At 39.7% G+C, this 110,543-nt stretch overlaps 6 protein-coding genes and 1 long non-coding RNA gene across 18 annotated transcripts in view; 4 read left to right on the top strand and 3 right to left on the bottom strand.

Annotated features, from left to right (window-relative positions):
- The first annotated feature begins 1,834 nt into the window (after nt 1-1,834).
- Nucleotides 1,835-8,625, top strand: LOC103152934 (transmembrane protein 255B). Of its 3 annotated transcripts, none has more exons than XM_016661528.1 (6): nt 1,835-2,008; nt 2,476-2,556; nt 2,639-2,724; nt 2,877-3,036; nt 5,100-5,198; nt 8,014-8,625. In XM_016661528.1, exons 1-6 carry the CDS (start codon nt 1,976-1,978, stop codon nt 8,146-8,148), a joined length of 594 nt encoding a protein of 197 aa, XP_016517014.1. In that variant the 5' UTR covers nt 1,835-1,975; the 3' UTR covers nt 8,149-8,625. The 3 variants fall into 3 exon arrangements, with proteins under 3 accessions (XP_016517014.1, XP_016517015.1, XP_007573699.2); XM_007573637.2 differs by having other exon boundaries at nt 1,836-2,008; nt 5,103-5,198; XM_016661529.1 differs by lacking the exon at nt 5,100-5,198.
- Nucleotides 8,626-12,731: 4,106 nt separating this feature from the next.
- rasa2 (RAS p21 protein activator 2) lies at nt 12,732-44,078 on the bottom strand. The gene is made up of 24 exons (XM_007573633.2): nt 42,708-44,078; nt 39,994-40,117; nt 34,881-34,984; nt 34,699-34,793; nt 30,317-30,393; nt 26,445-26,528; nt 25,759-25,831; nt 25,569-25,645; nt 24,988-25,089; nt 21,719-21,872; nt 21,351-21,499; nt 20,914-21,028; nt 19,972-20,046; nt 19,745-19,868; nt 19,355-19,461; nt 19,167-19,250; nt 18,994-19,071; nt 18,834-18,907; nt 18,597-18,703; nt 17,899-17,981; nt 17,306-17,514; nt 16,367-16,470; nt 16,038-16,218; nt 12,732-15,205 (listed from the first exon to the last, which is right to left on the bottom strand). Exons 1-24 carry the CDS (start codon nt 42,763-42,765, stop codon nt 15,175-15,177), a joined length of 2,469 nt encoding a protein of 822 aa, XP_007573695.1. The 5' UTR covers nt 42,766-44,078; the 3' UTR covers nt 12,732-15,174.
- Nucleotides 44,079-45,664: 1,586 nt separating this feature from the next.
- zbtb38 (zinc finger and BTB domain containing 38) lies at nt 45,665-58,027 on the bottom strand. 3 transcript variants are annotated; one of them, XM_007573629.2, is made up of 4 exons: nt 57,870-58,027; nt 57,085-57,377; nt 56,913-57,004; nt 45,665-49,961 (listed from the first exon to the last, which is right to left on the bottom strand). In XM_007573629.2, exon 4 carries the CDS (start codon nt 49,942-49,944, stop codon nt 46,288-46,290), a length of 3,657 nt encoding a protein of 1,218 aa, XP_007573691.1. In that variant the 5' UTR covers nt 49,945-49,961; nt 56,913-57,004; nt 57,085-57,377; nt 57,870-58,027; the 3' UTR covers nt 45,665-46,287. The 3 variants fall into 3 exon arrangements, with proteins under 3 accessions (XP_007573691.1, XP_007573693.1, XP_016517023.1); XM_007573631.2 differs by lacking the exons at nt 56,913-57,004; nt 57,085-57,377; nt 57,870-58,027 and adding an exon at nt 52,851-55,194; XM_016661537.1 differs by lacking the exons at nt 56,913-57,004; nt 57,085-57,377; nt 57,870-58,027 and adding an exon at nt 53,823-55,194.
- Nucleotides 49,957-61,073, top strand: LOC107833135 (uncharacterized). The gene is made up of 3 exons (XR_001658845.1): nt 49,957-50,478; nt 57,748-57,758; nt 61,062-61,073. It is a non-coding gene; the product is annotated as an uncharacterized LOC107833135 (long non-coding RNA).
- On the bottom strand, nt 58,499-60,940 carry fbxo36a (F-box protein 36a). The gene is made up of 4 exons (XM_007573636.2): nt 60,810-60,940; nt 60,549-60,657; nt 58,863-59,035; nt 58,499-58,708 (listed from the first exon to the last, which is right to left on the bottom strand). The coding sequence occupies exons 1-4, from the start codon at nt 60,903-60,905 to the stop codon at nt 58,517-58,519; spliced, it is 570 nt and encodes a 189-aa protein (XP_007573698.1). The 5' UTR covers nt 60,906-60,940; the 3' UTR covers nt 58,499-58,516.
- Nucleotides 61,074-61,451: 378 nt separating the features above from the next.
- trip12 (thyroid hormone receptor interactor 12) lies at nt 61,452-86,571 on the top strand. 8 transcript variants are annotated; one of them, XM_016661531.1, is made up of 43 exons: nt 61,453-61,565; nt 64,358-64,504; nt 64,894-65,019; nt 65,202-65,989; nt 70,121-70,226; nt 71,452-71,588; nt 71,760-71,843; nt 71,939-72,034; nt 72,102-72,253; nt 72,430-72,465; nt 72,555-72,650; nt 72,739-72,831; nt 72,926-73,087; nt 73,746-73,814; nt 73,909-74,074; nt 74,320-74,437; nt 74,766-74,922; nt 75,038-75,191; nt 75,906-76,134; nt 76,459-76,577; nt 76,786-76,993; nt 77,158-77,258; nt 77,349-77,535; nt 77,650-77,791; nt 78,003-78,194; nt 78,285-78,296; nt 78,395-78,546; nt 78,623-78,780; nt 78,916-78,989; nt 79,104-79,303; nt 80,229-80,356; nt 81,119-81,270; nt 81,421-81,563; nt 81,643-81,799; nt 82,155-82,253; nt 82,354-82,468; nt 82,675-82,829; nt 82,988-83,152; nt 83,321-83,485; nt 83,593-83,706; nt 84,081-84,175; nt 84,839-84,942; nt 85,043-86,571. In XM_016661531.1, the coding sequence occupies exons 2-43, from the start codon at nt 64,407-64,409 to the stop codon at nt 85,237-85,239; spliced, it is 6,201 nt and encodes a 2,066-aa protein (XP_016517017.1). In that variant the 5' UTR covers nt 61,453-61,565; nt 64,358-64,406; the 3' UTR covers nt 85,240-86,571. The 8 variants fall into 8 exon arrangements, with proteins under 8 accessions (XP_016517022.1, XP_016517017.1, XP_016517020.1 ...); XM_016661535.1 differs by having other exon boundaries at nt 61,456-61,565; nt 77,361-77,535; XM_016661532.1 differs by lacking the exon at nt 61,453-61,565 and adding an exon at nt 61,715-62,023.
- Nucleotides 86,572-89,771: 3,200 nt separating this feature from the next.
- The window catches only part of dner (delta/notch-like EGF repeat containing), a 46,628-nt gene continuing 25,856 nt past the window's right edge, over nt 89,772-110,543 (top strand). Inside the window, exon 1 of the mRNA XM_007573625.2 lies at nt 89,772-90,342. Coding sequence (XP_007573687.1) covers nt 90,016-90,342 — 327 coding nt within the window. The 5' untranslated portion in view covers nt 89,772-90,015. The remainder of the gene's footprint in view (nt 90,343-110,543) is intronic.

Raw genomic sequence — 110,543 nt, 5'->3', positions numbered from 1 at the left:
GTTTTTGTTTCTTTCTTTTTTTTTTCTACATTAGATACAAGAGAGTATCTAGAGCTGCACACAAATTATTATTTCTGCCTGGGAGTCTAAATAATGCTTTGTTATTAAAGATTAACTCAAAGGGAAATCAAGTGTCACGAGTTTGTTCAAAGAGCTTTTGTAGAGGTTGATGACTGTGAGCAGAAAGGACCTCCAGTAGCAGTCTGTGTCACAGTGAATCTGAAGGAACCTCTGAGATAAGTACATGACATTATAGGTGGTTAATTTTCATTTCTAGTTGTGTTTGTGGGTTGATGTTAAAGCTCAATAATAAGTGCAGGGATAAAAAGCACAAAATAAAAAAAACAACCTCTCTATTAGGTTGAAGGTGAGGGCAGAATTATAAGTGGACAAAGACCTGAAGTGTAGACAAATATAAACCATTATTTTAGTCAGCATAAATAATTTCAAGCTTTCTAACATTTCCACGATCCTAGAATGCAGAGGGGACTGCAGAACTGGAATGGCTGAAACATTTGGCAAACGCAGAGATGAGGCAGGATGAGTGAAAATCTGTTTTTTATTTAAAAGCTGTTTTGATTCATGTAATGAGCTTAGCCAATGAAAATATGATTGATGGCTTTAGAAGTGCAGCATTACAGACTTGCTATGCACAAATTGAAAACATCAATTTCTGGCACGTCTTCTAATCTGTGTTCATAAACTCATTTGTAAAGTTTGATGGATCTGGGGGGTTTTTTTAATCAAGCTTTTCCACTTTTACACACTTTTAGGGAACCATGCCTACAGATTTGCATAAGCATGGCTTTCTTTTTTTTTTATATTGCATGTCATTTACTTTCTGCATACTTTCTTGCACTTATAGACAGCTGTTGTGTGGAGAGTTTAGATTTGTTGTTTGAAAATATGGCAGTAAACAAGAGCAAGATGATGTTTCATGGTAAAAATACCATGACTTTATTCACAGAATGTTCACCTGCTCTCAATAAAAGAACCAAGAAAACCAAGAAAAAGGCACTCGGTTTGAAGAAATGTACTGCCCTGCAACACATGCTGTTCATTATTTAAAATAAGAAGGATTAAAGAATTCAAATAATCTCACAAATGTTATAAATGTATTGAATTTTCCACATTCAGGCTGGTATACAGTGAATAATGTTTGAAAAGTGCACAAAAAGATAAACCAAACTGTGAAAGAAAAGGAACATTTTTACAAATAAAATTATGTAAAGTAAATGTTTTCAGCCCGCTCTATTCTAAAACTCCTAGATAAAATCTAGCCGCATCAACGGTCTTCAGTTCTCACCGAATTAGGGAATAAAGTGCAGATATGTGTAATTTAATTTCAGGATATATGCAGCTGCTCTGATTCACAGAGGTTGAATCTGTTGACAGGACAACTATTGGTCATGCTATTGAACTCCAATCTGGTGTTTATGGAGGAGTTGAAAGAAGAAAGCTATTGTTAAAAAAAAAAAGCCTCAACAAGTCATATTTGCTGTCTGTCAGAAGCCTGCAGAAGACACAGCAAAAAGGTTGAATAGTTGATAAAATATAAATACTTTTTCAATGCGCTATACGTTTCCTTGCAGCTCTGAGGAAGACCCAGAGAGAAATTAAAAAGTAATGCAAAAAGAAAAATACTGAAAATATTCAAAAATTGTTCAAGCTAAAAAAAGTTTTGGGTTTTTTTTTAAAACAAAAGGTTTGGAAGAGCACCTGCCAACAATCTGACAATGAGAAACATGGAAACCTGAAAGCATTAGGGAAAAACTCCAAAACAAAAACAAGATACACATGTATCAAAATTACTAAAATCACTAAATCTAAATCACAGCCAGAGCAGACATCGAAAGCTGAATTTTGACTTAATAATGAGCATATTCTATATATTCTTTTCCCATTTTTCCCTCCTCAGCTGACGGCTGCCATCGTGTTCCTCAGCTTCGGCGTCATCGCCTCCTTTCTGTGCCTGATGATTGATGGAGTCGGCGTCCTCTTAAACATGGTGTGGGTTACACTCCCTCTTCTGTGAACACATTAACTTCAGATGGTTGTGTTTAATGCAGCCGAAACAGACAAACCACGGCCCTGTTTTAGCTACGGTCACAGCACGACCCTGTTGTGAAAGCTGAAGATGACGAGAAAAGTTTGGTTTGTGTTTTATCAAAAACTTCAGACATCAGATGTTTTACTTTTCATCTAATCTGATAAATACTGTATGGTGACATCGTCACTGGATGTCAGCTCATCCAGTGACGAGGAGAAAGGAAGGGGAAATGCTTTAAACAAGCAGTAGTTTGGAGACCTAACAATCTGGCATCCTACCTAGAGATTTAGGAGCACTCTATTGCAGTGCCCAGTGTGCACTCTTTTATTTATTCATTTATTTATTCAATTTTTTTGCGTAGAAATAATATTAAATAGTGTTTTGAGTGTTTATTAGTCAATGACTTGTTGACATGTTTCTGTCAGGACGTGCGTCCCCTGAAAGCAGGGAGGTGTCAGTATTACAGCAGCGGCAGCAGCTACGTCTATGAGAACTTCTACACTACGGTGAGCGATGATGACGAAGAGAAATATTATTCTCATCTGGCTAAGTCGCGAGAATCTTAAACCGAATTAAGGTTATTTTCAGGTGCCGTGTTGGAATCTGAGGGAGTCCTGCACCAGGACCGTACGAAGCGGGACCTGTTACTGCTGCGACCTTTACAACTGTGCCAAGTGAGAGAATCGTAGTTCTTCTGAGTCTTTTCAGCTTCCACGTCACGTCAGACACTTCTTTTGTTTTATGGATGTTGTTCACTGATGCAGAACAGAGATTTTGGGGTTTTATAACGTGACTGATGAAGCAGAATCCCTTCTTTGTTTTCCAGTGGAGACTACATGAACAGTTACTTTGAGTTTGTTGGAGTGCAAAGCTGTGAGGAAGTTTTCACCCTGTACATTTTAATCTGGACCCTCACCGGCGTGAACCTGGTGGCCTTTTTCACTGGGATACTGACAGCTGCCGTGCTGGGAAACATCAAGTACTTGGTAAGATAATCCACAGCACCGTCATGCATCCTCATGTTTGTGATTGTGATTGAAGGGTCCGATCCGGGCCTGAGGAGTTAAGGAAGCGAAGTGGGATATAATACATCCAGTGTGATTTTTAAACGCCACACTAAATATATATGAAGAAATATTCATTGCTGATGATGAATAAAACTTAATTTCTTAAAAATGTACATATTTTGGTGCTAGATTTTCCTCATTAACTCAACGTTTCCACTGGTGTTTTTACTGTTTATCTAAGATGATGAGCTCCACCTCTTGGAGGCTGCATGGCCCTTTACCTTTACCCTAATCTTTAGTTCGCCACACAGACTCTGAGCAGATAGGTGGACGATTCCCATATCTAGATATTATATGCAGTAATTGCTGCAAGTCGACGGCTTGAGGTGATGAGCTGGTTTTACTTAAATACAAACTATTTTACAAGCTTGGATTATTTACTAAATGTCACAGGATCTTATTTTTGTCCTTGGTCAAATTGAAATGTATTTGCTCTGTAAATTAATAATGAACAAAATTAAAATTCTCCTTTGTCCAGTCACAGTTTCAAATGTTACAAAATCAGTTTTGAAGACAATATAAAGGTTTTTTTAAACTAAATTTCCCAGAGTTTCTGAGCTCGGTCGCCGCTGAGGGATCCAGCCTGTCTTGAATCTGCACGAAAAACTCCCTGAATATTTTAGCCTGCTTTTGCTTTTAGTTAAAGCAACAAAGAAACCCTAAAAGCCGTGGAATGAATATCTGCAGCAGGACCACACAGCCTGTGTCGTCCTTCACTGCTTGTTGTTCCTCCACTAAATGATTCTCGCTGCAGTTCATTTGGTCATCGGCAGCAATTAATGCGGTGACTTCTCTGAGTTTTCACCTCCTCACTCGTCTTTGTGCCGCTCCGTGTTTTCGCTGTCGGATTGTAAACACGTGGTCCTTTTGTTTCCCATGGAGGCCTGTGTGATCCTCACGTCTCATGGTTCATCCTTTTCATTCATTTCAATGTGTGGGAGAAGGCAGAAGGCGACTCTTCTCTCCCACACGTCGAGTCTCTATAAATATGTGATATATGTTCAGCAAATATTTATCATGTGCTGATGTTCATCCTGTAGTTGCTTCATCCTACAGGATGATGCATTTTTTTTTTTGTGAAAGTGCAGTGATGTCCATGTCTGTGTTGTTAATTTTTCAGCTGAAGTTGTTATCTAAAATCAGGGATACTCACAGCTTCCAGCAAAGACCACCCAAACTCAGGATCTGTTGTGTTTTTGTTCCTGCACTTTTTTCTTTCGGGTCCAGATTCATTAGATGCAGATGAACAGAGCATTTCTGCCGGAGCATTTGTGATCTTGCATTATGCATGTCTGTATTTGCGTTTATTCTTTGACATTTTTTGGAAGACTTTTTTCTTCCACAAATCAAGTCTTTGTGTCTTTTAAATTCAAAATCGTTCAGTTTCTTCAACGTTTATATTCTAATCATGTTGACTAAGTGGCTTTAAATAAGCTCTGTCATGGTTATTAAAAATAGCAGGTATCTGAGTAATCTATTCAGAATGCACTTAGTTTAGTTTAGTTATTTTAAACATATTCACATTCACAGTTCAAATACCGTGATATATATTTTTGATAGATATTTGTCTGTAAAGGAGGTAGGTAGAAGTATTAACTTATTTAAACCCTTTCTTTTATATGTCTTACTTTACACATTATTCTTTACTTAAAGAAAAGGAAAAAAATAAAGAAAGTCATAAAAAAACAGGACATCTATGACAACAGACTAGTAAGATACCAATTTATTTCAACCAAACATTTATCCCTAAAAACAAATACTTTATGAAGATGAAGTATTTTATTCTCCAGAGAACAGAATTGATTTCACTCCATCTGTACCACATACCTGTAAAAAGAAAGACAGAAACAAAGAAAACATAAAGAAAGGAAGAATAAAGAAAGAAAGGAAGAAAGTAAAATAAAGATTAATCTGTATTTTTCATGCTTTTTTTATTCATTTAAATAATTATATTTTTGCTTGCGTGATTTTCTTTCCTTTTGCAGAGGAGCACCAACCCGGCTGCTGTTTACAGCACAGCATCTTCCCCTACAGCTCCCCTGCTGACGGACGACGACACTCACACTCAGCCGCTTCTTCCTGTCGGTATTCAGTCAGCACCAGATACACACAGTTCTTCTCACTTGTCAGATTAGTCTCAATCTTTTCCTGATTTATGTTTGTCTCCTCATAGGAACATTCAGGGTAAAAACTTTGAACCTCCACCAAACATCCTGAAAAACGTGATTAGTAAAGTAGACTAAAAATATAATAATGATAATACCTTCTTTGTTAACTAACAGCAGAATAAGGATCCAAAACAAATGTTTAAATCAACAAAGTGATGGTTGTCCAGACAAAGAGAGAACCAGGACTCTGGGAGACAGAGGTGTGTCCACTTTGGACACAACTCATTTTCATTTTGGGCCAAATCTAGATCGTGAATGCTCTTAAAGGGCCGGTTGTGCCAAAATGTGTTGATAAAACCTGTTCACGAACTGCTAAAATATCAATGAATTATTCAAATTAAATAATATTATTGAACATCTTTTCAGTCCCTCCTGGATTTTGTGATTCTTTTTGCTATAAAAATCATCGTGGAAATATTTGCGATATTTGTGCTTATTTATGTCGGTAAATGTGACTTTTTATCACTCACGGTGTAGCTCATGGGCTACAATCTGATGTCACTTAAAGCTGAGGCAGCCGTTTAGTACAAGTAAGAAAGTTTTGACAATTTTTGAGAAAAATTTGCAATAAACTCCCAACTGATTGATATAATTTGGCAGTAAACAGATCAAGACTGCATTGATTTGATTGAAAACATAATATTTGAGCACACTTAGTGTCTAGTTTCAAATCTAGAGGGCCACATAAAAAGCTGTGGTATGCTGGATTTGGCCCTCGGGCCTTGAGTTTTACACCTGTGATCTAGGGAAAATAATAACAGATTCCTTTCTCTGTGTGATCCAACCTTGTAAAATATTATAGAGGAACACTGAGTGTTGTCCTGTTGGCAAAAAATAGACAATAAAAAGCATAAACAAGAGTGGCAATAACTGTGCTGCTGGCAATTTTCCCTAAAGATTTAAATATTTCTAAGATTTTCACTGTAAAAGCATAATTTATCACGAGGGATATAATTATTTAATACTACCAGCGCAGCAGATATGATGATAAACTAAAACACTAGAAAAAGTAAGGAGATTTTTTTATTTTTATTTTTTTAATAAACTGCAGTGTTAATGTTTTGCTACTGGAGTCTCTCCAAAGCAACGCTCAGAGTCGGTGGATCACTTCAGCTTGCATGAGAGAGTTTTTTATGCTGATAGCAAAGTATCTGGTCACAGTATGTGTTTCAAGACATTTAGCGTGCTCCACGCTATTACTTAACGCTTCAGGTATTTTAATGGTATACAGGCAGATGAGACACTTTAAGAAGGAGAAACAGCTGGTTCTGTTGTTAACGTGGCCTGAGATGCAACTCACAGAGCTTCCTCTAGAAATCAAATGGAAAAGCCTCGTCTCTGTTTCCAGTTTCACACTCCAGAAAGAAGCACGTTTTCCACAGTAAATCAACGACAAGATCTGCGGTCCAAAATGCAAATCTTGTTTTTATTGTAGTGTCATTTGAAACAGAGCTCAGTGAAGTACTCAGTTGCTTAACAGCGTGAGTTGCAGCTCGACAGAGACTGGATCATGTGTCTGAGATGCATGTTATTTCATCTCTTTCTTCACGCTGTCAGTTCTCCCTCGTCTATAGATTAAAAACCAAAACATCCTGAAAGAGGCCACGGCACTGAGAGATTTCAGGTGTAGTTTAAAGTCACTGGAGAAAAATGTTGCTTATCTTTTAGTAGTACTAAGCAAATACCTGTGTAGCTTAAGCCGGAAGCTACACGTGATGGACCGTCATTAAAAAAATAACAAATTCAACAACTGACTTAAGCTCAGGCATAGGGGACAGATAGACAATAAAATAGCAAAAGAAAAGAAAAAACTGAGCTGAAAGGCAAGAAAAAGGTTCAAGAAAATTAAAAAGTAATGCAAAAATATTTGCAAAAAGCTATAAATGACCAACAAATATGCACTGCAATATATAGAGACATAAAATAACCACAAGAAGACACACATGACTGCAGAGGAGGAATCCATGAAAATGTAATTTAAAACCAACAAACCCTTCAAAGTAATAAAGGAAAACCCTAAATTGCTACAAAATGCACAATTTGGTCCCACATTAAAAGATCTCTGTTGTCCTGTTTGAGTTTTAAAAAACCCAAAAAACTATTTAATTGTGATTTTGGAAGTTTGACAATATATTTTGTGCTGTAGTCAGAAGTCACTCATCAACAGCTTGATTGTTGAATTACTTTGGGGTTTCTAACGTTGCTTTCAAAAACATTATTTTTTACATTGTGGAAAGGCTGTACAGCAAACTAATCTGATGATTTCAAAAAACTAAAGAAAAATTAGATGCAAAAGTTTACATGCCTCTACAAATATTTGTTAAAATGGACAAACCCGGTTATTTCTGACTAAGAGAAATATTGTAAACAGATCCTTTAACTAAAATGATAAAATGACATACATGACCTCTTTATTTATGTCACTGGTGTTGCAGTGTTACACAGAGATGGGGATTTAGGTGGAAACGTGTGAAGCCAATGTAAAGTAGACTTTTGTTTAAGTTGTTTTCAGGCCAAAATTGCAAATTAATAAAAAAAAATAAAATAAAAAAAAAGTCAAACTGAAACCTATAAATCATCTATTTCTATTTATACGATGACAAGATTGCATTAGTTTGATCCTTGCCTTTTATAAGCTCACAATAATGACTCGTGGACTCGTAGAGATTTTTCAGGAAATTAAAAACAAGAACATGTTTTTAATTTCCTCTTTGTCCTGTCCATCCAGAGGATGTCAGAGTTTTTCCCTCCCGGAGAGCAGACCGCTGCTACTCAGAGTTTTGCTCCAGCAGAGTCCAACCCGCCTCCCTTCAACCCGCTGACCACCCTGCTGTCTCAGAGAGTCCACGGCCTCTCTGCATGAACCGCAGCATCACGCCGAACACAACGTCAAGAGGACGGAGAAAATCTGCACATTTTATTCAAGAACTGAGCTTTATGAAACCCAGTACAGAGCTGTAACAATGTACAGGTTCATTATCACCTCACTTTTGGACGTGATAATGGATGATAATGAGTGTGATTCTGTAACATCTTGACTTTTTGGTCAAGATGTTACTTTTATGCCAGATGCAACGTAAAGGAAAAGCTGCAGAAGTACAGAAATTACTTTTAATATAGTGAGATTTTTCTTGGCATTTTAACATTCTGTTGTTGACACACTCTGCCTTGAAGAAGTACTTATGTCACCACTTGGCCTTTATCACGTTTTGTCATGCTATATAACCTCAAACAGCAGAAAAATAGGGCTTCTGAAAAGTGTGGTGTACATTTGTATTCGGACTTCCTGAGTTAATACTGTGTAAAGCAACTTTTTGCCACAATTAAAGTTGTAAAGGGTTTGGGTGTGTCTCTAACAGCTTTACACAATAATTTTCAAAACTGTTGAGTTAAAGAAAAAATTTAGTCAATAAAGTAAATTCAATAAGCACTTTTTATTGCCACTCTTCTATATAAGCTACAGCTCCTCCAGAGCAACCATGGATCTGTCGGCTACTTCTCTGATTTACTCTCTTCTTGCGTGCAAGCTTTAGACCAGTGGTGCCCAAAGTCGGTCCTAGTGGGCCGGCCTCCTGCACGTTTTAGTTCTCTTCCTAGTGGTAGTAACAATCTTTTCAGCATGTCAATGTTTCTAACGAGCTATGGCCATAATGGCCTTCTAACGAGCCATTATGTGATGCAGATGTGATCAACCAGGGAGAGAACTAAAACATGCAGGATGCTGGCCCTCGAGGACCGACTTTGGACACCCCTGCTTTAGACAGATATCCATGCGTTCTTAAGTTTGCAGTTTTGTCATATTGTTTCAATATTCAGATATTGTCTTGGGTTGTGCTCAGCAATGTTCAAAGCTTGGGAAATCGCTCTGTAACCTAACCCTGCTTTAAACGTTTCTGATGTTTTCCTTGGAGACAAAATGTGGAAAGTATCAGAGTCTGTGAGTTCGAGCCTTAGTCCAAATGCAGCATCAACCGAAGTCAAGGAATAATCAGTGTCTCCTCCAGTTTCTAGAAGACATTGAAAGGCGATCATGTTTTAACCGCTACGTTTTATGAATGAATATAACATAAGTCTGTCTCCAGGTGTTTGACACATGTATGAGCTGTAACTATGGTCTCTGTAAAGCAGAAAAGTTAAAGATTTGTGTGAAACCAGACAGAAGTTTCCCTACAATGTTTGGTTTGTGTATCATTTCTTATCTTCTTGCATCAAAACATTAAAGCTTCATTAAAGGGATAAAAACAAACCAAGTAAGAAAAACTACATAAATGTTGGGCTAAGTCACATTTGATCCCGTAGACCAGCATTTTGAGTGGGTTCTTCCTTTCGGTGTGAAATCAGGTAGCAACAGTTCTACCAGCTGCCTCCTCCGTGGTTCGGCCCAATTTCAAATCACTTTGCAACAGTCACATGATTTGTATTTGAACAGAAATAATTCATACCAACACAATCTAATCATACAGACACATTAGATTCAATGAGCTGCAGAGCTTTCTTGCCCTAAATATAACACAAAATAACCTAATTCAGCTTTTACTGCCACTTGGTCAAAATGTTATCTACTTAAAATAACCCAGGAACTTCCACTGAAACAGTGACTTTGCAGCAATTTCTCATTTTAAGCAAGCATGCAGTGATGGAGCAAAGAAACAACTTCCTTCAGAAAGGAAGGAAGACGTCTGGGGCATCATAGTTTATAGGTTAAGATGGCCCAGTCAAAGTTCATATCAAAATCCATTTGAAAAGGCAAAGCTGAAGTTCTGAGGTGCTTTCTGTGGATTCTGAATGCACATTAGGTGTTTTGTGAAAAGTAAAAAAAAAAAAACTGCAATTGCAACTACAGAGCATGATAGAGCTACAGATATTGACTTTGTAATGCTGAATACAAAATAAACTCAACCTTTTTATTTGAAAAAATAAAAAGGTTCAATTTTCTTTCAAGAAAGAAAATTAAAAATAATATATTCTTTCTCTCCTATCTCACAATCATTCATTACTTTGTGTCAATCTATCACGTGAAATCACAGTAAAATACTTGGAGCCTTTGTTATATTACAAATAATTTACTTTTATCATGGATATTCACCTTATGGGATGAATGGATACTCTGACAACTGAATGGATACATTTGGTGCCACTAAAGTATCAATAAATCAGATGTCAGCAACATGCATACTACAGAAATATTAAAAATGAGGTAAACTACAGTACATGGACTCTTTGAATCAACACTTGTGAAGGAAAATCTGCACTATTTTGGCTCGGAAAAACCCATCAAACGCCTGTGTTGAGTGAGTTTAAACAGACAAACGATGTAAACTGGATCTCAACTGTTTCTGTTATGAGCTCAGAACAACTTCAGACGACATGCATCTGTAATTAAAACATGAAAAGAAAACAGCAAGATGCTAGGGACTGGAAGCCAGAAGTTAGACTTATAAATCCAGTATGAGAAGACAGATGCATGTAAATAAGTTGGTGAATCTCACAAAATGATCTTGATTACTCTGATCCTGTTGGTCTCCAATCCAGGCTTTTGGCCTCTGCCAGCGTCCTTTGTTAAAACGTTCGCTCTGTGTTTCACAATGGAAAACCATATGAGCCACACACCAGCACATGGCAAAGGCTGATGAGTGTGTGGTGGGTCTGGCAACCCAGTCAAGGGCAGAAAATGTACTCTGAGTCAGCTCAGTGGGATTTACCAAATAAAACGTTTGCTTGTTAAAAATGTGGAAGGAATTTGGCAACATGTGATTTGATGTCCGTTTTTGGTATGTTTTGTTGTTTTTGTACTGTTTTTAACTTTGTCTTTTAGTTTTTATACTTGCTGTCACATCAATTGCCCATTTGGGACACAAATAAATCTGAATCCGATAGTTTTGCTGTTCCCCCCACCCCTACATTTTACGCAATCACATCAACTCCCAATAAAATGTGAATATCTGTGGTTGAAACATGACAGAATGTGAAACAAATTTGAGACGTATGATTGTTTCTGCACATAGATTTTTACTTGTCCATTGATAGACTGGTGCTCTGAACAATATTTGCATATTGATGTTCTCCATGATCCCAAACAGAAGGTATTATACAACACAGGTGGGATTTTATGTCGTAATTACTCATGTTGGTACTGCTGTTCCTCAGTGATCAGGACCCAGCTTCAGTAATATCCAGCCCCCCCCCCACTGTAATGATAAAATTCCCAATCCTTTCCTGCTCAATAAGATTTAAAACCGAGTCGCAGCATAATGATGCAGAAGAGTATCAACCGGTGAGGCTGAGGTCAAAGAGCGTGTGTGTTCTCCATGGACGTTTTCATAACCCTCTCTGCACGTCTGCCTGACTTCTCCTGAGGAGCTTTGCGCTGCTGAAACACGAGGACGTCTCTCGCTGTGGTGCAGACCTGATCCTTCAAACACAAACAGACTCTTGGCATGCAACCCCTCCAAACTATGTTCCCTGTCAGAAGGAGGAAAAGAAAAACTCGTGGTGCTGCTTGTAAATCAAAGCCGTGTCCAAATTACAGCTGCTTACAATCCCAAAAGGAAACCACCTCACAGGTAATCAATATCCTGATAAAGGGATGAAGACGTAAGCATTTATTATCCAGCGAACACTGGAGAGTAGAAGAAATATAACGGATAATTTACATGGTTCTCGCTTTAACATTGATCATTGTTACAGCTGGTGATAAGGCAGGAAAAAAAAAACTAAAAGTGAAGAAATAAAATAAGCAATGTAGCAATGTTTCAATCTGTTAACCCCTTTACTTGAAACGGTTTCAAAAATTGAATGTGAGAATATTATTTCTCTGTAATTCCATCAGAGGGGTTGTTCTTCAATCCCTGTCGTCACCTTCTGGGTGAAATCATGAGATCGTCTTAAAGAGAAGCAGCCGATAGAAATCCAATCTGAACTCAGTTTACACGGCTTCCTACTCTTAATGCCTGAGCCCAACTTAAGACCCAAGACGCTTCATCATATTCTACACCCAACCAGATGACTTTAACTGTTTTGTAAATTTTTGAATTTAAAATTTGGCCATTTTTCTGCCACTGCACACAAGTAGGAACTAGAAATGGATTCAGACAGTTGTTTTGGAGTAGTGCTGATAGTTTGCAGCTGTAAAACTGTAGATTTTTAATATCTAAAATGTGGTGTTGCATGTATTCAGCCCAACTAAAATGCAAAAATGCAACTTATTGCATGAAAAAAAAAAAAAAAAAAATCTTTGTACATCCCTCTTGACCCATGGCAGTGGAAGCATGCTGTGCTCTTGAGTTAATGAGAGGATAGATGGAGACGAATGTAGACAAAAAAAAAACCCATTATGATGCAACAATAAAACCTATGGCACAACGGCATTATTATTTTCTTTGTTTTTTAATTAAATTTACAAAAAGATTATATAATGCGAACACAAATCACACTCTCCACAAAAAGGACCGTTGGCAAAGTGTTTATTCTGAGCAGACAATATGGACCATAAATGTGAAATACATTGCTCCATTAGTATAAAACCAGACATCAAACTGAGGCCGAACATTCAGAAATGAGTTGGATATGTTTAAATAACCCCTTGCTTCCACTACCGGCTGTACGCTGGAAAAAAATCCAATTAAAAAAATTCAAATCAAAACTCAGTTAAAAATAAATTAAACACAACCAAACAATCCCTTCAGGTGATCCTGCCTTTTGTAATCTCCCTTTTAGCGAGAGCCGATTGAAGGAAATGTCTGTTGGATTTCAATAAATGTCCAAGAAACTAATTTGTTCTCTCGTTAAAAACAAAGTGCTCAGAAACACGTCTCGCATGCGATTTGACAAAAAGCTTCCTGGGAGGTATTCGTCTAACAGAAGTAGATCTAAGCGTGTTCCCTTTAATAGTTTGGTCAAATTTGAACATAAACCTGGCTCCTGCATGCTGCTCTGCACTCTGGCATTTCTACTTCTGCAACCACAAAGAAAGAAAACGAAGAAGTTCCCGTACTTAGAAACAATAGTCTAAATATATGCTATTTGAAGTGAAAATCTTCAGATAATAGTTTAATATTTGTGTTTAGCTTCATCTAAGGTCAATTGGTTTATAGCTGAAATGAAACGATAAAAAAAAAAAAAAAATGTTAGCATTAAACTCCAGTAAAGTGGAAATGTTGCAGGTGAATGCAAAACAGCAGCAGCCTAAAGAAAAAAAACAACAAAACAAAGCAGTTTAACAAGAGACATGTACCAGCATAGCAACATATTCAAATCAAAGTTTACAAAAAAATAGATACAAAAACCTTTATCGTGAAACATAAATTGTTAAATAATGAAAACATGCACGTTAGCAATTAAATCAGACAAAAGCAATGGTTTTTTGTTTTTGCATACGTACAAAGTGGTTAACCCTGTATTCTTAACATCAAATGTTCGACATGTTAAAACAAATTCAAGTTTCTTCTTCTTCATTGTTTGTTTGGGTGCAAAACGGGGAGGGAAAAAAAAAAAAAAAAAGAAAGAAGAGTTGGAGGGGAGGACGTACGATGGAGTCACTCCAAGACTCCTAATCCATTAATGCACGTTTTTCTTCACACTTTAGACTTTTTACAACCTTCTCTGGCAGGAAGGCGCTGTGAAAAATTTTCAAGCTCCAGATAAAGAAATAAAAAAAATCTTTAAAATAATAAAAGCGTAGCAGCTGGAGCTTTGGAGTGCTGCTGGTGTGAAAGGCGAGCGTGAAGGAGGCGCCGTCGCTGCGATTGTCGAGAACGAATTTAGAGATGAAGGGAGTCGTGTGTTATTCTGGCTGCGCCTCCTCTCGGCGGGACCTCTATCGTGTCATGTTTGGGGGGTGAGAGAAGGGGGGGGGGCTCTGAGCATGAACATCACGGGTCCAATGTACACCGTACCATCAACAGTTCACAATCACAAGCAAACAACTCTTTACCACAGTCATGCCGTCCAGATTCAAAGCTGAATGCATGCAAAACTGCTTGCCCTAAAAGTCAATAAAAAGGATATGTTAAACCGGACGAACAAACTGAACATATACATATATTTATAATCTGTCTCAAATTTAACAGTTTGTGTACAAAATACATATACACGCAAGTACAAGAGATTGCCTTTGGTTGACAAAAATATCTTAACATATATATATATGTGTGTGTATATATATATATATATATACACACACACACATATATTTAACAGGCATTCAACGTTATTGTACAGGAGTGAAACAAAGACAAATATGTACTCAGGATCATGTAATGATCATAAAGCTGATACCAAGTATCTAATCATTTCCATTCGGACAGCTCCAAATATTTAAAGTGCGTTTGCATCGTTTCCTCAGTATTAAATGTGAAAAGAATCTCCATCAGTAAGGCAGATTGGTTTGTTTTTTGTTTCGTTTTTTTTTTATAAAACACACACACATTTGTTCAGAAGAAGAAGGACACTAAACGATTTGAGGGGCACAAACAAGAGGACGATCCTCCAGAGTGATGATTGTTATTGAACTGAGGTTCTAAAAACATTTAAAAACAAGGAGGGAGTGATCATCATCATCACAGCTGTTCATATAAAACAGAGTAAATTTTAAAAATACACACATATATATATATATATATTTATATATAGCAGCCTATTCACACACCATCTAGTGATGCCTCTGTGGATACATGAAGAATCAGTCTGCAGTGCAGCCAAAAAACAAAAACAAAACAAAAAACAACAAAAAACAAAAGGTTCATTCATAGTGGACTAAACGTGTGGAGGTCAGGGTGTATATCATTCTCCTCGTCACTTGCTCGGACATCTTCGTGGGCTTTTTGTGGTCCTCTGTGGCGCACTGACCCCTGCTGGCGGGGCCGTTTCAGCCCACGCCGGCCCACCCAGGCTAAGAGGTTTTCCCTACTATGGGGTTGTCACTGAAACAGAGAGAGCATCAGAGTGACTACATCGGTTAATTATCCATCAAAGCCATCATACTGTACTTAATCACAGCAATTAATAGATAAACTATAGAGTTAAGGGCATTTCTTTATGAGGGAGGCGTCTGATTATTTACCCCCGCAGGCAGAGTCACAAACAAGCACGTTTGGCTGGACAGAACGAGTTGTTCGGCAGCGGCCTAATAAAAGCCTTGCATACATAAAGGTGTTTTTTTTTTTGTGCGAAGGAAAACTGCACATTCCTCAAAGCACAAAATACCTATGTTGAAAAATGGATGTGGCGGAATCACTCTGTGAGGATGGTTTTCTTAGCAGAGAGAAAACCCCTGCCCCCCAAAAAACAGCTAGAGTTACTAATAGTTTAGACCAAGGCATATTCATGTGTTAGATTGGCCCAGTCAAAGGCCAGAACTAAATGGAAATGAGAATATGTGGGAAGACCTAAAAATGCATCTTTGCAGCTCGTCTCCATTCAAGCTGCCTGAGCTGGAGCCGTTTTGCAAATAGGAACGAACAGAGACGCACCCCAATAAGCTTCCTGCTGCAACTTTTGAGAAAAGTTTTTCTACAAACTGAAATCCTGGAGGACAGAACACAAATGTGCACACTTTTACAGTCTTTTAATTTTAAAAATTATTTTGATTTGATTCTCTAAGTTCTACTTCGTCTTGGTTTATCACATGAAATCCCAATAGCAAACCTCAAACGGCTGCACCGTTACAACACGCTAAAGTGTTGAAGAAGCGTTGAATGCTTTCTATAAGACGCTGCAGAGGCGTCATGCAGAGGAGGTTCGGCGCAGACTTACAGGCTTCCGTACTGCGCGGTGGTGTTATTCCTGCTGTTGTGCTGCCTCTGCAACTCCTCCATGACGTTTCGGAGCTGTTTGAGGGTCTGAAAAGTCTCTTTGGGTTCCTGAATGGTGAACTTGGAGTACTCCTCCTGCTCCCTCTGAGGGCCCTGGTACACCGCCATGCTGGCACACGCATCTGTGGGCAGGACACAGCCGTCAGCGCTGACCGGATTGTAAAATCTAACGCCCGCTTACTACGTGTCCAGCAAGATTAGACAGCGTCTCCGCTACACACAAGTCCCTCTACTTTACTTCAACCCGACAGCAAGTGAGCACATGCTGACCTTCCATGTTTTGTAGCTTGGATTCATTAGATGAGAGGAGGGAGAAGATTCTCTCCGCTTCCCGGTCACAGTCGATGTCCAGCTGCAGGTTGGCCAGCATGGTGCTGCAACAGTAGGGGGACAAATGTGTGAGGAGACAAAATGGAGACGAGGTCATCCAAGAACGAAGGTGAGAGACAACACCTTCCCGAACCGAGCTGGAACGTGAAAACGGTAACTCAACTAATGTTCGAAGCTTTATTGAAAGAAAAAACAAACAAAAAGAAAACAGGTAGTGGAGGGGAAAGTAGATGCTGAAGACAGCAGGAATGTGCTTTTTTTTATGCATTGTTATAATTTTCTCCCAGCCACAGAAACATCCTGAACTCAAATTTGCCTCAATTCCTGCAAAGATTAAAGTACGAAACATTTTTACCAGGAGTTTTACGTCTACTTAATACAAGGGATCATAAAAAGAGTACACACTCCTGGGTGGTTTCATCAATCATTTCCATGTTTCTTCTACTCATTACGTCACAGACACTTCTGTAGGGCAGCGTAGCCAACAGAAAAGACACAAGTACATATTCCTTACTGAACTAAGGAGTATGTTTGCAAAATTAAAACCTAAAAAATGCTGGAAGAAATCTGGGTCATGTTGGTGAAACCAAGCTTTGGGCAAAGATTGGCCTAGAACAAAACTGAGCCCCAGCAATTGTGACGCAATCTAACTTTTCACCTCATTTAATTTGCCTACTGTTGTTTTTATTTGCCATTTCAAACAAACAGCTGTGCTTTTTGTTTTCTCCAAAGCGTGCTTCTCTGCGTCTACATAGGTGGTCACATTTAACGTCGGCCCGGGTTCAGAACAGCAGTCGACTCGTTTTTTTTTTACTGGGTGTGAACTGTGATCTGCAGCGTTAGCTGGGCAGTTTCCATGTGACCTCATCCCACACTCACATTGTGCAGGGCTTACAGCCGGGAGCGCTGCCGCTCTGGTTTTTGCAGCACTGCCACGCGCCGGCGGTGTAATTTGACGAGTGGTAAGTGGTCAAGCGTCCCTCGTTGCAGCGGCTGACCTGGCCCAGGATCTCCAACCACTCGCTGGCCTCCACGCAGTTTCCTGCCTGGACGTAGAGCGGCTTCTCTGAGAGGACCACCTGAAACATCTGGCAAGAGGAAACAAGTCATTAAGGACACAACAAGCACACGTTCAAATCCCTTAAGAACATTTAAACCTTTAACAGCTTGATTGTTCGCGCTTGTAGCTACGGACGTAAAATTTTATATGCGAGAGCCAATTTTGTGCTCCTCAGTATTTAGAGCTAACAGTTTGAGACTCTCCAAAGCGGCAGTTCTGAGTTCAGAGCTTTAACAGTGAACTATTCAAACCTCCTGAAGGGAAATGTCAGAAAAGATTCACGAGGCTGAAAACATTCTTTTTTATTTATTATTGTTGTTTTAACGCTGGGACGAGATCTCGACACCACTTCCATTTCAAGGCAGGAAGCTAATGAAAGGTGTTGAGAGACATCCCAGGCTGACCGACTTACATTTTTGCGGTTAAAGGCACTTTCATCGAGTTTCTCCACCGCCTGGATGTTTTTGACGCTGATGGTGCAGAGGGCCTCTTTCCCTGTCGGCGAGAAAACACTCCGTCATGTTTATCACAGATTATGATGGAGCCGTGATTAAGATCAGCCGTGAGTTTACGGCTGAGAGCAACATGGAAAATTCAGACGTCGAATTGTAACATTTTGTCCACAAACTCACACCACTATTGTGATATAACCGAAAAGTTTCGTGGTAAAGATGAGAATTTGGGGATTTTATGTGACGGAACACCACAGATAAATCTCAATCTTCCCACAATACTTTGATACCCCAAAATATCCAAGTATTTTGGGCAAATTAATCTCAGTATAAATGCGGCTGTTCTGCGAAGGCCTCAGAGGTTTGTTAGAGAAGTTTAAAGAGTCAGGTTTGACTGAATAATATTCTAAGCTTTAGACATCTAGCAGCACAATTTAATCTACACTCTGAAAATGAAGAGCGCAGGCACGGCAGGAAGCCATTAAAGAACAACTTGTCACAAACTGACAGGTCAGGCAGTAAGAGAGCATGAGGAGCCTCGAGGTCCGACACATTCACTTTTCACCGAGAAAACATGTTAAGGGATAAACTGACTTATTATGCAATTTCCAGCTGCACATCCTCTTATTGAGTGGACTGTGAGAATGAGCGGTCTCACCTTTACGTTTGTGGTAGGAGAGCTCCCTGTTGGTCACTCTCAGCCATCTTTTCTTAAAGTTTCTCTTAGAGAAGTTCTTCTTTCCTTGGGTACGTTTCTGCACTTCCCTTGGAAAGCAAAGAAGAAACGTGCAGAGTCAGTGAAAGTCCTTTCCGCCCAGCTGCAAGGCTTTAGATTGAAGAGTAATTAATGAAAGTAATTTGCAAGAAACTATATTCGTCGATGGAAACAACTCACCCCTCCTTCAGAACCACGGCGTCCTCCTGTCTGCAGGACTCTTTACTCACGTTGGACGAGATTTCGTCGAGAAACTGGAAGCAGATAAAAACGCCAATAAGTAGATATAAACAAAACTACTGAAATATACTGGACTGCAGAGCAGGTTTGTACTAAATACCTTTTTAACTTTTTCAATGCACTTTTCTTCTTGGAATGACTTGTAGAAGTCGTACATGTAACTTTCTTTAAAACTGGACTGAAGGCAGAAAAAGTTTTCAACTGGTTATGGACGAGCATTTGACACTGTCGGAGAGCAATTTGCATAAATCGTTACACTCTTCTCGTCTTTACCAGTTTTTTAGACAAACTACCCCAGCTGCCAAGAGTCTGAATAGTTTTTGAGATGAGAGTGAGTGTGCGGGCGATCTCAGGATCCTGCAAGTACAAAACGCATGACAACGAGGCCTGCTCACAGAGCAAATATGCACAGAGCGGATAATGAGGCAGAACGTGCTGGTAGCGGAGGCTTTTGCACTTACGGGGTGATGAGATCGGAGCTGGAACGAGTGTGGGGAGAGAACAGCCACGGCGAAAAAGCGCAGGAACACGAAGCTGCTCACAGCAGAGTACTGAACATGTGGGTCGCCTGCAAAAAGAAAAGAAAACTTGTCAATATCACCGAGTTCGGTCTATGAAAAAAGATTGTACAGGCATTACACAAAGAGTCGATGAGATCTTAATGATTTGGCTCCACCTACTGGCAAATAAAACCAATAACGTCAAATATTAGAAATCTGTTACAGAATAACGGCAAAAGTGGGTTTCGTGAGTAATTGTGCGCAGCAATATTTAAATAATGCCATCTTGCGTTTTGTTTTAAAGGGGAACTTTTAATTAGCTGCACCTCACAGAGATTTTTTTTTCCTCACCCAGGAAGCGTTTGCAGGCGAGATGTCTGAGCGACCTGAAGACGTCGCACATCAGAGGGGGACAGTTGGAGCTGGACTGAGTGATGGAGGAGAAAACTTTCTGGACATAAACCTGAAGGTTTTCCTGCAACAGTAATAAAAGTGATTTAAAGGAATTTATTTTTGGAAAACGTACAGTCTCAATCTTGTGCATAAAAAACAGACCAAAGCGGATGAGGATCGCCCACCTTGTTGACCTCCACGTTGTCACCTTCCTTTAGCTTAATGGGGTCTATCTCACATGTTTTGTTGGAGTCGCAAATCTGTGAAGAGGTAACAGGAAAAATTATCGACACTCGATCCAGTCACCGAACACAGAGGAGTCAGACAACATCTTTATAAAAGACCAAGAAAATATTTTGAAGTCAAAGGACAGAAACTGGAGCACTAACAAACCCTTTTCACACGTGGCACTAACATCGGTCATCCGATCATGTCTGACAGACAAAACGGTGCGGAGTCCCTCGAGACGCATTGAGGACATTTCCTTAGTTCACCTGCTTAGGTGTCCTGCTACACTTGTGTCTGCAGTAGTTTAGCAGTTTGAACTAAATTTGACACATTGGAGGATCCGCTGACATGATGTAGTTACTACCTGTTCTACTCCGACTAACAAAAAGTCTAGCAAATGATTTTAAGTTCTACATTTCAACTTGTTGGAAAAATTCTCAAGAAAAAAGTTGCCACAATAAGGTATTTTATTCATCAGTGGCTGTCAAAGTGTTATAATGAGCAGTTGTTCCCCATGGTGATGAAGAAAAGTGATAAGTGAGCAGGGCATGAAAGCCTGGTCTCTACATCTGATGTTAGCTTTATCTTAATGCATCAAACAAAACTAGATGAAATCATTCGACGGAAGCTACAAATTGTCCCGTTTTTTTACCAGGGTGGACATTTCCTTAGTTCGCCTGCTTAGGTGTCCTGCTACACTTGTGTCTGCAGTAGTTTAGCAGTTTGAACTAAATTTGAAACCTCAACGTGTGAAACGTCAACCCACTTATGACATTTGTGCAGAGGCAGGTTTGACACGGAAAGGCAGCTGTGGAAAGGCTTTCCTTTTCCCAAAACACGGTGGCTTTATAATCACTGAATGAGCGTCTGATTCTGTGCGTTTTGCGTCTTCTTCATACCTCATCGATAACCGGCTTCAATGTAACAGCCAGGTAACTCTTTCCCACGATCTTCATCATGTCGTCAATGCAGCGAGTTGCCAGTGAGTTGCCTCGGAATATAGTGTTAGCCTCCCTGTAAACAAAGACGACTAGATTAACAAGTGCTACAGTTTCTCTCTCTGAAAAAAAAATGTGCCAATGCGACATAACGACACCTTGCACATTACTATGCGACGCCCCGCAAATTAAATTTAATGAGATGAAAAGTGAGGCCGACACAGAAATTCCAGCTTTAATGTCAGTTTTATTTTTCCGTGGTACTTCCCCGTTTCATATTTGTCTGTGGTTACATTATCATCGCAAATAAAACGGAACCTAATTTCAACACTTCCATCCGTCTGCAGTAGGACATCGCTTGCGTCACTGAGCACGCTGCCGGGGGGCTGAATACTCACTGAGTGTTGTCCAGCTCCAGAGCCGCCACGGCAGAGACGAAAGGCACAAAACGGCTGTGGTAGAGCAGCAGCCGGACCATGGGCAGAACGGCCTCGTATCGCTCTCTGAAGATGTCCCCCAAGATGTGTGCTGCTGATGCCGAGATGGGCTGAGGGAGAACAAAAAGCACATCAACAAAAAAACCGAGAAGGTAAAAAGAAAAGAAAAGAAAAGAAAAAACTAAACTGAAAGTGGGCTTAAAGGGTGGCTGCGAGGGTCAAAAAGAGGGATGAAAGTGAAAGAGAAGGAAAACAATAAGTGACCAGCAATTGCAATTATTTTCCAGATACAGCATTGACCACGGGTTCAGGTTCAGCTGTGGCGTTACCTTCACATCGGGGGATTTGAGCAGCAAGTTGCAGAGAGGTGTGTAGCAGGTAGAGGGCAGCACCGTGTCTTCAATGTAAGTGAGCTTCAAACGCAGTTGTCCCAAATCATCAGATTTGGACTTGCTGCCTGTCCCTTTAGGCTGGAGGAGATACCTGAAAGAGCACAGCAAAAGAGAGAGAGAGGGGACAAATTACAGGCGTGTACAGGAAGAACAAATCTATTTTACTAAAGAACAACCCAGTACAATTCAGCTCAAGTCTCTTTATAGACGAGAGGAAAAGATTGGAGAGAGTATTTTCCAGATAGTGAAACCTCAACAAGGAATACAGCAACCCCAAAAGATGTAATTTCTAATGCAACATACATGAAGCTACGTAAAGAACAAAATGTTTCCTTCAACCTGAGGAAACTGTTCAGAGAAGAAGAAATTATTTTAACCGGTTAGAGTGGAGAAGAAAATCTTAAATCCACAAGCTTTTCAACTTTCAGATCTGCTTTAATCTCATGCCACACTACCCCGATTTAAAATGGTAAAAAAAAAACAAAAAAACTCACAAAAGCATAAGGTTTTAATTAAGATACAAATACTGAGGAATCAGAAATAGAGACTCAAGATCTCAAACGCAAAAGTCATCCTAATTAATTTAGGAGTCAACTTCCAACCTTTATCTTTCATCAGGTAATTCATAAACTACATTTTCTATTTCACACATGTGCATCACATAATCTCGTGCTTTATACGTTTGTACCACCCAAGTGTTTCAGGGCCAGACGACATCAGATATTGTTAAACGTTTCAGTGATCGTTCATAAACTCTGCAACTGTTTTTAATAAAACTGTTGAGATGCTTTTGTAAGGAGAGCTTCTGCTTTAAATAGGTTGAGGAAAAAAAAAAAAAGAAAACTGCCCAGATTGCTGCAGCACACTGATCCATCCAGTAATCACATGTTGAGGTAAAAACAACAACAACAACAAAAACAGCATTATTAGCTGGAGCTAATAAACTACGTGGATCACAGAACACAGAGATACTTCATTTGATGTCATTTAACAGAAAAAACAAAAATGTTAATTTTGCATGCAGCATGGACCGTGAGGTAACACAGGACATGAGGTAATGCCACCATGCAACGAGCCACCCACACACTACGCTTGCAGGCTTCATGTACCAACAGATTGCTATCTGGCATAATCCCATATCACCTACTCCGACGCAAAGCTGGGCCACATCCACACAAAGGGAAAAACTGCTGAACACAGAAATCTGGGGAGGTTCTTCTAGTCACCTTGTAGCGGCTGTGTGAAAACTTGGCAGAACATGCTGTCCTGATAGATGTGTAATACAGACCTTTAATAAAATACCAGTAAACCAGCAAAAAGGCTCAACTCAACTTTATAGACCTTAGGCAGTGAACTTGAAAGGGAGGGTCTGACTTCCAGCACTTTAATCAAATAGGACTTTATACGCTTGAGGGCAGTTTTAATGTGCAAAAAGAGCAAGTAGCCTGGTGTGCAGCATGCACTTTAATCTGGCTCAGCACCAATTCAACCAAACTGCTGTTTTACTAAGGAGGTAGATTCAAAGTGACTAATAACATTCCTATATGGTTCACAGTGCAGCTATTTCTTGACATCTTTTAGCTTCGGCGTCTTGCAGTACTTATGTGCAGTGGTAGTGCATGATTGGGGAAAAAAATTTCTTTTTTTTTTTAAAATTAAAAAATATGAACAGTGTGGCTCATAGAAAACCCCTTTACTGCAATATCCTAAAGCCAGTTTAGGATGCAATTTTCTGAAATTGCCTAAATAGTAACAGGAGGATTTTAAGCTTTGTTCATGCAGAGGAAATATAATGATGAAATATAATAAATAAATAAAAAATCATCTGCCTTTCTAGGTCATACCCTAATCTGAGACACAGCCAAGAGCACCATAGTAACTGCAGAGGAGCTGCAGAGATCCACAGCTCAGGTGGGACGAGCTGCAGACATTACATATATACCGTAACATGAAGTACTAACGAGTAATCAGTCAGTAATATCTCATCTTAACGCGTTACTATTTCTGAACAAGCAATCAGATTACAGTTACACATCCAAGTCCTTTTATCATCTTCCTTCGTAACAAAACGTATTTGCCTTCTTTTCTGCGACGATGTGAGCGGTGTTACGGATGCGACAAATCACGTTTTCAACATGACAGTTCAAAATACGAAGCAGTCAGCAGCACAAATGTAAACAACAACAACCGGGGGAGGAGTTTTGCATGTTTTCAAGCTGAAAATATCAGTTAAAGACGAGACAATATTAGGGTTTGTTGTGAACTCCGTGCAGGTGACAAACTCATCCAGCTTCAAGAAGCTCCACCAGGCGAAGCAGAGAGCTGGGACTATTTGCAGGAGGTTCCTCAACCATCCAAACAACCAAAGTTGGACTTCAGTGCAAAACCAGCGAGTAGGGGAGAGTTAAGGAAGTTGGTCAGGTGATTTGTTGCAGATGAAATGCATCCCCTGCGCATGGTTACTTGCCCTGGTTTTGTGCCGTAATAAGTTACAATCAATGCCAAGCTGCCTCACAGAGCATTTTTTCCCCTTCCTGAAAGGAGCAGTGCAGAGACGGAGAAAAACCTGAAGGCTGCACTGAATGAGCTCGACTCGCCAAACTCCACTGTTTCATTCATAATATGAGATTACATGTAAAAAAATTAAATAAAATTCTAATAGCTACATTTACAAACAATGATATAAATGGTAACGGTTTCCATTATAGTGTTAATAGTTAAACATGTCAGGTAAAAAGGTATTTTATTTATCATTAAAAAAAAGCTTTGTTAAGTAAATTTTGTAATTTAATGTGTAAAAACAGGTATTCGTGAGTCAAGAAACAACATCTATTTATTTATTTTTTATTTTTTTCAGAAAATAGTTTTTAAGCTCAACTTAAAAACCAGGAGATACAAATCAGGAGACACTCTGTTAAAAATGCACTTCCTGTAAAAGGAGCTTTGGCAAAACTGGTTATTTTTTTTTGTTGAGGCTGTCCGTGGGCATCATTGGCAGCTGCTGAATGTAACTAATAAAGTTACTTGTACTATAATTTTCTTTTAAAATGAAGTAACCAGCAAAATAAGTTACTTTTTAAAAGATTAATCAGTAATCGGATTACTTTTCCCAACTTTGTTATCGAGCATGTTGTAGGACCACAAAGCTGGAGGATTAGGAAAATGACAGCATTTTTATTTTTTTTTTGCCCACGGCTGGTCCTTACCAGGCTTTGTGGACGCGGTCGCTCTGAAGGATCTTGACAGGAACTCTCGTTTCTCCGAGAAACGCATCCTGAGCCAGATTTTCGTTGTTCCACAGATCCACTCTGCAAGGAAAGACGACGTAAACGTTACGCTTTTCATCTGCGAACGTTAAACTGCTGTTCGTCAAGCCTGACACAACACACACAACACACACACACGCACACACACAAGTGTGGTCAACGTCACACAAACATAAGACACCCGATGCGAGGACAGCAAGAGGGACTCCAAAGAACATGTCACTACCGAGTGGTGCTTACCTCCCGTGTGCGCAGGAACTAAAACAATGCCAGTGCAATAACGCCACCTCAAATTCAAACCTCAAAAACCATGCACGAGTGTTTACCTTTGAAACCTGTCTACTCTTACCAGTGAGCTACGACTCCATTGTGATGGAGGCCCCACCTTGCTTTAACCAGAAGACAAGGCTCTCTATCAGCAGTCAGAACACACCGCAGCTAAGTTAACAGTTTTGATCCAAAGGCCTAGAGAAGCAAGACTAAGGGGGAAACAGAGCAGATGCACATGAAATACAACTCACCTGATCTCGAGCTTTTCAATGTCCTCCTCCTCCACAGGGAACTGTGATTTTCTAGAGTAGCTGCTGGACCGTGTGACCTGAGGATGAACATGTAGAGGCTTTATGAGTGTGTTTATTCATAAATATAGTTATATACGTTATAAATCTATCACAAGAACGATTGAGTAAAAATCAATCATGTATAATTCACCTCAAAGAAAAAAGTTTCCTCAAAATATGGGTTGCTGGTTTTCTTCTTTACTTTTGTTTTCTTTTGGTCTGATCTAAAGGACATAAGATGGAAATAAATTAATTTCACACAAGTGCATGATTCCCCCCCCCAAAAAAAAATCAAGGTATCTACCAACCCCTGTAACTTTATGTGAACCGTTAAAACTGCTGGGGAAAATAAAAATCAGTTCTGCAGAGCTTATACAGCGTAATAGTAAAGTATTTGCCAAAACAATGAGGACAACCTGTATTTACAGCAGAGGCATAGGTCAAGCACAGCTAGCTAACTTTGTCAGGTGTTGTGGTATAATACAACACCGTCTTTAAAATTGATGCGCATCTTGCAGAAACTTTCTTTTGGGACAACAATATCCAATTTTTAAGAGTCCAAGCTAATTATTTAGCAAAAAGAACGATTGACAGCCAAAACACTGCAAAATATAAGGTTGTTTGCACACAGAATCAGCAAACTATGCAAAAAAACACAAAAAAAAACATAAAATTTGTTCAAAGCTAATAAATCATAGGCTTTACATTGTATTAGATAATATCCACCCCATCTTGAATAACAAAAAAAGATGCTTCTTTAAGAAATGTAAATCCTGTCTAAACGTGGTGGTAACAGCTTAGCTGCCTTATGTCTGTGTGTGGCATCAGCAGAGTTACCTGGCAGGTCCAACAAGAGACACGGTGGCGTACGGGTCACAGTTCTGGCCACTGATCAAAGGCAGTTCTTTGCACTCAATTATTCTGCAGCAGTTTGAAAACAAAAGGAGAGACAAACATGTATTTAGTGAGCAAAACATCTTTAGGACAATGTCGAATCACACTTTGCTTCATGCACAATGTTTACGGAAACTAATGTTTCAGAAGACCTGAAAGAACCGCACCGACATGCTATACAAGATAAATATTATAAACTTAAGCCTGAAATTGTTTATACACCCGACAGATTTAGACCAGTTCAGCTACCGCTGAGCTGAATCTAATAAAAAAATAAAAATAGATGGCACTTCTCAATAGATAAAACTATGTGGAAAGGAGTAGGACTTAAAATTCCAAATGATAACTTTCTCAAAAAAAATCTTTATTAGCGTCATCGCAAACACAACATGATTCATGTCATTACAATGTATTAAAAATATATATATCCTAATGAGCTCCTAGTCTTTGAAGGCCTCTGTGCCATCTCCCTAATCTTTAGCTTGGTCAACAGATTCAAGTCAGGATTCTGGCTAAGATATTAATATTACCTCCAGCCAAAAGAAACATGTTGGTAAAAACACAAGGGTTACTTTTAGCCTAAATCTGCAAGGAGAATGAAAATTATTTAGGTTAACCATACATTTAAATGTTTGGTTTTCACACATCGACAATTACTGCAGGTCTGAACAAAAATACAGTGAGCACTAAGTTGCTCCTTATTTGTGCACCCAATCTTGGCCAATAAAGTTGGTTCTGAATATTAAATTACTTTTTACTTTGACAGAAAGTGGGCTTAACTTAAGAGTAAAACCCTAAAACTCTTAAATAAATGTGTATAGTGAATTAATGAATGACAAAAAGAATAAAAAGAAAAAAGGTAACCACATTACGTCAAACTATTCGTCATTCACACCTAAAGCTGACGCATTTTGGACGCCTCATCAGGGTACAGTATTAATACACGTGGAACAAAACGGATCAGAACATCAGTAAACCTAAAGATGCCCGTGTTTTTTTTTTGTTTTTTTGTTGTTTTTTTTTTAAGCCTTCAAATGACAAGGAGTGCTTTGCCCTCATGTTCGGCTGCAGTCACACAGGGACCATTGCTTTTTTTTTTCACAACTGTTTCAGGTGACAACAAACAGACTCTGTCGGCACCCTAAACAGGATGTGGCTGCTAAGCAGGGGCCACCAGAGAGTAAAAATGAATTCAGCCCATCCCTAAGTGAGGCCAGAGGGACGGGTAAAGCGGCTGAATGTCAGGATGTTTGTCTGTGATCTTCCTGGGTGTCATGACGATATTCCCTTCAGCTGCCCCCCCCCTCCACTTTTGCGTGTCGAAACCGATCACCTCGCGGCGGAACAGGAAGGCTGGAGGTGTGCACCTGAACTGCTCAGATCTCTACATCGGCGTCTTGTCTGATTAAGCGGATGTAGGACACCGGGAGCGCGCTTTGCTCAGAGCGTATGCGTCAATGGTGAGAGCCGACAGTGAGCCGTGTGACAGTTTAAGCAAACAATCTGAGTGACACGGTGAATGACGGCTGACAGAGAGAGAGAAAAAAAAAAGCCACAGTGGTTGCAGTGTGAAAAAGCGCAGACTTCCTGTTCAGATGCCATCACTTCCTCGTCATTACAGAGCTCTTAAGTATGAATGGGGGAGTGGGGGTGCAACATACGTAAACAGCAAACATCCGTGACATCTGCACATCTATACGAGTTCTTGACGTGCTTGACCTAACCCACCAGTGAGGCGTTTTCTTTCCTCTTTTTGCTATCCGCCCATCATGTTACGCGTCTAGAAATAAGCCGATCTCTGCGACGACAAACCGATGCAAAATGGAAAGGTCTGAAGTAGCGCTAGCCCGTTCATGCCAACACACATCAAATATGAGACAAGACACCAAGAACCAAAGCATGGTAAATGATATACTCTTATCAGGTCAACTTCTTTTTTTAACAAGCGTTTTCCTCACAAGCCTCTGACCTATAAAAACAGACAACTGCAATTTGCATGTGGCACAGACAGTGCGCATGTTATAGTTTTCTTGACTGAAATAATTTGACTACATGCAGCCACAGCAGTGCACAAGAGAAAAAGGTCTTTGTATTTTTAGTTTGCACCTTCTAGTAAGTTTTATCTTTGCTAAAAGATCTTTAAAAACTTGAAACATCTCCATGTTACGAGCATGAACTTCACTGTATTCTTTTGGGGATTTTATGTGAATGAAAGTGAGAAAATTAAATAGTTAATCAAATTCTTTGTCCAGAATATGAAAAATGTGTCGCGCATTTGTACTCCTCCTCTTAACCACTCTAAAGTAGATCTTGCGCAACCAACTTTCATCAAACGTCACGCAACTAGTGAATGGTGTTCTTGTGATTTCTATCTGAGTATAAATCCATCTGATCTGTGAAGGCCTGAGATGTGCATTTTAGATGAGAACATTGCTGAACAAACGGCGTCATGAAACCTAAGAAACAGCAGAACGGCTCGGTAAGAACGCTTAAGAGAAGCTCAAATCAGGCTCAGGTCAGACAAACTGCAGTGCAGTTCACAAATTTAGCCTTTACAGAAGAAAGCACTGAAAGGAAGAACTTCAGTGTGCAGATTGCCACCGGTGGAGGGATACTGCAAAACAAAAAAGGGGCATTTGGAAGAAGGTAGACTGATAAATTGGACGAAAAACCTAACCTGAGCTAGATACCAAATACTATGCGTGATGGAAAACAACAAACTATCCACAACAACAATACATGGTGGTGGCAGCTTCATTCTGTGGGAATGCTTTCTTCAAACATTAAATCTACCTAAGTGGACAAGAAAACGGCTCATATGACAGCATATTTGTACATTACAATGGTCTAGTCAAAGTCAAGAGTTTGACTAGACCATTGATAAGACTTACACTATTTTGCAAAGAAGAATAGGCAACTATTTCAGCCTCAAGATGTGCAAATCTTAAGACATACCGCCAGTGATTTCAAGCTGCAAATACTGTCACAAATGGTTCCACCAAGTATTGACTCAGAAGGCTTGAATACAAATGCAGCTTGAAATAAATGCTTAAATAAAAAAAATAAAATAAAAAATAGGTGAAATGTGTGCATAATTTTCTTTACAGCTTACAGTAGTATATAAAATCCCAAAATAAGCCACTGAAGCTTGTAGAGTGGCAATATATATAAAAAGGTCAAGGGGTGTAAATACTTTCTATGATACAAATTATTTACATTTCAGCATCATTTCGTTACATTTTGCAAAAAACGGACGCACAGGTCTGAGTCTGAGAAACTTCATGCAATACAAATAACTTTTATGATCTTTTCCTACTATGGTGGTGCTGATCACTTTAAATGAAAGTTTTTGAAAACTACTTGGAGCACGCCGAAGCAGCGCGAGGTTCAAGGTTTCTTTCAACACTGAATTTTAAACTAGAGCGCAGATAACCTACTTAGGTTCCAAGACCTTGATTAATAAAAACCACCCGAGAAATCGGATTTCCTGTGGTTTCCAAAATTTTGCACTTTTTTTTTTATATACATCATCAGTCTTTATTTGAAACCTTTAAACATACATTCCATATTTTGCTTTAAACTAAAAATCAGTTCTTGTAAAACTTACTAATGCAAAGCGAGCAGACGAATTTGCTGCTGTGCTGTGATTCTCAGCTAATGGCACAAATTCATTCAGTGCTAAAGGAGATTTTAAAATTCAACCTTGGCTTGAATAACTTGCAACATTTAACAGCTCATGAGACAAACATTTTTTTGTTGTTTCCCCCCTTTAATCTGAATACCATTAGTAGCATCGAGGAAAAGTTGGGACTCACTTGACAAGTAAGTGTTGACCAGTGGAGCCGTGATCTGTGATCACTTCATTCAGTCGCATCTCCAGGTGAACTTTACCCTGTCGAAGAAATGCGAGTTATATTCAATCAAACTTAATACTTATGCATAAAATCTTAGGTTGACATGGAAACACGATAAAAACAAGGTCACAGCAAGACACAGACACATATGCTGTGCATTTTGTTTGCACTGAATTACACGCATCCAACACTTGCATTATGTTAAACTGCTCTGTGTTGCCCTTTGGAAGAGCTGCGTTGCCCTGTGGCAAAGTGTTTTGTTTTTTTTTTTACATTTGAGAAATCGGGGTAAAATGTGCGACAAAAACCATAATAGATGTGCCATCACTCAAAAAGATCTTTACAGGGTCGGATGTGGTGAAGGCTGCAGGTCTCGCCTTCGGAAGTGTCAGAGAGATAGAAAGAGCTAAACAAGACGCCCACACACTTGGACTCTTGTCTCTGCAATTCAGCACTTGGCTGACAAGGCAAGCACTTCTTTCAGATGCAAGATAGGCCTTTAAGCCAAGATAACTGCTCTACAAAAAAAAAGATCAAATAAGCTGAAAGCGTCGCTAAATTATTTCATTTCAAGTACTGAATATGATTATGAAATTTATATTGTTTGAAAAGATTACAGTTTTCCCTTTTTTTTCCTCTCTTCTGACCAGCCGGTCTACAGGCTACAGGCAAAGCCTGTTCTAGTTTGGCTAGAAACCAAATCCAGAACAGCATTGCATCAACACCTCCATTTCTCACTGATGTAACTTTGCTGTGGAAAGTGTCTACTTGTGAGTGAATCAGTATTGCAGTACATCCCCAGAATAGACCGGCGTGGGCTAATGGCAGCTAGAGTCAACACAGTAGCTACAGTAAAAACAGCAGAGGATTAGTACTATGGGCATACTTTTACTTCCAACACCACACCGCAAAACTACGGGTTTGGTTAGCATACATTTTCACATAGCAAAGTTACCGGAGGCTCAGGTGCTACAGAAGTTACCAGAAGTACTGGTTGCCGGGTACTTTTTTTTTTTTTACCCAAATAAGAGCTTCAAAGAGGCCAGTGAAAATGCAAAATCCGCACGATCTGTTGGTGTGCGAGCAAATTTTTCCGCATTAGAGATACATGAATATTTCTTAAGATGACACGAAACCTGTTAAAAACTGTAGCGGCTGTATAATCTGTGCAGAAATGGTTCTTTGCACTGGGATTTCAGAGCATTATTTCAACCAAGAAACCAACCTTATATCCCACAAACTGGAGAAAAAGACTATACAGATCAAGAAATAAATTGGGGTAACTAGAGAAGAGTTTTGCACACTGATGATAAGTTTATAACTTACTGAAATAATTGCAACAAAATATTGATAAATTACAACATTATAACATTTCTTGTCAAAAGCGGCATCCAGCTGCTCTGAACTTTATTTTATTTGAAAGAGTCCTGCAAAGAACCCTGGGTATTAAGGGGGCTGCTTTAAGACCAAATCCCTGTCCTGCATCCATATCTCAGGCTCTTATTTTGAAAGGAAGTATTTATTGAGCTCTGCTGTTGTGTTAGCATATTATGTTCGTCTTGCAAGATTCTGGGGACTTGGCAAAAATAAAAATGTTGACAGAGGAAGACAAGATATTAATGATTCACAAACATTGTGAAAGAATCCTGACTGCCTTACCATTGGCTAATAATGACACTTGGTGTAAAACCAAGAGGCTGTCTCACATTTTTTTTTAATGACTCTGGACTGGATTCGTCATCTCTAGCTCAAAACCTAAAATACTTATCCCTGTCAGGTTTGAGCAACATAATGTGATGCGATTCGGAAAATATTTATTCTATTAGGAAAAATACACAAATTTTGGGACTCTTAATTTCCTCCCAAATGCATCCAAACTTTAATTTCTTCGACGTGAAAACAGCAATTCCCCATCAGCCTGTCTCATGAGCCAGAGGTGTAGTTACAGTCCTACTTATCTGCTTAAACCAAAGCTGCGCTGTAAAACCAGAACTGGGGATGCACCAATATGTAAATTTGGGCCAATATCAGCGTTTGATATTAACATTGCTGCCAATAACTAGCATGCACTTCCATACCTTTTCAATGTTGCAAAAACAAAAACAGAATATCCTTGAGTATCCTCTTAATTTGGTCTCAAATAAGACTTTTCTAGACATAAGGCAGGTAAGATAAATTGACTGCCTCCGTTTGATGAGTATTTTGTCACATCTTCCTCTGCTGATGATTTTCTTGATGTCATTGCAATGGAGTCGTGATATCAGAAAACAAACCAGTTTAAGAAAAAAAAAAGTTTTTTATATAGCTACAGTTTTCTCACATTATGCCATATTGCCAAAAACCATCAGCAAAACAAACGTAACAGGATTGTATTAAACGTAAGGGAGAAAATGAAACTACTCATCTACCAGGTAAAGCTTCTTGAGTGGGCGGTGTGATGAACCTACATTTTTTTTCATGAGGGTTTTGTCAGCCTCGATAAAACAAACCGTCTCTTTCTCCTTCACTGCTTTGGTCAGCTTCATCTGTCAGAGGCTTCATCAAACATGTCCCCCTCATGTTTATGCCACCTTGAGCTAATTATTGCTGCAAAAATCAAAAGGTTTGGAATCTGCAGAAATTTCATTCATTGTAATAAACATTAAAGAAAAACAGTTCATGACTAGCATTGCCTCATTGATTCAGTGCATTTGCATAAACTTCACTGTTTGTGGCTACAGGTGATGAACAGATAGCAGGGCTGCAGACCAGCTTCTTGAACTCTGTCAGGTGGCGCCAAATGTTTTGCAGCTTCTTTTTTTTTTTTTACTGTCGCAGTGTTTCAGCTTTAAATGTCACATCGTTGTTACTTCCTGCAGATGCTCACAGTAATGTAAATAGGGATGTTAGGATATGAACATTTTGCCTTGTTATTGTTGTGTACAAATTTATTATTGTTTTCAAAAGTACCAACTTTGAATTTGAACTCGTTTGTCGCTGCACATATGTGCAGTGAAATGAAAGAACCCTTTTGTAAGAAAGGATTAAACATTTTCAACAGGTATTGTTTCTGACATTGCATAAATGATGATTTCTTTTTTATTCACTGATCATTTTATTTACTTTACTTTGTTCAGTCACATTAAAACGGAACAACGACTGTATATCTGATTTGCATCTAAAACACATGTGCCTAGAAGATTAGATGTTCCAAGGACATCTTTACAGAAAAGATTTTTTTTTAAAAAAAAGGAAAAAGAAAAACTAAATAAATAACTTGAGGATTTATTAAATCCATTTCATAGAAACATTCTCTATCTTGTCAAACAACCCCAACAAAAGAGCCACCAGTTCAAAAAGTGTTGTTTTCACTACTAAAAAGAATTTCAATAGTTGCTACATGTCCAATGAACAAATATTTACCAACAGTCCTTCACTCATTCATCCAGCAGGCCCTAATTTCTAGCTTTTTTCCCCCACATTTTCAAACAACTATCATTAACACATGACATTACTTTAGTTTGTGAAATGAAGAAATGCATCAAGTGTCAATGGCAATCTACAACACAAACAAAAATGCACCCACTGAGACTAATCTAAGGCCGTTGGTGTGAAGGTTGAGGTGTTTTAGTACATCTACTTTGTTTATTCTGTAAGTAAAATACTAAAGTAACAATCCTTGTTATTAATATTTTTGTTGTTCTGCCAAGTAAAATCAGGTCTTTGACTACAATGCTGCCAATCCAATTAATCTTTGAAGCTAAACAGACAACCCAGAACATCCTGAAGATATCATACAAAAAAAAACAAAAAAAACAGCCATATAAGACTTTATACAGCTAAATGATATCTTACTTAGCATTACCTGCAACTAGAGGAGACCGAAAAAGACAGGAAATGACGGCAGAACAGTGCAACCAAGACCAAAAAGTCTTACTTGACAGAATTTAAACTTTTTACCCACTACAGTCCTGAGTAAAGCTGCAAACCAAAAAGGTATCAGAGGGTCCATTTTGATTCTGCACGTCTGCAAGATGCTCAGATTATCCTTGCAATTAAAATTTAATAACAGATCGGAGCAAACAAAAATAATAAGGGGGAAATAAACATCCAACAAATTTTAAGACTGGATTTTTCCAGAAAGCACAAACATTATGGGCCTTTTTAGCAGTATTGCATTGCTGCTGTATTACCTTTTAGTATATTTTTAAAAGGTGTATATTGTCAGCTCAAAATTCACTTCATTGTAAAAATAGAAAACTGCTAAAAAAACAAACAAAAAAAACAATCTCAACATGATTTGTTAAAGCTAAACTTTGGTGAGTAGCATACATCAGAATAGCTACAAATAAAAATAAAAATACCTGAACTTCTGTGTTTGGATCTACAGGCTGGAGGTTAAACCAATCGTCCTTTCCGCTATATTTACATAGATCATCCTTCCGGATTGACACTTTGCCTGGAAAATAAAACGGCACAATGTGAAACCACAACAGATCTACTGGAGACAGCCCAGTTACGTCTCTGGTTCATGGATTCGACTTACCAACAGGTAGGTCCCTTTGGAAAACGCCCTTGGCATAAACATAAAAGGATAAAAACTGAAATGGCCGCGGGATCTCAAAGAAGAAATCTTCTCCGTAAAAAGGGCTGTAAAAAAGGGGGAGAAAGAATCATTATGTATTCGTAGTTAAATTAAAAAGGAGGAAAAAAAAGAACTTGTTGACAGAACAAACAGCATGATGACCTCATTATAACCTTAAAAGTTTAGGCCTCTATTACAGACATGCTATGACTACTTTCTAAACAGACATTTTTCCGTGCAGTACGGGTCTGAGCACTCGATGCTAAAAGAGGACAAAACACACTGACCCGTCAGTAAATGAAACCAAGTATGCCAAAACCACTGAGGAAGAGTTTTAGTAGATTATGCATGTCAGTGATTTAATGTAATCCTGCACTGAAAATGCATTGTGCAACAGATCTGTTATGTTTCAGCAATTACACAATGACTGGTATCACATAGGGGAAAAATAAATGTAACAAATAATTACCCAGTGAGGCCATTTGTGAGATTACATTTTCTGTCACAATTCAATGTCACAGGAATGTTGCATCACAGTCATGAACATGGCGTTTGTTAATGTGGAAAGCTGAAAAGTGTGAGCAGACGGTGGACATCACAGGGTGCCCTTGTGACTCATCAGGGATGTAGGAAATGCTCTTCGTATCATGGGTTTGAACGTGACTGGGAAACCTTTTAACACCTTTCCTCCACCTTGAGGTTAATGGTGCAGAAATAGTTTGCATTAAAAATATAATTCCTAATAAGCTGTGAAAAAGTGCTCCACTTAGACATAGAACAACTAAAAAGATTAAAACAAGCTTAGGAAGAAAATTATAGAAAAGTACAAAGACAAAGCCATTGCAAAATTATGTATTTCTTCATGTGGAAAACAGAAAGTTTACCCACTTGATTTCAGTACTTGAGCATTGTTCAGAATATTTACAGAATTAGTTTGTAGACATTCGCCAGATTAAGATCAAAGCATTAAAATATCTTTAAAAAGTCGTGAGAGATGTTCTCTTTGTTAAGCGTGTGCTGGGTTAGTTTTTTTTTTTTTTCTTTAAAGCTAATCAATTTATTTATTTACGTATTAGTTATAACTTATCCAATTGCAAACCTGTTTAAAACACAGAACGTAAAATAATAAAAAACAGACTTTCCAAAAAAAAATAAAAGAAAGTTTTAAATGTTTTTGTATCAATTTCTTGCACTTCTTAAAACTTCTGTCTTTGTCCATCTTTGCCTTCTTACCATTTTAGACGATAGTTTATTTTAGTTTTTACTGCATGGCTGGTTATGTGTGTTTTTAAAGTATTTTGGTATCTCAGTTATTTTACTGGTGTTTTGGTGTAAAAACTAAAACAAACTAAAACTAACATTTAAAATTCATAATTTCACAGACATAAATGACAGACGGCATAATTTTAATGTTTATGCCTTCTGTACAGCACTTTGATCCTGCGTGTGTTAATATAGAGTATTTTATGCTAAAGATGCTCATTGCGCCGTTATAGTTGCTCTTTTATGAAATGAAGTAAAGAAAATTTTACCTCATTGGACGTTTAAATTATGAACTAATAAATTTGATCTAATACAAAGAAAAATGCTGGAAAGCAAAAAAAAAAAAAAACACAAAATCCAATTAATTTTTTTTTTCTTGTAGCAGGCAGGTAAAGATAATCTTTGCTTCGTTCAGAACTGACTGGCAAAAGATGTCCAAAAAAAAAAGATAAAATGACTGCAATTAAACAGTTTTGTCAAAAAAATGAAATTAAATGTCTATAGGTTTAGGTATTTATGGATACCTAAACGTACTTCAAATTTCCTTCTTATAAGAGAAATGTACTCAGGTTAAAAAAAAAAAAAAAAAAGGATGGGTAAAGGAGAATATAGCTCCTAGGTGCTCCTTCTGATTTTCCTTCACAATTTAAACATGTTGCACAGAGAGAAATATCTTGCCTGACACTTCCACAGCGGGCTTGGCCGGCGCATCCAGCGCACACCCACGCATCCTCCTCAAATATCACACAGAAATATGCACCTGTGACCCACCCCCTTCCCGCTCTGCACACACACTCAAAAATACACCCACTAAACTACATTTTCCTCTGTTGTCATGCCGGTCTCCAAACAATGTAAAATCTCTACCTACAGGCCTCCGTTGGTGGCTGTTTAAACATGCCTGCTTTATCCTCGGGATTAGCTCATTTTCAAGCTTCCAGATAACCTTTGGATCAGACACAAGGAGCACATAAAACCGAAATGGAGTCGAGCAAAATTCAAGAAGATAAGGCCAAAACGTGGTTGATTATCTAATTCTGCTGAACAGCAGCTAGGGTAGAAGAGTGTGTCACAGAGAGAAGAGAAGCTTTATCCTCGGGATTAGCTCATTTTCAAGCTTCCAGATAACCTTTAGATCAGACACAAGGAGCACATAAAACCGAAATGGAGTCGAGCAAAATTCAAGAAGATAAGGCCAAAACATGGTTGATTATCTAATTCTGCTGAACAGCAGCTAGGGTAGAAGAGTGTGTCACAGAGAGAAGGACAGAGAAGAGCGTGGGAGGACGCACTTCCTCAGAGACGGTAAAAATCATTCTGAACGGTACCAAAACAGGACCAAAAAATAAAAAAATGCGTGGAGAAAGGAGTGTTGTGAAATACCATGAAAGATGGGCTAATGTTGACACGATGATGCATGATGATTTAAGGAAACCTTAATGAGATGACGTGTGAATTAAGGAAGTCTTAATTCACAACTCATCATGGTTTTCCACACCTTGCACTGAACTTCTTGAGAACATGTGACTATTAGATAAAATTATGTCAGTCTAAAATAAATAAAACTACTTCTCAAGCATGCAAACCAGCTAAGAAAAAAAAAAGAACTGATTTAAAAGAAACAGAAACAATTCTTTCAAGACCTTTTGGATTTTCTGAACTCGACTAGGACCCTGTGTATCTTTATTTAAAAAAAAAAAAAATTATGAAGATACAGGGGAATTTTTTATGCCTTTGTTTTTATGATATGTATTTTTACTTAGCCTGATATTGTAGCACCAATGGATAGAGGGATCAAATGTAAAAGTTAGGAGTTATTAAAGTTAATTTTAATAAACTGACGGTTTACCAAAACCATTATACTATCAAAAACAAAACTGATTCAATGGTGTGAAAAAGAAACACACACATAATCACCCCCTCTTTTTTAAAAAAATATATACATAGTACAATAGAATATCACATATATATTTATTAATACAACCACCACAAAACATAAAAAAATCACAGAATCTGCAACAACAACTGATATCTATAAGCTGTAAAAATATGATACCTCAACTAACTAGTATTTACACTAAGCAGTCTCAACCATACAAATGATTCACAACTCCTTTCAGAGAATTACTCTTCAGGAGAAAATGACACAAACACCCTGAACTCGGATCCTTTGCCTCAGTACAAACAAGTAGATGTTTGGATTTTTTTAGCCAGCATCGCTTCTGATAAATGAGCTGTAAAGTGCAACGTGTTGGTGATTCGCTTTCAATGACCCCACAGTGGGCTTGTTTCACATGCTGCGAAACATTTTTACATTTCAAAATTATCCACAGTTTCGTGTACAACTTCTTAATTTAAATTTACGAGAGTAGTAATTTGTGTGTTATGATTCTGTACCATCAGTAGTTATTGGCAAATAGAAGGAACAAGATCATGAAACGTTTGAATAAAGTGAAAAAAAACCTCAAGAAAGCATAAACTCTGTGCAAATCATCACAATAAAAATACATATAAAAAAACATGCCTACACAACTCCCAATTACCCAATACATAATAAATAATTAGCATTTATTAATGTCAGCAAAGGCTAATATATATATATATATATATATTTTTTTTTTTTTTTTTTTTTTTTGTGTGTGTGTATGTTTTCTAGGCCTGAGCCAGTTAGAGGGATCACAGTACAGATATTTCAATAAGCTTAAATTTAAAAACACCTCAAATGTTTTCTTATCCCGTTTCTACAACTTAACATCTTTAATCGAGATGAAATACAAAATGCCAACGTGAGAGAAGATTTTTTTTTTTTCAGGTGTACGAATTGTAAAATCCCACCTCCTGTAAATGTTGCTACTCACTGAGAGGAGGCTACTACACTTTTTCTTTAACAAGAAAGACTTTCAGGTCATAAAAAGCTACACAGTCATGGAGAGGAAACTAAAGAAAAGTAAGTCAACAACATTTTAAAGCTACAGACCGCAAACTATAAGCGGCATATCGGTTAAGCAGCTAAATGCAGGCTGGCTCCCAGAGCAGGCAGCTGAACTAATTAAGCTGCTAAAATCAGCACGTTAGACTTGTGTTATTAAAAAGACCTGAATGATAAAGACAAAGGCGCAACATTATGAGCAGTGAGCACATAAAAAATAAACTAAAGTTTATTATGGATGTATTCTATATTGCTATTTAGGTTTATGAATCCAAATAATACATGTATTAAAGCAGCAGCTGCATGCAGTAGCAGCAATGCTTAAACCAGATTAAAGATATTACATTAAAAACAAATAAATTTGATCCCATGAATTAAATAGCAATTAAAACAAAGATATTTTCAAGTCTAGCGTCATAAAAAGTTTGCTCTTTTTTGAGGTAAAACCGTAAAATAAATGTTTTTGTTAAATGTCTCGTACTGCGAAACCGACAGTCTGGTGCCTTTTCAACTTTTATCTAATAAACCTGCGTAAGCCTAGAATGACAAAACAGCACCATGTAGACTGTTACATGAAAAACATGAATGTAATGTCCATTTCACTTTTTTTCTGCATATATAGACGATTAAAAAAAACCATGTTTGAGATCCTCTTTTAAGGCAGTCTTAGAAGTTCAGTGTGGCTCTCTTTGCAAAACAAAAATGCCAACCTGTCCCAGGGTTCAACATGATCAGTAGGAATAATTGTTAGCTTTTCGCTTTAAAATTAAAACTAACTACATCATGTTTTACATTTTTTGATTTTGGACATAACGACAAAAAGACAAGGTCTTGCATTTGCAGTTCAACATGAGCGCAATAAATTTCTGTAATTGTGCTTACGTGATGCTTTTGTCAAACACCTTGGTGCGAAACACTTCCTCCTGGTCCAGGCTTATGGTGCAAAATGTACAGAGATCCTTTAGTCGATTTGGACCCGACACTGGACCTAGGTTCTTGGCTTCACCTGCAAAACAAACGGGAGAGAACCTTTAATCATCCAAACAATGGGAAACACAAACAACATGTCTGAGACCATCTGAGAACTTTCAACAAGATTTTTTTTTTATTGTAATGATCCTGAAACAAGACAAAATAAAGATTTGATTCTAGCCTCTTTTTTTTTTTTTATAAATAAAAAGGTACAAAGAACATGTTCTGACACTGGGAAAAAAAGAAAGAAAGAGGTGGTTGATTTTTATCTGAATCCCTCTCTTCACAACCAAACCACTTTAAAAAAACGCTACTTTGATGTTCGACATCCTCATGTTAATTCGGGGCCAGGAGCCCCTGGCAAATGTTAGGGCAAACTGCAGAGCGGATGTAGCTGAAGTAGACTCGACGCTCATATGTGGTTAAAAACACGAAACATTGACTTCCTCAGCATAACCAATGGTGACAGAACAGCGCTGATTCACAAATGACAAACACCTTTGTAACACGCACCACTTCCATAACTTTACAGACAGATTAAACGCCTACGGGCTGGAAGCAACGCGCAAATACACAGAACCGGTGCCGGACAGGCTGAATTTGTGCCGTCAGAATGCTCCCGTTCTGAGACATGACAGATTTAGACAGCAGGATTAAAAGGTAGTGAGACTCTAAATTAGTCCTCTGGCTTTGAAAAGGCATCCTAAGCCCGGGTATAGGCCGTGTTAAGAAAAGCCACAGATGAGATCAGCTTTTAGCAGACTAATAATAACAGAACAAGGCTAACCTTAGGAATAGCGAGTAAAAACAGTCAATGAGCTTATAACAGGATGACCCAGAGGGTGAAAAGTCACTATGCACACAGCTACGCAAGAAGCAGTGTGGCGCAAAAACTCTGCAGTCATCTCCTTTCTGTGACAACATTTTCACAAACTGAAGTCTCTGATCTGAGGGGCAGAAAGGAAGCCTGGACACTTCGGCACAGCCAGGTCTCTCAATCTACTCAAGTGTGAAAACGAATAAGCACACATCTTCATAGAGTACCATCTCCATTGATGCATACACCCTTAAAGGAAAAAGGCCCAAATGTGAACGAGGAAGAATGGAGTTTCGCAAGACAGCAGTGAGTTACATGCCATGATAGTTCCTCAATTTTTGTTCTGCTTAGTTTTTTCTCATTAATTCATAGTAGTGAAACTGACATTTGCCTTTCTATAGTAGGCCTATGCATTAGACGCTTGCACCTTTTTACCTTTCAGCACAAGAACATTCCAGCAACTTTTCAAACGTCTGAGGGGTCTACGCTGACCACTCAAGGACACATTACTTATAAAGCAAAATGTCTTCAAAACGTAGTTTAATCTGATTTCTTCTATCTACTGACGTCGCTGAGCTTTTGACTTAACTATAAGAAATAATTGTAAACAATGATATAAGGCTAATAGCAATTTGTATATAATCTGACTGATGAGGGCTATCAAATCAGCAGGAAAAAAAAAAGAATCAATCGCATCATAAAAAAAAACAGTACAATTTGAATCTCAAAATGTGTCTAGGCTCCAAAGCTTTAGCAGTAAAGAAAAATAGACTATTTAGATGCAAAAAAAATAATATTCATACACACGATGCCATGAGAGGGAACCGGACCCGCCTAAGTTTACTCAGTTTAGCGAGTGAGTTTTTGATATTAAACATGTTTTTTTTGTTGTACTTTAATGACATATTCTTACCAAATTTAATGTAAACATAAGCATTTTGTTTATGTTTAAATTATGATAAATAATGGTGAAGTCCATTTTAAACCCTTCAAGTTTAATATCCCCAGAGAACGGAGTACATGACCAGAGATTCTGCAGATCCATTCAAGATATTTAGCAGAAACTGCAGCAGTTGCATATAAATCTCAATCCATCATCTGACACTCTGCGCTTTAATGATTTGCAGTTAAGATATATGCATTGCAGCATTGATTTCTATCCCCAAACCATACGTGTGATCATGTCAAAATAATAAAGTGCAGCATTAAAGACAGAGGGTTGTACTGTATGATGACAAGATGACACACACATTGGTAAAAAAAAAAAAAAGGGAAAAAATGAATAAAGAAGGAAAGGTGTGGGAATAAAGCTGAAACTCATACAGTAGTTGGGTCACAAATTGATGGGGATCACAATACTTTGTTGTACACCTGCACAAGGTAACGTTAAAGCTGAATGGGTTAGCTTACAGACGATGCAGTGAAGTGGTACATATTAGCTAGCAGCACTTTGTCACCAACGTTAACTGGGCTCACAAGGCAGCTCTTCTTTTCAAAATGGGCTCATTTCTTCACCAAAACGTTCTGTTCTCAGTTATTTAAATGACCCAATAGTGGTTCCTGTGTCCAGTGAATTTGATCATTTACAGCAAGCTAGTAGCTTCAGCTAGCATGCTAGGTTAACTTGACGTTAAGCACCAGCAGGCAGCAGGCAGAGTGCCCGTCTCTGCCTTCACACTGGCGGCTGCTGGGAGCACGCCGCGCCCCTCCCCGGTGCCTGCTTCGGCTGCTCAGCTCCTCTACCGACTCCCCCCGACCCTCAGCCGTAGCGAGACGCATCGGCCACCCGGTCGAGAGTCATACTTACATATTTTACCCCGCAGACTCTGTAAAATCCGAATCCTAGCGTCGTCCTCTTCCGCCATGGTCAGCGCTGAGTGTTGTTGCCGCTGCTCCGGTGCATTCAGTGCTGTTCTATCATATCCGTTTATGAATGCAAGCTGAGTGGAGGAAAGCCAGTCCCACCGCGGCGTCACGTCAACCGCCTTAGAAAAAAGAAAAGAAAAGAAAAGAAGAAAAAAAAACACTGGGGTCTAAAAAAACATTTGGCAAAATATAACACTTCCCCGGAAGTCGGTGTGACTTTCTACTGCAATGTGCATCTGAGTCCTTTTGAGAGGGAGTGAAGGTATCTGAGCGCTCTGGCTCGTTGTGCAATAACCCTTTCGGAGAACGCAGACTTGGACTTGTGGAGCTAACTAACTAATCGCGGACACCATACCTCTGCTCAAGTCAACCTCTTGAGAGCGTGCCGTGTCACTAGTTATGAATGAGTTGACAACCGCCCATAGACAGATTACTGAAAGGATGAGGGAGGGAGGCGGAAAGATACCACAAGGTGACTAAAATGGATTAAATTACACAAGAAAGAGGCGTAACATGTTTTCAAAACATTAGAAATGAGATTTGAGAGACTTTTTGTAAAAAAAAAAACAAAAAAAAAAACATGAAACCCACCTGCTAACTTTAAACACATCTTCACTTTTTGTTATTGTTCTAGTTCCTGTGTGCAAGTGTAAGTTTTAAAAATATGTATTTTTAGTATTAAAAAAACAAAACAAGTGACTTTTTTGTCTTCAAACTGCAACACATAAAATGCTTTGCTAGCGTACGATTGCAACACGAGTGGTACTTTCAGTGGTTACTTGACTTAAGATATGTAAAAACAAGACAACAAAAAGCTTAACTTCTATTATTACTAATTTTTCCAAATTAGTATAACCAACGTAAGTTACATAATTTTCCATTTCTTCCTATCTGATTTTCATTGCGCAGGTGATTTTTAATATTTTATTAGGTACACTTGTTTCTCTGCTTGTTAACACGAATGGCAGCAAATCAATATCCTTTGCAGGTCTATAGGCTGGTGTGAACGACTTAAGTTCAAACTGAGCATCAGAAGAGAGATGAAAAGAGTGATCATGAGTGTTGCATCTAAGATGGTTCTAGATGGGCTGAACTGGTAAGAATAGCTTGGAAACTGCTCATCTTCTGGAATTTTCATTTCTAAACATGTCTCATATTTACAGAGAGTGATCAGAAAAATAGAAAATACCCATTAAGCAAGCCTTTGGTTTAAGAGTTTAAAGGTTACTTAACACTGTATGTGTTCATGATTACATATTCTCTTTAAATTCCCACTAATACTTTATCGATCTGTTTTTATGTTCTTATTTTTCTGTATTGTTACATTTATGATAAACTGATGAAGGATTGTATTGCTGGTTTTTATTTATTTATTTTTTTCACACTGTTAGGATGAAGGATTTATATATTATTATTTTCATGATCATTTTCTTTTTAATTTTGTTGAGCTGCATTTTAATTGTGCCAAATAAATTTAACCTGAGGATTGCTGCTGATCATTTCCATCCAACCACCAACAAGATGTACTTAATACAATGGATGATATGTAGATTCATGGCATAATGCTTTAAGGATTATTTATTTGAAAATACATTCTGTTTTCTTATGATTATCCGAAGGTTTTGCATAGACCAATGGTTATCAAACTGATCATAGAGTTCAAGCTAAAAATGTGCAAGAAAATATACTGTAAAAGCAATGTAGTTACTTATCTGCATTTTGTACCTCCAAACACTGTAGCAAATGCAAACTAAAGAAAGTTGAATAGTCAGATGAGCAAGTAAATATTTTTATTTTATTACAACGTATGCTCGGAATCCTGACTCTTTAAGTCGACTTAAGACTTAAAAATGTAGCGAGCAAAGCATACCTGCACTGTATTCTTTAAAGGGGTGATATTATGTATTTTCCAGGCACATAATGGTATTTTATAGCACAATCAAGTAGCTATGTTGCCTGCAAATGTTAAAAAAGGTGCTATATATGTGAGATGGAAGCTCCAAGAGGTGCTTTGTGGAAATAGGCGGCTCTTTGTTAGTGCAGTTACATGGGAATCCCTGAATGGCTTCCATGGGATATTCATTTAAAGATGTTAATTTTTTTTCTATTTTTTTGTGTAAGATTTATCTTGTGTAAGAACAAATGCATTTATTTTAATACTTAAAGCTTCAGACAGGGATCACATCCACGAGGGAGTTGAAATACAAATTTTGACTCAAAAAGCTCAGAGGGATAAAATGAAACAAAACAGCTACTGACTTTATCAAACCCATACAGATCATAAACAAACTGTAGAGCTGTACTAAGTGTGCCCTCTTCAGTTGAAATATTGCAAGTAAACGTCTGGATTTTACAGGCTTCAGATGAATGCTTTCTATTCATCTTAAAGTGGGATGCTAGGTCTTGCCAGTATAAATAAAAATGTATATATTTCTCATACATGCTAATTAAGAAAGAATCAATATTAATAGTAGTAGTAAATAGTTTTAGTATAACTATTGGTTATTGATCATGTGATATGAAGGGCTGTACTTATAAAGCATATGATCTGCTTAAATGCAGAACAAACCACATTTTGAATGAAGGCAGGAACTGAAAAACATCTGGAAATTGTGTTTGGAGGCCTGACACAGATGCACTTTGAGTGGAAAAAGAGAATTAACTTTTCAGATGGGCTGCAGGTTCCTAAAGGAGCAGATAACCATCATGTGGCTTTATAGTCTTTTATAATCTGTCAAGTATGAAACGCAGCTTGTAAAATGATCTGATAAATGTCACTAATGTAAGTAAACTTCTAGTCTGAGTAATGTAGCTGCTTAGCTTAAAAAGTGAATTTGACATGTCACGGCATGTTTTTTTTTTTAAATCAATGTTTGCAAAGCAAGGACAGAAAAGAACTGTTCATAGTAACAATATTTATTTAAATAGTTGTACATGTTTTATACATACTAAACACAGAAAAAAGGAGTAATATTAATCTCAGTGGTCCTGTGTATTTAGTAGAAATTCAAATTACATGAACAAAGCTTGGAATAAAAATGGCAATTATCAAAGTATTAAACTACAAGTCAGCATAGTCTAACCATAAAGTGCAACTCACCAGTTCCAGTTATTTAAGCAAGAGGTCCAGAAAGGTGAAAACAGAAAATCCCTATTGTTTTTGCTCGGACACGCTTTAAAAAAGGTGAAGCTGAAAACACAATAGGTAACTTTTCTGCCACCCCACACAATGCAGAAGCTGAACTGTTATTGCACTGCATTGAAATAAAAACATTACAATGAGTCACTGACTCCGACTTACATGCATAGACACAGGACAAAAATATCCTTCATAGCGGTGGAAAAATAATCACTGAGTTATTGGACTTAAGGTGGAAGAAATGTCAGTCTGCTAATGCAAGATTATCATAGTTTGCCTGGTCCTGTCAACAACTATTCTGATGCAAAACATTGCAGAATTCATGAGTCAACAATGTCTCAATTGACATTTGCGCTAGTTAAGCTGCATTCCTTGAAGGCCTTTAAAATAATGGTTCCTCTTTGCACACATATTTTTCCGGCTTGTGTAAAGAAATGTATGCACCGTTAGATTCAGAATCGGTCTTCTGAACTGGTTTGCTTGATTTCTCATTATTAGTGAGATTGTTCATTCTTGGTCCTGCCGATGATTTCTTGTTGGGATCACTGTCCCTGTCATATGCTTGCTTTTTTGAAGTATGATGCATAGAATGATGAACTCTGATCCTCTTTTTCACAACTTTTTGTTTCATTTTTGAGGACGTCAACGTAGGCAGACAGTCCGTATATGGTGATGGTGGATTTTTCATACTTAAATCTGACGCATCTTGATAGGGAGTCGACGACATTAAGTCAAACGTGTCCTTGATTTTTGGCTTATTTTCATTGGTTGTAAAATGCTCTTCATCTGTGTTTTCACATTTTATGTCAACATCCTCTTGATTGCCACTGTCCTCTCTTTTGGTGGTGTCTTGTTTGCTGCCTTCCCTTGGTTGTGCTGAGTATGTAGAACATGAAGTAAATGTGTCATATTTGGGACTCTCGTCATTTGTCTCCTGGTGTTTTTTCTCATGGCTTCTCTTTGTGGCAAGATACAGAAAACGCTGAGGACAGAATGAACAGCGATATTTCTTCTCTTGGTTGGGGCTTCGGGGTGTGTTGTCAAAGCAAGAGCCATTTTCCATGCAGCTGTTGCAGATGTAATCCCCACAGGAGGGTGCCTCACCGGGGGGACCTTGTTTTCCGCAGGTCCGACAGAAGTAAGGATGGGAACCGATCACATGAGCTTTCAGTCCGGTCTCTGTGATAAAAGAGCTGTCACAGATGTCACAGTTGTAGGTGGGCCTCGGACTGTAGTTTCTGCTAAGACCATGTTTCAGCCCGATGCTAGCTCCTGAGCTGCTCTCCTCTGCTGGAAAATGTGTTCTGTCAAGGTGGGGTTCGGTGAAACCTGTTCTGTCTATAGAAACATCGGGACAGGGGTGAAACAAAGCATTTCTGTGTTTGTACCTGAACCTCTTTCTCTTCTTTTTAGCCTTGTACGAATAGTAGGGACGCCAAAGCTGATCAGCTGTATCACAATCATTGGTATCATCGTATGTCTCAGTGGAAGCAATGGCTTCCGGTCTGAGTCGAAGCCTCGGACTCTCTGAATTTTCCCTCAGTGGACTGCACTGACTTGGGGTCTGATCCTCACTTAGTTCTCTAGTTTTCCTCTTCTTCCTGGGGAAAAGCTTAGATCCTTTAATTTTGCGGCGGATGATGGCTTCGTTACCTATTTTCACTGTTATCTGACATAGCGGCTTGGTGTCACTGTCCAGAGATGGGCCGTGGCAAGCAGGTTTGGCGATGTAAGTCTCTGTTTTTGTCCCCATTACTTTGTCTCGCATCAACTCCTCTGTGCTGGATTTAAGTATCTCCTTGGTCATCTCTTCAACCCTTTTTGCTGAAGCTGATAACTCTCCTAACTTTTTAACAGTGCTTAAGGAGTTGAAGAATGGCACACTGTGAGTAATGTGCTCTGAGTTCACCAGCACAGGCGGTTTATCTGCTTGAGGCTCAGGATTGGGCAGAGTTAGCTTGGACGAGAAGATGCTGTCACAGTTATTAAAAGGTGAACCTCTGTCTCCAGCCTCTTTCTCTGTGCTTGTCTGCTCCCCCTGTTCACTGTTGAGATTTTGATCAATAACTTGATTACAAGGTTTGTCAAAGCAGATGCGAGGCATGACAGGGGAGACCATCTTTGTTGTGGCCATAAAGGTTAGCGGGAATGAAGTTGTGTCAGGGTGGTTGAGAAGACTGCTTTCTTCAAATGGAGGAATAAGAGAACTGTTATCTAAAGTGGATGAGTCACCTTTTTCACCACTTTCTGAGTATGTCTGGCTGTATGTCTTGTACTGCCTCTTTCTAAACTTCATGGGCAGAAGTCTGTAGAGTTTGATTGGATAAACGCTGGCTTTCAGCCCACCATTGGCAGATTTCTTTCTGACAGCGAGGTTGGGATCAATGCCGTGGAAGGACTTTTGATGGTTCTTCAAGATATAATACGTCATGAATGTCTCCAGACAGAAAATACACTGATAGCGGCGTTCACCTGTGTGCCAGATTTCGTGCTTGGTGCGGTACTCTGCCAAGGCAAACACTTTATTGCAATAATGACAGGGATAAGCCCTCTGCCATGAGTGAACGTTCTCATGCCGCCTCAGGCTGGACAAGGTGACATAGACTCGTTTGCACACACTGCAGTTGTATCGCCTCTGCCTAACTGTCTTTTCTTCATGTAGGCGCTCCGTTAGGTTAACTTCAGTGAGCTCTGGCATGTTCAGGCTGGGAAGGTCTGCAGAGGGAGGCTGTGTTGCAGAGCTCTCCACGCTTAATCTGTCATCTGAGTTGTGCTCCACCTCTTTGGCTGATATGTCCCTGGCATCAAGCTTAGGTGGGCCTCTTCCAGTCTTTGGACATAATCTCTCGTGGTTGTGCAGTCGTTTGAGGTGTATGAATTTTCTGTGACAAAATTTACAAGTCAAACGAGTGTCAAAATGCTTTTTATGTACCTCAGAGTGAATGGTGAGAAGAGCTTTATTTGAGAATATCTCTGGACAGTGCTCGCAGCTGTAGACTGAAATGCTGTCCTCTGGGTGAGGGGAAAGAGGTGGCGGACCTAGCTCTGTGTCAGCACTGTCAGTGGCTCCACAGAGCTCCGTCTCTGTTATCTTCTCTGTCTCTGCTTCTAATAAAAGTGCAGGAGGTGTCATAGCGGTGACAGGAGCAGCAGTATCACCATCACCATCAGATAACACTGATGTAACTGTGTTTGCTTCATCTGTTTGTTGATCTGCTGGTGCTGGAAACATACTTTTGCTCAAAATGCCTCTCAGCCTGTGGCGCTTTTTCAGTGGGCCCGTATTCCTATACATGAGTGGTTTTGAGTGCAATATTGCTGGTTTACAGACGTTCCTGTAGTCCCACTGACTGGTGTCTTTGCCTTCAGTGGAATTGTTTACTGCATATGAGTGTTCAGACAGGGTGTGGGTTGTCTCATTGTTCCCATTGATGCTGGATATTGTAGGGAAACTTGAGGGCAGCTGTCCCACGTCTGGCGATTGCCTCTGCTTGTCTGTTTGAACCAAAGGAGTGAAGGGATTGTTCCCAGGACACATTTCAGTGATAGAGAAGGCATTGGTAATGCGAGGTCCTCTTGCACTGTCTGTCTCCTCGCGCCTGGAAGCTTCCTTCTTTGCTGATGAAGATTTTGTGGTTGCACACAAGTCTCTGGGACTAACACATTCATCCCGCTGCTCTTCGTCCGCAAGCTTTTCCAAAAAAGGAATTCCAAGTCTTCTCCCAGCTGCTGCGAGTCCCCCTCTGTTCTCTTCACCAAGCGACGTCAACTTTGAGGAGTATATGAAGTTGAGGATACAGGCAAACACTTCAGACTTTAGGTCCATAAGCTCTAGGACTTGGCTGGAGCTGCATGTATCTGAGGTTGTCAGAGTGCTTCTGAAGTATCCGCTGCATGCAGCCAAGATGTTTTTGTGGGCCCGAAACTTCACATCCTCTACTACGATGGTAACGTCACAGAAGAGGCCTTGTGACCGCTGCTCATTGAGCTTGCTCAGCACAGTAGAAGGGTGTGTGCTGTCCATCAGGTTCGGATGCATAGGCTCACCACAGTCATCTAAAAAGTAAAAAATAACAAATTATTACACCACATGTAGTAAAGTAGATACGTGTAAAATTCTGAAATGTGACTATTTTCTTTTTAAAGCATTTCAGCACTTTTTCTGTTTTAACACTAGATGGCAGCAGCATTCTGACACGGAGCCCCAGTTTCTATCAACAGTTGCTGAATTTAAACCTGATGACCTCCAAACCACTTTAAGCATAAAGAATGTAGCCTGCCTCCAAGTTTGCCTGACTTGAATTCAGTCTTCAGGATTTCAAAGAAAGCATGTTATTATAGAACACACTTAAGAGTAAAATGATTCATCTTACTTATTTATACCTGTTTGAATAAAACCGTAGCTAAGGTGTAGGTAGTGATACATGTTCTCTGAACCATTTGTCAGTCACAACTAAGATCGATGATAACTGAACGAAGAATCTATATTATGTTTCTGGATATGTGAGTTTTCGTTTAATTTCAGCCACCTTAATTGACCAACTAAACCACTTTAGAGTTCTCCTCCAGATCTGTAGAATTTATATATATATATATATATATATATATATATATATATATATATATATATATATATATATATATATAAAGTTATTTATTCAATAATGCTTAAAGATTATTAAATAAATGTGGTGAAATAAGAGCTACTGCACCCAAACTGAGACAGTAAAATGTAGAGCTGGACCACACATCTAATTGTAATTATCAATAATTGCAATTATTACAATGATGCAATATTTTTCATAATTTTATATTCCCACATAGTGCCACGCATGCATATTCTGCATGTCAATAATATATTTGGCCTCTTGGATAGACTTACACTGCCCTTCATGTCCACCACTGGCAATTATTTTTAACGGGCACAATGCTAAACCTCACAATGAGTGGGTCCATGTGATGAAGAAAAAGTACAAAGAGTCAGAAAATGTGGATTAATCAAAATTAATACAATCAAGACCACCGCAGTTAAATGTTTCTCAGACATGACGCAGGTCTAGTGAAATGTTTGACTTTGCTTGTTTCTTTTATGCTTGTTCTCTGAATCGACTTGGAAATCTGACAGTGATTTCATGCTTCTTGACTGCCATTCAAAAATTCTTGTCTTGTGAAAGTATTACAATATTTTTATTTATAACTGATGTTCTTGTATTCGCAGTAAAAAGCATATTTCAATAGGGATTGTTTTTTTAAACTGATTTTTTTTTGTGCGTGTTTGAAGTAGATATTTATGTGGTGATGACTCATATTTTCCTATCTTCACAGTTGATGGCTTCCTTTCACATGCCTCGAAAAGAATTGCTGCTAGTATTTCATTCTGCTAAACAATCATTTAATATTTGATGATTGAAATCATAGCTAACAGTATGATAAAACGAAGCACATTTTGCATGTTTTAGATTCGGAGACTTTCTTTGCTTCATCCTGCTGGTGTGCATTAGGACAGAATTAAAACTGAAAAGGAAACGCTGTGATGACAAACTAAATGCTGTGATGACAAACTAAATGAGATCAGTTAGATTTACAAATTACATTGATCTGAGCTAACCACACATTCATTTATTTGAATGCATGAGTTTTATCTTAACACTGTGAGCCTCTCATGGGAAAATGCAATCTGAGTCATTTTAGTTTTGCATATCATGCTGGCTGTACATGGTAAGAGACACTTCGTTACTTGTAAATGATGAGTCATGCATCCACCTTCGTTGCTGCTATTTACAGTTTCACTTTGCGCTTTTATTTGGTCAGAAGTATAATTACAACTGCTGTATTAAATGCGACATCTCTAGGAGCACTTGCGGCCTAATGTGCCAAACAACAACAACGCATTTCTGTTAAAACTGTTGAAACTTAACCATAAATCATCAAAGTAGTCTCTCTCTCGATCAACATATTTTGTCTCAAGTTATGCTTATTATCTCTAGTTTTATAAAACGTAAATAACATTCGCGCTGGTGTCTTTGACAGTGTTGTGTTTTGCTAATTGTTTTTAAACGCAGAACAATGTTTCCTCTAAGGAGGTAATTATCAGAGAGGTTTCTTTAGTTCTAATGTTGTGATGTGTACCAAATACAATATGGCCGCCAGTGTCTGTAAAGCCTTTCAGACGACTGAAAACACAGCTAACCTCCTGCCTTCTATCTCAGACGGGCCTCCGTTGTCATGGCAACATGCTATGGCGCAGCACTTATTGGAATTCAGCCGGACGGCAATCGACTGTATCTGCCGTCAGAGGTTTCAGTTTACCTCTTGTTAGAAAAAAAACAAAAAAAACGCTGTGCCCTCTTTGGGAACCCTGCTGCAAGCAGAAATGCACAAAGCAATGGAGGTTTGCCTTTGTCTCCAGCTGACTATACTTTGTCTTTTGCTTGCCGAGGTCTGAGAGTCTTTGTGTCTGCAGCACAAAATGGACTTTCAGATATTTCAGCGTTATCTGATGGAGAAGTAGGTTCCGAACATACAGAATTGTTCATCTTTTTTGCGCTATTTGTGGATCAGCATCGCCCTCTCCCTCCAGGAACCTTCTTCAATCCACCACATTCATTTTTTACAGTTTGCATCAGTTGTGGTTTGTTGCAGCCACATGCTGAGCGGAATTTCTTAACTTGTTATCACTGCTTTTTTTGAATTTGCCACACCCCGACTTAGTTTACCTTCAAAGACATAATTTGCTTTTATATTTTTTTTCTGAAAAATAGAAATCCCCTGAGGTCAAACCACAAACTGAGAAATGACGGAGCAAGATACAGAAAGTATTATAAAATGAAAAACAAACTGTCAAGGCAAAAAAAAAAAAAAATCTTTTCAGCTCTGCAAGGCACACTTCCGCACACATTCACACACAAGCAGGTTGGATTTTGAGGGTAAGCATGCAAAACGTACCTTAGTGAATCAGAGAAAATGATGCACAACGAACAGAAAACAATACTGTGCAGTATCCCTTTCTCTACGGCCTGGCATACACACAGTGATGCACGAAAAACAGTTTCATAAGAGATAGGCGAAAGTACCTTTTCCCCTATGATGGTCGCTGAAACAGTGGTGGTGTCTGAAGCCGAGCTTTTTCTGACGTCTTTCTTCCTCTCCCTCCCTCTCATCAGTGTGCAGATGACTTCAGCTCCAGCATCTATCGCTTCTATCCATGCAGCCTGGGTCCTGGGCTAGAGCTGCCCTACCCTCCTATGTCCTACAGCGAATGGAATAACTGACATTCTTTTTTTTTTTTTTTTTTTTTTGCAGAATGTAGCTAAATCGGAGCACAGGTCTGTCCCATGTACTAGCTGGGCAACTGACGCTTTCGTTCTGGAGCCACTAAGCAGGAAGCGGCAACTTTTATTAAGCATCGCAGAGAGCTGTAGGGAGAGCGGAGAAATGCAGGGCTCTACATCACACATCGGCTCTGTTCTTCATCCCACAGCCAGAAAACACGCTTAGCTGCATTACTGTGAGCGCTCATAGCGAGTGGTCCTGAGCCGAATAACGGATGCCGTATTAAATCTCCCCAGCGCCGCAAACTAGATCCAAGTGGAGCCTGATGCGCGCGCTTTTACAGGACAATGCCTTGCATGAAATATAAATCATCATGAGCCCTCTAATATGCACCTTAAATGCATAACAGCACACCATCTGCTGGTGCACACAGTCTCTGCCTGTGCAGCAGCATATCACACCACTGCCTTTCGCCCATGCCTTGACAGTCACTGTGGTTAGAACAGATAAAGCTGAAGCAAAGAGGAGATGACACACACTGCCGCCCTATTGTGCAAAGCAGCAATCACAGTCCAGATGTTCAGCGATGCTTTTTCTGGCTGAGATAAAAACAAACCGTGCTCTCTGAAGCGACTTGGGGTATACCTATATAGAGGCTGCTGATTGATGCGAAAGCAGCAGATGCGTCAGCACTGCAGACGAGGGGGAGGGGAGGAAGCCAAACACACGACGCAGCTCGGTAGCCTCTCCACTAGCCTCTAAAGACAGAAGCAACTGCTCAGGCCCTCCCATCCTGACAAGCACTTACATTTAACCAGACAAGCGATGTTACATGGCTGCTGTTGTGAAAGAGCAGGTGCAGTATCTGTAAGAATACACTTACTTGTTGCATCTGAATGCAAAGAAGACGCATCTGACTTTATGTGTGTGTGTTTTTTTAAAAATATGATAAACTACTGATCAGTTGTTTTTCCATTGTTATTATTTGTATTGTAGCAATTATGAATGCAAAGCTATAAACTATTTTTGATGCTGGTAGAAAAATATGCTAAACTCTTTCTTCCAAAGTCAGTCTCTTCTAGGTCTGGAGACCTAGTAAAAGTAGTATGGATCCTTTAAAGACATTTGTTAACTACAACAAAAACTTAGTGTATATTATTGATTTTTTTGGAGATAAATAGAGATAAGTAAGGGAGTTGTTTTGAAGTGAAAGGAAACTGATTTGTGGTTTTTAAAATGCCTCAAATGTGAAATGTGTAGCTTGTGTTTGTATTCAGATCAGTCAGTATTTTGTAGAGCTTCCTGTCGCTGCTATTACAGCGTCTGGTCTTTGGGGATATGTCTCCGTAATTTGTGAATCTGGAAACTGAAATTTTTGGCTATTTTTTTTCTTATTATAATTTTCTAAAAGCTGCCCCTCAACTTGAATAAAGAGCATCTGAGTGAACACAGTCTTTTTAATTCTTGTCATAGATTCTAAATTGTATTTGAGTCTGACATTTGACAGGGACATACAAACTTATGAATGTGCTTCCTGAACCATTCCGCTGTTGCTCTAACTCTGCTTCAGGGTATTTGTCCTATTATAAAAAGTGAGTATCAAGATTGGCTATTGTTCAGTGGCCTGGCAGCTGCACGATAGAAACTGTTTTTGAACCTGGTGGTCCTGCACTAAATGCTCCTCAGCTGAGGTGAGTGGCTGGAACAGTCTGTGTGCAGGATGGGTGGAATCCTTCATGATGCGGAGCGCCCTCCCCCTTCATCATGATGTATAGAGGTCCGAGGTAGAGGGACGGCTGCTCCCCACAGTCCTCTGTGCAGCTTTAACCACTCTCTGCAGAGCCATTTCTTTGTTTCAATAAGTAATTTCTCATCGAAGCAAATTCGGGGAACCCCAAAGTTCAATCCTGGGACTTATTCAATATCTATATGCTCCCATGAGCTCAGGTTATAACAGGAAATAAGATTAGTTACCGTAACTACACTGATGATACACAGCTCTACATTATGATGTCACCTGAACCCATCCAAGCACTGAACAGATGCTTAGAACAGATGAAAGTGTGGTTGTGCCAAAACTTTCTCTCGCTGGACAGAAACAAAACTGAAGTTATTATCTTTGGACCTACAGAGGACCTGCTGGTTGAGTTATCACTAAAACCAGCAAGATAGAGTACATCACCTCAGTACTAGAGTCCCTACACTGACTCCCTGTAGCTCAGAGTAGACGTTAAAATACTGTTGTTGGTTTATAAATCACTGAATGACTTTAGCACCACAATAAATTAAAGATCTGCTGTTGTTTTATCAACTTTCCAGACCTCTTAGGTCTTCTGGCTCTGGTCTGGTCTCCTCTGCATCCCCAGAACCAGAACCAAACATGGAGAAGCAGCATTCAGCTTCCTTGCACCACAAATGTGGAATAAACTTCCAGAAAACTGCAAAACAGCTGAAACACTGAGTGCTTTTAAATCTAGACTAAAAACCCACCTGTTTAGAGTTGCATTTGAAACATTATAAATGGGACTGGTGAGGTGACTTGTCCAGGTGCACTTGGTCTCTTGCCCATTGACAGCTGAAGATAGGCACCTGCGCCCCTCGCAATCCCAATGAGATAAACATGTATATGTATGACGATATCTGGGTAATAATCTAAATGTACTTCTAGATATTAATGTTTGTACCCGACAGCAAAAATTAGAACAGGAAAACTAAAATATCTGAACAAAATCTAAATAAACTAAAATATAAAATGGTGTTAATGACTGTAAGGCTGAGGGATCTAAAGAAATCTTCTGGGGAAAACAATTTAACATTTACTGAATTGTTCTATATTCAAAAACACAAAGTGCTCTTTGACATTTGTGTTTTCTGTTTTGTCTGTTAAGCCAAATGTCATTTTCCATAAAAAGTTGCTTTGTGAGAACAAAGAGATAAGATAACTCTGTTCACTACAAGTCAAACTAACCCGTGTGCTGCTCCCACTGAGGGCTGCCAAGAGGTAAATCATTGATAAAAGCAGCACATGTATAAAAATACCTAGGAATAACACATTTCTAACATAGATGTGATTTACTTCCCCTTCACAGTCATGTTCTACTTTGTGTTGGTCTACCATTTGAAATGTTTTCTGATATCTGCCATTTTGTGATATCAGACTTATGTAGGGCTTCATCAGGATACTAAAAGACACTTTAAAATGAAATAAGTGATTCCTATTCTTGCACTCTCGTCTGACAGAGGCAAGGCTGCTATATTGTGACATTGGCCGTTCTGTCTACCACCAGCTGGCAAGACGGGTGACGGGTCTTGCCCAAGAACACAGTGACATATACGGGTAGGACAGGGACTTGAACCAGTGACCCACTGATTACACGACGAATTCTGACCCATGTCACCACCACTGCCACCACGTTCCTCCACAAGTTAAGTAAATTACGTCAAACTGCAAAATATTTCACCTATGGAGTATTCCAGGCATTGTGCTATATATTTTTTTAGTAAACATTTCTGTTTGCTGTTGGCGGCTTTAGGAAGAATCACTCTGTTCACGTTCAATATCTACATCTGAACTGGAAACAAAATGGCAGCTAGGTCGGAAAAAAATCAGTTCAGACTTTAAATCCTTTTATGCTCTATATGTTGGCTTAAGTTTTGTATTATATAAGAGGAATCTCACCATCTAGCCCTAACATCACAGCCAGGAAGAGTTTAAAACAGGAAAAATATACAGGCCTTTATGCTTCTGTGGCTCTGTGATCCCAGCTGTGGCCTGTGGGAACACTCATCGGCTGGAAGGCAAACACCGCCGCACCAAACTGAGTAGGCTTTATATAAAGCAATCCCAGTTAACAAAGAGGTTTATGCACGGGACAATTCATCTTGCTGTTGTAATAAGCACCCATACCTGTAGTCGCCTATTAAAAAAACGTTTCTGTGTGGAAGGTCTTGCTTTGGGCCCGTCTCTGGCGCAGTGGAAGTCTCTGCTGTTTGTTTAGGCGCAGGAGGGTAAAGCGACTACCCGGCCTCCGTTGTTGCCTTGGCCCATCTTAGGCCTTTCCCATCTTCTGTCATAGCTGCTGGCGGTGTGGACTTTGCTTCTGGCAGAGATTTTCCTGCTCCTGCTGTGCAAAGTTGCCTTGTGGAGACAGCTGCCAGTGCTGCGTCACTCCGGCTGCATCACTGACCTACAAAGAGTTTCTGAAAAGGAGGGGTGGTGAGGCGAATGTGTGGAGCAGAAAAAAGAAAAGGAAAAGGGATAAACAGAAAACAACAAGCCTAGCTCCAACAAACAAATGGATGGGGCTTCCGCTCTCCCTTAGTCTGAGGCCCAGTTGCTGCTCTGGTATTCAGGAAGTAAGTCTGGGAAACAGATCCTTTATTGTTATGTAATGAACTTTTTTTTTTTCTCTCAGAACATTCTCAGCTGAGAAGTCTGTGCGAGAGGCTAATAATAGGCCATAATACCTCAGTGAGGCCTGAGTGTGGCCATGTCAAATCATAGAGGGAGAGCTAGTGCTTAATGTAGCATTTTTAAAAAATCTAAATTGTCTGTTTCCTTCTTAATAAGAGATAATTTTTGTCTTATTGCCTTTCTTTTAAAACAAAACAAAAAATAAACAAGTCAAATTACAACTTTTTAAATATTCTGTGACACAATACGGCTACTTTAAAACTGGAAAACGTTCATACCTTCATCTAATGTTACAGTAGCTTTCTTGGGGCAGAAGCAGATGCTCATGAAAGGAGATTTGTCCAAAATTTCAAGGCAGGATCACTTAGGCCTGGAAATGGTAACCAGAACTACAGCACTTGTTTTGCACACGCTACCCTAAGGGTTTGTTTTTCTTGATTCTCCTCCTCTTCCCTTCATCATCATCATCCTGCTTTCACTGCTGTGCTGCTCCCTCTGCTGGCTCATTGAAAGAACACATCACAGTGGTAATACACTGAAGTGGAATGAGGGAAGAAAGACGCCATCTAATAGTGAGGACCACCACCAGAGGGCACTACAATAATTTGCTCAAATGTAAACAGGAAGTATGTAACCGTTGTCCGATCTGATGTCAGCAGGATTCAAGCATTTAAGATCTTTTGATTATATGTTTGCCACCTTGTGTTTTGATCTAATTTAAAATATATGTTATATAATTTTTTATGTAGCATAATTTGAGTTGCCTGTAATTTTGCATTATGTTAAAACAATTTTTTTAAATGCAACTGTTGGCAATATGAAAGTACAAACTTGTTTTAAGAATGCTTTTGCAATGTTTTTTTTTTTTTTTTTACTTTGTTCACTAAAAAATGACAAGAAAAAACAGTTGTGTTGCTGTTCATTTTTACTGCTCTTCTGTGCCTTTGCTGGTGGTGTCATTGCCGTTGTGGTCATTATGGTTGGTACCATCATTGTGAAAGAAGGTAAAATAGGTAACCTTCCATCCCATGGCTTTTGCTAAGTCCTCCATGTCAGTGTGGTAATCAGGACAGTCGTTCTTCACAGTCAGTTCCCAAAACTTTTCAGAGTTGCAGAGCTATGGTCCAGTTAGACCCCACGACAGGAAGATGAGGATTGTTAAAATTTTTTTAGAAGGTGTGACAGTTAATGTACAATCACGCAAATGATTAAAAATGAAGCAAATACAGCAACCTCATTATTCTACATTTTATGTTTTGTAAGGGTCTTACCATATTGAATCTTTTGGAAAGCTGTGCCAACACAAATCTATCTTTCAGCTGCAGGAAGGACATGATTTTGAGTAGTAAGTCATCCTGTATGCGATCAAGATAGTCGTAGTGTCCCTGACACAGTGACAGCGAGTAGTCCAGGATCTTCTCACCAAAAACATTGCTAACGTCATCTATGGAGGACATGGATCGTGGCAATGGTAATTTCTTGAAAACTCACATAAAAAGTGTTATTGATAACTTAACAAACAACTGTGCTAAATTATACCCCACTTTGTTAATGACAGTCTTTTGTTAATGGTACAGCTTTGCTTGGTAAATCTTCTAAACATGTGAAACATCCCACTATTTGAAAGGTATAATACATGTTTTTAAACCAAGAATGTATTTTAAAAGACAATTAGCCCAGCTTCTTTGCGTACAACGCTGATCGGCTGAAAGAAACTGTATTTCTTAAATTACAGATTTGATCTAAGACCAGGACTTTAAGAAATCATGCACACCTTTTATTGGTAGTGCTTATATTTCCCAATGATGTCTCTTTTTACTACCAGGAACCAAGAGTACTTATCAACCTTGGCTCCTCCAGGGCATCAGAGCTCAGAAATGTTGTCATCTGAACTGATGTTTGTTAGCTTCAGTGAGAAAATTGACCACTACGTATCAAAATGTACATCCCTCCTGAGTACACAAAAAGTTATACTTCAACAAAACCAACTGGTCCCCGATGACCACCTCCACTGTCCATAACTAAAGTGCCTATTACACTCAAAGACACTTTATAATGAAATCACACACACATTCAAATGCTGATGTTGGCAAGCTTCTGTGGCTACCTTGGCGGTAGCCACAGAAGTCTGACAGAAGTGAGCCTGCTATACTGGCACCATCTACCCTTCTAACTACCACCAGCAGGCAAGGTGGGTGAAGTACAAGTGTCTTGCCCAAGGAAACGATGACAGAGATGGACACAGCAACCAACAACCCACTGATTACAGGACAAATTCCTACCTTCCTCTCAACTATTGCTCCACTTATTGGCGATGATACTGTTGTGGTAAAATTGTACAATTATGATTATATCTTCATGTGATTTTCTTTTTCATTCGGTGAATAAATTTACACAAATCAAAGATGGTTGTTTTTCTGATTTTTGCCAGGGCTGTCAATACACATAGGAATGGCACAGTATATTCTTTAAAACTGTGGTATGCTAAGTATTTTTTTTATCAGCTTAAGAAAAAAAACTATGAGATCAAAGTTGTTTGTGCTGCTTTGAATTTCATAGAGGCTTTAATCTGGATCTTTGCTGCAGTTGAGTTTTACACATTGACACAAAATAAAACCTTCAAAATGGGGTACCAAATTTTTAAGATGCGGTTAGCAAATTAATATTAATTTTCCGTAGTAGTGTTAATAGTTTTGGCTTCTCCAAAATAAATGACTAAGAAATTGAAGGTGGATCCAGATTTTTAGAATACTTTTTTTTCTACTGATTTGTGGCTTCATTCCTAATGCAACATGAACGGCAGTTTTCCCTGTAAGGAAAGATATAATCCTCAGTCAACTGAATGTTTATTTTAAGGGACAATAATTATACCAGACAGAGTTCTGCATAGCAAAGGTGATTCAGTCAAGCTTAAACATTAACCATAAAAAGAGATTAAGGACATAAATACATCTTACCCTGAAGTTGTTTGTCCAGTAGAAAATTAGAAAAAGTTGACCTCTGCTGTTTTGGAGGACGAAATTTATTTTCAAGTCGCATAGAGATGGTCCACCTATTCAATATTACCTTAAATTAAACAAATAAACAGACAGACAGACAGACAATGGGGAAATCAAAGTACGAAAATCGTTACCTCAGTAACATCTGAATTCTGAGGTTTGTTAAAACGTGCGAGAACTCACTCAAGTATGAGCATTTTTGCTCAAGATATACCCTACCTCATTTCTGGTAATCTCAAAATTGTAAAAATCTTTAGAGGGCGCTGGGCCCTGACCAGAAATTTCAAACAGCTTCTCCCCCAGCAACGACGCCATTTTGGACGCACCACTGTAACCATGACAACAACAACAAGAAAACAACTCTGTCTGAATTATTTCAATAGAATAGAATGCAGTCATTGTCACATTTACACTGAAAGATTAGCAAAAATTTCAGGGCGTACATTTAAAATATAACAATAAATATAACAGTATATATATAAAAAATCAACGGCAAAGGAACACGATTAGTGGACGTACGTTTGAGCAACAGAAAAAAATAATTATGATGACTTAAATTATTAACAGAGTTATATTTTTACACATTCAGACAGAGAGAGGGAGAAAGAGAGACGAAAGTGGGAGGAGGTGAGGGGGGGTTCACGACCCAGCGGATTTATACTTAATATTTGTGACAAGCTCGTATCACCAGTGTTTAACTGATCACAGCTGAACATTTACAGATAAAACTCCCTCTTTTTCAGCAGCACTGTATTGTTATTTTAGACTTAAAATCGGTGTTTGTAGGCGAAGCGTCTCTGCCAAGTCGCAGTAAGCTGATGTCGAAAATCACGGTTATCTAGTTCCACAGCGGATGAATAACGCGGATGTATATTGCAGTTGTAGGCCGCTCAGCTGATACGAAGCTAGCAGGGGTAGAGAGAGAAAAGAGGAGCAGTGCACAGTCTGTTACAACTACAACACTGGAACAAATAGGTAACAATAATATGCGAAATATTTACATTTTCAGTGACATCTCAGTCATCAGTCTTTAGAAATGATTTATTAACGATTTTTATCAATAGAATTTTGATTCTGTGTCGTAGAGTCATCCCGAACTCCCTTCCTGCTTTCCTGTTTTTTTGTGTCTAAAATGTATCAGTGGCCATTTCTTTTTGCAACCTAGCGAGGTCGTGCTACCTTTTAGTTGTGCGACTAGTTAATTGAGTTGGAGTTTATTGTATTTAATCAGGAACTCACGTGTTTGTGAGGTGTATTTAAGCTCTTATTTGTGAACCCCATTCTGTCGAGCTGGCAAAGCGCTAGCCAGTGACAACAAGGAAAGCTCTTATTGATTAGCATGCCAAGGTTAGCTACAACGCTCTTGGATGATTTAACGTCGCTTAACGTAACCTACGTGACTGCCCTGCGGTGGCTAATTCTGTTTTGATAAGGTTAGTATTTCATAAACCGGAGAACTATCATTTTTATTAGCAACCAGATACTTGTGAATGTATTTTTTCCCCCTATTTTGTCAGGTTACTACTGAACGGCCATTAGAAAAAGCTATATTGGATGGCTAAGCTCATATTAGCTTGCTAATAATTAACTAGCTTCGACGCTTGTCAGTTTAGCCACGCTATTAAGATTTTAGCTTTATTTGGTTCTGTTTGTGCAACTGTAACAACAAACTATGCGTTTTGTTTACACTTTGTTAGACAACTTATTTTCTGTAGGCTACCATTAGCTAAAGCCCCAGACATTGGTGCAGTGAAAGGGAGCCCTTGGCCTTTTATAGGCTAAGAAAACATCGGTTCAGTTCTCATATTTGTAAAGGTTGACTAGCTTGTACGCAACAACTAGGTTGACACCGAGGCTAAGAATTAGTCATTGTATTTGTTGTATGACAGTCGTGTATTTTGAATTTGATTCCCCTACCAATCATCATAAAATGTGGACCAACGCATTTTGGGCCATCACGTCTCTTTTCGTTTTCTTAAAACTTGTCAGCCATACTTGTGTGTCATAATAGCCCGAATACCAACCTAGCTAGCCCCACAGCTTTATTACATCAAACCGCTGTCGGTCCATCCGATGCTGCCATTTTCGGTGCCTAGCTCATCTCAAGTAGTTACATTTTTATTTTGGGAGGCTGCCTTTGTAGTTTATTTAAGACCATATCCTTTTTCGTTTACGAACCAACTTACAAACGAGATAGTAGTTTAAACCTACCTATTGGTTAAGTGTCTAAATAGGTTGACACACCGGTACTCAAACTACGCAGTTCAATGCAACCAGTGCTAAATTAGCCAGCGTAACTTTTAACTGTTTAAGCTTTCAAATGTGTTATTTTCTTGTTGAGATACCATTCGTATTGTGGTTTTTGCGTTTAGGGTGGTAACTTTTGACCGCAGAACATACAGTGTGAACTCGCTGCTGTCAAAACGTATGAGATTGGAAGGGAATGACTGGCTCAACATGCTAACGTTGCTCGGTGATGCTAAACAACTACGTCAGAAATACAGGCCTCTGGAAATCATAGGTACTAAACAGGACGCGGTTGGTGTCTTGGTTATGTTGTGAAGGCGAACCAAACGAGATGGCGATTAAAAATGTCAGCCACTTGCTGTGTAAATCTAATCACATTACTGGCAAGTGGCGTGCCAGTTGTCAGAGTGCTCGAATAACAAAGACAAGGATGCACTGTCAGTGTAGGCCTAACGTGGCCTTATGAGCTCCGGGAATGTGGCGTATTTTGTCATCAGAATTCATTATATCATGGATTGATCGTCAGTTAATTTGCTATTTATTGGTGGTAATTTTCTTGTATGCCAAAAGCACTTAGGTGGTAAGTTAGCATTATTTTGCAAATATCAAATCTACCTGGATATGTTCATGTTCAGCCTCATCAATTGTCTCATGTGAATTAAGGTTATATGCAAATTGTTCGTGCTGCAATATGAAATTCTCTTATCATTATTACTAAAACTGGTGATTTCCTACAGCAAGCTTTCCTTGTTATTTCTAATATTCAAGACAGAGAAATATGATCTATTATGGAATGTTTGTCATTTGACTTCTGTTTAAAACTTAATTTATTAAAAAAATATCTATGATCTATGTATGTGTATTTTGACATGCACGGTCCTGGATTACTGAAGCTAAGAAAAATACCCAGCTGTTATAATAACGCTGGGTAATATTTTATCACAAGAATACCTCAAAGCCATTTTTCCCAGAGGTAGAAATGTAAAGAAAATCTGGTTTATTATACGGTGTCAACAATATGTTGATAGAAACTGTGAAAACACACAGGCTGTAATAAGAGTGTAAACATAGGGGATTCAGTGATTCCATGCAAAGTTGTAAAAATAATGCTTAGCTGTTAAAACCTTGCCTTAATTGCATTTCTATTCGAAGAGATTCATTTAATTGAATTAACTTTTGGATTAAAGGAATATAGATCATATACAATTAATGAAGTCATTTGTGGACTTGGATCAAATCTTTGATTAAACTACCTGTGGTTTTGAGATTGCATACATGCGGTTTGTTTATTAGCCAATACAGTTCCCAGGACCACTAGTTAGATTAGTGTTTCTTTAGTTTTTTTTTTTTTTTGTGATGGAGTTTCTAAATGTTGATCAAGGTGTCTTTTGTGAAATAGGACATCTGAAATCAGCACAAAGAGGGAGCTGTAGCCTAATGCTATAAACATACTGCCACTTGTTTATTTTCCATTATGATTTTTTAATATGCTCATGTCTGTTCCATTTCTTTTATTTTAGTGAATGGTAGTGTCTAGAAAGGGTATGTCCCTTCAGGAGAGAGGTGCCAATGTCCAACCGGCCTAATTCCAATCCAGGGGGGTCACTGCGCCGTTCACAGAGGAACACTGCTGCGGCCCAGCCACAAGACCACACAGCAGCTGGAAGGTGAGTCCGTCTTGCATGTTTGCTTTGTACTTTCTCAATCAATAAAATCCCTGTCTGCTTTTCTTGATTAAACCAAGCAAGACTGATGTTTATTTGTGGAGAGTTTTCACTTTTGTAAACACTGTAGGAAACTTTACTGATTGGTGAAAGGGAATGTATGTGCCTTTACAAAAGGAGACGTATGTTTTTATTTCTTTTCGTAGTCAGATAACTCTTTTTTTTTTTTTTCTTTTTCTTCTTTCTTTTTACTGGTTACTCCAGAGGTGCTGGTGACGAAAAGAATTGGCATTTTTGTCTTAAGACAATTTAGGGATTCATAAATTCTTTTTATGTGGCCTTTTTCCAGAAACCCACACTGTTCCTTGCTCTTTTAATGTCCAACCTTACAGGTTGCAGTCAGAGCAGGTAAAACATAAACCAAATTCCCCACCTGAAAGTAGAAGACCTAATTCTAAGGCTCCCAAAGCCACTGCCAGCTCAGCCACTGGCCAGTCCAGAGGGCACAGCTCAAGAAGGTACCCCTATTTTCTACTTGGTGCTTAGTGTATATGTGTCTATCTAAGGTTGAACTGCATCCTTCTTTGCCACTTGTATTTTACACATTTGCACTTTTAGATTGGCATAATCTCTTTAACTTCTTTTTCTGATTTAAATAATTCTGTCAAATAATTTTCCTTTATTTTTTGCTACCTTACAGAAGCGGTCTTAACCTATCAGTGGCTTCATTAGTGCTGCAAGACGACTCGCAGGCTGCGGGAACATCCGAACAGGAACGACCAGGCCACCAGTCAAAGAGTGAGGGCACCAGAGGGCTCAAACGAAGCGACGCTCCTGACCAAATTAGCGTCCTTGGGCCCACCCCTTCCAAGAAGCCCAAATCAGTCCCACCACCCAAAAGTAATACCTCGGAGACCAAGAAAGGTCCAGCTAAGTCTAAGAAGAGACAGGCTTCTTCAGAGGCACCTGCATCGACAGGTCGAAATCAGAACAAGAAGAGTGCGGCCAGCTCGGCCTCTTCGGTCCAGAAACGGAAAAAATCAGACTCTTTCCCAGGTCTAAGTAGCACCGCTGGGTCTCTACCCAATTGTACCGAAGGCAGAACTGCAAAACCAACCAAGCTGGCGTCTAAATCGGCCGCCTCAGCCAAAGCTGGGTGTAGCAACGTGACAGACTCGTCCTCCTCTGCCTCCTCCTCTTCTTCTTCCTCTACCACAGGCACCAACAGTGCTGCTACGCAGGGCGCCCGTTTAAAACAGGGAAAAGATCAGACAAAAGCTCGTCGTTCCAGATCAGCATCTAGTCCCTCTCCGCGTCGCAGTACACGGGACAAGGAGCAGGCCAAAACTGCCAGCTCTTCAAAGTTTGACTGGGCAACACGCTTCAACCCCAAAGTAAACCTGCCAAAACCCAAACTTTCCTTACCTGGAACTTCCAAAACTGAGACCTCCAAACCTGGGCCATCTGGACTACAAGCTAAACTAGCAAGTAAGTTGTGTGAAAATTAACTTGTTTGTGTGTAGCAATAGGTGGATGTGTAATACTTTTTGATTGGCTGGTAGATGATTAGTTCATTATTATGGATCTAGATAGTAGATTAATGTAACATGATTCCTGTGCAAACTACCATCACAGTCTCGGTTACAAACGTCCACCAAGACCACTAGAATCATGCGTTTATAATGGCTCCTAGGATTAAATGTGCTACAGCTCATCTACACTACAAGGCAAAAACAGATATTGGACCAAACTGTAAATTCAGATAAAGTATTCTTAGTGTGACCCATTTCAGATTTCACAAACGTCCTACTCTCTATTATTCCAGTTGCTTTGCTTTTTTTATGTTTTAAAAAACAGAGGGCAACTAATAATCTTGCTCGCATACAAAAAAAATAAATAAATGCTTTGACTAGTATGTTGTATTTACACGTAGTAAATGCTTGCTTAATGCTTCATTGGCTTGGATTATTAAGCAGGTCGTACAAGACATGTTTAGATGATCTGACTTGGCAGACTGTGGTAATGGACTTCAGTCCAGGTTTTCTGACTCTGGATGTGTTTGTTTAAAACTGTAGCTGCCATCAACTACAAGTCAATAACATTTAGGAAGTAGAAAACAAAACTATCAAAGGACCAGCTATTAAAAAAAGATGTTATTAGTTTTGCCTCTTTACTGTCGCTGCACCATTTGTTCTGAAGTTTAACAGAATTATTCTGCTGCAGATTAATGAAATAAAATATCAATTTCTTGACTGCTCGGCTACCTGTTAATGGAAAAATAGAAAATTATTTTACAGCTGCAAACCTGAGTGAAAACTGTTATCTCTCCATGAAAAACCTTAAATGTTTTTACAGTGGAGAAGAAAAATGTAATTAGCAGCAGCAAACATCTGGTTTCACAACATTTAGAGTTTTGACACATTTGGGACCTGAAGCTTTTTAACTACTACTTCCGTATTTACTGTCCACCACAATATTATTCATAACCCTGGTGGATTTAAGGGTAAATTTGTATTTTGTTGAAACAAAAAACTTTTTTTCTGATGGTGAAAAGGCAGGAACTGCTTACAGTAACATAAAATGAGTGTCATTTACAAATAAATCTTATTGCAAATGGCATGTCAGTTCATACCGATTTTAGTCATGACTATAAGCGTCTTTATTAACATTACAGCAGTCAAAAAAAAATTCATGACAGGCTTTTCTGTTCCCATTGATACTCTGATCATTTCTTTGGTGTTTGAAGAAATGCCTCCATTCCATCACCTTAATATTTAGCTGCCCCCATATATTCTTAGATTCAGGTTAATGCTGGACACCTTCAAAATGTTTATCCTACAGTCAGAAGAAACATAACCAATAAAATAACCCACTGAAACTGTGCAGTAATGGATCTTTATTTTACTAACAACCTGTCGGTACAGACTTTATGCTCACATTCATGGAGACAGAGCTGTGTTGGAGAGCCTGTGTTTTCACTGCTGGAACCAGAGCCAAATCAGACAATAGAAATGTAAATGTACTTAAAGAAGGACCCGGTGGACAGGCAAGACATTTGGGATTATCCCTGACCTAAAGGTGGAGCTTCACGGTGGGAGGTTGCCAACCATACGACTAACCATATTCAACAAGTTAGGTTGTCTTGGCCTGATATCAGTGTCTGGGGTCTTTTTTTTTTTTTTAGGACAAACAAGATTGCAGCCCGTTTGTTGTGACTTGTAGCCAATCAGAAAGCAAGGTGATAGAAACACAGAAAGGAATCCAAAACACACAAAAGACAAAACAATTTCCACTCGAGACATTTTATGCATGATTTTGTAAATTATGATAATTTAATGAAAAGTTGGCATTTTTAATGGACTTTCAATACAACTTTTAGAGCAACTTTGCATTTAAAGTGTCATTATTTACTGAATGACACTTCATGACAACTGTCATAAACATTCATGAAGACTTCTTTATGTTCATGACAGGTGTTATGTCATGTTTATGACGGTGTCATGTCAGTTTTATGCACACCCTTTCAAATAAAGTTACTCAATTTTCATAGTCCATATATATATATATATATATTTTTTATCTTGAAAATTATGCTGTACTTTGTGTTGGCCTGTCGTATAAAACCCATCGTTTGTGGTGATTGTGTGCCTCTGATATGTGCGTCACCACACAGAATAGGGTAGTAATGACGTCAGGTGATCTATAACGGCTCTGAACCCAGGAGCAACCTGGAGATGATTATCACTTCCATTCAGTATCTTGAAGCTGAGCAGGTGGTGGGAATGTGCCAGTAGCACAAGGACTTATTGTATCAGTGCAACAGCTGCCTTTTCAAGGTCTGTGTATGAGCTCTGTCTGTCTTCAGCCACTTAAACCTTTGCAGTGAGTCTAGAGGTGTCTCTAAAGTAATTGACTCATGATTATTGCAAGTTGTGTGAAGCTATGCTTGCGCTTGTCAAGCAAAAATATCTTTGTTGGAAAGAAAAGGATATTTGCTGTCAAAATACAGGAAAATGGTAAAACAAAGTAGAAAAACAATAATCTGCCTCCAGCAGGCCAAATTTTACAGGTTAAGCTTCCATACCATCAGGCAAACCACAGTGACGTTATAACTTTGTGTTTCAAATACCTTAAAGTTTTATTGAGGTGAAGCTTAAGATGGTTTTATCATTTCTCTGTGATTTAAGAATATTTAAACCTCAGAATCAGCACAAATAACTGCACTCCTCTTTCGTGGGACGAGTGCATAACAGGAATACCTGGTTCAGGAGAGGCGAGGCCAGAACACACCATGTCTTTAGAAAGTTAACCTTTCTCCCTCTGCTCTTCAACCTTTCATCTGAAACTAAATCAACCGTAGTGTCCTGAGACAGACGACTGATCATTTGACAGCTGCGCCAGTTCAGTTATTGTCATGGTCACATGGCCCATTACCCAGAATATGTTGAATTTTTGAAAATTAACAGTGAATACTGTTGTTCAAAATGAGGGAAGTATTTTTTTGTTGCCAACATTGTACTGCTGGAGAGCCATGTAAAGCCTCTATATCTTTCTTCCAGCTCCTTCCACTATTATTCTTATACATAAGAGAGGAAAAAAGTCAACCTGCATATAGAAGTATAATTAATCTGAACAAAATTGTGTACATTGAGAAGGAGGCAGCAGCTTCTCGGGTTAGCATGGGCTCAGACTGTTCTAGGTGAGTAAAAGGAAAGTAACTCAAGTGGACTCTGTGTCATGGGCTCTGGCCCAAATGGTGAGACCCCTCCTAAGTTGGCTCTCACGTGTTGGCCCACCAGCTGACGTGAAGTATGTTTGAGGGTAGGGAAGGACTAACGACCTGCTTCTCTCAGAAGGGAAAAAAGCTTCATCACATTTGGAATAAATTCATCACTCTTTAAATTTTAAGATACACATTTTAACACTTATATGATGGTGAGTGGACTTTATAATTAATTTACTTATTACCTTTTACTGCATGAGCAAAAAAAAAGTTTAACATGATCAAATTGAAATGTTTTTGCTTCTAGACTAAAGGGAGGTGTAGTTAATTAAGTAGAGCTGGTTTAAAATCTCTAGATTTTCTGAGATTTGGAAATATTCAAGATTGAGCAATTCTAAAGAACACAAGATTGAATATCAAGCCAATAAAAAAAGTACAAAACCATCCTGTGTGCAATTTATTTGCTCTGAAACTTTTTAGTGTTTAGATTTGTACCACTGAGTTATGAGTCACAGACCTAGCATGAAGGTTGTTCTGTCGTAGGGCCATGGTCGTGTTGCTATTAATAACCCATTTTGGCTGGTGGTATAGGGGTCTAAGCAGACAGCACAGGTCCTGTGCTGTATTAAAAAAAAGAGATAGTATTCTGCATCTAACTTTGTCCTAAGCACTTCATATGGAACCAGAAGCGGGGGAAAACTCCCATTTGGTTTATTATATTTCCCCACTTGGATAATCTATAAACTATTGTTAAAATGTTTCCTTAAACTGTAAAGGAAACTGTATTTTCTATTTGCATCTAGATACACAGCTTCCATCATTTCAAATGTTTATTTAGACTAGTTTAAGAATAAGATCCATCTAAGCAGTTAACGCTCACTTTTGTTTTCCCTTAGGTTTGAGGAAATCCACAAAGAAGCGCAGCGAGTCTCCTCCAGCAGAGCTCCCCAGTTTTCGGCGGAGCACACGCCAGAAGACCACGGGCTCCTGTGCCAGCACCAGGTAGGAACTCTTAGAAAGTGCTGCCTATTTCCACAAAGCTCCTCCTCAGAGCTTCAGCCTCACAGAGCGCCCTCCCCTAAAACTCCCCTGCTTATCTCCTCCAGACTAGTAACAGCAGCAATTGGCAAACGCTTGGCAGAACTGCAAGTATGCTGAGCTTATCATACAAACTACTCAATCCAGCGCTCTTAAGAAAAGTTACAAATGGTGTAATGAGAAGCATTGTTTTATTTATTTTTAGGTTTTGTTGGCTCTAGTGGCCTTTATTTGAAAGTAGTTTGACAGGAAAGAGGGTTATGAGAGAGGGGGAAGACATGCGGCAAATGTCACCAGGCTGTGGGAGTCGAACCTGCGACCACCGGCATGAGGACTAAGGCCTCAATACATGGGTTGTGCTTTGCTCCTGCGCCACCACAGCACCCCAGAAGCATTGTTTTTGATGACATGCTGAAGACAGAGCTGGAAAGAGCAGGAGCTTATTAAAGAGACAAAGACCCAATTTCAAGGTGTTAAATTGCAAAGTCAAATGTTTTTTAAGACATATTTCATTTAAGTTATGTTTGATATACAAATATTTTTTTTATAACTAAGGTAATATATTAACCTGATTTTTGCTATAAAATGGTGCTTAAATTCTAAGCATCAGTGTGGGCAAACAACTTAAGACTCTATTCTTTCCAAGTTATCCTACAAACAAAATTTGACATGTTAGAATAATTCAGAATGATACAGCAGGAATACCCTTATGGCATTTTTGCCAGAGATTCTCCTGAAGTCCACTGTATATCGTTGGAGGAATACGTTTGTGACATGGTGACCATGGTGGGTTCAGTCTGCACCAAAAATGCTGAAACATAAACGATGTCTCAGAAAAATCCACTCGCAGAATGTTGACTGGTGGAGATATTATTTTTTATTTATTTATTTTTTTTCTGCTGGGTTAGATGAGGATTTCAAACTGAGTCTTTAATGTGAACAACTCTTCCATTGACAATATTCCAGGTAACTTGCTGCTTAATTGGTGATGCACGCCACATCATTAGTTGGCAGAATGTTTTATATTATAGTAGACGCCATCTGAAAAAAAAGGGTCTTGCGTGTGTTCACTCCTGCATTTAGTTCTGTCTGGGGAAGATCAAGTCATTCAGGGAGCATATCGTGTTTTTGTTTGCGCTACGTTCCCTGCTATTCCGACATTTTAATTCGATTTCTTCTCATGTTGTAGTCGGCGGGGCTCAGGCCTGGGCAAGCGCGGGGCAGCCGACGCTCGCCGACAGGAGAAAATGGCTGACTCCGACAACAACCAAGATGGGGCCAATTCATCAGCTGCTCGCACTGATGAGGCGTCACAAGGAGCTTCAGGTAAAAATGACTGTCCTAAACCACAACTTAGTCTGTGACTTTGACTAGACTCCATTTGGCAATCAAAACGTGACCACAGAGCACAAACAAATTTCTGAGAGTTGTTGTAAACAGGCTGGCAGTTTTAAGGTGACATCACTGACGAGCTTTTAATACTGTTTTTCTTTCCAGCTTCAAGCTCAGTTGCCGGAGCAGTGGGCATGACCACTTCTGGAGAGAGTGAGTCTGATGATTCAGAAATGGGAAGGCTTCAAGGTTTGTCAGACTCACAGGTTTTTATCATGTGATGACAATAAAAACAGATAAACATCCTCATTCCCTGTACCTTGATAATTCCTCCTAAACCATAGCGCTTCTGGAAGCCAGAGGTCTCCCACCACATCTTTTTGGACCCCTGGGGCCCCGCATGTCGCAGCTGTTTCACAGGACCATAGGCAGTGGAGCCAGTGAGTACAATCTCCCTACAACCAAAAGGGTTCCATCAGTTTTACCAACCAAATCTTTGCGTTTTAGGTTCCAAGGCCCAGCAGCTGCTGCAGGGCCTCCAGGCCACAGGGGACGAGTCTCAACAGCTCCAAGCTGCCATTGAGATGTGCCAGCTGCTGGTGATGGGCAATGAGGAAACTCTTGGTGGATTTCCTGTCAAAAGTGTAGTGCCTGCTTTGGTAAGTCCATTGACTTGTCAAGCTGCAGTGATGGTGACAAGCGTAAGCTGATTGTTTTTGTTTTTATTTTTCTAAGGACAAATTCTGTATTGTAGTTATTTAATTTTTACCTAGGCATGTATTATCGATCTGTTGACAGTTTATTGAAGCTAAGTATCTTCCACTTTCTTTTACAGATTACACTGTTACAGATGGAGCATAATTTTGAAATTGTAAGTGATTGATTTGTTGGCTTGTAAGTGAAGTTAGTTTGTTGGTTTTCTGTAAAAACTGACTTCTTTGTGTTGCTTGTTGCACAAAGATGAATCATGCATCGCGTGCGCTCACTTACATGATGGAGGCACTTCCTCGTTCTTCTGCTGTCGTGGTTGACGCTATTCCTGTCTTCCTGGAGAAAGTAAATGCATTAAACTCCTTCTGCAGTCACTCCCTTGTTTTGTTTTTTATTTTAAAAGCTAATAGTTTTTCCTCTTCCTTGTTTGCAGCTTCAGGTGATCCAGTTCATAGACGTAGCAGAACAAGCCCTCACAGCCTTGGAAATGTTGTCAAGGCGACACAGCAAAGCAATTTTACAGGCTGTACGCATTGACTTTAGTTTTACACTGTTTACTTCCAAATGACTTTATTCTCTTGCATTACTCTAATCTGTTACAAACATGTTTTCCCTCACAGAGAGGCCTGGCTCACTGCCTCCTCTACCTGGAGTTCTTCAGCATCAATGCCCAGAGGAATGCGTTGGCCATAGCAGCGAACTGCTGCCAGAGCATTACTCCAGACGAGTTTCACTTTGTTGATGATTCGCTCTCACTGTTGACTCAGAGACTTACACATCAGGTGCGTGTGATCAGCTCGAGATGAAGATAATCAGTCTTATCTGATTGTGAGCCTGGAATAAATTTTTATTACGCAATTTGAGATTTTGAAGTTTATATTTTGACTTTACATATTTAAATACCAGAAATACCTTAAGATTATATAGGAGGAAACAGGATGACATGTTTTATTTTGAATAGTTTTTGCATTTAAATATCTCAAACATTTCTGATCAAACTCAAATTTTTAAATATCCTTAATAGTATAGGTTTTATTTGATGTGAAGGGTCTTTTGTCTTTGGTTTTCTAAATATTTTTGAGATTTTAACAAATGTCTTTAAATGCAAAAGTTGCAACAATGTTGCTGGTAAAAGTGGCAGTATCTAAGCTAGAAAAGCACAGAGAAGAACAGCAGCAGCAGAGAAATTAAATAAAATGTAATATATGGAGTAAGGTTTGGACTTTTTGCTATATTTGCTTGGCAGCAACGTCTTTGATGCTGTAAGCAAAAAATCACAAGATATTTAAACTGCAGCGATTTTGTGTATAAAATGTAATCCTGTTGTTTCACTGTAATATTACACCTCATTAACTTTTACCTTATCACTTGGCAGGTGCTTAAAATAATACTCAGACAGCACTTTCAGTAAAGTATAATGTCGTTTCCTTTGTCTTTCAGGATAAGAAGTCCGTTGAAAGCACTTGTCTTTGTTTTGCCAGACTGGTGGACAACTTTCAACACGAAGAGGTCTGTACTTTGTTTCTGAAACTGGTTTGTTGTGTCTGATGTTTTTTTTTTGGTTAACAGTTTGTTGTTTTTCTCCATCTATTTTATTTGGCAGAACCTGCTGCAGCAGGTGGCATCGAGGGACCTGTTGACCAACATCCAGCAGTTGCTAGTTGTGACGCCTCCTGTTCTCAGCTCGGGGATGTTTATTATGGTTGTGCGCATGCTCTCGCTGATGTGCTCCAACTGCCCAAGTCTGGCAGTCCAGCTTATGAAACAAAGTGAGTAACTCACACCTCAAAGGGTGTTATTGCTTTGATTTGTTTTCTCACTAAACTATTAGCCAACAGTAGCATAAAAATTGGATTGTTTTTCATGTCTCAAATCCAAACAGTCTTAAATGATTGTAGAGTTTTACTTCACTGTGCTAGGTTGGCATGAATTCAGTGTTAAGCTTGACGTGTGTGTGAAAATAAACTACAAACAAGAGATTAAAACAAGAATATGTGTCTGTCCTTCTGAATAGACATAGCAGAAACTCTGCGTTTCCTCTTGTGCGGTGCATCAAATGGAAGCTGCCAGGAACAAATTGAGCTCGTACCTCGAAGCCCCCAGGAACTCTACGAACTGACCTCCCTCATTTGGTAATGTCTTTAGTTTTTGTTGTATGTGATTGTGCCAACCCTTTAAATACAGGGAATGGCACGCAATAAAGCAACTGATTAAATCAAATATAAATTGAATGAAAACATCTTATAATCTTTTATTTGTTGTTGCTGAAAACTTTAGCAGACCCATCTACTTAATATGTCAACTACATGTTCCACACATGTTAATTTTCCTTCCTCCTGAGTTTAAAATGCATATATATTTTTTTTAAATTGGCTTCTGCAGCCACAATCACTGCAAACCTGAACCTGAAGTGTGGAGCAGAACAAACTAAAGCATTTCCTTTTTATATTCCCAATCCAGTGAATTGATGCCCTGCCTCCCCAGAGAGGGCATCTTTGCAGTTGACGCTATGCTGAAGAAAGGCAGTGTTCAAACAACAGAGGGTGCAATCTGGCAGTGGAGGGATGACCGGGGCTTGTGGCATCCTTACAACCGCATCGACAGCCGCATCATTGAGGTAAAAAAAAAAAAAAAAGCCTGTTAGACTCCATGGTTCCTTACAGAGTTGCAGTATCGGTGGATATTTGCTTGGCTCATCTGTCTGTGATCCTGATTATTTGTCTTTTCCTCAGACGGCCCACCAGAACGGAGAAGATGAGATCAGCCTGTCAACCCTGGGCCGTGTATACACAATTGACTTCAACTCTATGCAGCAGATAAATGAAGACACAGGAACAGCACGCGGTATCCAGAGGAAGCCTAATCCTCTTGCCAATCCTAACACAGGTTCTAACATTTGTTTTTTTTCCCTAGATTTGTTTGACAATGAGGATTTTATTAGATTAAGAGATTAAGATATTTTGCATGTTCATTAATTGATGGCTTCAATGGGCAAAGATCTCTCAAAGCATCATGTGTCTAAATATGCATCTGCTGTTTGAACATAGAAAGATTGGAACATGTAGTATTGTCTCTTTCCTTTGCTTTTTAATCCCAACTGAATAAGTTAACCTTAGGCATTTTAAAGCAGTCTTGAGATGAAATTATATTCTTTGTGAAACCTTTTTATTCCTCATATATTGCCATTTTTCACTTTGCTAAACTTGACCTTTTCAACTTGGCTTCAATATGCTGACATTTAAATGCATGCAACAAAGTAAAACATAGGTTCCTTTAGATATTCAACAAATTAAATAAACAAAAAGACAACAGAAAATTGAACACAGTCAATTTATAACAGCAAATATGAAGTGCAGTCAATTTATAACAGCAAATATGAAGTGCAGTAATGTAAAGTGCATAACCTCTGCATTTAAGCACTGGTGGTTCTGCTTCTAACGTGGCAGTACTCTCTCTGCCTGACGGATTGACTGTTTCCTGCAGTCAATCTGAAGCACATCCTTGACCAGGAGGCAGGAACTCTGTGATGACCTTGCTTGATGGAGGCAAAACATTCTGACCTGACTAACATGATTCATCTTGTCATTAAAAAAAACTTAGGGAGTCACCAAGAGGTTCGTCGGGAAGATGCAAGAGCCCAGCTGATGAAGGAGGACCCTGAGCTGGCGAAGTGCTTTATTAAAACACTGTTTGGGGTCTTGTATGAGGTCTACAGCTCATCAGCTGGCCCTGCTGTCCGACACAAGTGCCTTAGAGCCATCCTCAGGATCATATACTTTGCTGACGCCGAGCTGCTGAAGGATGTGCTGAGGAACCATGCTGTGTCCAGGTAACCACTCAGCAACATGCTGCAGATCAGTAACTCGGCGTAATCTACTGGGTTTCCTTAGAAAACATTTTTTTTTATTCGGTTTGAATAATAATTAGGATCAATTGGAATGGATGCTCGATTGGATTAAAATGACTTTTTGGTAAAGTGCCTTGAGATGAAATGCTGTGAGTTATCTATAAATAAACTGAATGAATGATAAAGAAGGATTAGAAAGTTTTATTCAGAATACTTGCTTTTCTAACAAGGAAACAAACAGTTGACGGTTTTAAATCGACTTTATTGAGAGTAATCCAACTTGTTTCATGTTGTTTCCTTCTGCAGTCACATTGCCTCCATGCTGTCCAGCCAGGACCTGAAGATTGTGGTTGGATCTCTGCAGATGGCAGAGATCCTCATGCAGAAGCTGCCTGATGTCTTCAGTGTCTATTTTAGAAGAGAAGGTTTGTGCACCAACGTATGGACTTGGAAATGTAAATTAACTTTTGAATAAATGTTTTTAACTAAAAGCAAACGGTAGAAATCACTGAATTCCTGCACAGAGGACTTTATTAATATTACAGACCGCTTTCATTTTGTTTGTTTTTTTAATTAAAAACCAGTTTTTATATTTATGTGGGTGTTTATCTGACAGTTTCTTTGTTGTTCCAGGTGTAATGCATCAAGTAAAGAACCTTGCAGAGTCTGAGAGCTTTCTTGTCACTAGTCCCCCAAAGGCCTGCTCCAGTGGTACTGCCAGCCTCTGTACCACAACAATCACCAGTGTATCCACGACATCAGCTAACATTGCAACTCCTGACCTGGGCTCCCCCAGCTTTCAGCACAGCATGGACGACTCGCTGGACCTCAGTCCCCAGGGGTAAACACTCAGCACACAGACTTGGTGACTCTCCAGAGAATTAAAAAGACTTGAAGGGAATCTGCCTTCCATGCCAAATTGGAGATGCATTTCTTGGCATTTAGCTGTGCAAATTTTGAAATTAAATGGTTATTTTAAGCCGCCTTCTCTTGTTTCCTACTAAGGCGGTTAAGTGATGTCCTAAAGAGAAAACGCCTTCCAAAAAGAGGACCCAGAAGGCCTAAGTACTCTCCGCCAAGAGACGATGATAAAGCAGACAATCAGGGTAAGTGTCAAAGCACTGCTGTGTGGAGAGTTTGAAATGCTCAACCTTTGGAAAGGAAAGCACATTTGATGATATTTGCATAACTGCCAGTCTTCTTTGCAGCCAAGAGCCCCACCAGTACTCAGTCACCCAAGTCGTCGTTCTTGGCCAGCCTCAACCCCAAGACCTGGGGGAAGCTGGGAGCTCAAACTAACAATGCCAACTCTGAGCCATCACGCACAGCCGGAGTAAGCGGCCTGGCAAGAGCGCCTCCCAAAGACTCGATTTCAAATAACAGGTACTTTGACGACTTGATGCCAATTTTTATTCGGACGGATATTGTTAGTTGATGTATTCGCTCAGTGTTTGTACTTGATTTTACAGTTTTGCTTTAATTCTTTTTACGTTGTAGAGATAAAATTAAGGCCTGGATTAAAGAGCAGGCAAGTAAATTTGTGGAGCGCTACTTCAACTCTGAGAATGTGGACGGCAGCAACCCTGCTCTGAACGTTCTCCAGAGACTTTGCACGGCCACCGAGCAGCTGAACCTGCAGGTACGACATCCGCTCTTTGTGAAAACATGCACGTTGTTGAGCAAGAACCAGAAAGGAACAAATGGGCAACGGATAAAAAAAAAAATGCCTGGGACATAAATTGACTTGAGATTTAACTCCGATTCAGGAAAAATTACTTATAAACATCTCCGGTCTAGAGCATATATTTAATATTTCACACCATTAATGAAACATTTCCCATGTTTTCCAGGTGGATGGTGGGTTGGAGTGCCTGGTGGAAATCTCTAACATCGTGTCAGAATCTGACGTGTCATCGTTTGAGATCCAGCACAGCGGCCTGGTGAAGCAGCTTCTGATCTACCTTACCTCCAACGCGGACAGAGACCTGCTCAGTCGTGACGTGCGGCTCAAGAGGTTCCTCAACATCTTCGCTGGTTGTCCGGTGAGAAGCCAATAGGGTCATTCCAAAGTCTAGATAATATTCATTTTATGTACGATGACCGGTTTCCTCTCCTAAATTTGTTCTAAATAGTATTTGAAGAAGGTGGGAGCTGTGAATAGACATTGGAGGGTTTGTGATCTGCGCCATGTTTGCTCTCGTGCTCCGTCTGTATGTTTCATCATGTTTTCTTTGCTTCACAGCTGCCAGGCGTTGAGCCTATAGGTCGTCTGGATCCGACAAATAACTCGGCGTACCTGGCACTCGTACACAAGATGAACAGCTGTCTGAGCCAAATGGAGCAGTTCCCAGTCAAGGTGCACGACTTTCCCAGTGGCAATGGCAACGGCAGCAGGTCTGTGTGCAAACATCTGGTCTCAAGAGGGAGAATTTGGTCTACTTTATTAAATCGAATATATTTGATTCATCAGGGGATCTCAGGCACTGAAGTTCTTCAACACACATCAGCTCAAGTGTCAGCTGCAGAGGCACCCAGACTGCACTAATGTTAAACAGTGGAAAGGCGGCCCTGTGAAGATTGACCCGCTGGCCCTGGTGCAAGCGATTGAGAGATATCTTGTGGTCAGAGGTGAGAGCTGTTCTTTTTTTTGTTTTTTTTTTTCTTTCCTTGGAGGTTTTAGACAGCTGCATGTAATTGAAATACTAAAGAACAATCATCTCTGACTACTCATTTGCATTTTAAACTTGATTTTTTTTTTTTTAGGCTATGGTAGAATCAGGGAAGAAGATGAGGACAGCGATGATGACGGTTCAGATGATGAAATAGACGAATCATTGGTATTTTATGACATTTTGCTTTATAAAGAAGCTATTTTTTTTATTTTTTTACTCTTCTGAATTTTCCTTTAACCACATTTGCTACTAACACTTGAACAATTGTTGTTCACTCAGGCGGCACAGTTCCTAAATTCTGGCAGCGTGCGTCACAGACTACAGTTCTACATTGGTGACCACCTGCTGCCATACAACATGACGGTGTACCAGGCTGTTCGGCAATACAGTCTTCAGGCAGAAGAGGAGCGGGAGTCGACAGACGACGAAGCAAATCCACTGGGGAGGGCTGGAATCTGGACCAAAACGCACACAATATGGTAAAACACTTTATTTGCTTTTCCTGAATCCCGGTGACTTGCAGGAATACACAGAGTTGCTTCTCATTGTAGATCTTTATGTAATTTTCCAAGCCTGCATAAGTATGAAAAAATGGAGGCCGAGTAGGAAATGGTTTGAATTTCAAGACTTTTTTTTGTTTTTATTCAGTTATTTTTTTAACATATGTGATTGTCTGATAAACAAACGGCTACTTGCATTTTTATAATGTTTGTTTTTATGTCGCTAATAAATACAGTCATTCATTCGTACTTGTAGTGTCAGAATGCTAACCCACCTTTTTGGGAATTTTATTGCATGAGTCGTCACACGTAACCACATGATTCACTTCAGATTTCTCTACATAATGCTGGTTTGATTTACGTTTGTCCACATGCAAAAAGAAAAAACTGGACAATTGCTTTTTTTTTTTTTCACACCGCCAAATCACATGCCAGCTTTCAGTACATGGTGTTTTCATGATTTTTATCCAAAACAAAACAAAAATTAAAACTACTAATCTTTTGACATTTAAATTTATGGCTACAGTTTCAAACTCTAAAGTTTTTGTGGTTGGATCAAAAAGAAATATTAAAATAACAGCATTTAAATACATGTAAAAAGATTTTTACAAAAATTCAACTTTATCCTTCAAAGTCAAAATGCAAGTTAAAAAAATTCAAAATTATAATATGATGTTCTGATGCAGTTTTCTGAAAACAAGAAATACACACCTACAAACTACTAGAAGTTGATTTCTTACATTTCCCGACACTACCAGACTGTGTAACTTGGTGAAAACTGACTAAACTATCATCTACAAGCTTTTATTGTCAATTTTCAAGTTGTGTTTAAAACAAGTGAGATCCTAGAAGTGTCTTCATCAAAGCCTTTAGTGACCAAGTGTTTCCTTTTGATCTTTGGCAGGTATAAGCCTGTGAGAGAAGACGAGGAAGGCAGTAAGGACTCGGTGGGTGGAAAGCGAGGCAGAGCCCAGACTGCTCCCACTAAAACCTCACCGCGCAACGCCAAGAAACAGGATGAGCTGTGGCATGGTGAGGCTGAAAAATATCCTCACTTCTACAGTTTCCTCTTGGTAGTTTCAGTACTGCTTGCTGGGCTGTGATGCTTAGTTGGGGTAATTTTATTTTTTGGCAAGTTTCATTGAAATATTTCAGTGTTTTTTAATCATTTCAAAGCACAGCAAGAAGTTGTTCAAAAGAAAGGTAAATGCAGATTGCTAATGGCAAAACTTTTCTTCTATGGTACGCATCCAAAGTAAAAGCGATACAGAGCTATGTGGCAACACTCGGCCGGGTACGTTACAGTAAACTAACGACCTCCACTGATTTTATGCACAGCAGTTCCAGTTCAGATACAACGTGCCTTTAATAATTTTTTGCTTTGGAACTGATCTAGCGATCATTCCATTCATGAGTCGGCTTATTACTGTGAAATGACAATGATTCAGAGGTCAAAGGGTGAAATTCACAGGTGTGGAGACTTGTAGGTGGAATTGGACAGATACTGATTCTTGACGCAGAAAGGGAACCCCCAAAAATCTGGAATGGGTCAAAAATAATCATTCAATTATTTGTAAAATATTATTGGGTAAGCATAGTAAGCATTTGCATCCCTACTTCAAAGTAACAATATTGCTGGTGTTGCTAAATGGCAGATTCTGCTCTTATCATTTACCTTGTGCGTGTATTGTTTTGACTTACGAATGTTCTTGGTAATGTGTGGTTAAAATGACCAAAATAACTCTGTCAGAACCTGAAGAGCCGGCTTGAGTCTCATTCTCTTTGTCGTCTCAGATGGCGTATGTCCCGGCGTCGCCAATCCTTTGGAAACATACCTCACTACAGAGCCACCAGAGACCATAACCTTTGACGACCCCTCTTTAGAGGTCACCCTGCTGCTGAGGATCCTTCACTCCATCAGTCGATTCTGGTTCTATTTGTACGATGTAGGTCACCTTCCATCAGCCGGGATAAATAAATGCTTAGGAAGCCTTTGTTATTGTAGATTCTCAAAGGAACTGTGGTGAAAATTTGTAATTTAATATAAGCTGACATATAAAACAAAATGACTACATGTGTGTTTCCTTGTTTTTTAGAATGCTGCGTGTAAGGAAATTATTCCAACCTCTGAGTTCATTAATAGTAAACTGACTGCCAAAGCCAATCGTCAGCTACAAGACCCGCTGGTCATCATGACGGGGAACATCCCCACCTGGCTTATCGAGCTGGGAAAGACCTGGTATGTGCTGAGCACAGCGACATGACGGCATGAAGCAACAATTTGTTCTCACCGCCTCTTGTTCTCTCCGCCTCCACAGCCCCTTCTTCTTCCCCTTCGACACTCGGCAGATGTTGTTTTATGTCACCGCCTTCGATCGAGACAGAGCCATGCAGCGCCTGCTGGACACAAACCCCGAGATCAACCAATCAGATTCTCAGGACAGCAGAGTCGCACCACGTCTGGACAGGAAAAAGGTGCGGTTTGCGTCACTGAACCAGTAACCTAGAGATGCATCGATCAGAGAGGAGAAATCCTAAATTTCACTTTATCCTCTTGTAATCAATCCTTTTATAATGATCAAATGCCAATACATTTGATTAGAACTTCAGTCCACATCATGCACTATGATGCATGTTAATCAAACAACGATCTGGGACCCAGCCACTGACGCCATAAATCATGCATTCTTGAATTCAAAACTTCTGCTTCCAAATCCTGTAAAACTTTAGAAACTGCATCGTGTTTAACCAGACTTTAAACATTTCACAGTGGGTAACTAGATATATATATATATATTTTTTTGTCATTTACTTTTGTGTCTCATTCCAGAGAACGATAAACCGTGAGGATCTATTAAAACAGGCAGAGTCTGTGATGCAGGACCTTGGCAGCTCCAGGGCAATGCTGGAGATTCAGTATGAGAATGAGGTATTTTATTTATTTTCTTTTTTTTTTCCCTCTGTTAAGTGGAACGTGTGTCCCGTCATGTGTCTCCTTGAAGCAGAACTGAGGTGTTGTTTTGTTCCAGGTGGGCACGGGTCTCGGTCCCACGCAGGAGTTCTACGCTCTGGTGTCTCAGGAGCTTCAGAGAGCAGATCTTGGTCTTTGGAGAGGCGAAGAGATTACTCTGGCCAATCCTAAAGGTGCTAACCCTCTGGAACATTTAACTGTTTCTTAATAGACGTCAGATATGTGATCCTCTTACCGAGCAAAGTGCCAGAGATGATCAGATTAGAAAGTTTTTTTTAAGTGTTTCTGCAGTTCATTAAAAAAAAAAAATTACTTCCTGTAGCTTTAGTTGTCTCATCTCTATGGTAACAGTGTCTGTCTTTTTCTTGTTTCTCCTCAGGAAACCAAGAGGGCACCAAGTACATGTTCAACTCCAGAGGACTGTTTGCTGTTCCCTTCGGCAGAACAACGAAACCAGCACACATAGCCAAAATCAAAATGAAGTTCCGTTTCTTAGGAAAGTTGATGGCCAAAGCAATTATGGACTTTAGACTGGTACTAAACTCTGTTTTATATCTTTGTGTCTGTAGATTCAGTCTTTGAACTCCTCGAGTGCATATAGACTTGTTAGCAAACCTGCTTCATGTTTCACATCTCAAGTTTTTGCCTAAATGAGCGTCCCTGAACCGTTTCACAAATGTTCCTTACCGCAGCTGGATCTGCCGTTGGGGCTTCCGTTTTATAAGTGGATGCTGCGACACGAGACGTCTATAAGCTCTCACGACCTGATGAACATCGATCCAAGTGTGGCCAAGTCCATCCAGCACCTGGAGGATATCATTCGTCAGAAGAAGAGGTTGGAACAGGACCGATCACAGGTAAAGTCACAGCCTGGAGGATTTCCTTTTCGTCAGTTTGTTACGCTACAAAAGGAACGTTGGGGTGCTGTGCACCGTGTTCCCAGAATCCTAAAACCACTCAACAGAGCCTCATGTTTGCATGACTCCCTTTTTCACACTTTTACAAGAGTTTGTTTGTGTTTCCAGACCAGAGAAACCCTCCAGCAGGCCCTAGAGAGCCTGAACATGAACGGCTGCTCGGTGGAGGACCTGGGCCTGGACTTCACTCTGCCTGGCTTCCCAAACATCGAACTGAAAAAGGGCGGGAAAGACGTGCCAGTCACAATCTACAACCTCGAGGAGTACCTCAGGGTACAGCACCGCTGTGTCTCACTGTTCTGCTCGTTTTTGGTTTTTTTTAGTCCTACTGTGGATTTATGATTTTATTCTTACTTTGAGTTTTGCGATTTTTTTTTTAGTTGGTGGTGTACTGGACCTTAAATGAAGGAGTATCAAGACAGTTTGACTCATTCAGGGAAGGGTTTGAGTCGGTCTTCCCTTTGCATCACCTGCAGTATTTCTACCCTGAAGAGGTAAGAAACGTCACTGTTTCTAATTTATTTTGATTTATTGCATTTCTCTGTCCTCTAAACAATGTTTGTTTGAGGATATATAAACCTGGAAAATTTGACTTGAAATAATATCCCAAAGTTTTGTGCGGTTTTATGTGAAGATGAGCTGTATTTAAAAAAACAAACAACAAAACACCTATTTTGTTATAAATGTTACCAAAAAAAAGTAACGTTTTCCCACTGGTTACAAAATACAGTGTACATATATTGCTAAATGTTGCAAGTTTTTTTTCCCCTTGTGAACTGCTAAATAAATGAATTTGTCCTTTTGTTCAGTAATAGAAAAAAAAAGTAGCATCTAGTTAAATTTTTTTCTTCTTCCATGTTTGTTTTAGCTGGACCAGTTGCTGTGTGGCAGTAAATCAGAGACGTGGGATGTGAAGACGCTGATGGAGTGCTGTCGACCGGACCACGGCTACACGCATGACAGGTGGGATTAATTTATGACGCAGTTTGATTACAGCTCGGTTCCGCTCATACCTCAACTCATTAATTTGGCTTTAAATTATTAAATGTTTGTGCATATCAGCCTTACTAGCTCTGAACATGCAGCCAGAGCTATAATGGAGTCAAATATGCTTAGATTAATGCATATTGTTTAATCTGTACCAAGTTCTCTCTTTTTCTTTCTTTCCGCTTCACAATTATGCACTTTGTTTTAGAGCAACAAACGCACAATAAACTGAAGAGGTGTGAAGATATGTTTCCCCCTTCCTGATTTCTGATTATTTGCGTGTTTATCAGACTTCAGCGTTGAAGGAGAGCTGTACTTCATTTAAAAAAAAAAAAAAAAAATCAGCATTTTGTGTTTTCTTGTGTTGTCTGACTAGTGTTTAAATTGGTTAGATTTTCTGAAACGTATAAATATGTCAAACATGCAAAAGATAGGAAATCAGGAAGAGGGCCATCCATGCCACTGTGCAAGTTTTCACTGTGACAAACTTTGGAAAAATTGATTGGCTATAAATACATGAGCAGAGCACATTATCAGTCAGTACATCACATTTCACCTGATTGAAGCTACAATTTCCAGAGGCATATGAATAACTCTCTTCTTCTTCTTCAACGTGCACGTTCTTTGTTCTTGCTACAGCCGGGCCATCCGGTTCCTGTTCGAGGTGTTGAGCAGCTTCGATGCCGAACAGCAGCGGCTCTTTCTCCAGTTTGTTACTGGAAGCCCGAGGCTGCCTGTCGGAGGTGAATAACAAAATAAATTAAAAAAAAAAAAAGACGTATTAGCTAAACAAGCCCACGCTGTAATTTTCCTCACATTTAACGTGGATGTCGTCATCGCCAGGTTTCCGAAGCCTCAACCCCCCTCTGACAATTGTGAGGAAGACGTTCGAGTCGACGGAGAACCCCGACGACTTCCTGCCCTCAGTCATGACCTGCGTCAACTACCTGAAGCTGCCTGACTACTCCAGCATAGAGATCATGCGAGAAAAACTGTTGATTGCTGCCCGCGAGGGCCAGCAGTCGTTCCACCTTTCCTGATCTCGCCACCTCTCAAATACAAATGCCTTCTTCAGCAACTGATAAAAATCATTACTTCCTTAAGTTTTGTTTTGTAATCTCACACACCGAGGCTACGGGGATAGCCTTGTTGTTAGAGAAAGCAGCTTGCAGAAAAAGTTAAGACTTTAAATATATATTTGCTGCCCCCTTGTCTCTCCAAAAAAACAATTATAAAAACAAAAAAGTGGAAGTGTGTTTCCATGACTCAGAACATAAGATATAAAAAAAAAAGAGAGAATAAAACCTATATCAGTAGTGTTAAAAAGATGAAAACATCTGGGTGACATTTTAAATTGCATTGCTATGTGATATTTAAAAAAAAAATAAATAAAAAAAAGAGAGAAAAAAAAGGGATGTCTCCTCTCCAGAGTGGCGGACGGCTTACTGGGCGTTAGGGGAGGAAGGGGAGGGCGATTTCATTGAGCAGGCTAGGTTTACTTTAGCTCCAAAGATCATTTGTACAGACAAATTTGCAGACTTTGCTCATTCTACACATTTGATAGAATAGTTCTTTGTTTTCATGTCTCCCCCTCAGTTCATATGTTGGCATTTTGTTCTGTATTATATCGGCCCCCAGTCTGTGTGTTGCATTTTGGTTCGGCTTCCTCCCCCTCTGTGTGTCTTTGCTTCCAGTGTTGAAAACGAGAGTTGCCGTTGGTTGAATGCAGGTAGTGATAAGATCATATTATCTGTTTATTTTTATTTCTCCCCCTCCGCCCCCCCAATCACCATCTACCCAAGTTGGGACTGTGTTCTGGCCTCCTTTATTATAGAGTTTCAGCTTAAATGAAGAGTTGTAACCCATGTGTTGACCAGGTAAATTTGTTTTGCTCTTATTTTGATAGAGTTAGTGTCTTTCTGTTTGGCCCTACTGGATGTGTAGGGTGACGTTGGTAGACCAAGCTCTGAGCAACCCTCAACACAAAATGTAGCTGGGCACAAAATTAATTGGCTGGTCTCATTTTATCGTTTCTTGGCCAGATAGCATTTCAAGTTCATTTATGGAATAAAGTATATATGCAGTTTCACACCATGTTTGAGGTGAGAATGTCTGCTTTACCTTTTTTTGTTTTTTTAATTTTCTATATTGTCTTTTTTTTTTTTTTCTTGCTGTAGTTGATTTTTTTTTTCTTTGCACTGCTGGCTTGGAACAAACCGTGGTGTGCACTTGCAGTCTGTGGCCAGGGGAGGGCGCCACTGTATGCTCTCCTGGCCCAATCGTTCATGTGCTGGTTTCTAAGATCTGCAATAATTTACTTGCATCAGGTTCATGTTTTTACCTGAACATAAATAAAGTAACTGTTTGACTCATTGGCTTATAGTTTTGATTTTTTTTTCTTACCCACCCTGTTTGTTTTACTACTGAATAGTTATTACTCAAATTCATTTCTTTACCTCATTTGTTTCCCTGGCAGGTGCATCTTAAAAAAGAAAAATCCTAAGGTTCAGTAAATTTTGCCACGCATTTCAGAAAGTGAAACTCATGTTGTGTTGATTAATTGCACGTGAAATGTATTAAGGCTTTATTTCATGTGATTTTGAAAATGGTTTACAGAAAATGAAAAAACAAAATGTAATGTCTCAGAAAATGTTAACCGTCTTGAAATGGAGACTATTAACTCAAAATACCTGCAAAGGTTTCCTGAGCTTTACAAGAAATAAAGGCTTGGAAATATATCGATCTTTATAAAGTTTCACTTTTAAAACGGGCAAATATTGAGCTTTTTAATCTTGTGGTTTTTATCTGTTCGTGTTTTGTGTTGGCAGGGTTTATTAACAGCTGCTTGTTACAGGTTTGGACTTTTTCCGACCGCTGTGTCCTAAAACCCTGAGCTCAAACAACAAAAGGCTTAGGCTGTGATTAAATCTTACACAATATGTGTGTGGGTGTTGAAATAAGCAATATTAAACCATAATAAGTCCTTATTCCCTGGGTATTTTTATCAACTTAATTATTTTACTTGTACTCTTACTGTTTTATCAGACCACATGCTTTGCATTGTCCTAATCCAGGAGTCAGCAACCTTTAACAAGCCAGACATTTTTTTCCTTCAGCTTCAACTAAATGTATGAGCTGCGAAACCTGTGAAAAAAAGCACAGATATGTAATTTTATAATCATTTCCCATCTGACCTGAACTGTAACTTTACAAGGTACACCATGTTGTTGTTGGATTTGACTTTTTTTTTTTTTTTTTTTACTCTGAACCACCTTAAGCATTTGTGGCATAGATTCAGTAATTAGTTGGAAACGTTCCTCATACAGACTTTTTTTTTTTTTTTTTTTACTCTGAACCACCTTAAGCATTTGTGGCATAGATTCAGTAATTAGTTGGAAACGTTCCTCATACAGACTCTGAACATCTATGATGTTCCGCCACATCCTGAAGGAGCTCTGCTCCTTATTCAAACTGGCTCTAAAAGTTTTTTAATCCAGCAGATTGAATCAAGATATTGACTCGCAGCATTCAAAAATAAAATAAAAAATGCTCGACATAGTTTGTTTTCGACCTGCAGGTTCTTGTTGAGCACCTTCTAATGTTTTATTTAAAATGTATATGAATCAAGTTTCCTTCCATACAAAACTCCATACTCGCTCACACCTGGATCCTCACCTTTTATTCACGGAGACGTTCCTACGGTTTGATACGAATCCACTGGAAGGTTAAAGATTTGTGTCTTCTGGTATCGGAACGTAAACGGAGCAGCACCAGTAAGAGTGAAAGTGTCCCAGTTGGAGTTTGGTCCTGAACAGGGTGAAGCATCTCAGGAGGGAGCTAATAATAGCTTCACACTGACTCTCCATCCACTCTGACGGAGCCTGAATGTCTGAATGAGGACAATGGAAAAAAAACGGATTCCTACATCCGTTCCCAAGTTACTCATGATGTGAAGCTGTTGTGTTTAATGGCCGCTGCAGGGAATATCTTTTTTTTTTAATCTTTTTTATTTTATTTGTTGTCTTGTATAGCTTTGGATGTTGATTTTATTCCTGTTACCATACAGATCATTTCACTGGCTTTGATCGACTTTCACCCTATATACCGCCACCTACTGGGCAGCCAGTACGAATTCACAAAAGGAAAAGATTCAATCCCCTGTGACTTGGCAGTCGCTGAGAAATATTTTATCCAGTTCTTTTAAGAGCAGAGTTGTCCAAAGTGAAACCCAAGGTAGATTTCTCCCCTCCTATTATGTTATTATGCACCTTCTACTTTATATTATTCAAAAGTAGTATAAATTTAGACGACAACTCTGGTGATTGATTCATATGAAGATGTCAAAGAAAACAAAATTAAAGTAAGATTGTTTGAGATGTTCAGTATTTATCTTTTATTAAATATGCTTCCAGCTATTTTTAATTTAATAGTAAGCACGGCCACAAATTTCCAGATTACTCATTGAGAAGCAGTCTGAGGCTCACAGATTCATGAAACCTGGCAAACTACAGCAAGGTCTTTAAGGAAAGAATGACCCAAATCCTGCTCTTCATCCTTAGAGTAGACTTTTTTTTTTTCTAGACCAAAAACAAAACTAGGAAACTGTTTCCCTTTTCCTTTTAACAAGGCAGCACTGTTTTTGTGTCAGATCTACAGGTACATTACACTACTTTTAATTTTAGGTCAGTAAAAAAAAAAAAAAAATGCTCTAAAATTGTTTTGGCATTGTCTTTGTGGAGAATATTTTGGGGTTTGTTCTCAAAATTGTTGCTATCCCTGGACCTTCCAGGACGTTTCACTTTTACGTCAACCGAATCTTGTTTTATTTGGACACCACTTTGTGTTCGCTTTGGTCAGCAGAGTTTTCACCTTCGAACTTTCCCACGGACGTCGTTTCTGTTGAGTGTCTTTGTTATTTTTGAAGCGTAACCTCTGACCTTAATTGAGATCTTCAGAGATGTCGGGTTGGGTTCTTTTGTGACCTCCGAGTTGATTCACTGGACTTTTCTTGGAGTAAATTTTAGCTGGTTGTGGGCTTTTTTTTTTTTTTTAACCCTTTACAGACAATCAATTGTTTCTATTCTGGTCTTGGACACGATCGGAGCTCGATGTGTTTCTCTTTTAGAGGTTTTGGCCTGCTACCTCTTGTCAGGTTCTGTGGTTCAACAACTCTGGCAGTAACCAGGCATAGGTGCAGCTAGTGAAACTAGAAACGAGAAAAGGCTGGTTGTAAATGGTTTTTGTCTTGTCTTTCTGTACTGAGTACCTTGTAATTAAAGCCGATAAGCTGGAAACCAGCTGAAGTCGTGGTGCAGCTGAAGTTTATCTCCGCCGTGTCTCTGTTTTCCTGGCTTTCTCCGTCTTTTCTTTCTCAGCCCAGCCTTTTCGAAGTCATGAATGATCAGACTCCAAATGAGGAGGAGGTACTCGGCGCAAAGAGTGTGTGTGAAAGACAAGGGAGGGAGGAGTGTGCGTGAAGGTGATCGTGGGGAAGGGGAGGAGGGGGATGTAGGAGGGTGCTGGAGTGTCGTCAGTGATCATCGTCACTGTGACTCACACAGAGACAAGAGCCAATAGCCTATTTTTCCTTCTCCTCCCGCATCCCTACTTTTTCCTTCCTCAGCCCTGGCACCAGCAGCAGGTCATTCTTCCTGCACACAGCTGAGGATCAACAGCAGCCTCCTCCTCTTCCTCACTCTCCTCTCTCTCCCTCTCTCACTCACACGCCTCTCAGTTGCAGCTGAGCACTAACAGAACCTCTCAAGAACACAAACACACACACACACACACACAAAGAAAACAGTAAGAGGATCGGGATGCGGATGTGTGTTTCCAGCGTGACGGCAGTTGCCTCCTGCCGTCGCGTCCAGGCTGCTTGGAAGCTCACCTTCCCCCTGCTTCTCCTCCTGCTGCTGCCGGGCAGAGGTGTCCAGGGTGTCCCCTCTCCTTTCCAGCTGGCTCCGGACACCCCCTCGCCGGCCGAGCCCAGCCCGACCCAACCCACACCTCGCCCGGACCCCTGCGAAGGCCGGCCCTGCCTCAACGGGGGGCTCTGTCTTGCCCTCCTGCCTCCGCTCAGGCTGGAGAGCAGCTGGGAGTACACATGCACCTGCAGCCAGGGCTTCACTGGACACAACTGTGAGGTATGAAGCCGCTAAGCTCTTCCTCTCCGCTTTGAGCTGCCTACGTGCCACGCAGTAGATTGTTACACACGTCCTGCTGTTTGCAAGTGTTTTTTTTCTTTCTTTTTCTTTTTTTTTCTTTTCCGTGGGAGCATGTGTGGTCATTGAGACATGGAGTCGAGTGCCGCGTTGCTGTGGAAACAGGGAGGAAGAGCAGCAGCAGAAAGATGCAAAAGGGAAACAGTGTGTGTGTGCGTGTGTGCGCGCGCGCGTTTGTTTGTAATACCTTGTGGGGACGATTTTCCTGACATATACTACGTTGTGGGGACCAATTGCTCCTTGTGGGGACCGGAGCCTGGTCCCCACAAGGGGAAACCCTGTTTTTGGGTCAGGGGTCAGATTTAGGGCTAAGGTATGAATTGAGTTTTGGTTAGGGTTAGGTATGTGATGGTTAGGGTTAGAAAAAGGGTAAAGGTAAGGTTTAGGCTGTAGAAATGAATGGAAGTCAATGGAAAGTCCCCACAAAGATAGCCACGCAAACATGTGTGTGTGTGTGTGTGTGTGTGTGTGTTTCAGAGAGAAAATATTACAGGATGTTTGGCAAACTAGAACCTATTGAGGAGTCAATGCCTTCTGTAAGAGGCTTTATGTTTACGGTTGCACAAAGTTACGTCAGATAAATCATGCATGCATGAATGTAATAACTCTTTGAGGAGCAGACGTCGAGGCCAAAGGGCCGCCTCTGAAGTGCATCTATCGATTTCCGGCTGGACAGTCGTGATTTAGATTAAATGCTGCCCTGCTAGAAAAAGATCAGGAGTGCCAAACAGGCCAAGTCTTATTGGTGTTAATCAATAAGCGTATATAATGCAAAAACAAATGCTGCATTATATTAATGGCCTTCAGTTTTTCATCAAAACACCCTGAAATGAGGCTCTGTTACTCTGTTGCACAGTGACACCGTGAATCAGGTCTCATATTTGTCTTAGCTTTCCTATATGTTCAAGGGCGCTGCGAAGCTCCGATGCAGACCTCTTTTATTCTGATTTAGCGCCTCATCGACGTTCTCATAAAGCCCGCTCCATTGCTCCCCCGACTGCGTGAGCTTTACTCGGGGCTTTTAGAGAGTTTGGCTGAGCGTCACTACAGCGCCGGGCTTCTGAGTCATGCTGGGCTGGGGTGAGCGAGAGCATCCGCCAGCAGCAAGGAGGGGAATAAATGAGGCTGCTGCAGCAGAGGGGAGGGAGAAGCCAAGGTGACTGGGTTTTAGCAGAATCATCCAACAGGTGGCAGATGAAACCCTCCCCCCCCTCCTCTGCTTGAGCTCTCTTCTTTACGTTTGCATACACAGACTTGATTTCTTTTTTTTTTCTGGTCAAAATTTTACAGATAGACTCAAACATGGTTTATTCCTACTGATTAAAATACCTCACTGTCCTGCTGGAAAGTTTTGGTCATCAATCTGTTGGTCTCTGCTAAAATTTAAGAGCTTGGTTCTTCTTTCTACCACTGGCAAAAACAAACAAACAAACAAACAAATAAACAAACAAACAAAACCCCTCAGCATGACGCTACCATCACCATGCTTCACGGTTCATATGATGTTCTTAGTTTTGAAAGGCTTGGCACCTGGCATTTTGCTCTCAGGACAGGCAAATCCAAAATTTGACATGACATTTTGAAAAAATACGACTTATACATTTAGACAAATATATACTTAAAGAAAAGAACTGAACTGTCATTTTATATCTACTTTCAGGATTTAAAATGAAAGTAAAAATAAAAAAAGATGGATTTTATTTTTTCTGTGATATGAAAACTGCGGAAAAAAAGAAAAGAAAAAGCAAATCTAAAAGCATTTTAACTTTTTCTCCTTGTGAAGAGAGTTAAAAACCTGCTTTTGTTGTTATATATCTATATTTAAAATCATTGTCTGGTTCTTTTAAATTTTTAGCCAAACTTATTACGAGTCATTGTAGAAGGTCCAAAAGCCACTTACAGCTCCCAAGCTGCAGGTTACAGACCACTGTTCTAGCAAATTTGTTATAATTGTATCCCTGAAGCTCAATCTTTATAAAATAATCCATGCGGTCTGTCCATATGTGCAGATGCAAATTTTACTCAAGCTCGGCTGTGTCAGTTGTAAAGCAGCGGATTATTTTTGGTCAGCACCCGTCCCCCTCTGTTCGTTTTACACTAACTTCAGTGTCGACGGCAGATTTTGTATTTTTGTGCTTTCCACAGCATGGCAGGTCTATACTTTATCTTTTTTTTTTTTTGAGCTGGTCCTTAAAATGCTTACCAATTTTCTTCCCTCTGTGGGTGAGCTGGATGGACACATCTGGGCTTTTTAACAGAACCACACATAAAAAAAAAAGAAAAAAAAAAGATTGGAATAGGCTGAAGCAGCAGCATTAGCATTACCTTAATGGCCAGAAGCTTGTGTCTGTACATTTTATTTTTTTTTTTTTATGCACTGGTCTCCCTTGTCAGGATTTATAAGCTTCTCTGTCTCAGTCATCCCTTGTCAGATCCTCTTGTTCTCAAGTCCTCCTTCCATGCCAGTTATTTTCCCTCTGTCTCCATTTCACTCTCTTTGGCTCTCCCTTTGTGCCTCCAGTCGGGAAGTTTTGTTCTTTTTTCAATAAGTAATCATCCTTGTTACCCTTCTGGTTGCTGTTTGGTCCTCTTCAAGCTTAGCATGTCTCGGGAAATCTAGTAAATATTAATGCAGGCGAATGCACATATTTGAGCCTGAATGTGTAATTTTGATCTGGAGTGGAATGAAGAAAATCCACAATAATTTTAAAATTGCGCATTAAAACAATGTTTATTATTAATTAGTTTGTTTCATAATCATTCCACGCCACTGATAAAGTGTTTCAAACGCTTCTTTGGGACATAAAACCAAGATGAAATTCCTACCAGTGACGAGTGAACGGCGACATGTCAGCAGCAATGTGTGTGTGTGTGTTCTTTGTGTGTGGTTCGCTTGTACAACTAAAACAGTTTGCTGGAGGGTCTTCGTGTCTTACCGCTTCTCAGAATAGAGCTGTTTACCTCTGCAGCCTGCTTTAATAAAACTTCTGAGGACAGTGACGTCCTGGCCTGAGGTCACACTGGACACCGTGTGCACCATGGGAATACTTTAAAGAGAGCCTCAACAGAGAGCAGCCATCAGCGCTCGAGCTGGACGCGAACATTTCTCTCCTGCTGCATAAATAACAACACCACTCTAGCTTAATGCCCCCTCATGCGCCACTGAAGCTCAGGTCTGGCACAAGCACTGAGTCGGGACTTAGGGGATTCATCGATTTTTGTCTCGCTCCACTTTTCGGTCCATCTCTTCACCATGGAAACTGGAGCGGCAGTCAGTTGGGGTTTAGTAGCCGACCTGAGTTTGAATCGCTCTGCTCTCTCCAGAAACACATTTGCTCCATGAGAGGAGGAGAAATCGTTGGGGGTGGGGTTGTGTGCTGATTTGTGTCAAACAGGAGGATGTGATCCTGAGCAAATATTGAAAATGAAGATGAAAAAGTCTGCAGGTTTCAGGAAACTTTGCAGCGTTATTAAACTTTTCTGGCTGCCGTCCCGGCTTTGTGACTTCCCTTCCTGCCTGGGCTTCACGCTGCAGAAATCATCAAAGCAGCCGCATGCAGACCCCGCCGCTGAGCACCAGGAGGGAAAACAAACCCACTCCCTTTGTTAAACTCGCTGCTTTTTTAATAACCGCCGGCACCGTTTTCTGGACGGCATCCCCTGAGCTGTCCGGTTGGAACTGACTGCCACTGGCCTTTCTCTGCATTATTAGCTCCTCAGCCTCTCAGTTATTCATTATTGAAGGGCCTGTTGTGCTCCCCTGATGGATTTGGTTGTTTCATTCTGCTGCACAGTGAAGTTGCTGCCATACGAAACAGCAATTTGTTCTACAACAAAAGGCTCTTGCTGGGTTTAAGCCACTCAGGTTTATGTAAGCAGCAGATCTTGGCAGAAGAACCGAATCTACATTTAGGGAAGCATTTTTTTTTTTTTCTGTTCTGACTGAATGCACTGAAAATGGTAGTTTGGCCACAGGAGTATAATCCTTCCTGAACACATCAGCTTCTGTGATGAGTTGGGACGCTTTAGGATCTTTCTGATAATCTTGATAGATTTTTAAGGCAAATTTTCTTTTCCATTACCTCGTTTCACTGAATCAGCCTCATATAAGAGCTACTTAATTTTACTGACCTGTGTTCTTTTATGTTTTTGGCTGAAACAAAATTACACCGACTATGAAAACACAGCAGGGTAATTAATGGGCTTTCACAAAGATCCTGCTGTCTTTCAACTCTAATGACCCTAAAGCAACGGCAGATGCTACGAAGCCGACGCAGATGATGATCGTCTTCAGAACTTTAACCGGTTTGATTTCTTTTTCATTAGATGATTTAAAAAGTGTATTCAGTTTGTATTAGCTTAAATAGCTACTGATTCACCAGTAGAGTGGCAGTGCACGAAGTCTAAACTCATACTATACTAGGTCAACATTGGTTTTTTTTTTTGTCTTTCTGACTTAGAAAGAATGTACATTTTTCTTCCCTCCTCCCTTTGTTGTTGATTGGGACGATGGTGATGGTACGGGCTGAGCTCCAGGCGCACGCATGGTGAAGTTAATGGGCAGAATTGGGCTGATTATAGATCTGTCTGCCTTGCTTCCAGCAGAAGCGAGCGATGCAGCAGGAGACGTCCTTGGGAGCTGAAAATGGCCTTTATGGGATGCATAAACCGGACCATAAGGGTTTTATAACAACTTGGCTCAAAATGGTCATTAAAGGTCTTTTATTATGAAGTCAGGCAATTTCTCTCAACCCTGCTCTTCTTCACAAACCTCCTCCATATGTTTTATTTTCTTGTTGTTGAAATTTTGCAGTTTGCCCAAATATTTTGCAACAACTATGTTCAGCTGAACACGCCTGAAGGAGGAGTTTGATTAACCTTTGAAAAAACAGACAAAACAAATAGGTAGTCAAAATAACATCACCCATATTAAATTATTTGATCTACAGGCGACCAACTAAATTTAGCCAGAGCTTGACTGATTTTGAAGTCCTGATGAATCTTTAATGAGCCATAATGCTTCTCGCTTTGATTTTTTTTTTTGGATGTTTCTTTTATTTTTATCTTTTGCAGTTTTGTGTAAAAACAGATTTGCTCTCTCTCTCTCAGTGAGCGATACAGCGTGCATATGGTTGGATAAACTTAAAATTAATAAAAGAGAAGAAAAAGACTCAAACATAAAATGCTTGCTTGGCTTTTCTCCCCAAGGTAACAAAATCTGCCTACCAGTTTCTTACACACTCACCAATTACCGTGGAGTCTCTACTTTGAATACATTATAACTAAAAGTCTTTAGCACATTTTATAATGCTGAGTTGCTCTAAATAAAAGCCGATAGTGAAAGTTTCGCTTCAGTTTTGTGCTGCATAACGTCTCCGTCTTAATCGCCATGTTCACGGAGTTAATTAACACTCAATGACATGCCGCTGAATCCATTATTGCTTGGGTAGAACAGATTTAAGCAGTCACGATCCCACCGTGAGACTCCGGTGCTTCAATCATTAATCTTTTAATGCAACATCTGATGTGCATTTTTCAGCACTTTTATGTTGCCGTGCAGCTGATGTTTGAGTCTGTTTTTTGTTTTTTTCTGTCTTTCACAGAACTCTTACGAACCATGAGTGGGATGATGTGACAAAGAAATCCACTGCCTATATTTCACGCTGCATAACAAAAAGGTTTTTTTTTCTTCTTTTTTTCCCCTCCGCTCTGTTTTGACGTTTTCTGTCGTTTTTGCCACTGGAGGGTTTCGTTGAGGGCTCAGAACATCCACAGAAACAGATAAAGCAGCTAAGCAGTGACACACTCCTATCCACACCAGATGTGTGTGAGTGTGGAGGTAAAGAGCATCACTTCCATGACGCCTCGATGTGTTTTGGAGGCTGCCACCCTCATCTTCGAGTCAATGGTGCTGGAAGATGTAACCTTTAAAAGTGTTGACCTGAACTGCAAAGACCTGCCCAATTAAAAAAAAAAAAAGTTTGTTTCTATATCAAAGCCATCTTTTTGGTTTTTGGTTGCAATTATCGGTAAGACTGGAATTGTAGTAAAATATATCTAAATAATTTTTAAATCTGCTGACACTGCAAGGTTGAGTTACAACTTCAAATCCAAACCAGATCAGTTCAGAAATATTTTATTAATCCAAAAGAGAAATTAAATCTATATTATCCATGTTTCTTCAAAGAGAGTGGTAGGATTGGTAGGTTGGTAGCGGCCGGTATTTTAGTGGATCTTCTGTGTGCAGTTGCAGCAGGACACAGATGCAGAAAGTCACTAGCGAAAGACATTCTGAAGGCTTAGCGAAAAAAGAAAACTTGCAGAGCTTGAACCACGATTAAGATAGCATGAACATGGACATGGAAACAGGCAGTGGAACGGAAGAATCCAGCTATGAATAATGAAAAACAGGAGCTTGAATACCGAGGCAAGGAAGAAAAGTGACAAAGGATCCAGCTGACCTAACGAAAGGAAATGCGGCACAGCCACGGCAGGAAGGAGGCAGGAAAACTGAGGGAGGAGACTAACACTTGATACAGATCTACAGATCCACAAACTAATAGAGAACAGGCCTGACAATAATCTAAAAAGATAGATTCAAATGTGCAAGGAACACAAGAATAAACTAAGAAGCTAAACGCAAAGGAATGGACTGACATGGCCGTTATGAACCCGAAGAAAGTAACAGAATATAATAATAAACACCAAAGGGTCGTGACAGAGTCTGAAGAAGCCTCTGACTGAAAGCACTGTTGAGCATAATCTTCATAAGAGTCTCATAAAGACGATGATGATCTTGAGATAGTTACCTTTCTCTCCATTTGAGCAAATTATTACTTTTCTTATAATCTTCCATCTATTCCAAGAGGTGCTTCCATCCCAGTTTTCAAAAGATCACAGATTGGCTGGATTTTGCTTTTTTGGTACATGACACATGGTATCTGTCATTGGTTAAAACTAAAAGTTAGCTCTTTTCTTTTAAGTTCTGCTAAAGTGTATTGTAATAATATCTGCCTCATCACTATCAAAGAATCAGATTCTTTCTCCTTCACCGTGAAGTGAATGTTGGCAGAAATGATCCAAGTTAAACCAAAAACATTTATTCTCCCCCAAAGTTCCTGTCTCTCTTTTCTGTATCAGGACTAAAGTCCTAATCAAGTCCATATTGTTCCTAATCAATATGGACTTGATTAGGAACAAGTCCATATTTCAGAGTTGTTGTTTTTTTTTTTCAGTTTTCACAAGTGTGTGAGTTATAATGCAGCGCGAAACTTTTCACCAAAGATTATTTTACTCACACACTGTAGCTGTTTTGAACAAGAAGCGTTAATTAGACCGCAGTGACATGAAGAAGACCTTCTCTCCCAAAGAGAGAACGTGTGTAACGAGGCTCCAGTACACACATCTCATTAAAGAAAGTCCCTCTGCTGACAGCACTCACAGAATAAACAAAGCCGTGTCCCGAAGCCCGTCGTGGCTGTCGGAAAACGTACGCTTGTGTATGTGGTGGTCAACTTTTTTTTTTTTCTCCCACGACCATCTTCTCCTCGGCAGCAGATGCAGCCTGAGCTACATCCAATTAAGCAGAGCTCAGAGCTCATCCAAGCCTTTGCTCTGTTTGATATACAAAGCCTGTGAGTCAGAAGCCCAGGGGCGTGTGTGGTTTTAGTTAAATCTATGCGGAAACATATTAAGGAGACTGAATACTGGAACATGTTACGCTCAGATTCCTCTTTCTAAAAATGTGGAAAGTCATTTTCTTCCTTCTTAATAATTACGTCCTAATTTGTGTTTGAAATTGGAGCAAAGCTTTTGTTTTCGAAATGATACCATTTCAAAGGTGTTCAGCGGGCGTCTTGGAGGTAGCCGGGTTACGATACATATTAAGGTGAATTCCTGAAGATTTCTTGTATGCATCGCTGGCATTGGCCGTAAAGAGAAAAAAAACGACAAAATGTGTAAAAGGTGAAGATTTTCCTCCTAAAATCAATGCATAAAAAGCTGACAAACAGCAGCCAAAGCTGCACAAATCACAAAGGAAAACACACTCCTCCATGTGGAGCAGATGGTTTGATAAATGCGGCAATATTACAGCTCTGTTTATAACCCCTGCCGATGGCTTTAATTTAGCAGCTACCCGTCAGCAGAGTGAACCCGCTTTGAGCTGTTATCACCGCCGGTCATGTTAATGTCTCCCTGTGTTTCGAGGCGGACTTTGTTGTCTTTGAACAGGGGAGTTTTTGGCCAAACTCGCCGGCCATTTCCATTTCACACATCACCTGGGCCTTTGATCAGGGGAGGCAGAACGGCAGATGAGAGGCCGGAGTGAGGGGTTAGAAACAGCAAACGCCGGCTTAAAAGGCAGCAACTGCCTTTGGTTTCTACTTTTACTGTATTCCTTAGAAATTGAAAACACTCGTAGAAATCTGTTCGTTCCTCTTTAGCCTATATCCGTTTTTTTCAGGCTTTATACTCAGACCAACGTATCTTTGAATGGATTTGAGTCGTTTCCACTATTTTTTAAGACCTTTTCAGATTGCGACAGTACAGCTTCTCCGATAGAACCATAGGTTTGTATGTAGTTCAGTGTAAAAATTAGTGATATCACAGTGCTGCAGTACTTGCTGTGATGGAAACCGTGCTTGTCTTTTATTTAATCCCCAATGAGACGATTCATCCGTGATCTACCACTTATCCTATAAAAAGGCACCACTCTCCCTGTAACACCATTACAGGGAGGGTGGTGCCTGTTTCCAGTGGTCATTGGGCGAGAGGCATGGAAACCCTGGGCATTGCACCCAATGACACTGTTATTTATACAAATAAACTTCAAAGAAGAGCCAAATTTACAGGAAATAGTTTTCTAATGTGATTATTGGAAGACAGAAACAGATTTATCGCACTGTTCTTATTGTCAATATAAACTGGTATGAACTAAAACTAGGTCGGGAGAATTAATCATCATCATCGTCAAGGTTATTTGTAGAGCTCGCAGCACAGCGAGGCAATTCAAAGTGTTTTACAAGATATAGACACAACGCATTTAGTGATTTATAAACTAACAGAAGTACACTGAAATCTATTTTCTGAGCTACAGGAAGCGAGTGTAAAGACTTTCAAACTGGGGTTATGTGCTCCATCTTCCTGGTTTTAGTGAGAGCAGGAGGAGCAGCGTTCTGGGTCAGCTGCAGATAAACACATGAATGAGTTTCTCTTTGGACATTAGTCCTTTAATCCTGGAAATGTTCTTCAGGAGATAGAAGTCTGACTTTATAACTGTCTTTATATGAGTCTGTATGTTCAGATCTGAGTCCATCACTACACGCAGTGTTTTTCGGGCTTGTTTCTATCTGTGATTACTGAAGCTGAGCGTTGACTCTTCATCGCTCTCGTCCAAAAATTTCTTCAGTTTTGTTTGAGAAAGTTATGGCTGAGCAGAAGCACTGAAGTGTGTGGATGACACGTTAATTTGTTCTGTGCTTCTGCTCAGCGCTTGAATGGATTCATAGTCGCCTGCTGACATTATCATGTACAGCTTTGTATCATGTGCATCGCCACAGTAACTCAGTTCAGTTCAGTATCTTTGTTGTCCGCCAAGGAGGGGGAGTTTGTTTTGCAGCCAGGCAGTTCAAACTTATAAAAACAACATAAAAACTCCACATTCTCTCCTCTGTGATATTATTGCTTGTTATAATCTGAGCTAACACTAGAAATACGCCAAGCCTAGATTTTAACACAGATAAAACAGGCACAAAGTAAAATATGAACAACTGGACCGAAGAGGAACGGGGAACAAAACCAGTAAAAGGCACAAAAGAAGCAGCTAGTTTTCCAACAAGGCAAAAAAAAAAATTAAAAAAAATCCCTTGAGACTGGACAGAAGCAGCACAAAGGCAGCAATAATGAAACCAATACCTGCTTTAAGAAATAAACAAAATCTGGGCAGAGGATGAAAACACATGCAACGTAAAATCCCAGGAATCGGGACAAATCTCACTGTTCACTTAACAACATTAATAAATCACCTAAAAACACCTCCCAGTTTTATGTAACTTATTCACCAAAAACGTTTTTTCACCATGAAAACTCATAAATGATACAAATCAGTTAGACTGCGATCATGCTTCGTTTGCTGCTTTTAACAGACTGATAATTTGCTGCTGACAGATCTGCAGCTCTGAGCGCAAACGGAGCTCCAACCTCTCCACCACAGACTCTTTCATTTGTCTGGAGTCGAGGAGAAACCAGCCTGCAACGTTTCCTTCAGTGGAGCTTATTTACAGTCTTTATTCCTGTCCGCTCTCATTACAATGTTTAATGTATGAAGCAAGTTGGTTCGTCATTAACTCCGCGGCTGATGGCTATGCCGATAACTTCTGATGCCTAATCTTCTCGCAGCATCCTTATGATGATTGGTGTCATCGTCATGCGAATGTCTGAATTTAAGTGTTTGGCGAACATGAAAGGTTGAGTACAGAAAACAGGCGTTTGAGATCAGTGCCGATGTCTGATTCAATCACTGTGAAAAAAAAAGAAAAAACAACAACAATAAGTTAACAGCTTCTGGCAACTGTCAGCTGCAGATGGTGAGAGTTTGACAGATATGTCACTTAGCTCTGTCTCGGCTCGAGCAAAACAGACGGAAAATAGCATCATTCCTCCTGAGAACCCGGCCGAGATGAGAACAGTGTCAAGGAGAATAAATAATTTGACAATGAGGGGTGTCAGCCCACTTCTTTCTTGCCTTAGGTTTTTCGTTAAAGCAAACCAATAACATTACTTTGAAACAGTCGGCTCAACATGTGTATAGATGACTCTTCAATAGGTAATGTATTATTTGACAGAGAAAAAAAAACACAGTTCAGAGCTCTGATTCAAATTGTAGATCGTGGGGGCTGAGTCAAGTCGTCGTCTCCCGTTCCTTCTTAATGACATCGACTCGGTAACAGATGCACGATTGTCCTCCCACCAGACACTCGTAAGTCAGCAGCCAGCTTTATTTGACAATATGCTCCTTAATAGAGGCCAGCTGGGATGCAAGGCAGCGTGGCGTGATGTATGCACGTCCTTGTGCGCATCGTAAACATCACGTCTCAGTTGCTGATAGTAAATAACAGATTAATCCAAAGAAGTCCTGCAGACAAACACAGCGTGAAGGGCTTTAACCAACTGGGTGTTGCACACTGAAATAAGCTCCCATTAACGGCTGGGTTGGTCTTTGAGCTGGAAGGTTTCTATAGATGGATCGCTGATTGCTTTTCAAAACCCAAAATGTACAAGAATGAGCCAGCATTGAATGAAAAGACAAGAACAGGGTGAAGTTCTGATTGTTTTCTGCCTTTCTTTGATGTCGAAGTTGATATTAAGTGACTGTATCTTCTCCAAATCAGAGGCGATGCCTTGTATTCAACTTGTGGCAGTGGTCAGATTTCAAGTGGTTTCCTGCATGCTTCACATGGGTAGGCATGTGTATGATAGTGAAATTGCAAATCAACATTCACTGACTATTCAGTGAAAGTCATCAGGATCTGAAGAGATGGGCCAAATCTGATGACTGATGACGAACAACCTTCAATATTTTTGATATATTCTGCTCAGTTTTTCAGATTTCTTACCTTTAGTGAACGTTGTGCTACGTCCAGTTTGTTTTTGATACTTAAAATACACATTTAAATATGTAATTTTCCCAAATTGTTGTCTTATATTGTATCCGTGATGTTGTTAAATTTATTGGCAATATGTCGCTTTTATAATAGTTGCAATTGAAGAGATACCTATTATGTAAATTTCTATTTGAACTAAAGTCCGACTTCCTCTTTCCTCAGACTCTTAACTTAGCGCTGAGCCTGTAATTACACGCTTTAAGCTCACTGCCACAGCGTTGGAATCGGTTTATCTGCCCCCCACTGGTGTCATTGATTACCACTTAGATGCTCTTATATATATATATATATATAGTCCTAATTTTTCCGTCTCTTGTAACAGAAACACAGTTTGGAAAATAATGTCAGCCTCTTAGTGCTTCAGCTCAAATAACTTCATCCTGCCTATTAGCCACATCCTGTCCGCTCTTATCTAGACCTGGCTCCATTTAACAATAATAATAATAATAATAATAATAATAAAAACCTTTATAAGTGCTGTCAGCTCACAGCTTCCTTCCTGTCACCATCTGAACACGTGTCTTGTAGGCTTGTTTTTCAGATCCCTGTCAGATGCTCCGAAACATTTCCTCCCTCCTCGGTGACGGGGCTGGTGGGGGCACAGAGTGATGATACATGTCCGGGGTGGCCTCCTACCGCGAGGCCCACTTTCTACACCGTCGTTTCCGCTGTTACTCAGTGTGGGTTTCTATGGCAACAGGCAAAGATGAAAGGAGCATGAACAGATCAACAGGTGGAGATGGACGTAACATGCTTCCCCCCCCCCGCTCCCTACAAACATCGCTGCTGTTAAAAGTCCGGAAAAGCGACTGCTGATCGTTCAGGTTTAAATCAGGACAATAAGATCAGAACATTCCTCATTCGACTCCCAAGTGACTCATTCCCATTTTTGGCGCCAGGATGAGCTTCGGATCCAGTTTTAGCCTGACTTGAAAGAAAAGGGATTTTAGTTATTTTAAAGCACACTGCAAACCTGCTTAAAACAAAACCATTAAAAAAAAAAAAAGACCTGAAAATCAGAACAACAAACGCCTGAAGCCTCTCTTCTGAAGCCAGAAAAATATGGCTTTTCAAGCCAGCACCGGTTTAATCATGTCAGCGGTAGGTGCCACTTTTTTAATACTGAGCGTTGTGTGTATGTAGGTCAGGGTGAGAAGTGTATTTGTAGATCGCAGCATGAAATGACATCCATCTGGAGCAGCTGTGGCCAGATAGAGGAGCGGTTTTATGTTGTGCATTTAAAAAAAAAACTGGGCACATTTCAATTCAGATCTGAAATGCTCAAATTGTGACATGTAGCACCTCTTAACCACGGCCAGTAACGACGGTTTGTTCTGTGGCTGATGATGAAACAATGTGTCATCCAAAAAGGCTGCCTGAAAAGCAGGAGTTGTGTTTCTATTCACATTCAAGTCATGCGTGCTGCAAAGCGGAGATGGAATCAGGTTTGGGAGCACAGGATAGGTAGCGAAATGAGGGGAAAAAAGAGAGAAAATGCTGTGGAAGCAGCTGGTAATGCACAGTTCAAAAGTAAAATGCGTCCACAGTTAGTGAGCAACTCACTGTGGATGTGCAGGGAGACGCAATCTTTCAAGTTTCTTCCTGCAAACACAAAATCCTTCTGCAGTTGAGTCAGAATCGAGGTAAACTCATTGTCATAGGCAAAGTGAAATTTAACGAAAGAAAATAAGGAGAGAATAAAAAAAAAACACCAGGAACATCAGAGCCTACAAAGCATCTACTAAAATTGTCACACAATCTGACGAAATCTTATAAAACGGAGCATCCATCCATTACCTGTACCTGCACATTCGTTGTGTCCTAAAAGTGAGAGGCAGGTAAACTCTGAACAGGTTGAGTACCAGGAGAGAACGCAAACACGTCTAACCAAACGATCTCTAAATCAGCTCCTATAAAACAGTTAAAGTCAACCAGAACATGGATTAAACCTACAGCCGTTGCTTTTTTGAAGGGGCAAATAAAGACATCAAGATTAAACATAGGCAGGTTTCAGCACTTAGCAGATGAGTTATGACATTTTTAACACAAATTTATAATGAATCGTCTTCAACATCTTTGCTTCGAGCAGAACAAGCAGAGTTTTGTAAGGTTTTAGCAATTCAGTGGCTCTGAATTCTTGTGCATAAAAGTTTGAGGAGGCCTAATCTCAAGGCAGATTCTCAAAAAAAAAAGTATTTCACTCTGTATTAGCGTCTGATTGAAGACTGATCCAGTTTTGCTCCTCCGAAAAACACGCGGCAGACTCAAACTGACACAAAGCTCATTTTAAAGTCACAGCTAATGAAGAGTAGCTGAGGAGTGTTTTTCACTGGAGGGTTTGCTCTTGCATGCAGACGCTACGCTAAGTGTGGCGTGAAAAAGCTGCCTGCATGCGGAGGGGGGGAATGGAGTCCCAAACAAAAATCCTCGTCTATCTGTTGGTGCATCTGAAGGGCTTTAGATGATCTCACAGAAAGCATGACAGGCTCTTGATCCATTTTATTCCTCGCCTGATTGAATAAGGAGCCAGACTCAGGCCTAAATATGAGACGCCAGAGTCCCTCCGCTGCCTCGGTGGAAGAAGAGCCTTGCGGCATTGCTGCCACTTAGTATTCACCCCTCTTCCCCTTGCGGCCGCTTGGTCTCATTTTGTTGTATTAATCCTCATCACTCACTCTAACTGTTTTGGCAGAAGGCAAAGTTGAGGGGTGATTAACTTTTGAGGGCTGGTGTCGGTTTATTATGGCACCTCATTGAAGATAATTTACATAGAGAACCTGGTGGACCAGCAGTCGGCATCAACCAGCTGTCAGTCGCCTTCCGAATGGCAGAAGAGAGCGACTCGCGACGCCTGGCGCGAAGAGAAAGATTTGTTGCGATGTAAGATATATTCTTTAAATTAAAATTCATGAGCATGGAGGACAGCTTTACCTCGTTAGCTTGTCTCCTTTCCATCCCATCTCTACTCCGCCGCTGCATTTGCATCTGCTTTAATGCGTCGAGGCGAGGTTGAGGTGCTTGACCGTGATCCTGTGGACGTCGCGGATCCGGATTTTAAAAGGCGAGCTGCTCTTTGAAGCCACAGGGCCAGAAAACCGTGGGGAAGTCAGTGAGACAGGGAGGGATGGCGGACACTTTGATGTGCAGAAATAGATAACATTAAAGAGCGACTGGGAGAGAGGGGAAGAAAAAAAACACACACTGGCCTCAGCGTCATCTCTAGTTATCGACGGCGAAACAGCTTGGATGAACATTTTGAACGTTTTGGGTTGGTGAAAGTGCAGAGAGGCTTTTTATATAAGTTTTTATTTTTCTGCACAGTTTTTAATTGTATTGTTTCAGAAAGTTCACTTTGATTTTACTTCTTTGCAGCCGATCCAGCTGACACTACTGCAGCTGGATCGGCTGCAAACAAATACGCTTTTAGTAGTCATTGCTTTTTATTTACACGTGACTCAATGCAATTATGTAGGTATGCACTAAATAAATAAACCATGCACTAATTCAAAGCTGATTTCTGTATATAGGCAACACTCTGAGGCAAAGTTTTTAAGGAGCAAGAGGGAACCCTGAAAGATAACGTGTTTTTTTTTTTTTTTTTAATAATCACATTCGTCTTATCTCATTTACCGCCGATGATGTTTATGATTTTAGTCATTTCACACAGCGGAGCCGACGCCACGTGCCCCAAATCTGAGTTTAACGTCAGAGCCGAAATGGCGCGAGAGCCGAAACCTAGTTAGGTACAGGACGAACTTCACTGGCTGAGACTGCAGAGTCATGCCATCTCAGCCAGTTTAAACACATATAAATGAAGATGTGCACTGCTGCACAGTCCATTCTGCTAAGAGGAGGAAAGCGGTGTTTACGTAAGGAGATCGATGCTGCTAAATTGCTGCATTGACAGTTCTTGCTGTCGAAGCCGAGGAACCGAGTCTGTGCAGGTTCTGCTCAGGTATCAGTGGAACTGGCCGAGCCCAGAAAGAAGCAAACCAGGACACCGTGTGAGCTTTTGAGTTTATTTAGGCTGAACAAAATAATTAATACAGTTTCTTCTTCTTTGAGCAGAAGTACATCCATCCATCCATCCATCCATCCATCCATCCATTTTCCTTCACCCTTGTCCCTCAGTGGGGTCGGGAGGGGTGCTGGTGCCTATCTCCAGCTCACGTTCCGGGCGAGAGGCGGGGTACACCCTGGACAGGTCGCCAGTCTGTCGCAGAGCAGAAGTACATCATATCTTTATCAGTAACTTTAAAAAAAAAAATAAAAAAAAAAGAAAAGCTTTTATCTTTTTAAAACAGGCACCATCAGCAGGAGCAATGACTTGTTTTCCACATCGGGCTGTTTAAAATGTAGGAAGGTTTGTCTGTGCTTCAGTTATTTATTAGTAATAGACCGTAAAAGAAATATAGTCAAAATAAGGAACCTTAACATGTTTAACAAAAAAAAAAAAGATGGTTTAGTTATGACGACTGTTAAAAAGTGAGTAAAATGATCCTTGTGATCACTGAGACGACGCTCCGGAAGACAGACAGCCGAGCGATAAGCCGGCTCATGGGGGAGTTTCATGCTGAATTGCTTTTTGACTGACGGGTGAGTGAAATACTAGCACATTTATCGCTTACTGACAAATCGTTGATGTTTTTGTTTGGAGGCTCGAATCACTGCGTTTCACATTTTGTTTCCTTTATCCTGTTGAAGAGATGGGCCAAACAACACATTTTCATCGCTGATTTAGGACCGTTTCTTCTACTGTCCCTTTTATTCAGACGATTGAAGACTTGTTCAGGTCGTGGCCCCCAATTTCTAAGGTTTGGAAAGTATTTGGGGTTATTGGTCTTGGGACAAAATAAATGGAAGCCAACAAAGTCTTTATATGGTCAGAAAAACAAACATGAAGCTCATAATCAGTCTGTTGCACTAAAAGAAAAAAAAAACCTGTAGAATGAACCCAAATATTAAGTAATATTGAGCTTGACTCTTTTGAATCTCTGTGATATGCTCATGCAAGCAAGAAGAGAGATTCACTTGCTTTCACTCTCGAAATAAATGATCTAAAATCCATCAACTCATCTTTTGATTGCAGCACCTTGTTTGTGTAGTTTGGCCACCCAAATTCAGGTAGGCAGGCAGCCAGAGTATTTTGCAAAGTTTCTGCATTTATGTTCATTTTTGAAGCTTCAGATACTCAACAACATGACAGGAGAAGTGTTGTAATACAGAGTCTTGGACTTGTCTTTAAAAAAACAACAAACAATTGTCTTGCTACCAAAGACCATAAACTAATCACCCACTGCTTTGCCAAGAGTGAAAATATTAAAGTCGCATTGTGACGCGAGAAATTTCATACAGACACTTAATGCAGCCTGCAGTCATAGCAACGCATCACTTAGTGTCTTATTTCTTTTCTGGACGTGAACGTATGACTCACTTGTTTGTAGTACTCAGTTATTTCTTCAGAGGAACATTTGTAAGCCCAGGGAGGGTCCGAGGAGGAAGATACTTCACTTGTCTTCAAAGCTTTTGCGTCTCGTTTGATCTACGTTACGTTGCTGGTTCTTCTTTTCCACGTTTCTGCTTTCACTGCCTCAGCAGAACACGAGCGCAAACAACGGGCGTTGTGCTTTACATACAACACAAATGAATTAATTACACGCTGGCAGCAATGTTAAGTGCTCGAGCGTGGGGATCTTCTCACGGTGAAGGTTATCACGTCAACTCCAAGGGATCAAACTTCACGAGTGAAAATAAAAAAAAAAAAGAAAGGAAGAATGACTCTTTTGAAGAATGATTTCCAAGCATTATTTTGTCACTTGTCATGAATTAAATATTTTGTTTGAGCTGAATTGCTGCCGCTCATTATGCGCCGCACATTTTGAGTCGAGAATCTCTGCTGGCTATATAAAAGTTTAATTTGCTTCATTCAGCTAATTGCTGTGTGATTGATTATATAATTACTCTGTGTTTGTTCCCTGGTTGTTCTACTCACACGGTGGAGGTTGTAATTCCCTGAATGTGGCAGTGCGGTGCTATTCCCAGTTGTCATTTCAGTGTTGCATGCGTGTGTGTGTGTGCGTGGGTATGTGTGTGTGTGTGTGTGTGTAGAGTACATAACTTGTACGCTGCATGGTTGTATTTTCTTCCTCTGCTTCATGTTTCCTGATATTTGCTCTGCTCCTCTGAGATCCCACAATGCGCAGTGGTGCTCCAGTTTCTGCTTTCTGAATTCAGCAAGCGGCAACTGCCTCGAAAAGCAAAACAAAACAGAAAAAAAGAAAAAGGACTCGTCCAGCCTGAAAAAGAAGACGGATCTAGATCAGGCCCCATCAATTTTTAACGACACTTCTCATCAGTAAAACATGAAAGACAAGACTCGTGTAGACTCGTCACATGGCGCTCAGGTTCCTCTGAGTCGGATTGCCGTGACTTGAATCGGGTTTACCACCTGAAAGCAGATCCTCTCACTATCAGAAAACATATGAATGGAAATGCTTTTGTATTCTTCTGCCTCTTTTTTTTTCCACCATCCGACTTTTGCACATCTTGTTTTAGATGCATGTCTCAGTTGAGTCTGCATGTAATTAGCTGAACGATCTGGCCATTAGAGCAACCCCCCGCTGTCTTATCTTGCTCAAATGAGCCGCACTTTGCAGCAGGAAGACGACAGCTAAAGGGGTGAAATGGAGCAGTGCACCATAATTCCCAAAGGTCACAGAGTTTGAGGCTGATGGGCTCCTTGATGTTAAATTTCACATTTATACCCATAAAAGCAACATTTAAAAGACAACATATGTCAGTGATAGATCTACAAAACGATTCACTTTCTGCAGCGTTTAATTTAATTATCCTCCTGTTACAATATTTTACTGCTGTGAGATTTTTTGTCTACTGCAATATTTCATTGCTTTGACTCTGATCAGACAATGGACAACCTATTTCAGTTTAATTGTTGCTTGCGTTAATTTGCTTACTCGTTTTTTCTTGCTTGGTTTCACTCCCATTTCTTCGTTTTGCATTTTGAAGCTCTCATTGGATCCTCCTTAAGAGCCAACAGTGAAAAATGTGAATTCTTGTCATTTTGCAACTGGTTTTAAAATTTTTGGTCAGGATTGTGGAAACTTGCTCCGAGAAGATCATTTCATAAAGTGGTCAAGTAATGCTTTTGGTTCACTGTAATGATGCTCCAAAGGACATTTTGTGTCCATGTTTTCAACTTCTCACTAAATCTGAGAAGTTATTGACTTTGACAGCATGTCAGTAAACACTGACTTACACCTGTGAGGATGAAAGAGAATGATGCTCAGTTTAATTATTTGTTTTTGCAAATAAAAACCTGAAAATCGTAGCATGAATGTGTAGTTCCCCCAAGTCTTATGCTACAGACTTTGTAGAAATATCGTTCACTACACACACACAGTTGCAGATATTTAAGGTGCGTCCCTCCTAGATCCAGAAACAGAAAAATCTTTTCCATATCTTAGTAAAACAACTCAAGCTCAGTCAGTTTGGTTTGTGAGTGTGTCTAAGTAGCAGCTTGCGAGTTTGCCACAGTTTCTCTACTTTGACTTTAACAGATAAATATACTTCAATAAAAACTATTCCATGTTTGGCTCCATGTTTGGGGTCTTTGCAGTCTTTCACTGGTTTTTACACATGATTGCCCTTTATTTATCTCCATCCATCTGCACATTGACTCTGACCAGCTCTGCTTGTTTAGAACTTTTATATGATTTGGTACCAAAAGTTTCGAGATCGGACAGTGTTGACGCACTTCTCAGAATCACTGGAGCCTGTTTCAGATGCACACCTTGAAGGTAAGACCAGAGCAGACTGACTCCATATTAGAAAAACAAAGATGCACTGGACAGAAGAAAACATCTAAAACCACGTCCTGATCACCTTTTTATCATCTGCTCACCTTTGCTTGTTATGCCCAGAAACAGCATCATTTTTTTTGGATAACATTTTAAATGTAGATGTGAGGATTTGAGGTTTTCTTTGTGTTTAGGTTTCTGTGTTCCGATGTGTCTCTTCTTCTTTTTTTATGGCGGTTGGCAAGCAACTTACTGATGTGCATTACCGCCATCTACTGGACTGGAGTGTGGATCGGGATGCTACTCTATGGAGTCTCTGTGTTGTCCCGTCTGTCCATTGATTAGTTGCACCTGTTACTTGTTTCCCCTGATTGTCTCCCTGTCTTTTTAAACCCATTTGTGTTCCTTGGGTCCTTGTCAAGTCAAGCCAAGCCTGTTGTCAGATGTCTATCAAGTTACCAGTTGCTATCAGTATTGAGCCATTCGCCTTCCGCTCATCCTGTGCTGCCTGGATTTTGGACTTTGTATTTCAGTGATTCTTGAGAATAGGGACAAAATGGGTTTTAATTTTCCCATATTTTTTTTTTATTATTTCTCAACCTTATGTATGCAAATATGACAAATAATGTTTAGAAAATATGAA

The sequence above is a fragment of the Poecilia formosa genome, unplaced genomic scaffold (assembly GCF_000485575.1).
Source record: "Poecilia formosa unplaced genomic scaffold, Poecilia_formosa-5.1.2 Scaffold335, whole genome shotgun sequence".
In the NCBI taxonomy this organism is placed as follows: domain Eukaryota; kingdom Metazoa; phylum Chordata; class Actinopteri; order Cyprinodontiformes; family Poeciliidae; genus Poecilia; species Poecilia formosa.
This window is presented reverse-complemented; position numbering and strand designations above follow the sequence as displayed.

Coding starts and splice junctions, on each gene's coding strand:
- LOC103152934 (XM_016661528.1), top strand. CDS start 1,976: ATGATTGATGGAGTCGGCGTCCTCTTAAACATG. Junction 2,009..2,475: donor TCGGCGTCCTCTTAAACATG/GTGTGGGTTACA, acceptor TGTTTCTGTCAG/GACGTGCGTCCCCTGAAAGC. Junction 3,037..5,099: donor TGGGAAACATCAAGTACTTG/GTAAGATAATCC, acceptor TCTTTCCTTTTG/CAGAGGAGCACCAACCCGGC.
- rasa2 (XM_007573633.2), bottom strand. CDS start 42,765: ATGGCGGAAGAGGACGACGCTAGGATTCGGATTTTACAGAGTCTGCGG. Junction 34,985..39,993: donor GTGTTTGACAAAAGCATCAC/GTAAGCACAATT, acceptor CCTTTTTTACAG/CCCTTTTTACGGAGAAGATT. Junction 25,832..26,444: donor TCTCTTGTTGGACCTGCCAG/GTAACTCTGCTG, acceptor TATGTCCTTTAG/ATCAGACCAAAAGAAAACAA.
- zbtb38 (XM_007573629.2), bottom strand. CDS start 49,944: ATGCATCCGAACCTGATGGACAGCACACACCCTTCTACTGTGCTGAGC.
- fbxo36a (XM_007573636.2), bottom strand. CDS start 60,905: ATGGCGTCGTTGCTGGGGGAGAAGCTGTTTGAAATTTCTGGTCAGGGC. Junction 60,658..60,809: donor TTGAGATTACCAGAAATGAG/GTAGGGTATATC, acceptor GTTTAATTTAAG/GTAATATTGAATAGGTGGAC. Junction 58,709..58,862: donor TTTCCAAAAGATTCAATATG/GTAAGACCCTTA, acceptor ACTGGACCATAG/CTCTGCAACTCTGAAAAGTT.
- trip12 (XM_016661531.1), top strand. CDS start 64,407: ATGTCCAACCGGCCTAATTCCAATCCAGGGGGGTCACTGCGCCGTTCA. Junction 77,259..77,348: donor TGATAAAGCAGACAATCAGG/GTAAGTGTCAAA, acceptor CATAACTGCCAG/TCTTCTTTGCAGCCAAGAGC. Junction 83,707..84,080: donor AGTATTTCTACCCTGAAGAG/GTAAGAAACGTC, acceptor TGTTTGTTTTAG/CTGGACCAGTTGCTGTGTGG.